At 41.0% G+C, this 144,179-nt stretch overlaps 6 protein-coding genes and 2 long non-coding RNA genes across 9 annotated transcripts; 7 read left to right on the top strand and 1 right to left on the bottom strand.

The window, feature by feature from the left end:
* The first annotated feature begins 12,550 nt into the window (after positions 1 to 12,550).
* On the top strand, positions 12,551 to 27,020 carry LOC137100489 (uncharacterized). The gene is made up of 4 exons (XR_010910918.1): positions 12,551 to 13,280; positions 15,706 to 18,278; positions 18,660 to 18,710; positions 22,449 to 27,020. It is a non-coding gene; the product is annotated as an uncharacterized lncRNA (long non-coding RNA).
* Positions 27,021 to 35,458: 8,438 nt separating this feature from the next.
* Positions 35,459 to 48,910, top strand: hoxb9a (homeobox B9a). Its single transcript, XM_067478244.1, has 2 exons — positions 35,459 to 36,434; positions 45,760 to 48,910. The coding sequence occupies exons 1-2, from the start codon at positions 35,822 to 35,824 to the stop codon at positions 45,993 to 45,995; spliced, it is 849 nt and encodes a 282-aa protein (XP_067334345.1). The 5' UTR covers positions 35,459 to 35,821; the 3' UTR covers positions 45,996 to 48,910.
* Positions 48,911 to 57,076: 8,166 nt separating this feature from the next.
* On the top strand, positions 57,077 to 64,021 carry hoxb8a (homeobox B8a). Of its 2 annotated transcripts, none has more exons than XM_067478240.1 (2): positions 57,077 to 58,392; positions 62,768 to 64,021. In XM_067478240.1, exons 1-2 carry the CDS (start codon positions 57,960 to 57,962, stop codon positions 63,190 to 63,192), a joined length of 858 nt encoding a protein of 285 aa, XP_067334341.1. In that variant the 5' UTR covers positions 57,077 to 57,959; the 3' UTR covers positions 63,193 to 64,021. The 2 variants fall into 2 exon arrangements, with proteins under 2 accessions (XP_067334341.1, XP_067334342.1); XM_067478241.1 differs by having other exon boundaries at positions 57,082 to 58,392; positions 62,771 to 64,021.
* Positions 64,022 to 65,882: 1,861 nt separating this feature from the next.
* On the top strand, positions 65,883 to 74,520 carry hoxb7a (homeobox B7a). The gene is made up of 2 exons (XM_067478237.1): positions 65,883 to 68,139; positions 73,290 to 74,520. The coding sequence occupies exons 1-2, from the start codon at positions 67,563 to 67,565 to the stop codon at positions 73,577 to 73,579; spliced, it is 867 nt and encodes a 288-aa protein (XP_067334338.1). The 5' UTR covers positions 65,883 to 67,562; the 3' UTR covers positions 73,580 to 74,520.
* A 5,459-nt stretch (positions 74,521 to 79,979) lies between these two features.
* Positions 79,980 to 99,390, bottom strand: LOC137100418 (uncharacterized). Its single transcript, XR_010910898.1, has 3 exons — positions 99,222 to 99,390; positions 84,821 to 84,959; positions 79,980 to 83,958 (listed from the first exon to the last, which is right to left on the bottom strand). It is a non-coding gene; the product is annotated as an uncharacterized lncRNA (long non-coding RNA).
* On the top strand, positions 87,142 to 90,377 carry hoxb6a (homeobox B6a). Its single transcript, XM_067478238.1, has 2 exons — positions 87,142 to 88,006; positions 89,595 to 90,377. Exons 1-2 carry the CDS (start codon positions 87,436 to 87,438, stop codon positions 89,879 to 89,881), a joined length of 858 nt encoding a protein of 285 aa, XP_067334339.1. The 5' UTR covers positions 87,142 to 87,435; the 3' UTR covers positions 89,882 to 90,377.
* Positions 94,654 to 98,454, top strand: hoxb5a (homeobox B5a). Its single transcript, XM_067478236.1, has 2 exons — positions 94,654 to 95,553; positions 96,895 to 98,454. Exons 1-2 carry the CDS (start codon positions 94,860 to 94,862, stop codon positions 97,140 to 97,142), a joined length of 942 nt encoding a protein of 313 aa, XP_067334337.1. The 5' UTR covers positions 94,654 to 94,859; the 3' UTR covers positions 97,143 to 98,454.
* Positions 99,391 to 113,993: 14,603 nt separating the features above from the next.
* Positions 113,994 to 119,560, top strand: hoxb4a (homeobox B4a). The gene is made up of 2 exons (XM_067478242.1): positions 113,994 to 115,873; positions 117,344 to 119,560. The coding sequence occupies exons 1-2, from the start codon at positions 115,405 to 115,407 to the stop codon at positions 117,643 to 117,645; spliced, it is 771 nt and encodes a 256-aa protein (XP_067334343.1). The 5' UTR covers positions 113,994 to 115,404; the 3' UTR covers positions 117,646 to 119,560.
* The last annotated feature ends 24,619 nt before the right edge of the window (positions 119,561 to 144,179 follow it).

Below are 144,179 nucleotides of genomic sequence, written 5' to 3'. Positions count from 1 at the left end.
TGTACTAAATGATTACATGGCAGCTCTGCCCTTTATTAGAGCTGCATATTGTTTTCACCTTCATCAACTAACAAAATCCAAAATTTATTTTCTAGTGTTCTAGATGCTTTACAGCTTCTTATAATTTGTCAGCAGTAAAATAGTTTAAATAAAAAATGTGGTCCCAAACTCCAGTGTCTTCATAAAACATAAACGTCTTATTTTTTAAATATTGTTTTCTTTGGTCCTTTTAAAACATCTTGTTATGACGGGTTTTTTTTTTAGGAACAGTTTGGACATCAGGGACAGTGCACAAAAAACAGTTAATACCAGATGATTATGTCCAAGGTTGATTTGTTAAAAAATGCTCTCTGCTGCAAATTCTGCAGACACTACATGGAAGATTAAGTGTACAGTAAAAAATTATGACGAATGTGTTTTGCTTACTGTGTTTAGAACCTTTAATTTTGGATAAATATGGTTAAATACAAAAGAAATGAGGTACAAGGTAATTTCTATTATTTTGTGTGGGGGCATTGTTGAATGTGTTGTGAATACAAAACACCCTCTGATACACACACACACACACACTAACACACACTTTGATCTACAATAACCAACATGCAGCAAAGCTAGATTAAGTTTGAGAGTGTGTTCAGATGTTAAACAAGCAATGTACTGGCAGCAAACACACTACTCATATGTTAAATTTTACATCTATAATTACATTGACCTTATAAATGTTGATGTGTTAAGGTCTGTTGTTGAGGTGTTGCACTCTGAGATCCATCCAGCTGGATTTTTCTTTTCACTTATTATAGTAAGTTATGACATACTGTGCTATGAAGCATTAAGCTCATCATTATTATCTATAAGTCTTCATTTGTGTTTATTAGATTTGTTTTTGCTTTCAGAAATGACACATGACATAAAAGCAAAGACGAGAATTGTACAGTTAAGCACTGGAAGTAAACGGGACCAGTTTACTGGCTTCATTAGTCATTTCAAATCTTTGTCACTAAGCAATGAATCTAGCTAAAAACATTTGGAAACTTACGGACAATTTACGTTTAAGCGATTTAACTAAATTAGTGTGTGTGTGGTAAATGTTAAATGGCCGCTTATTTAGCAGTTTTATCCAATGCTGCCAAACGAGGTGCTCAACTGACCCACCTGTCTGGCTGGAGGACACTTAAACATGTATCCAGGAGGATGTGGAAGTAAAACCAATGACCCTGTGGTCCGTGGACAACTTCCTTACCGACTGAGCTACAGCAAAAGACATCACTCAGGTAATGCAAAGGTTCCTAGAACTGATCCTTGTAGAACATTCAGCAATGAATCTCTTTTGGAGGAAATCATACGATTCAACAGCAGATCTAATAGAGTACACTGTGTAACAGCTTTTGTCGCCTAATCCTAACAACACAGGGGACTGTGGACACAAACTCAGGTGTCTGTGTGACAGTTGTGCATCCAGTGTATAGTGCTTTGTTTCATAAAAATCAAACATTATTCAATAGTAAGAATCAGACACAGTTTAAAGATATAATTATAGTGTATCCTGTCCTGACAATAAAGTTTCTCTTATGGACAAAACCCAAGACATTTTTAGATGCTGGAGTTACTTTTAGTTCTATTTTGTAGTATTTCCCTTTTTTGTATACCATCTATTTACATGTACTTTTAGAGTTGGATTGTTTGTGCATAGTTGGATTGGACTTGCAATGAGCACTGCCCTACAATAAATGCTACCTACTCTAGTAGATAGTTGACTCATTTCATATTGTATAGTGTGATATCAGTTTTTATCGGCCTTTACAACAGAAGAAACTGCCATAGGAATTATATTATGTACTGTAAATATGTAAGGGTTGTAAAAGAAATATTAAACAGGGCACATCATCGCTATGCTGTGTTCATTCAATTCCGTGAATTCAGATGATGATATGAAGAAGCTCTCTGTCACACTCACGCTATCTCAAGTCCCACAAGTCCCTTACATACACACACACACACACAAACAGCGTTGGCATGGTGATAGGAAGCAGATGTGTGCAGGATCAGCTGACCTCTGACTCACTTCCTGCTTTCATCGCCATGTTGTTGCTCCCATAAAACTGTTAAAAGAAGAGAAAGTTTCCACCTGGGTGGTTTATCAACAGATGTGTGTGTGTGAGTGAAAGCAGCTCCAGTTCTACTTCTGTTCCTTTTTAAAATTCACAAACAATAACAATCAGAAACACTTCCAGCTGCATTGAATTCGAGTTAATTTTTTAATCCGTTTTGTTTGCAACAGATACTGGCTTGTTATGATATAAAGTTTGGTTTGGTTTGGTTTGGTTTCAGTCAGACAGTTGGGAAAAATGTCAAACCATGAATTCAATCAGGAGGCATTTATATTGCAATAAATTAACAAACCAAATCAGTTACTGCAGTCACAGACCACACTAAACTACAAAGGATCTGGTACCATACACCCAGAACGTCTGACACTGGTGATAAAGAATTGTACAAACTCCACCACAACCTGACCAGGAACACAAGTACTGGATCATCTGCTAGACACCACTGTGCCTCATCCAGCAAATGTTCCTCACTCTACGTATTATTCATCACTCTATCAATATCAGCCTTTCGGCTTCAGGGGTCCCAGCATTTTGGTGTGAATGTTTGTGCCAGATGCCCTGCGTGCTGCAACCCTCCCATTTTATCCTGGCTCAGGACTGGTGGCTGGTGGGGTAGGATTCCAACCCTTGGCCTTGAGCATCCCAATCCAATGCTCTACCACTGATCCACCAGCCCCCCGAATGTTATTCATCATTCATCACTAAAATACACAGTGCAATTTGCATTCCATTCCAGAATGTTTCATTTCTATTTTCCCTCCTTGTCACTTTCACTGACATGTTTTGCACATTGTTCAATAGTTTTTTCTTTAACTTATTTTTAGCATTTGTCCTCTTTATAGATTTTACATTTTGCAGTAAAAACAAAGCAACTCTCCTGAAAAACAAGCACTTATTTCTCACAGATTATGAGGAAATGATTCCCTCCCCCAAATGGTTTCTTTTTGGTCATTTTGAGTCAATTTGTTGTCAATTTGTGCCTGTTTGTGGTCATTTTGTGTCTATTTTTGGACATTTCATGTCTGCGTTTGGTTATTTGTGCACTTTTTTCGAGCTTGAGATTGTTGTTCATCATTTGCATCTCTTTGTGGGTTTTGTGCATTCATTTGTTGTCATTTTATGTCTTTCAGTAACATAAGGGGCTCTGGGCAATGGTCCCCCTGACCTCTTGGGCCCCTAGACCTGTGTCTGCTCAGTCTTTTCAGTAACCTATTCATGGTACCACTGTACTGCAGTATGTGCAAACACGTTTGTGCTGATCCAGCGTACGAAAAAGAAAAATAACCAACATCCCACCATGAATCCTAACAACAGTGCAACAGCAAACCTACACAGAGCCCACATGGAGAACCAAATGTAATAGACTACCTCAAGTTTTTTTGTACACCGCAGGTTACGAGCCACTTGCTGCATCATTAGTTGACCGACACATTTCTGCAGCTTGTTAACAGAATCTTGCAAAACAAGTCACAGAGGCAGTGAAAAAAAGAAGTGAGCTTTTTTTGATTGTTGACAAATTATTCGCAAAATCTTACCAGCAGAATTTTGCAACATGTGCACGTGTTCCGTCTTTTTTTGCACCACATACTTATAAATCTGAGTAAATTTGTCATCAGTAATAAAATGATCAGGGTTTCTGATTAATTAATTCTATTAATAATAGAATTAATTCTAACTTCTTTTAGGCTTTTATTATGTTAAACAATAAAAGGTCAGAGGTCATAAAATTATACATGGTTAAAAATAAGGTTTTTCTTTAATGAAAACAATGAAAACAGTCTCTGAGACAAATACTGAGTTATTAGTGATCTGAGTGTACATGTCATGTCTCAATCACATTTCCTCTAGTAGAAAGACACCTGTAGTTTTTACTCTTAAAGTTGTGTTTTAATTCTTTTTCTGTAGTTTGATTTGCCTTGAGATGAATTTGTTGTGAATTGGTAAATAAAGTTGAATATTTCATATCAAAACCAGCTGTGGCTGTAGTCACATTTAGGAAATGTGTTTTAGTGTCTCGATCCACATTCAGTATGAAAATACGCAAATGCTGAATTTAAAAAAAAATCAAGAACTTGGTTGTCCATTAGAAATAACGTATGTGTGATACAGTCAGTATATAGAGCAAAAGTAATAAAACGTGACAGAATTTGTATCAATAACACATGACAAAATGTGGAATAACAAGATTTAAACAAAAACTCTTGCAGCTGTAACATTTCAGCATGTAGTGTGTTGTTAGAAACCAATCAGTGTAACAGTCACCACAGTGAAACCGAACAGTCCACAGGCACGAGATGTTAAAATATGAGCCACGTTGATGGGGATTGACGGGCGTCTTCACTGTAACAGAGAAAGAAAGGCCAGCATGAGCAGAATGTGTGGTTCTCTCCCTCCATCTAGTGTTCAATCAACTGCAGCTCAAGGAAACACGGGAAACAACTGCAGGGCTGCCACCGACAGACAATTAAAGCAGGAGTGGCACGAAATTGGTTCAGACGTTCATAGTCCCTAAAAGAGGAATCCACACGGTTTCAGATCGATATTAAATGATCTTCAGAAAGTTCTAACAAGTTGCTGGGAGGCAGAGCGCTCCATTCATTCACAGCAACAGCGCGCCAGGAGGTGGTCATAGGGTGGATGTCTGAAGATGAAGATTTGGTTCTACTGGGTACAATGTCAGAAAACCACATTTTGTAAGCAAGGACGTTTCAGCCCAGTGCGCTTTTATTTGCGGTGGTGTGGCTTTTAGGATGGCGGTAAAAAACTCAACTGCTGTTTGTGCCAAGCAGATTTGTGCACACATTCATATTAGCCACAGGATTTGCACCATCACAGAAACATGTTTGATTTTTAGTAAAACTCTTGTTTCCACGTTATTAGCTGTGAATGGGCTCAATAACACTATCAAACCCTGCTTCATTGTTTATTTCTGACTAAACCTGTCCTCTAAGGCTTCACCTGGAGACTTCCCCATCCCGGTGTGGGTTCCAGAACATTCTGTATTTTGGCACTAGTCGCGTTTCTCAGCTCAGGTGTGATGCAGCACAAAACCACAAAGAAAGGAGCTGCACTTTGGCTTTACACCAAGGTCAAATTTGACGTGTTTGGGGTGGGGTACTGTGGGGTCCCTGGTTTTATAAGGCACGGAATAAAACCTTGATCACTGTGGGTTTTCTATCTGCCTCTACTCTTCCTCCCTCTCATGGCACGGCTGCTCGTTTTTCACAGAAAGCCGCTTTTTATTGAGCCCCAGCCTGCTGACGGGCAGCAAGCGTGTGTTCTGCAGACTTTAATTGTCTGTCGGTGGCAATAAAAGAGCCGGTGAAATACGCAACTGTAAAAGTGCTGCAGGCTGGAGCCTGGTGCATCCTGGGAGACGGAAATGAATAAAACACTAGGTTGGGGGTTGATGGTGAAGAGACCAGACAAAGAGCCTTTTACCTTAAAACTGAAATGACTGGATGCATTTCAGCTTGGAAATGAAACCAGTCAATCAGGTTTTCCAGTAATAATTTCCATAGTGTGGTTGAAAATGAATGAAACACAATAATTGACACATTACTTATTTGTAGGGGATTTTAATTAAATGCACATTAAATTTGATCTTAGTCGTGCAAAACTATTTATTAATGTTAATTAATATTGCACTTTGCTTAGATGAATAGTTAATAGTTATATTAAAGTGATTCTAATTTTTGCAGTTTATTTCAGTACCTTGGTGCCATCTGCTGGTCATATGTGGAAACAGTAGCATCTAATTTTGGACAGAAACAAACTTTTACTGTTTAGTAAAAGTGAATCACTTTGAAAAAAGTATGTTCAAATTGTTTCAAAAAAGATTATAATCCTACAATTCATATTATATGGTGCACCAATACAACAGGGATTAAATACCTACAGATTGTAAAAAGATGCAACATGAATGTGATCAAATAAATTAAACAATTAAACTATCAGTCAGTAAAACCACTTGAAAAACCTGGGAATATAGAACAATCCGTCACCATATAACAGTAAACAGCCTTCTGTTAAGTATATTACACCACAACTGATCTGCCCACGGAACGAATCAAAACCACATTAATCTCTTGTGTCCAGCTGCACTTAAACATGACTCAGAAACCCATGTGGCTCTGAGCTGGTGAAAATTAAGAACAAAACTCCTTGAATGAACCCTTTGTGTGTGTGTGTGTGTGTGTGTGTGTGTGTGTGTGTGTGTGTGTGTGAGGGGGGGAGGGGGGCTTCACACATGTGGTGACTGATTCAGATGTTCCTCACATATTTCTGAAAAAATTATTAAATAATTGAGGAGGAGAGATACTTGGCATAAAAGCACAAACCGTATACTTTACTTTTGTGACTGTGCTATTTCAGACAAACCATATGTCCAAAGACGGACATCTGGCTTTGTAAAAAAAAGAAAAAAAAAATGAGCATGCAGCGTCAAGACATGTGGTGGAACAATAAACTGGATAGGAAGAGAAATGGAGTAGGAGTTATACTGAAAGAGGAGTTTTTGAGGAATGTGCTAGAGGGGAAAAGAGTATCAGACAAGGTGATAAGTCTGAAGCTGGAAATTCAAGTTGGAATGTTAAATGTTGTGAGTGGTTATGTCCCACATGTAGGATGTGAGTTAGAAGAAAAGCAGAAATTCTGGGGTGATTTAGATGAAGTGATGCAGAGCATCCCCAGAGGTGAGAGAGTGGTGATTGGTGCAGATTTCAATGGACATGTAGGTGAAGGGAACAGAGGTGATGAGAATGTGATGGGCAGATTTGGTCTTCAGGACAGGAACGCAGAAGGACAGATGGTGGTAGACTTTGCAAAGAGGATGGAAATGACTGCAGTGAACACTTTCTTTCAGAAGAGGCAGGAACATAGGGTGACATATAAGAGCGGAGGTAGAAACACTCAGGTGGACAAAGAGACTTGGTGCTGGAACAAGGAAGTTCATTAATGTATACAGAGAAAGAGATTAGCTGAGAATAAGACACTGAGAGGACTGAAGAGAGTAGACAGGAGTACAGGGAGATACAGCGTAAGGTGAAGGTAGATGTGGCAAAAACCAAACAAAGAGCATATGAGGACTTGTATGTTAGGTTGGACACTAAAGAGGGAGATGGTGGATTTGTACAGACAAAGAGATAGAGATGGAAAGGATGTGCAGCAGGTTAGAGTGATTAAAGATAAGGATGGAAATGTATCGACAGGTGCCAGGAGTGTGATGGGAAGATGGAAGGAGAACTTTGAAGAGTTGATGAATGAGGAAAATGAAAGGGAACGAAGAGTAGAAGAGGTGACTGGTGTGGAGCAGGAAGTAGCAAAGATTAGTAAGAGAAAGTGAGGAGGACATTGAAGAAGATGAAGTGTGGAAAGGCAGTTGGTCCTGATGATGTCCAGAGCTGTGGCAACTACAGAGGAGTAAAGCTGATGAGCCCCACAATGAAGTTTCTGGGAAAGAGTAGTGGAAGCTGAGCTAAGGGCAGAATCAAGCATTTGTGAGCAGCATTTGGGCTTTTGGGCCGAAATACTATGACTTCAGTTTTGTCTGAGTTTAGAAGTAAAAAGATTTGTGATTAGTAGTGAGAGCAGGGAGCAGGTGAAAGACAATCTAGAGAGGTGGAGGTCTGCTCTGGAAAACAGAGGAATGAAGCTTAGCTGCAGCAAGACAGAATACATGTGTGTGAATGAGAGGGACCCAGGTGGAACGGTGAGGTAACAGGGAGCAGAGGTGAAGAAGGTGCGGGACTTTAAGTACTTAGGGTCAACGGTTCAGAGCAACAGAGAGTGTGGAAAAGAGGTGAAGAGGCGAGTGCAGGCAGGTTGGAACGGGTGGAGAAAAGTGTCAGGTGTGTTGTGTGATAAAAGAGTATCAGCGAGAATGAAAGGAAAGATGTTCAAGACGTTGGTGAGACCAGAGATGTTGTTCGGCTTCGAGAAAGTGGCACTGAAGAAAAGACAGGAGGCAGAGCTGGAGGTAGCAGAGCTTAAGATGTTGAGGTTCTTTTTGGGAGAGACGAGGATGGACAGGATCAGGAATGAGGACATCAGAGGGACAGTAATGTTAGATGTTTTAGAGATAAAGTCAGAGAGGACAGATTGAGGTGGTTTGGACATGTTCAGAGGAGAAACTGTGAATATATCGGTAGAAGGATGCTGAGGTTGGAGCTGCCAGGCAAGAGGGCTAGATGAAGACCAAAGAGGAGATTTATGGATGTAGTGAGAGAGGACATGAAGTTAATTCGTGTGAGAGAAGAGGATGCAGAGGACAGAGTTAGATGGAGACACATGATTCGCTGTGGTGAGCCCTAAAAGGGAACAACCCAAAGGAAGAAGAGAACTGAGAAAGCAATGCCACTGGTCAGCAATTAGCCAAATTGTGTTTTTCACCTATTTTAAAAAACAAAATGATGTTTACTTGTGATTTTGGTAAAAGATTAGATCACATTTTATGATCAATTCCAGCAGCTCATTCCAAAGATTTCACATCACATGTCACTGTATGGAGAATCTAAATTATTATTATAATTAAATTGCACCTTTCACCCAATGGCAGCTGGGATCGATTCCACCTCCCTGTGACCCTGAACAGGATAAGTGGCTAAAGATTGTGGATGATGAATGATTTACTATGTTTACTATTTTTTCCACTCCACAAAGTTGTCATGATTACAAGTCATTATTTGTCAGGTTGTCTTGAGAATAATGTTATCCTAAGGAAAATAGCAACAAATGTGCATGCAGAGAAATGTCTGTATGCTATGGATGAGGCCAAAAGCTAAATGGCTGTGATCTTTGTGCTGTCAATTTGTTAAAAAACAGATATGATTCTGTAGTAGAAATAACTGCACAGGCTTAGGAACATCTGTCATAACCACCGTCAGTGAAAACAGTTTGTTACTGCTTCCAAAAATGTAAGATAAAACGCTAGCGTGCAAAGAAACAACCATATATAAACAAGATCCAGAAACACTGTCACCTTCTCTGAGCCTCTGAGATGAAGTAGAAAATGCTGAATCTAAAATTATTTTTGGAAATTATGGATGCTGTGTCCTTCATGCTTAAGTGAAAAGGGACTAACTGACTTATTATCAGCACAAAGGTAAAAAGCCACTATGTCTAATGGTGTTGGGGTGCGAACTTCTTAGATTCAACATTTTGCATGTTGTCTTTTGTGCTTTTTGCAGTCAAAAATAGGTCACAATTGTCACCTATGTGTAAGTTTCACACGTTTATCTTTCAGCGATGGGTCAGAAGAGATGAGGAGTTTCGAAGGACACCGCAGAAAAACTGAGGTTTGTTTTCCCTTTCACTTTGTACATTTTATTCAACATTTCCCCAGGTGTAATACAAAGAGCCAGTTGGGTCTTTTAGCATAATTAAATGACCTTTGCAGCACCCGTGTGTAGCTGTGTGTGGAGACCCTGCAGGAGGAGCAGGTTGTACTATTGATCTGCTCCAAGAGAAAATGCATCTAATCCAAACAGAGCTCAGCCTTCCGACTCCCAAGGTTACCACAGGTCGCCTGCACAAATGCAAATTCAGCTCTATAAATGTGGTTTAATTCTCATAATGCGCTGGCTGGCCTGGATTAATGAAAAAGCCTCAATGCCCCTGTGACTCATTATATGGCAAACAACTTCTGAAGACATTACAGCTTGAGAGTGATTGCAATTTCTTTTGACATGGGTTTCAGTTCTTTCATGCCATTCCTCCAAGTGATGCCCACACGTATAAAGAGGCAGAGGGGGAGTGTCGGGCCTCTGTCTGTGCTGTAAAAAAAGACTTTATAGCAATCTGGGGCCTGGTTATCATGGTAACCAGTCATAGCTTGATAGGGTATTGGTGGAGTGGGGGTGGGAGGGGGGGATCACTGGAATGTCATTTTAGAAGCCAGAAGGCTCCCCTTCTTCACACACACAGACACACACACACACATACATACACAAGGACAACACACAAACAGGCCGGTTATCAGCAGGGCCCAAAAGAACAAGCCCCTCACCTCAGGAACCTCTGGCCACAGAAAAGGTTTTGGAGATGAGGATGAGATGTTATTTCACTGGCTCCAAGGTGACTGACAGGAGACAACTCACTCCTACACGGATAAGAAGTACGTAAGTCATAAGGAAAAACAATAATCCATCAGTCACCCATCAATCATCAATCAATAACCCTAGTTTGTGATCAGCTCCTATTTGGCCATCACTCCTGGCCAAATATGAGACTCTGCTAACTGCTGACATTTAGTGATATGCTAACTCTTGTACACTGACAGTGAAGAGCGACCGTACAGACGGACTCGACTCATTATTGCAGTCTAAAAAGAGACATGAGTTTAGCGTCAAAGGCCTGAGGTATCTGGATGCCACATGTGCATTCATCCACAGACCCTCCAACCTTTTTTTGCCTTCAGTATTCATCTGGGACTCAGATGCAGCTGAGTACTACACTATCCCAAAAACATTCTAAGAGAACAGTGAATAACAGAAACAAGGGCCGGGGAACTAATGATTCTCAGCCTGAATGATAATGAGGCACATCACAAGTCTCTTACAGAGAATGAGACTCCAGCCTCAGTGGTTACGTTGCCAACAGTGCTGTGTATAAGCCTTCTGTTGTGTGGAGGTAAAAAGTTTTTGCTCTAATTGACTCAAACATATAGTAAGTTATTGTCTGTCAAACAAAGAAAACATAGATTATTCCTTGGCCAATACATTTCACATATTAAACATCAAAACTGCCCTTATTTGGTGAGATATCACCAGATAAACAGGATGACTTCTATTTGTAAAGTTACACATGGCACATAACTCTAAATTATTGTAGCTGAAGTCACATTTTGAAGGCGTGAATAAAACTTAAAATAACTTCAGTTAAAGAACTTAGGGGGAAGAACTAAACCTCCTAAGGTTTACTAAGGATGCACTTAACTTTTCAAAGATTTACATATCCATTTCTCACAGAATTATGAGAGGTATAAATTATACCCTGTCTTTAGTTGTGCATTCCATAATCCTAAATCATGTCTTAGTATTGACTACAGCATTAATATAAAGAATATCCATTTTTGTTTTTCAGCGAGAGCTTGCCACAGTTATAATATTAGTTATAATAAAAAATATTTTTGTATCAGATGTAATTTTATTTTTTAAGTATAGCCAATTAACCTGTATTAATTATTCCATTTTTAACAAAACCCTGCTGCACACAATCAATTTTCTGTAATATACAAATAGTGGCATTTTGAGTCCTCATGCTTAGTTTCCATAAATATCCGACGATTTCTTTTTCTGTGTGTATCTTGATAAGATAGTTGAATTAGCTCTTTCCTAGACAATAGCGACACCTGGAGGCACAAAATATACACTACATCGTCCCGGCCCTTCGCATTCCAGAGTCCGATTTATGAGCAGCACAAGGGGGAGCAAACGCCATCATTGTCGTCATGGGTGCCTTGTTTTTTTTTTCTTGTTTTTTCGTTTCTATTTCTTTCTTATCTTTTCTTTTTTTTTATTATCTTTTCTGACATCTTTTTTCCAGTTCACACTCAATGCGTGAGTCCTGCCCTGCAGCATGTGCAGATTTAATAGTCTGTTCGTGTTGCTTATACACTAAAATCAAACATGTTTTACCACTTTAAAGTCTTATTCTGTCCATGTAGGTTAAGTATAATTCAGTCAGACCAAAGCTTATTTTATTGTTTTAATTCTAACACTAACTGCAGCTCTGTTAACAGAACTCAAATAGTCAACTCCATATTAGTTTCCTAGTAATATTTAGTTTTGAGTCATTGGAGTGTTTGTAGAATCTTGTGCTTGTTTCGGTGCACGTGTGCTGCAGGGGAGAGATTTTATTCTATAACTTCTCTAGCCTATTGTCCCTTTATTATAAAACATTTCCATCTTCTTATGTAGTGCTCATGTAACCTCAGCAGCGCTTTTCCTCAGCCTCTGTGAAAGCATACTTCTCCTCACATGACATTCTCAAATTTTCTCCATGCATTCCCCGGGATCATAAAAATAATTCCGCTATGTTAGAGCGACGATACCAGTCGGCGGGGGAAATTCCACAGCGGACTGCTGCACTGAACTGCTCTGTAATTGGATGCAGCTTGTGGAGTCAGGCCGCCTCCGTCCACTTTCAGGCCGTGGAACGCGCGTGGTTCTCATTTGAAAAGGCAGTGAAATATGGATAGAAAGCATCTCACCGAAGCCTGTATTAATAGAAAAGAAAGAAGGAAAGAAAGACGTCGTCAGAGGTCGGGGGCGTGGCCTGTCCCTGAACTGCCGACAGTCATTGGCCAGCAACAGCAAGCGTTTCCAGCCAAAATTCCACACCAACCCAAATTACACTCTCCACCTCCTGTAACTGTTTCCCCAGCAATGTCAGAGCGCAACACACACACACACACACACACACGGTGCATGTGCAGTCTCCATTAACCCTTTAGCAGACGAGCACCCCGCCCCACCGCATCCTCCTTATAACCTAAAGACTCCAATCTAGTCAAAAGACCGGCGCTCCGACAACCTGCTGCTGCTCCAAACTAACGGGGTTGGTTAGAAAAAAATGCAGCTAGAGTCCCGTTATGTTGTCTCAGTGAGATACATCTGCCAGGTGAGATACAGCCGTTAGCTTAGACCTTCCACTCTGTGGCATCAGCATCAAATAGAGCGAACGCACCTAAAACAAGTTGTGGGCTCCGGAGAGACCGGCGCGTGTCTGTGTACAGAATTCTAACGCAAGGACACACGCGAAAACCATCTCGCCGCCTCCGAGCTTCCTCGTGCATGAAAACAGTCACAGGGTGACAGCCGGTGGAACAGTACCGACACAGAGGAGCGAGAGGAAGAGGAGTGGGCGGCAGGCGGAAATAACGGAAAGGAAAGACCGTGGACGTCATTTGAATCTAGTCCAAAATCGAGGCAGGGACAGCTGCACGGAGGAGGGCGGCCTGTTCTGGTGGGGAGCGGACCGAACCGGGACCAAGGTATGAGAGGGAGCAGAAGAGCGGAGGAGGGTCGGGTTTGCAGAGTAGGAATCAAATGAAAGAAAGGAGTCACCATTAGAAGAGATGGGGACAATAAGGACGGAGAGGTACGATGACAAAGGGTGAATTAAGGTCTGAAGAAGAAGTGAGACTTCCAAACAACAGACGGAGGTGGACTGGTAAGGACAGGGTGTAGACACAAACAGGAAAGGAGAAGGAGAAAAAAAAAGAGGAGAAAGAGCAGAAGGCTTTGACAGGGGCAGTTAATGTCACGGTGCTTGGCCATGGCAGCAGCGGGGGGCAGGGGTGGATGTGGAGAGTTCTGGAGGAGTCGAGACTAGGTGATTTTCCTGTCTACCTCACACTCTTTCTGGCTTAACATTATATGGTTTTATGACGGGCTCTAAAAGACAAAGAGACGCATTGTCCCTTTACCCCCTCCTCTCTCGTCCTCACTTCCTCAAAATGAATTTATTGCTCCATCAGGGTTTTGAATTGCCATTTTTTTTTTCCCGTGTTCAGCAGCCGGACATGAAGGGGCAGAGAGAGTTGGCCGAGCTGGGCCTGCATTGGGAGGACACACTGAAGTGTGTGTTTTAGCAAGCTGAGGGAATGCTGAGTGTTGGACCAAAACTATCAGCACATTGTCTTCGGATAGGGGCTGAGTGAAAAATGAAATTCTTATAAAAATAGAAGCTCTGATGGACATGGACGAAATAATTAAACAAATTGTAGCAATCGGTTAAATGTCTTTGCAGCTACATCTGTCAGCCTTTTTGTCCACAACATAACAACAAATACATTCAAGAATGCAGATTATATATATATATATATATATATATATATATATATATATATATATATATATATATATATATATATATATATACATCCCTGTAAATATTCCACGTTATTCAATACAGTTGCTAATAGATAAATAATCAGTTTTTTAAAATGTGGTTGTCTTTATTGAGCTTCTCTCTTTATTTGACATCTTTAATAACAGAGACCGAAGTAGAACAGAAATCACATGTATAGTTTTAAATAGGCCTATTGCATGTTATTTATTATATATGGGACAGATGAGGCTCAGTAAACTTTGCATTATGTAAATGCACTGTAATATGACGGATATGATCATTGTGCTGAACTTTCTACTTTTATTTACAGAGTTCTTGAATCTGCAGGCTACTTCAGAGAGTAGTGCTTCTTTATTATTGATATCTCAGTGGGACCAGTCTTGTCCAAACACACAAAAATCAAACGTAAACGGCATTTTTGCTGTTGTGAAAGATACAGAGGTCGGACGAGTGTGTGGAGGAGGCATATGGATACTTACTATTACTAGGCCACGCTAAAAATAGGTGGGAGGCAAGTGAGTGACGTCATTAAGGTCGCCGATTGAGGGGAGCTCATTATGACCTTAACATGCTTTACGAATATAAAAACAATAATAACGAATCGTAACGCCTTTAAAAAAACTCACAAAATACAGACATCCGGTTTATCAGACTATTGTTGATTCTTCCAGCTGTATTTATGTTTCAAAGTGACAAAATATTTCCCAACACCATAAATTAAATTATATTTAAATTAAATTAAATTATATGAAAAAGGGCTTACACATTTTGGCTTTATTATTCTTTGCTATAGCTGCTAATTATACTAATAAAATAAAAAAAGATATTATCAACAACAACAACAACAACAATAATAATAATAATAGCAACTTATTTCAATATCTATTCGACTGGGATGCAGTACTTTTAAAAATGTCATTTTACCGTTTTTATTTTCATCTTAATTTGTTCCCTTTCATTCTGAAGAGACGGCGTCTGTTTGTCGAGTCCGCTACGTTAAATAAAACCAACTCAAGAGCTTCATATGTCCGATATACTTTTTCAGAAAATAGTTTTTAAAAATGTAAGGTGACTTAAATGTGCCAAATTAAAATGTTTTTTAACTCAATGTTCATTATACAAGGGTTTATCAGACTATTGTTGACTCCTCCAGCTGTTCTTATGTTTCAAAGTGACAAACACTTCCGAACACCATAAATGAAATTATCGAGAAAATACTTACATATTTTACATATTTATCGTAACTATAATAATAATAATAATAATAATAATAATAATAATAATAATAATAATAATAATAATAATAATACACAGTTGTAACGCTACTAGCTAGCCTCCTTACGCATCTGTTGCTTGTGTGTATGTGTGTGTGTGAGAGAGAGTGTGTGTAATGAAAACAGAGCATTATTGGTCCAGTGTTAAAATAACCCTGCTCAGTATTTATTTTATGTTGTCAAAAATTCTAACATCCAATGCAAATTGTTGTAAACTAATTTCATTAATGTTTGTGTATTTTGTATATTTCAAATGGCTATTTTTTAACGGCCCTGCAAACTGCGTGGCAGATGGCCGTTTTCTTTTTAATTATTGCATTTTCTTGTTTATTTAAAAGTTTTATTAAGCGAACCTGAACTCACGGGAAAAGCCGGGAAAAAAAAGAAGTTACTACAGTAGTAGCATAATTAAAAGATGACATATATTGTATTAAAATGTAACAGCTGTCTGTCGCTGTGATTCTCTCCAGATCAGCCCGGGCGGAGGCGCGCGGTCCAGGCTGTGAATTGCCCGGTCGTCGTCGTCTGGCTGCTCATACTCCAAACAGGAGACCCCTGAATCTCATTCCTTATCAGCCCAGGGTACCTCACTATAAAGTGGCGCAGGAAAATTAAATGCAGATGAGGCTCCAGAGTCCAAAGATGAAGAGAAAGAAACAAAAACCGGAGATGTGGAGCCGCGGAGCCTCGTTGTCTCAAGCACCTGATGAACTGTTAAAAAAATTGGACGTTCTGGATTATATGATGCTGGATATCAAAGAGGATGAGGAGGAGGAGTTTGTGAGCTGCAATTATTTGAACGTTCAATAATTGTCTTTTTTAGCAGTGCATTTACAAACCTGTCAAACTTTGGACGAACAGCGCACACGCGTGATCTGTTTTGCTGGTTGGCTGGCATGAGATCAGACTGTCGCTCAAAGATTAGAAATATGTTCTCATTTACCACATAAACGTAATGTATTCAACAGTACGTTATGTCCTGGAGATAAAGTGGACTGAACACAGTTTAAACGGACAAGAAAAGATCAGCGTTTGGACATCTTGGCTAAGTGGCTAAGGTTGGAAGGTGCGGATGTTTCTATGCTATGCAGTTTTTTTTTTTTTTTTTTTTTACTAAAAGTATGGAGAAGAAAAATGAAAAGTGCAATGTAGATTGGAAGAATGAAGCTGCTAGTTTTTTTAAACCTCCGCTGTGTTAAAAGGAGACGATCTCAGGGGTGGAAGCGCTTTCTTCTTAGTTTGATGTCTTTTTGATTCTCTGATGTTCCACCGCACTTGAAGGTTATTATTAATTACATTTTATTATCATTTTCCATACAAACAACTTGGACTCAGTCTGTTTGTCTTCATGTAATGGTAAGTTTATGCCCTTTTCTCTGCATAATCACATAGGAATATTAAGTAGAAAGCAGCAGAGTATTTAGAGCGTAATGGGATGTCGATTTTGAATCATCACATTATTTATTATTCATTCATTCATTCAAAAAAAAAAAAACAGCGCTGTAAGTGCACTGTTACACTGTAAACCTAGGTTTGCAAGTGGTCTACCCCACCATCAGTGTCTAAGGATTGGCCCAACGCTTTCTGGACCTGGAGGAAGGGGCTACTTCATGTCGAGTGGCTAAGGCAGAGCATTAAAGCTCTTATGGACAATTCAATGCGTTTCCTGTAACCACTACATTGTTTAAACATTATGTTTTTAAAACAAATATCAACCAATTATATGCAGTTAATTGATTGTACATTGTGAACGATGATCAAATATAACCAATATACTATTAATATACTGTTATCCTTTTACTAAACACCCATCATGGGCTAAATTTGAAACTGAAAATTATTTCGTAGAGAAAAATACATAAATACACAAAGGGACACAAGCTTAGTATCTTCTGTTTTTAGTTTTTTACACTTACACACAATTAATAAAGTGCTCTACATAATTCTATTACTCTTTATCTAATAGATATTTTATTTCAGTATCTATAAATAAATGATAAGCTGCTACAGTAAAATATAACATGTAGAGTGAAAAAATTGTCCTAAATTTATTCTTCTATTCAAAAATGCACTTCTTTGTATTTCCAAATGTTATCTTCATTAAATGATGCGTGTTATGTAAAACAATTTTTTTAGTTTGGTTAATTTCGATATTTAATAATTTGTTTTCAAAACTATAATTGGGTTAATGCATTTACTTTGAAGACTTTGTCATATCCATTTTCTATATAAAACCGTTGTGTTAAGCTGATCCTAGTGACTTTAATTTAATTCAACTGGCTTTAACTCTATTGGGCATGGACGTTATTTCGCCCTTATCATGGATAATATAAAATAAAGACTTTGGGAAATCTACTAATGGCTAGTTTTCTTTTTAATAATTCAATAAATTGAGTGAGCTCATTTGAATTTAAAAGGGATTTAAGTCAGAACAATTTATTCATCAATTCTGGCAACAAAAACTAGAAACTAGGAAGTTATGATGAATTAGCTTAAAAATGTCAACCTTTATTTTTACTTGATATTTAGTAGTTTTTATGGTTTTCAGCTCATATATTTACAAAACTTTTCCAAAACAAAAACAACTTTACAGTTTGGTTTGATTATGTCTTTAAATCAAATCAACACAAGACCTTTCCAGTGACGATTTTTCTTTCTATCAATCAACACAGCATATGTAGAATAGTTGTATAAGTTTTTGATATGAATACAGGTTTATACTGACTTTCTGCACTAAATGCATCAATGAAAACACAACAAATAGTAGGAGTACTTGCAAACTGTACTACTGCAGCTACTGCAGTTGCTGTTGTGATAGCAGTTGTTACACAAAAGCACCGATAGTTGAATCCGTGCTAACAGGAGTATTGTTGTCTCTAGACTCATTCATATTCATGCCAATGGAAATCTGGATGCCTCTCATATGCAGTTTGGCTTTTTGTGCTTATTTTCTAGGTCACTCCAGTCTGTGGGAAACATCTCAGTGGTTCTAGTGAAGTAACAATTCCTGTGAGAGCGTTTAAATGTCAAAATAAGAATTTTGGTGAGTTCCACTTCCTGTTCACTTTAGAGGCAGAAATGACACACAAACACATTCCAATACACATATGTAGAATAGATTGAGGTTTCCTGTAAACTTCACTCTTTCGAGATGATTATAGTCATATAGCCGATTTAGCAACATCAGCATTAGCACTAGTAACTGTTAGAGGATTGTCAGTGCTAAGTAATTATTTCAATGTCAAAATATGCATATATATATATATATTTATATATATAGACATCAAATTCGCCATGACAACAAGCTGTAATATTATCTGTATCAGACTTACTGATAGACCTGCAGTAAATAGCTCCTGTAGTCTCTGTATTTCTCATCCAAGGCACAATAAATAACTATTGTCCTGTTTCCTGACTCTTATAGGGTATCGCTTCAAAACAGAGCCTGGCGAGTGCAGTATCATCTTACAGTGCAGTAAGTCTAATTATCTTACAGAGTTGAAATGAGTTCTTGGGGGTTGTACATGTGCAAACAATAGGGTAAGATTTTAAAATCATGCTGCACTTGGAAATTTCAACATGTTGTGACAAGATTAGTGAGTCAGCAATAGAACTATGATCCTCCTGACCATCACCCTGTTTGATCACAGGCTAAACGCGACACTCTGAGTCTTTGCATGAGAAAGCAGCCCGCGGGGCTTCATTGTGAAGCTTTGATCAGGAACACATGGCTGAGCTTCCTCTGCTGCTGTTTCAATAGCCAGCTGCTCTCCGTTTGTTAGGGAAGGAGAGAGGAGGAAAAGAGGAGACGCTGCGTGGAGTAAAGGAAAGCAGAGCAGACTGTAATTCAGGGGAGAGAAAACACTATAGAGCAAAAACAAAGAGGTGAGTTGCACAGGGAAACAAGCAACGAGAGGAAATGGGAGAAGAGAGAAAAGCTGAGGAGAACACTAATAAAAGGAGGGAGGACGGCCTCAGTTCCCAGGCTGCAGGTCTGTAGGCGCCATGTTGAGACAGCAACATTTCTGCAGCGCCACACTGTCTCCAGCTTCATATCTGTACTGTCTGCCCCGCTATTTGTCTGCACGTCTCTTTCTTCTTCCTGCCTGTCCCTCTTTCCCACCTTCACTTTCAACCACAGGGGTAATTGAACAACTAGTTTATTGGTGATTGGAGGAAGCTAGGGCGATTGTACCAGTGATGTATTTTACTGCAGTGTGGTTTTACAGCAGCCTCATTGCCCCTTATTGCCTATTGGTGGTCAACAAAAGATGCCCCTAACAAAGTCTACCTTCTTTGTCATCCTTCCTGTCTGTCTCACCATGTTATGATGGTCAGCTTTGTCTTTTAGATGCACACAGCTTATTTTCCGAGACTAAATAGACTTTCCCCCTTTTCACAGGCCTTCGAAACCATCCGCTGACATCAGTGCTAAATTAAATTCTTATATTTAACCCACATGCCAGCTGATCTCAAGCCTTTTCTGCTTCCACACAAAGTTCATCGTATGTCATCACCTCGCTGCCTCAGATAAAAAAAAGCTCCAAAGAGCTCCCTACTTCTTTTTGCATCGGGGTCACACAGTTGCATATTCATTAAGGCAAGAAGGAACCTGGTGCTGAAGGGATTTTACTTGTTAGATATGATTTACAGCAGCAGTCTGACCTCCTGCTGCTGGAATCACTCACATGTACTCTAATCATTTGATTATAACCAGAGGAAGGCATTCAGTTTTTGTACTCACGTGACAGATAAACTGTAATTCAGTTAAGACAGATCTACATTTGTCTTTCAAATGACTCTTGGCACATATGTAGCATAGTCTGTTTTTGTTCTATGCCACAAATGTGACCTGGATACAAACGGAATGTAAAAACAGCACAGCAGAAATAGTCAAAAGATGAAACAGATAAAAGAACACTACAAAGAGTTTGTGCCATCCTATTATCTGACAGCCTAAATATTGGAATTAACAAATGATGTCAAGTACCGTTCATTTGTACTTAATTCATCCAGATATGCGAAGTAAATTAACCCAAGCTAGAGCAAACGGATCTGTGGGAGTTTTGCAAGCAAACAAATTGGCACCTGGGAACATCATGGGGCAGCTTGTGAAGCAGTAAAAGCAGAGACCAGGGTAAATAACAGAAGGAGGTGAGGTTGATGGTCAGTTCTCAGATGGCCAGTTCCTAACTTCTGTTTCTACTAGGGTTCACTACTAGGAAAGATCTTCCCCTATGCAAGAGCATGGGCTTCCATTTGAAATGCATTTAGGGATGCGTCCACAGACATGTTTCACACATGTGCAGAACATAACATGATAGAAACTGCAGCAGCAGTGAGAAGAAGAGCTCCTTTGTTTTTAGTGTTTGACTATAAAATGTGAAACTGTGAAAAAAATAATAAAAATGTATGTAATGGCTTGTAAAGAACAGTGTCAAGGTGGTTGAAATCTTGAAACATGTCACACCTTTAATGTATGAACCAAAGAAACAAGCTATGCTTGTCACTTACCCACAGACTAAAGTGTACTCACAGCATAGATGCTCTTCTTTTTATATCAAGGCTGGAGGTGTGTTCCACATATGCATTAGCTACAAAATGTGTTGATAAAACAGCAAAAACAGCTAATTTGTTATATTTCAATGAACTACATGTTGCTGCTTCAGAAAAACAATGTCAAAGAGGCGGATGCATTAAGCAAAATGTCCAGTTTACTTGTCTGCCACATGTGCAAATTTGGGAGGAGATGAAATTTACATCACACTAACCTTAGAGAACCTGCAGTTATGGAAAACTTGAATTGGCCTTAACACACTGGGTGTTTAGTATAAATAAACATGAACCATACCAAATTATTAACATTGATTTTTATAACTTTGTACTGAATTAGGGGAAAAAACCCAAGCAGTCAGATGATTCGCCTATAGGCTATAATAAACAGGGCAACAGTTCAGACATGGGATTGTCTGAAAGTAGGCTCTGAAATGTAACTTAAACTTTCATGGGTAAACTGATGTGAAACTTACTATACACAGAACTTTTTGTCTTTGTATTGCATTCCGTGTTCAGACTGTCCTCACGGGAAGCATTAATATTCCCATTTGTTCAGCTCTTAATGCCTTCCTGACCTGAGAGAAATGTGTCTTCTGTAGTCATGCTGCACACAGTGTGAACTGTTTTCCACACAACAGTTGGTGGTTGCTTTGTTGAGGGGTTGGAAGTGTGCAACCTGACACCTGCAGCTCTTCGTCTAACAGTTCACAGAGACCTCTTTGAGACAGAAATCCTGCGAGTATGTGTCTACATTATACGGGGTATGTGACACACCAAGCTGACCTCAAAGGAGTAGCACTGACGAAGGCCAACTGCTGCGGCAGTACACTGCACATTGCATGCTGCACAAAGAGACATTTCACCATTTTCACACCACTCTGCCTTATCACAGAGGGTTTATAACTACTTATAATCGATATCATGTCTGATAACAAGTTACACCATGGTCTCTTCTGGTGCACAGATTTGCAGATTGGTCTGTTTCAAACTGGTCCATGCATATGTTACCTCTAGGTTGGACTTTTGTAATTCCCTACTTTCAGGATGCCCCAGTAACTAAAGAGCCTGCAATTAATCCAAAATGCTGCAGCAAGAGTGCTGACTGGAACTAGCAAGAGAGATCATATTTCACCTTCACTAGCTTCTCTCCATTGGCTTCCCATTAAATGTAGAATAGAATTTAAAACCCTGCTTCTTACATATAAAGCTCTGAATGGTCAGGCTCCATCATATATAGAAGACCTCACAGCACCATATCATCCCAGTAGACCACTTCGCTCTCAGAATGCAGGCCTACTAGTGGTTCCCAGAATTTCCAAAAGTAGAATGGGAGGCAGAGCCTTTAGCTATCAAGCTCCTCTCCTGTGGAACCAGCTCCCAGTTCAGATTCAGGAAGCAGACACCCTCTCTACTTTTAAGTCTAGGCTTAAAACCTTCCTCTTTAATAAAGCATATAGTTAGTTATAGTTATGGTGCTATAGGCTTAGACTGCTGGGGGACCCACCCCCCAATGCACTGAGCTGCTTTCCTCCTCTTGTCCCTCTCTCCTCTCCTCTCACCCCACAATTGTCACCACTGTATGATTTTAACACTGTGTGTTTTCTCCTGTAGTTGTCTTTGTCATTCTCTGTCCCCCTCTCTCTGTCCCTTTCTGCAGGTGTCCCCTGGCTTTGAAGCTGTGTGTTTTCCAGCGTGCAGCTACTGGTCCCACCAACCTGCCCGATGTTTTCTTGCTGCTTTTGTTGCTCTTTTCTTTTCCCTCTTCACTTTCCACTCACCCCAACCGGTCAAGGCAGATGTCCGTCCACCCTGAGCCTGGTTCTGCTGGAGGTTTCTTCCGTTAAAGGGAGTTTTTCCTCTCCACTGTTGCCTATTGCTTGATCAAGGGGGAATTGTTGGGTTCTCTCTATACATCTTTATAATCTTGACTTTATTCTGTAAAGTGCCCTGAGATGACTTTGTTGTGAATTGGCGCTATATAAATAAAATTGAATTCAATTAAATAGAATGCGCTTGACCCTAATTTAACAAGTCAAATTGGCTGAAAACCTATGGATGCTTCCTGATAGCCTGATGCTAGCCATTGGTTGGCTTGGTTGTTCCCAGCCCTAAAACTGTCGAAGCAATTTATATTGTTTCTGTACATCTGTCCATATGAACACAACAATAGAGATAATGGTTGATTCGCCTCCTGTTGAGCATACAAGGAAGACTGACACCAAAAGTAGCCAAGCAAAGTGTTGTTTACAAACAAGTAAACAAGACAAGTAAACAAGACAACTATATAAGATACTTTATAATATAACAATATAATATTTCCAGTTCTTCTCTGTGCATTGTTTACTTGAATTTCAGTAACAGTTTTGTCTCAGAACAAGTGAAGAACTGCATCATGAAACAATCAAAAGAGAGAAATGTGCGATTTCAGATTTACAGATATAGACTTATTTTGACCCTTTATTGTCACAGCTTTACTGTATTTATTATTTATTTCATTTATTGTACACAAATCCAAACATCTCAGTGTTCACTTTAGACAGCTGTGGACATCACAGTACATGCATGTCTCAGAGATACAATGCACACAAGTAATGTTTTTAGACTAATGGCAGGTTAACTCAAGCAAATTTATAGATTTTATCAAATTTTTTGTTTCTCCTTTTTTTGGTCATAACTATTGTTTTAAAGATTCGAACTGGCAGTATACAAACCTTAAACCAGAGGCATGTGCCAGGCTTGTTGGGAACCTTGTGCCTTCTAGGGAGATTTGTGTACCACCTTCCAAAAGAAGCAAATAGTGGATTTGAGCTGCCTTTTCCCTTTGACACAGATGTCAAACTCGTACAGATGGAGCAGTTTTGTTACCTCCACACATAAAAGCAGGGTCAACACTGGCAAATTATCCCGGCTTTGTACCTTTTATACAGAACGATGTGATGGCAAACTAGTGCAACTAAAACCAATATCATGGTTATTTTTAATAAAAAGAAAATATTAATCACAGGTTAACAGTTTTAAATTTTGTGTACTTTTCTTCCCAGGAACTAAAGTGCAGGAACCGTCTCTGGGGTAAAGCTCCTCAAGGGAATTGTGATTTTAATTTCCACAGTGGAGCCTAAGCCCTGGAAAGATTATAGTAGTTAGTTTGCTGACTAAATAAAAGCATGATGGTTGGTTGCTTTTTACATGATCAGCTTGTTTTTAAAATGCTGTGCAGTATGTGACCAGTCAGCATTGTTTGGTGGTGCAGGGCCGACTAGACCTAGACCTTCAGAAAGAACTTTTTCTCCAGCCAGGGACTGTTTTGGGAGTTAGAACTATTGGCTTGGAGGTAAATTTAGACATTGGTTACTTAGGTTAAAATATAGGTAGAAGAAATACGTTTTGCAATAGATTTCTGGTCTTTGGAAAAATGTCTTGCTGTGGAAATTGACCTTTCGTTTCAGCTATTATTGCCACCATTAGTTTCACTGTACAGTTTTAACCTTAATGTAACTATTTTAGAAAAAAAAAGTCTGGTTTTATTCTATTGGTTCTGATAGAGAGTGCTGGCCTGTACTGACCTCAAAACCAGTTGGACTGTTTGCACCATATATGAGTGAAGTCACTGGATTTATACTGGCGCTGTGTGATGTAGGTAGTTTCAAGTTGTTGGGCTGGATGCTTAAGATCACAGGAACCTGAAACTGCCTGAATCACACCAGTCAAGTATCAACACAGTGAAGAGGAGGAGTACATCCATCACTCAGTCCGGCCTCATCTCTATCAGCTGTTTACTGTGAACTTTGTTCAATAGCTAATACTTTTTTCTTTACGTCTACGTGGACAATCTAATGGATAAAACAAATGGCGCCTGTCCAGATTTGGTGCTTTTGCAAATCCCCCCATATGAATTCAGAACACATGTTGTTTCAATGTGAAATTGAAAATAGCTACATGGTGGATTTCCCATGTGCTTTGCTGTATGAGAAGCCCCAATAAATATTGTCTAGTAAGTGAGTTTGAACTTATAGTTTTGTTTCGGATGCTGTTTTTGCTTTAAAAATGCCTTAAAACTAAATGTCTTTGGTATCGATGAGCCTACAGAGGTCTGCTCAGCTCTTACACTTCACGTCATCCCTTAGCTGTCTGTACCTCACACTGAATGATTTGGCTCTCACATGGCAACTTGTAGCCATAGCAGTCAGCTGTTTTCAGAAAAGAAAAATCTACACTACCTGCTCAATAGCAAAACAGCAGACAGACTAGACCAGCTGGGGAGCATAGGAGCTCCAGAGCTAGATACTGTATTTCCCTATAGAGATGACATTTGAGCTAAAAGGATTAAACTGGACTTCCATTCATCTTCCAAATGAAAAAGAATTGCTCTGTAAATAATGGATGTGTCATTTGGCAAGTGTTTCCTAACAGGTTTCCATGTTAACTTAAAATGTTATATTTCAACATCGTGTTCGTAACTTGTGTCTACTGCTCCCAAGTGGCCAAAATTCCTGTAATTATAGATCGAAGTTTATTTTTCTGCTCAGAGTACTTTCAGTTTTGGGTGTGTGAAATGTTGGTCCCTACTGTAATTTGGTTAATGCAATACCACTTCAGTTCTAACAGCACATGAGTCATGAAGCATCACAGCAAATCATTACAAGGAGTAACATGAAAAGTGCTGCAGATGTAATGTGGCAATGATTTCACCCATTAATGAAGCTCAGGCTTCCTTTTTCTTGCTATATTGCATAAAGAGAGAGCATGCAGGAGCTGCCAATGACTCAAGAAATGACTCAGCAAGCGTTGAAAGAATCTCTAGTGGGAATCCCTGTTCATTTTAAAAGGCAGCGTATTACACGTGCAGCTGTACTAAAATTCCCTTTGTTTTTCCTATGTAAAAATATGTTGGTTGTACTGCAGAGAAATCTAGTGAGCCTGCTCCTCCAGATTCTATCACTGGGATCAAAATTGCCTCCAGACACATAATGGCTATTTTATGATTGTGGAGGCCGAGGGTAGTTTATTGTTAAACTTATATTTTCTGAACTAATCCATGCGGAGTACGTTGAAAATCAGTGATGTCACCCTTTTATTGTGAGGGGACATGTTCAAAGTCTCTGACACTACATAAGCAACATTATATGGATTCTACATTTTGCTCAAGTGAACCAGTCTTCGTTCAAACTCAATTTACATTCTAATTTGCACAAGCAAAACCACTTTTGAGGGTATTTAATTTCATTACTTGCTGCGGTAAACTCAGCAGCAGCATGACAAAAATTCATGGTTACACTTGGGATCTCACTGCATTTTGTTAAGGTTTGGAAAATATAATGGTCTGTATGACACATGATCAAGTTAACAGTGACTTGTTAATTTACATGTCAGTGCTTTTGTTGTCTAAATCTCATTACAATTGAGAAAAATGATAACACTTTGAATTAATTTTATTGAATATTATCACACCCAGAGGTGGTAAGTATATGTACATGTAAAGTACTTAAATACATTTTTGTAGTACTTTGCTGAGTGTTTCCATTTCAGGCTGCTTTTACTTGTATTCCACTAACATTGTTGAGGAGTCATTTACTATTGCTCTGCTACATTTATTTTACAGCTTTATTTATTAATTGATTTTTGCAGATGAAGATTTTTTATCATTTTAAATTTTATGAACTAATAAACGGATGAGACTGATGTATCATTATGAAATAAAGTGGTTAAAATCAGCTCAAAAACTAGCTGTCTTCATTTTGTTCCACACCGGTTTGTTAAGTAACTTTGCCCTTTATTTTTTCTTTTCTTTGCCAGAATTCTCACCTTTCAGAGTGAAAGAAAAAAAATGTCCTTAAAAAATGTTTCCTTAATGAAGTAAGTGTACTTGATTAAGAACCAGACTGTAATTTAGGTTAATTTTAGGTTAAAATTACAACCCTGACCATGTGTTTGAAACAGGAAACAAACAGCTGTCTAGTGTTTCAAAGTGTCTTGTCAGCCCACTATCCATCCCAGCCTCCACAGTTTGGCATTGCTTTAGTCATTGTTGTGCTGAAAGGTGAACCATCACCTCTGTCTTTGGTCATGTGCACTCTGGAGAATGTTGACTACATCGTACTTTCCTCTCTTCTGACCACCAGTGCTCACTGGACACATCTCAGATCACTGGATCATCTCCGATCACCTACTCTAGGTTGAATGGTTGTTGTGGTTCTATTCTTCTTTTTCCATTTCACAATAATCGAGACCACTGTGCTCCTGGGAAAACACAAAGCTTTAGAAATTATTTTATACTCTTGTCTTGATGTATACCTCAACACCATTTCATTGGACTTTCTATCTTAGTGTTTGTTCTGAAAGGCAATTTGCCACAGGTGTGCACCAGTCAAGTTCTAGACACAATACAGACAGAAAAAAATTGCCAGAATATGGAGAAACATCGAGGAATGTGACTACTGGAAAAAAAAAAAAATCACTTTGTCAATATGTGTTATTGTGTCCAAATGGAAAGGGGTCTCTATACGTTTGTACATTAAATATTAAAATCCCTTTGTTATTATTAATAATAATCCCACAATCGGATTTTTGACCAATCCACTTTGCACTGGCATCCAGTGGCTGTACACATCACATTCAAAGCTCTGACACTCATCCAAAGAATGATCTCACTTTAATCTAGTTCTGTCATATCTCTTCCATTTTGTTTTGCATTCTTGCATTCTGTACCTTATGGCAGAACCCTGCCACGTGCCTAAATGATTAATAAATTCACAATATACACACAATAAATGGCAATTTGTATGGATTTTAAATTAGATTTATAACAGAGTAAAGCGTGTTTCTGTGGGATGAGAAGATGGTAATTTCACAACATGTGCAAATAAAGACAACTGACAAACTGACATTGTACTGAAACAACTTTAACCAAAGTAATTAAGTTTATAGTGCAGAAATATCAGAATATGAACTTATACTACATTTGGAAAGTATATTTGCATTATTTTCACTCAGTGGGATATTTACAAAGATCTAAATGTGTCTTTCATCACTGGTATAGATGCATTGTAATAATCAAAGGCAAATTCCTCAATCCTTTCACTTATAAACACATAATTTAAACAAACTAAATTTGACTATGCCTTGAACTACACTGCCTGGCTTAAGTTTAGTTTTATAGTCATCTTTAAACTTTCGCTTTACTGATCTATGATTTATCTATAAAATGAAACATTACTCATAATAAAGATAAAACAATTGATTGTGCATGTGTGTGTGTGTGTGTGTGTGTGTGTGTGTGTGTTGGATGACCCTCAGGCACCCACTGTAGTGCTGTGATGATGAATGCAGGCTGCTCCTTTTCAAACATTGTATATTTTATGAAGTTCAGCAGGCTGCCATGAAGCTGTAAATCTGTTCTCTCCTACTCTCTCCAGTGTCAGCGGCGGAGGGTTTCTCTATAATTTGCAGTGCATTTAATCGTACATTAACATTTAGCAGCTCACAGTTTGGTGTCTGGGTGCAGTAAGCCTGCGCGAGCCCCCATTTTCTTAACGTTACAGCAAAAACACAGAGTTAAAGGTTGTTGACATCCTCTGCTGTAAATGAGGCCATTTACTGTAAAAAGTCATGGTGCATTCCATGAAAATACACAAACATTTTATCATTACCCCAGTAAGCATAAATAAATGAAACTGAACAGAACTTTGATAAGGACTTAAAGTGGAAGTACCCTCCTATCATGTATGTTAAAGTCTATCATCATAACAAAATCAAGACTTTTTGTACTGACCTGTATGTAAAATGTTACAAGCTCTTTGACTTGCTTCTTCGAGATGTTTTAAAAATGAATTGTTAAGGTAACAAACTATTGCTAAGGGTCTATTATTAAGAAATACGGTATGGGACTGGAGACAGCAAATGTATAATTGAAATGTTGACATATTAGAGAGCATAAAATAAAGGATGCTATTCAGTTGCATAATAAGAAATGTAGGCTCTAGTATTTAGGAGCTTGACCCATAAAATTCAGGATATCTCAGACTCTGTTGAACATATTTACAATTTATTTTTCAACCATTCTTAGGCACAACTTGCTCTTTGTATAAAGGCATCACAAAACCACATTGTCCTTCATTTCAACTCTGTTTGAAAATGTGCCACAGCAATTAATAATACACTATTAGGTGAAAATATCAGACCTAAGAGTGTTTGGATATAAACCACATTGCCACATTTTTTTAATCAGCTCTTTTTGAATGTGAGTGTGAATGGTTGTCTCTCTGTGGCCCTGAGATAGACCCCACCTTTTCCCTGGTGGCAGCTGGGATATGCTCCTGCCCTCCGTGACCCAAATAAGATAAGCGGTGACAGATAATGGATGGATGGATTTGCCAGGTGTCAAACATAGTGGGAACTGTCCAACTTGTATTTGAACTCAAATCTAATATATATGTTTCGATAAATTAGTTTATCAAATCAAATCCAGTTAAATTTTTATTGTCCAAAATCATACATTTGCGGAAGTGAATTTATAGTCTTAACAACAATTTAACTTTGTGACATAAACATTTATGAACAATATGGTCAAGATGTATGTCCAGCAACTTCCAGGTGACACCAACAGAGAGGTCAGACCAAAGCCACTTATCCTAAGATCTTCTGATAGATGTACAAAGATATTAGCATTAGCCTCCAGTACAGTAAAGGTTTTCTATCCATTCATCCATTATCTTTAACTACTTATCCTGTTCAGGGTAACAGGGGGCTGGAGTCTATCCCAGCTGTCATTGGACGAGAGGCGAAGTGAATCCAACACAGAAAGACATACACAGGCAGACAAGGTTTAAATGTAAGTGTGAAGACACTTACATTTAAACCTACAGGTTATTTAGAGTCACCAGTTAACTTATGCATGTCTTTGGACTGTGGGAGGAAACCAGAGAGAAAATCCATACACGCATGGGGGGAACATGCAAACTCCTCACAGAAAGGCCACAGCTGCTAAGTATGGTTTCAAACTGGTGACCTTCTAAAGAGCGCTAAACACTCCACCATCACGATGCCCATAGTCAGTTCTCCTTTTTGAATCACCATCTGTGAAACCCAGAGTCATAAACCTGCCTCTTTGGTTCCATGCCAAAAAAATGGGAATTCATAAATTTTGCAAATTCAGTTAATTATGTTTTGGTTGGGGAAACTGCACCACTGCAGTACAATATGCATTTATCATCAACTAATATAATATAATATAATAAGCAATAATTTTAGTTTATTTTGTGCTCTCATAGCACATCCTCCCAAATCCACTTATTTTCAATTATACAAAATAAGTAAAGTGACATTCATAAACTTTGACAACAGAAATTTTATCCTTAGTAAAAAAAATAAATGTGTCATGTGACTTAATGAGGACTAGGAGGTTGCATACACAATGCACAGATGGGGGCTGGAGGTGGGAGTTCAACAGGGATCCAGCAGTAGCTTTGAATAAAAGGAAATGCATGACCTTGAAGGCTTCAGTGAATATCTTTACAGTCACAGTGTTATAATACACATACAAAGCTCCTAACATACACTAAACCAAACATTTGCATGCACGTTTTCATGCTCAGTGCCTTCAGTAAAATATAACAAAATGACTCTAACAAACATTACAGAGGTTTTTAACCAGCAAATGCAGTGCAGAAACATGTGAGGATGGAGGCAAGTTACAAAGGCAACCTGCTATTAAAAGAGCTGAAAAAAGCCCAAACTGAACCAGTAGAGAAATAATACAAAATTAAAAGCAAATATAAACTTTGAAAAGCTTTAATTGGTCCAATCTACAGTGTAAATGTATACTTTAAAAAGTTTTATAACATGTGAATGTCTGTGAAGACACTCACAGGTTGAATAAGGTTTGCTTTTTTGTTAAACAACAAAACAAACTGTGACATAGTTTTTTGAAAATAAAAAAGACAATAAATTGATGATAGAAATTAAGTGAGATTGTTTGTGAAATGTTCCCTAAGGGCACCTGTAAGATTCTCAACAAGACAACTATAAAATAGAAATAATAAGAAGATAACAACGTGTAAGAAATTAAATTAGACATTACAAATGCTTCGGACGCCCTCTTTTCCTGCCGATAATTTTGGTACTATTCCTAAATCGCAGATGTATTTGCCACAGTGTTGAGTTAAAATGGAAGATGCACCATTAAATTAAAGAGATGAAAGGTTACATGAGCTCATCTCAGCATAATCCGCATTTTCAGTATTCTGTCACATTTTCTTTTTTTTTTATTTATGGAGTCCATTTTCTTTTTTTATTTTGTGTAAACACACACAGTCATTATTCTCTAAAAGCATCACAACACACTAAGATGATCTAAACTTGTGTATTGGCATTAAAGCTATATTTAAATTCTTGAATCAAGAGGAAGATTTAGCCTCTAGACCCAACATGATGTTGGACTGTTGCATATTAGAATAAAGTCTTACTGAAGCAATGTGCAAAATATGAAAAGGTATTAAAGTAGGACGTGGAGGTAATCCACACACACACACACACACACACACACACACACACACACACACACACACACACACACACAATCAATTACAGCTGGACATTTCTCAATAAGATGTGCTCAGAGAGCCTGTGCCTCACATTATTCTACATTTCTACTTTCCTTTGCTGTTGCACCGAGTCAAGTTAATAACTCTCGGCTGACTTCATTTACAAAGACAACTTTACCATGTGAGCTCTAAAGAGGCTTGGGGAGAATTCCTGGAGCCTCCTCAAGCTTTTCACCAGAGAAATGCGATGCTGTAGATGATCTATGAGGCCCAGGCCTGGGCTGTTATGAAAATATATAGCTTGTATCAATCAAACAAGTTTGCGTGCTCAGTGCCATCACTGTTAGGTATCTACGGATGGGCTTCCATCCCAACTGATAGTATATTAGTCTTTGCAAATCACGTTCAGTTTTGCATTATTTAGTGTAACAGGTGATATTTTTGACGTCGTACTGCGAATGTTTCTTTACATCAAACATGATTTGCATTTTAAATTACAGATTACATGAATTATATGAATAGGTGCTATATTTACTACATACATGATCAATGTTGACCGGACTATTTTTGTAGGTATTTCATTGTATAACAGACATTTTCATGCATTTTAATTGTTTATTATAGTTGCAAAAAAGTTGCTTAATACTGACATGTTTAGGATAAAATCTAATATGATCAGTCATATAAATAGTCTATAGACCATTTTCAAGTAAACAGTATTTTTAATTACACAACTTTGTTTACAACAACAAAAACAACAATTTAAAAAAATGCAATTTTGTCTTATTTTATTGCTTCAGGGTCTTTGAAGAACTTAAAAGCCACCTGTAAGAGATGAGTATTATTCTTACGTTCATCAAATATTAATAGTCAAATAAAATCAATAAAAGGACTGTTCCTTATTAGACATCCATGAATGTTTCAGCTACATTTGAAACTGTAATAAATACAGCTTTAGAATAAGTCAGTAATTTCCAATTGTCCACTTTACCTCAGTAAATACGGACCTGACTGTTAGGTTTTTTTTTTATTGCCCTAATATCTCCTTGATTCTTTTTCTTATTCTGTCCTCTTTTTTTTTTGGCGCAATATAATATGTCACTTACCATCTAGAGCTAATGGTATTAAAGCAATATGTGTAATTGATTCTTTTTTTAAGAAACTAAATGTTTTCAGACGGTTTTGCGTCCTGCAACACTATAGATTTAACAGACAAGGATAAAAACAATTTAAAGCCTAAAATAAAAAACAAGAAAAACTAACTAACTGATCATCTCATCTCATCTCATCCTGAGACTTTTGGTGGACCGTATTTCACTTTCAAAACAAACAAAATTGTCTGTGGACGTGCCCTAAATTGTAATTAGAAATGCGCTCTAATTTTAAGCTTTCTAAATGTAGAGCCGTTGGTGGAAATGAAGGCTTTCGCTCCAGGAAAAGCTAATTACGGCCTGGAATTCACATGTCAGTATATCAAATCAGCAGAGATGATCGCGGCGTCGCCTCAGCCTCTCTGACTGGGTTATTTCAAATCTGCTGGGGAAAAGAAAGCTGCACAATGTGTATGAGCTCTTCTCTGAGACGAGGACACCTTTTTTTTCTTAGGTGTCTTAAACTCTTGTTTTTACCTTAGTTTTAAAGTCAGTAACTTGTGTTATTTGTGGAGAAATAATATTAAGCTAGAAAAGGCGATGGCAAACTGTAACTGCCATTATTGGCAGTGTAGGTGGAAACACAAAACGCCAATAAGACAGATTAGGTCATAGTTTCACTTACACTAAAAATTGACTTTTGATAAAGTTTGTGCCAGTTGGTTCGCATTCATATTCACTGACAGCTTATGTGAAGTTCCTAACTTACACCATTTGTATGCTGTTTACAATATGGTGACACGTGAAACACAACTCACAGTGAACTGATGGGACTGTGCGCATTACTGAAAAAATACTTTGTTTTGCCACCAATCACTCTGTGGCTTGATTCCTTTGTTTTTACTTGTGTACCGGTTGACGGGAAAGTATTTCACTTTATGATACTACAAGTACGCATTACAATAATCACACAAGTGCATAGATTTCAAACCCTCACATTCATTTTTAGCGCGCACTCATCTAATTGTCCGTGTGGAGGCTCTTTACGTTTGTCCAAGTCGTTGTAGCAGTGAAGCAACGTGTAGAAAATGAAGGTGGTTTTCAGATAATGTGTTTAAGCTTTTTCAGCGCCACTGTCTCCAATTAACGCGCTGCCTGGTTAGCAGCCCGGCCTGCAGGGCGGAGGCCCTCCGAAAATTAAAATTCCCTCAGCACTGCGGTCTGAGGAAAAATATCCCGAGCATCTGTGCCTGAAAAACACAGTCGGTTTCTTCTCCAAACATATAGGAAACACTGCGTGAAGGGCAGGTTTGGGAAAAACAACATGCTTCACGATCTGAACCGACTCGAGTGGCATAACATGTTAAGCTCCCTCTCGAAACAGTATTTCTTTGCGCACAACAATATTATTGCCAATTCTTCACTTGCTAGTGATCGGAGCTCATTCGGATCCTGCCTCAAACTTCCAGCTGTGACTTACAGAAACAGTATTGTCACACATTACGCCCTTCACACATTAATGTTTTCTTTTATTTTTTCAACTTTATACTTTTCAGTCTGGGGTTGTTATCCAACGGAAGCTGTCCAGATGAGCTGGAGATATGTCCCTTCACACTGAAGGACAGAGGAATGTGGTTAATTCAAGCTCAAATGGCAAATCTGCGCGCCAGAGTCTCTGGTGATGTGTCAAGGACTCTTGGTTTGAGTTTTTTGTCTCAGTCTATCTGGCGGTTCCTCTCGCCATCACCCCTCAATAGATGTGAAAGCTGCTACAGCCTTCCCTTCTCCTCGTAAATAAGGGCTGTATCCCCCCATAAGCTACGCGCAGGTTCATATTTAATCGTCGTAAATAACGGTATTAGCCCTATATGCGGCGCAAGGTTTGGATTTATAGCCCCGACCAGCAGCGTGCCTACCCCAAAGAGCCCAAGACTCCACATCTGTGATAATTATGAAGAAATAGAAACACTTACAATCCCGGTGACTTTGATAAAGGTCAGCAGGAAGTCAAATGTCTGGACTCAGAGCCATTTCATTCTCCGGCTGCTCTTCACTGTCCTCTTTAAAAACCCCAAAGAACAGTTGTTTCATTCAGTGGCTGTTGGCTGAGCACAGAGCCCGGGTGGCCTCCTCTTCGCTCACAGAAGAAAGCCGCATGCAGGTTCGATCCCCAGTACCTCCACCGAGGTCCGGTCTTGGATGTGTTAACTCTCGGCAGCCTGGCAGCGGACTGAGGAGCTCTCCTCACCCGACCAGGAGAACGGCTTCAACAGCCTCGATCGCGTTTACGGTCCGCACTACTACAGGCTATATATCAGCCCTATAAAACCAAAGCAGCCGCCCTCATGTAGGATTTTATTATGGTATTAAACGGACCCCAAAAAAGTAGTTGAAGTAGTTTGCGCTGTAAAGACAAGGGGCATAACCACGCAGAGCCCGGTTTAATGACGCTCGTTAACAGAAATGACTGTTAATCTGCCAATAAAAGAGTGTCAGGTGGCTCCACAGCTTCCAGAAAAAATTTCCAAGAAACCCCGTTAATAATTTAACCCGTGCAGGTGTGAATTTTACTATCTATCTTGATAGATAATATTTCTACCGAAGTCTCTTCTAAAGTGTGGGACTATCGGCGCTTATACTAATGGCGCTTAAATGCCGACTCCCCGATGTGATTTGTGTGTTGATTTGATTGAAGCTATTGGTTGTGCACGATTCAACGAGAGTGGATGCGCGTCTGCCGCGATCCACTCTGAAATACTGAAAATCTATTCTAAATAAATAAATAATGGCTCTACTGATTTGTCAGCCATTGTCTCTGCTCTGCATTTTATGCTTACTGTCCAGACACACAGCGTAATTTAACGGTTTGATATAATTCTAGTTTGACAACAGCCATAGATACACGGACTAGATATATGGACGAAGTGCTCATTTTGCATATTGCATATAAACAAGACTATTTATTTGGAAGAAGGGTAATCTATTAAGAGAGAGAGGCAGAGGGAAGGGGGTGAGAGAGAGAGCAGGATTGATTTACGCGCCTCTGACGCTTTATCAGGCTCAAAGAAAAAGTCCGGCCAATCAGTTTCCGCCTCGCTCACAGACCCGACCCCGACAAACCCCGTGCACAGTGCGAGGCAGTAGGCAATAGCACTTTGTTTCGCTATAGTGAGCGAGTTGTTTGGAAGGAAGGGGCTCGAGGAGAGAGAGGGAGAGAGACACGGCGAGAGAGAGCGAGGGCGAGAGAGCGAGTGAGAGAGAGAGAGAGACGGGAAGGGAGGGGGAGAGGTGGCAAAGGACAGAAGAGAAATAGAGAGAGCGGAAGACAGGAAATCTTGTAATGTTTCTCTTCTTGTTCTCCATTTAGTGAACTCGCGGCGTTTCGCAGATAATGTCCGAGAATGTCCATTTCTGGGACTTTGAGCAACTATTACGTGGACTCCATAATAAGTCACGAGAGCGATGAACTCTCAACCCCGGCTCGCTTTCCCAGCGTCCAATATTCCGCCTCGAGCTCGGCTGCAGTCGCAGGGGGAAGGCAGCCTGGCGGCGCGGCGCACGCAGAGCATCCCCATCCCGAGTCTTACCCATCCTGCAGCTTCCAGCCCAAGCCTCCGGTCTTCTCATCGTCCTGGAGCCCGTTCAGTCCGCACCACGGTGCCAGCGGCCTCCCTGCTGTATACCACCCTTACATCCCAGCCCAGCACGTGCCCGCTGCGGACACACGGTACCTACGCTCATGGCTGGACTGCGCGCCGCGCGGCTCCGAGTCTGTCCCGGGGCAGGGCCAGACAGGGCAAGTTAAGCTGGAGCCTCAGCTCGGCCATCTCGGAGGGGAGATCGGCCCTAAAATCGGCGGACAGCACCACCACGAGACCACCACGTACATCCTGGAGTCGACGTCCACGGCTGCGCGCGAGCTGAACCACCATCAGTCCGCCATCCCGGGAGCAGGGTTCGACGAGAATAAGGACATTTGTGAAGGGAGTGAGGACAAGGACGGCCTGGATCAAAGTAAGTTATTAAAGCAGGAAATAGCGCGCAGGAGTGGGAGAGAGAGCGGAGAGAGAGGGGGATTGTAAATGCTTTTAATGCCGCCATAAAACAAGAACAAAGACCCGGAGAGCCAAAGGGCCCCCACCTCCTCCTCTCTAAGTTTGCTGTGATATTTTGCCGGATCATCCGGCTTCTGTAGAAGCACCACTTACAAAAAATGTGGTGGACAAAAAAACACACTTAACATAATTACCATGAGATGTAAAGACGTGTGCAGGAGGTTTTTCGCTCCCATAGGGTTTGAAAAAATAATAATAAACCCTAGACAGTTTTAAAAGTAACGGCAATAAGGATTTTTAGTTTGCACCACCTGCCACCAGCCCTGTTAAAACATAAAGTGTTTAAAATGAGCATATGGGGACAATTGGTACAACACTAGTAAAAGAAAATAGTTTGCATGTTGGTGAAAACTTTCAGTGTGGATGGTTCTATGTCATTAGGAATCAGAGAACAATCCTGCTATACAAAGCTGAAAAGAAACACAACATAGTCAGATTATTCACTGTATTGTGGCTTGTGCATTACATTTAGTCTCTTTAACCGAAAGCAGACTTCAGAGCTGTCTTCATCTTTCTGTTTTTGCGCACACACTGTGTGTCCGCGCTACATTTGTTTTTCAAAGCTCAGTCAGTCTGCAACAAGCCCGACTGATCACCCAGTTTAGACTATGAAACACTTTAAACATCTCTGGAGCCAAGTTGCACTGCTACAAACTTGTGTCTAGACTCACATACCTACTGTTTTTTAACCTGCTGAAGCTTAAACGCACTGATCACCAATCGATATCTGTCTTCAGTGTGGAGACATCCTTTCTGCAAATGCTGGACAGGCATTTATATTTTAATATGTTAAGGTAGACAATTGTGTGATAAAGTGAGGCTGCGTAGCATAATCGATCACGTCTGACTGTGAGGCCACTCAGATACAGAGCCTTAATTTTCCATGCTTTGCATTGTTATTAATTCTCCAGTCAACAACCTTCCATCATCTCTTTTTGTAGATGCACATACTTCGACTAGGGTCTGAGATCCAATTGAAACGTCACTTCGCTGCAGCACCGACTTGTAAACACGATGCTAAGGATCTTATTGTGCACCTTTCTCTGTCTATCAGCTGCAATTTCCATCTGTTTGTCTGCCTCCTTCTCATAAAAAATCATAAAAATCATAAAAGCAGCCAGGCCGTCCATCACTGACCCGGCGGCTCGCAGGCTAGATTAGTTCTCAATAGAGCAGGGGCGTCATAACTCAGCCTGCAGCGTGGACTAACACTGCTGTAAGGGAACTCAGCGCAGCTCACATCTGAGGGGACAGTCAGAATGAGATATATGCATGTACGGGCTAAGTCTATAAAGGACCATCCAAATCCCAGAGCGGCTGCAGCTGGTGATTCGATCTTGAGATGAGTAGGAAGACAAAATTATATTCACCTTTGTATTCCGTCCATATATGGCACGTATAAACAAATAAAGATATTACCTAAAATATTTCTTTTGGTAAAGTTAAATGCATGAAACATGAAAAACTGTAAGCTTACGCATTCTTTATTTGAACAACACGGAATTAAAGTTGAATGCAAACCTACATCCATTGTGCAGGCGATCTGAAACACAGCATATTGAATGTTTACTTTTTTAAAAGAATTACTTTATGATCTTTTTATTGTATTTTACATCAAATCTAAAGGCACTGACGTTATAGTCGAATGTGATTCGCTGTTTCTTATCTGCTTACCGTGCAATGATAATAATTTTTATTATAATATTGTACTTGTCATATCGAAGCAATCATCTTGATATAAAGCCGTCGAGGGTTTGGCCAACACAACATGGGCTTGTTCTTATTTTATTTTATTTTTTTATTTAATCATATTAACAACAACATTTAACATCGTGTCCTGCCAGGACTGAAGCTCTTTTCCAAAGCCTTTGACTTATTTTGGGTGGTACTGAAAAAACGCTAACTGGAAAGATATTTATTTGATTAAAAAAAAAATATATATATTTTTCATGTATAAATACTTCTTTCTTTTTGCCGAGGCTGGTTGTGAACGGGCTCTTTTCTCCTCCTCTAATCCCGCCAGATAAATCATACATTTCTGCCAGAGGAGTCTGAGCCATGCGTCTGAGCGCGTGGCCGTTTGATACGTATAACTGAATTGTGTGTGTGAGAGAAAGACAGAGTGAGACTCAGAGAGAAAGAGATAGAAATAAAGAGAGAAGGCCTTCACCCCCATATTGGCCATTTCAGAAGAAGAAATACAAATTACGAACACACACTTTACTGCTGCACCGGCACACTGGTACTTTCGGCTTGTCTCCCTGTGTGAGAAACACAGACACACATGCACGCACGCAGGCACTTATTACAGCATCTGAGTGCGCTATCCATCAGAGGAGAGGGCTGGTTAAGGGCTGGATGTAGCCCAGCAGCCTCCAGTCTGAATTATTAGACTTTCAACCAGTATTGCAGTGAATCCCAGTCAGACTGGGAGGTGGTGAAAGCTATAGTCTGTTCAAATCGGCAAAACGGAGTCTTCTCAATAAAATATAAAGTTTGTCTCTGAGCTGTTTTTTGTGCATCAGCAGTTTTTTGGGGCTTTGTTTGTTTTTTGATATACTGCAGTGGGTCAGTGTTGCAGGTAGTGGGAGCTGTACAGGAGCAACTGAAGGCTAGTTCCATTGTTCACATGGCAGCCATTTTGAACATTATATATGAGTGCAAAATTTACATGTACAGCACTCATAACTTCAATACAAGTGGGCCAGTGCAATGACAGGTTAGCAGCTGCTTGTATAAAAAGGCCATTGGAACTGTCTCCTGAGGAAATCTGTCACCTTCAAGGGAATTAGTAAAGAAATGCTTATAAATATTTTTAATTGGGTGTGCTGGAGTGAACGGGCGTTGCAGGGAGAGAATGAGGCAACCCCCTTTTTCCCTTACACATATAACAGTGTGTAATAAAATTCCTGTTTTGCATATTAATATTATTATCATCCCATCGCCGTCATGTTAAAATTTGTTGCACTTTTCTTCTGATTGTGTTAAAGAAATATTTTGACCATTTTCATCCTTCTTTTGACATTGTTAGTTTTTTGGTTTGCAAAATACTGGTGTTCCTGACCCAGTAACACGTTAGCTTAGCTCAGCATAGAGACTGCTGACAGGAGGAAGCAGGTAGTCTGGCTCTTACTAAAAATAAAAAAGCCGAGCTACCAGCCAGTATAAATCTAGAGTTCAATAGTTAACACAGCATACAGTGCCTTGTTTAAGTATGTATTGAAACTAGAAGAAGAAGAAGTTTAAAATAGAGAATCATAAGACACATGCCCCTATAGGAACATGCAGGTAATGGTATACAGCTTTGGTATTGTTTTTCCTTATTCAACGTCTGAAAAATATCCTGATGTTACAAATGTTCCTTTTTACAGAAATGGCATAGTATCCATGTGTATGGTGGCCCTGAGATGTCAACAGACTTAAGGAAGCACATGCAAAGCAAACCAAAGTAAATTTATAGGAAAAAAAATTATAACTTAATCGATTTGACAACACAAGGGCATCATTTAGAAACTTAAGTAGAATAACTAATGCAAACAGGAAAAAATACAAGTAAATACTATGACAAGATGCAAAATTAGAAAAAAAAAAGTCTTTTTATCCATTTTACTAAATGCTGAACCTATGTCGCCACATTGGTGAGGATTTCTTATTTTCCATGTGTTTTCAATGCGTTTTCTTCAGTTTCAGCCGTTTAGCTCTCAGGGCCAACAGACATGTGGTTTAGGCACAAGGGCAGGAGCAAGGGAATTCCACAGCAAATGATAATTTTTCATGTGCTGAAAATATGAGCTGCCATTTTATGCGGCCCACTATATTGTCGGAAAGTCATGTACTGTGTCCACATTCATCTCGGTGTCTTCACAATGTAGCATCTGGTACTTTATGAGCTGTTGGTGTGATAAACACCACAGCATGGCAGAATTGTTGGAAGTCCTTCATTTTGTTAATAATAAGAATCTTGGTCAGATAGTAAGTATTTTGAAGATGAGTAGGTTTGTGCCAAATGTATTGCCACACATGGGCATGTTCATTACAGGATGCAATGATGGCCTTTGTAAAGGCCTCTAGTGACCTGCGTACCCTGATTTTCTACACTGGGTTGTCATGGACTCACGTTTGTATTGAGAATCTGCTAAGTATCTGTATAACGTAGCGTAGGCTGAGCTTTCCTTCCCAGGTATTCAAATGTACTGCTTTGTGAGCAACATCAGTGAACTCCTACCTTTAAGAAATATCACATCCAGTTAAAACCAGCATCCAGCTACTGACTCTCTTTGTATCACTGGTGCTGGGCAGCAGTCCAGAATAAACTACAAGATTACACTTCAGTCTTTGTGCTGCTGCTGCTGCTGCTGACGGGCAGAGCAAGAAAGTTATTACCCCCGAAGTTTATTAAGTTATAACGCCGGGTGAACAACCCCATTAATTGGCGTGTTGCCGTTGGTAGCTGGGTGAGATGGGGGTGTAAAGGTTGGGGTGGGTGGGGGGATAAAATACGACTCCTGGAAATGTAATAATGTGCCTTTGGGATATATGAGAGGTCAATTTCTGGAACTATTAGGGTGAAATTGCAAAGGGAGGGTGTAGGTAAGAGGTAGAGAGACAGGGGATGTGATGTTAGCCGTTTCGGTCCCTGTTTCCATGCATTTATCACCATGGACACACACACACACACACACACACACACACACAGTCAAAGCCACACATAGGCCAACAATTGAACACATCGTGCTTCGGGGGCAATAGCTGTAGCAGGCAGCTTTACGGGAATATCAATCTTTTCATCGGTGCGCCTGTCTGTGTGACATCCAGGCCACACATTGCTTTTGCAGCTACATGAATGTAGCCTAGAGAGAGAACTAAGAAGTTAGGGCTACACAAGCATCCCACCCACATTCTTTTTATCTGTCATCATCTTTACTGTCTTCCCACCCCTTGTGAAAAAAAACTCCAGCATCACCACCGACACCCCAATGCACCACCCTGCTCCTTCAAACCCCCTCCACCTCTCCACCAGTTTGTCATCCTGGATGACAGCAGCATAGCTCCGAGGGTAATGGATGGTCCTGGAGGTGATTACACACCCGGAGAATGCAAAGCACCCACTTTACCGTGTGACAAAAGCACCACCCTCCCTCGCAACCACCCTCCATCCTCTCCTCACCTCTTTACCAGGCATTATTTTGCTCTGAGATTAAATCGATCCTCTACATGCTGGCCATGTAGAGAGGAAATTGATTCCAGAGGGTATTAAGGACATATTTACTGATGACGGTCGCTAACTAACGCGGCTGGTGGGAATGACATAGGGAGGCCTTTTCTGTCAGATCCATGCAGGGACAGAGGCTGGATGATACAGTGCACCTCACTGTCAGCCATCTTAGCAACACAGTATTTCCAAACCCTGAGCGTCTATGACTCCATCTCTGGGTGGAATTTGCAGAGTTCACACCACCAAACAAACCAAAAATGTTTGTTAAAGCATACGGAAGCCTGGACTTGTTCTATGTGTTGTCAAAATCTTGCTAACAAATACAAATTGTACAGCTTTTATCATGAATTGCTCGTAGTTATGACCTGCGAGTCAGTACAGACAGCTTGATTTTGAATATTTAAAAAAAAACAACAATGTTTTTAAAGTTAACTTGAATCTCTATTAGTCTTATTCTGCTATTTCTAATGGTACTTAACAGATTATTAACATTGAGAATAGATTTGATGTTGCTGCTTTCAGAACATGACTTCAAAAACTACTTTACAGAAGCACGGAGCAAAACAATGATAATGACATTGACAATAATAACTGTTTACGGCTGTTGCTGCATTCAACATATCCAGCAACTTTTAATTCTATACCTTTGAACACTGCATAGGCCAGGGCAGACGTTTATCCTGCAGACCAGGGACCATTTGAGGTTTCTAGTAAGGGAACAAAAGTTATAAATTTAGCTCTCAGTTCCATCCCTAAGAAAGTCCCTGGTCAGGGGTTTGTACTTTTTGAAGTGTTGGTGGTTGGTTGCTACATTTCTGTTTGGTCAAATACTGCACAGTTTACACACCTGGCACTTTTAGAAATCCACTTTAGGTGGAGTTTGTTTTGGTTTCCTCGTTTGCCTGGAGAAGCTGGATCAAGGGAGAAACCTAAGAGAATTAGGAAGTGAATGACTGATGAAAGCACACGCAAAAGCAAAATCATTGAGGCTTCCTCCATGTTTTGCAAAGCAACACTGAGTAACAAAAACTGCTTCATGATGATGGTGTTGTGCACATAATGATGTAAAAAGGGACTAACCATTGCGGTTTTGATATGTCAGAGGGCTAATTTGCTTAATCTTTTGCAGTGGAAATGCAAATCAGGATAGTGTCAAAGGGATTTTTACCCCAGGACATTCCTGGACATTAGTCCCTGTGTAAGAAAAAGTACCAGAAACTTGCAGGAGGAAACACATCCTAACACAAAACACGTCTTTCCACTGAAATTGCAAATTTTTCCCATATTAATAGCAGAAAAATATGCTTTAAAATCTATGCTAATGTTGAGAGCCTGGCAACACAGCAGCCATATTCCCTTCTAAAAGTTTTGATTGAGGCTCACCCTTATTTTCAGTACTACCTCTCTCACATTATGTCTCCAAGGGACCATTAAGTGCTAGATGACTTTAATGTGACTGATTAACAGCCTTGCAACCCATTAGCTGGGAGGTTTTACATGACCAGGTGGAGCATACAGAAATAGATGGAGGGAAGGGTGGTACAGGTGGGGTACTTTGTTTCCATGCTAATGCTAGCTTGATTTCCTAAATTTGCTTAGTGAAGCTTGCAGGAATTATGGAAGCACTTATGGAAGCAGTGTGTAAAGTAAAAAGTAGAGTTAAATAACTAATGTTTTTAGTTAAAATAGTAACAAATTAAATAGTAAATAGACAGTCTGCTTATAAATGTATGTTTTGGGACAAAGAAGACATTTCATCGACGAGTCTGAATATCCATAAATAATAACTATAGCCATATTTTTATTGACAATATTAACACTAGTACTTTATCATCAACCCTCACCATTGCAGATGCTTTTCTGTTTCTGTTGGAGATTATCTTCCCTGAGACATTGAGGCTGCACATTTGCATGCAAAACATTTACATTTAGAGAAAAACCTAAACACATGTAAACCAGCTCTGCACACAATGCCACATAAAACGTATCTTTGTTCAGGAAATGGAAGGAGAGGAGAATCAGAAATAATTATGAATGTCATGTGTAGATGTGGATTGCGCTGGCAAAAGTATGTCAAGTATGATTGTCACAGTAGTAAAATATTACCAGTGAAATTGAAGACAGATTCAGCCTCCACCCAACATCAGTTAGGAAACAGGCTGCCTCCTCAGGGAGGGACACACACATTTTAATGCTCCCTGCCTGGCGTCAAAGGTGCTGAGGCTGAGGCTTTCCTCATGCGAGTGAGTGATAAGATCATCCCTTATGCCATTTTAGGCCAGGAGGACTGTGGCTGCATTTTACCCCGGAACAGTAAAATCCCCTTGCCCTTCACCCAGCAGAACTGATGTGCTTCTAGCTGCAAAGATAAATCTGTCTTTTGTTGTTGTGTTTTTCTTTTTTGGAGTCAGATGGGAACAAGGAGCAGTTTTTTTTTTTCGCCTTAATGTTGCACAAACTGATTTAGATGGAGCTCATTCCAAAATTCACCCTGGTGGTTAGACTGCATGTGTGCTGTGTTTCATTCAGTTTGACATTCGCTGCCTCAGGAAGGCTTTGGTAAAACTTTTTTAACCAATAAATTCAGAGTGGAATCTCCACTTGGAGTCACATTTGGGCTGCGCACTGACTTGGAACTGCACTGCTGACTGAGGTGCTATCACAGATAAAATCCAGTGAAAGAACAGCAGCTCTAAAGAAAATGGTTCCATTGTGCTGGTGGTTGCTCCATACAGCTTTTCATAGGTTTGACTGGAGGAAAACCCTGGCCTGCCCACATTGAAAGACTGGGTTGAGGTATCATCTAGAAAACATAAAAGTGGAAATCAACCGCAATCAGCTCTGGCCTTTCATAAGGTTTCTGAAATTAAAAACAAAGTTTCACCAATTAAACCAAATCGATACTACAAATCTTCAGAATTACATGAAAAACGAATTCAAAATGAGCAAATAGCCTCTTTTTTAAAATGGTGGACTGGTCCTTTAAAAATAATCGGTGCCGTGAGTCTCAGGAAAGTTGCTTCATTGCTGAGATGCTTTGCAGAAGAGAAAAACAGGCAGCTCTCAGTCCAGAGGCGAAGCGGTAGCAGTTGGTGGTGGTTTAGGATGTCAGGATAGCCTGAAATACGCAGGGACGAAAAAACAAATTTGTTGTGAATTGTGTTAAAATCCTACTGGATCCTCTGTGCGCAGAATGAAGGGCGAATGATGAACACAACGAAATATTTTCCTCGCATCCCACCACGGTCATAAATTTCCAGGCTCTTATTAATTTAAGACCAATCAGACGTGAGCCAGTGACAGTGGGCTGATCTGTGTTACTATCATCATTCTTACGCAAATAAATAAATAAATAAATAAAGTATTAGGCCTGTAAAACATCTTCCCTGCTGTGTTTTTGTGTTTGCTGTCATCACTCGGGAGGAAATTTCTGCCCCCGTTTTTGGCCACAAATTGAAAGTGAGCTGCAGATTCACGCGTAATTTTGCAACCTGACACTGTGGATTTGTTACATTACACCCGCGATTAAAGCACCTTCTGATTTTCGCAGTTACGAATCGTCCATCTCCCTGACTCTTACTATACAGTGATAAAAACATTTAATAATTTGTTATGATATTAATATTTAGTTGTTTTTCTCTTTCATTCTTTTTTTGCGAGGATTGAGCAGATAATTGCGCCATGTCGGGACCACAAAGTGTTATGTGTTATCTAAGGTTTTTCTACCTCCATTTTCATTTGTTTATTTATTTATTTATCGCATCTTTACTTTCATACGTTTCACCCTCTGGGTTTTGAACCGCCGAAGTCATGTATTGCCCTTCAAATCCTTTACGGTTAAGGTTCTCCACAGTTTACTCACCGACGGGTCTTGTTTTCATCTGTTCAAGAGCGTTTTGCAGTTCGGTTCTGTCATTTGAATGTCGAAGCACATAATGAGAGTTAGAGAGGCTACAGGTGCATTTTTGTGGATTTATTAATAAGCTCGTTTCTTTCTCTCTTCCTCCAGATGACCCTTCGGCCAACTGGCTGCACGCTCGCTCCTCCAGGAAGAAGCGATGCCCCTACACCAAATACCAGACTCTCGAGCTGGAGAAGGAGTTCCTTTTCAACATGTACCTCACGCGGGACCGAAGGCATGAGGTGGCGCGCGCCCTCAACCTGACCGAGCGGCAGGTGAAGATTTGGTTCCAGAACCGCAGGATGAAAATGAAGAAACAGAGCAAGGACCAAACCAAGGACTAGTGGAGCTTTTCGTGCCGTGAAGGCGCACACACAGTGAAATGCACATCCAACATCAAGTCCACTATTTGTTGTGTTTATAATACAAAGAATGGCACACACACACTTTCTCCTTTTTTAACCTTCAGGCACTATCACACGAGCGTCACTCCAATAACCCCTATCTATACATCTGATCAATAGCTTTATTGATCTCTAACAGACACTGAGGATCCCGCCACGATAACACTGAGGTCTTAATGTTCCATATGGACCGAGGCTGGAACTTTGGAATCATTTGAGTTTATGTTAATGGAGGATGATGGATCAGAACTCAGAGACCAACATCAGTTCCTCTTGGACTCCAGACCCAACTGGTTAGGACTGTTTTTTGGATGAACTCACAGCTTTTGGTCGTAATTTTAGTTTTATATTATATAATTCATTTCTACCATAGGAAAGGGAAGTCAGTAAAAACAACAACAAAAAAACAAAAAAACAGTGATGCTGCAGCAGCCAGGGGGGTGGACTGATGATAGCTAGGTAGAGAGAGGTGTATTTTTTCTTGTCTTTCTTTTTCTCAGGCACTGCTCTTCCTCGTATTAGTTATTTATCGTTCCGTCGCTGACGCAGAAGGCGCTGAAACCGGAGTTTCACATGGCCATTAATAAGCACGCTGGCGCTCACACACACCGGTGGATGTTCATCCTACCATTTCTTTTCTATTTTCTTCTCTTTTCTGACAGAATGTGATTAGCAAGCGCCCGACGGTCTCCGTTGATACAAGCAGTTTGTTCACCGGTTGTCAGTCTAACTAATGAGGAGACACCTGATGGGGGGAGTGGTGCATAGTGGAGAGCTGCGTTAATCCGACTCAGCAACCGCGGGTTACGATTACACGTCTGTCGATAAAGCGGATCCCCGCCCCTGGCTCCGTCTCTGGGTGCTTTGTGTGTTGCCTGGGGTTTGGTTTCTTTGGCATACAAGACCAAGTCAGTTAGTCACCGAATTAAACTCAGTTTTCAGTGAATTCAAGTCCCATTTATCCCAGTGAAACTGACCCGACTTAGACTCCACCTTTGGTCTGGCATGCTTTGGCACCGCTCACTCTCAAACAGCATCGAAACAGTCCTAGAGGCGACACAAGCGCTTCTTAGTCAGAATGGCCAGTACAGATCCCGTAAAGCTGCTAATGCTGTAAAGATATTTGCTGTAAAATTAATTTCAGAGTCTGGGGCGCCCTGCCTTGCAGACCCAGCCGCCATCTCCCCATCTTTATCCAACGTGCTTCCTTGTTTGCATTTTAACAAATGATCAGCTCTATTTTTTTATACATACAGTTTATATGGTGAGGCGGTCTTCTCTCCCATTCCACTAAATGTACAGATAGTCTGCGCTTTGCGGTTTCCATATGCAACTGAAAAACCTGATGCGTTCGCGCGTTCTGGAAACTCCTGGTCAGAATTTATTTTATTTTTTGTGCAAATAACGTTCCTAGATGTTTTATTGCAAGATTATATCAACAGACACAACAGAAAAAAAATAAAATAATGATACGATTTATTCCCGCGCGAAACGTTTTAGCAATAGTTTCTACACCTAATAGCTCTTGGTGTTATCTTGTTAGACTTGAGTTTATGCAGAGTTTTATTGATCTGAGTGTTAGAGAGGCCATCCTGGAAGGCCGGCCTGCTACTATGGCATTATTTGAAGTGTTGGCGTAGTTAAATAGCGTCGGATGGCAGTTTTATAGACGGATCATAAACAACACTTTGCTTTACAGCTTTTACAACTGTGTGTGTGTGTGTGTGTGTGTGTGTGTGTGTGTAGACTTTGGGCTTTGCAGATCACACAGGCTTGTACACATTTAAAAATGTATACGCATAGTACCGCAGTTTTACGCACACACACACACGCATACTCACACAGACATTTTGAATAATTACGTGGATATTGCCTCGAGATTAGTTGTATATTATTATTTCTGGAATTTACACGCATATTTGAACGGGTCTACGAGCAGCCTCTTTTTTGCAAAGTCTTAAAAAAAAAGAAGACATAAGCAGCAACATCGAATCCTTTTTAGGAGTCCAAATGTTTACATGGGTTTCGCATGCCTCAAGTCTCTTGTCATTTGAAGACGTTATTTTGTCTTTAGCTTTTTGTGTGTTCAACCTGTCCAAGGGGAATGCTTATTGAAACAAAAAAATAAAACTTATAAAAAGTCTAAATAGAAGTTTCTTGATAGGAAATATTTCTAATTTATTGTATATATTGTGAGTAATCTCGTCTTTCTTACTGGAATGATTTAAATACGCTGAAATGGTTTTGTCTTCATGGAACATGGTATCTTCACTGTAATATAGAGGATTTTGTTTCTGTTTGTCTGCCCATGTTCTTTAGATTGTGTTATCCATGTTATTGTGCCGACTGTCTGAATGATTTGTTCTGATGTCAGTCCGATGAGCTCTTTGTGTCTGTAAAATGGTGACGTGTCGGGACAGAGAAGAGGAAAAGGTTTGATTATAGTGAAGCAATTTCTCTGTATAAATTATGCTTTTAATTTGACTTATTGAGTCTGTTGTTTTCTGATCTTGTCCTATCAAGCCCCGCTTCCTGTCCCCGTATTTACTCTCCTGACTAGAGGACCAGCTTTTGTGGAGTTTTCCTTGCTGATGAACGTGTAGACGGAGTTGCAGAAGTCATTTTGTTCTCACTCCACTTTTTAATGAGACAAATTCAAGCCATGTGGCCACAGTTAAGGCTTTGTCGACGAGCAAGCGCACTCCAGTGTCTCTGATCCTCTTTTCCATGTGAAATGTTTCACTCCCTTCCTGTACGTTATTTTCTCTTCTTTCTTCTGTGTTGTTGTCTCTTGTTTCTTTGTGCGGTGGCACTGCTGATGCTGGATTACTATTAAAGAACCAACTTTACAGTAACGTCATGTGTCCTTTTGCTTCTCATGAATTACTATATTCAAGTTCACCTGAGAAACATTCGGGATTAAGTTTACATTTGTGCATTATTTTCATGCAGTTTCCAGTTGTTTTCATGTGGATGCGTCGAGGAAGACGAGGGACAACGCCTGAAGTTTTCTTTTTCAGTTTCTTCTTCTCCAGATTTAATTTTGCCTCTGTGTGGGAGAGAACAGAGACAAAGGGAGGCATACGAACAGAAACGAGCCACCATGTGTTTAAAATATGTGTCTCTTTCTGTTGTATGCGGATGCTTAAAGGAGAGGGGCGTCTGTTTGGCTGCAACACCAAAAGACTGTCATAAACCCATAAACACCCCCCACCACACACACACACACACACACACACGTAGAGAGAGCATTCATTAGAAGCATCGTCATCCGTCCATTAGGAGCTTGTGAAACCGCTGCGGTTCCTGTGTTTGTCTCTGCGCCGAATGAATCTGATAGACTCGGAGTCTGATGAGGGCTCCAGGAACTTAATTTCCTCTCCGGCTCTTCTCGCATCACACACAAAACAACTGTAATAATGCTCGAAGTACAAGTAGTAAAAGTTGCCTTCCTTGTGCTATCCAGGCAAAATACAGTGCGGAGGTAATATGTGTGGTAGTGTTATTTGCAAAAACTGTATGTGGGAAATTAAGTTACAATATTTTAGTAACAATGGCGGCTGCTAATTCCATAGTTGTGGCTGCAAACAGGCGTTGAAACCATCATTTGCATAATTAAAATCATGGGTCCAAATTCCAAATGGTGTCCATATATTTTTTTAAAAAACCCAACTTATAGGGATTATTACTGTCATTGGTTTATTTCTTTCTCTCAAATAAATCAAGATTAGAGCTTTTTAGCATTCGACAGGTTAGAAAATAAACCTGCTGTCTGGATGACACTTTATTTTAACATCACATATTAAAGTTGTAAGCTATATGATATTCAGGAATTATATCAGCTATAGCTAATAGGAGGGTTTCCATCAAGTGCATTTCCAATTTGCGTAAGAACCTAAATGAAAACGCTAGAAATTTTAATTCTTTCTCACCATTTGGGGTTTGATTGGAACTTTTACAACTACGTCATTTCGTTGCAGCCTTTTCAACAAATTCTAATTTGACTGGGAAATTAGTGGTTGCAGCAGTTCACTTCCACAATTCAACAAGTCCAGTCCAAATAAGGGCGGCGGATGGAGGGGAACAATAACTCACACTTTCTTATGTATTTTCAAAGAGAAACCCACTGAAATCCTTCATGAGTGTCAGCCTGCCAATCATTTATATGTAAGTTTCTATCACAATGTGATGTTATGTTGTCAGTCACTCATTAATTGAGAGAAGTTAACTCTTCAAATGTCCATCGTTGTGCTTACAGCTACACTAAACAGTGTTAAAAGCCAGATTATTTATAATTAAGACCAAATGTCAGTTACAGAAGCTGACAAATTAAATAAACACAATAAACAAAATTCAGATTATGACTTCATTAACATTTTAACAGAGATTATACATTTTCAATTTTTATTGTTTTATAATCCCTTTATCTGCTGAATGTGGGTGGTTGGTTTGCAATAAACTGATATCATTATCTTATTAACTGCATGTGTAGCAGTGTTACCAAACACTCCAGTGCTGACAGTGGAATGAGCCTTGGTTCAAAGAAGAAGAAATGTGATGGTAAACAAAGTCTCATCACAGCGTCTCTCCTTCACCCTGCTGTGCTGGACCCAACCAATGAGGCCACAGGATTTAGGCAGATTTAAGTTCAAGCCCCAACAAAGCCATCCCATAAACCATCTGTGGACTCAGGGTGGATGATTGTGATACTTCTCTAAGGTCTAGCAGGGTCGGAGCTTCATTAAATCCAGAAGCCTATAGTGTTCTGCTGAAATCCTTCCCCCAGTATCCGCCTGCTATCCCAGGGAAAGGCACTGAGCAGTGTCAGCCCACTACGTGTGTTAGTGTGCGTGTGTATGCGCCTGTGCATGACACAGTAAATCTTCAAAAATGCTGTGAGCAGAAGCCCCACACAGCAACTGAAATTGTTTGGTGCCGTTCTAGAGACAGAGAAGCACCATGGAGACATCATGGTCACATCCAACAGAGCAGGACGAATCAGCAGAAACAGGATGGTTATGATGGGTAAACTGAGAAAATACTGTAGTAATTCCCCATGTTGTAAGAGGAGGTTTTATACCTGATCAAACGTTTTGTGTCACACACAGGAAGATCAGCCATTAGTGAGTAATATTAGTCAGACACAATCTATGCAAAGCTATACTTCACATAAAGGAATGACGCAGGACTGTGCTGCCTACGTTCCCACTTTAATAAGCAATATATTGCTGATCAACATAGTAAAATCACTACTGTGTCGTCTGTGTGCAGGATTCTGCATGAGACCTGGATCAGGATATATTCTCTTTCTATGCATTCTCATCCTAATAAAACCCTTTCACTGTACCACTCGCTGGTCTGAAAGCAGTTGTTGAAGTTGTTGTGGCTGAATTTGTAAACACCAACACAAAACCCACTACATCCTAGTACCCACCTCACCATCCTCCTAAGTCTATGGCGTCCCAGCGGAACATAACGTAGCAACAGAAAACTCCAGATTAAATGATTGTGCAGTGATTTAGCTGTGCAGCTCAAGTAGATGCACGTCTCATCATTTCAGTGATATTTTCAGAAACTTAATGGGCTACACAAGACAAACCACGCGCTGCTGCTGCTGCTGCTGGCAAAATTCATATTTCAACCCAGGCAAACTCGCCCAATCCAATATGTCTTCACTTTATCCTCTCGTATTAAAAGACAGTCTAGAGATAATAACCAGCTTCCCCGACACATTCTGAGTGGATATTGGAGTGCAGCAGGCCCAGAACAGCTCTCCCCAGTCCCCCACACTGTGCTGTTTTACACTGCGCAGCTTCTATAATTCATCAAGCAGCAGAGAATATCATTCATATTCATAAATTTTCTCAAAGAGAGTTATGGTCCCGCTGATACAAACGGCTGTATGGATCAGATCACATCAGCCATTCTGGACTCATTAACAGTTGGATGGGAAGTCAAATGCTGATGCCTGCTCTGCACATGTTACAGCTGCTTCTGACTGGCCAGATATGATAATAAGAGCAATATCAAGTGCAGAAATAAGCACAGGATGCGCACATGCTACAGCTGCTTTAGACAGAAGAAAGAATAGTAATAATATAAAATGAAGAAACAATAGCAGTAGGATCTGTGGACGTCTTACAACTGCCTCTAGCTGAGTAAAAAAATTGATAGTTATTAATATAAAAACAACAAATAATAACACATGTGAAAGCTATCTCTGCCTAGAAGGAAAAAAAAAAAAACAACCCACTTGAAATTAGTAGCAATATTTGTATGTAATATGTAACAAATTGTGTAGAACCAAACAACAACAGAAGTGCTGTATGTTACAGAGCTCTCTTACCTGCTTCAGAGATCGATCAATCAATCAAACAAACACCTAATACAGAAGAAACAACTTCAAGTCCACTCACTAGATTTTTCCGCGGATCTTTTTGGCGCAGACAGAATGGCGTTTTAAAAATATTATTTTTTTATATTATTATTTTTATTTTTTTTTATTATTTATTAACTAAATTCCCTAAGAAAATGAAATTAAATAAATTGATTTTTTTTGCAACATGCTCCATGCTTCATTTAGCAATAAAAATAAGATGTAATAATAAATATAATTTTTTTTATTATTCATATTATCATTATGATTATTATTATTGTTGTTATTATTGGTGGCGGTGTTGTTTTGTTGCTATTGATGCTGTCGTTGTCTATGAACTACTACAAGGACCAAAATTGATTTTACAAAAGTAAAAATTAAAAAAGATATGTAACAAATTGCAGCTTTTATCGAGATTACTGCAACCAAGTTTCAATGTAATATTTCTGTTGGGCCATTATTTTGAAACCAGTTTCTACAGCGAAGCTCACACAACAACACAACCTTTCTTTCAATTGATTCCATCCATTCATAGCTGTTGCTTTGGTGAGTGAGCGAGTAGTCCAGTGTCTCCCTCCATTAATATCTACCGTAATTGTAAAACCACAAGTGGACGTCGTTGGTCAATGTTTGTTTCATAGGTTTTATTTTATTCTGCTCTAAAACAGAACTTCTGATACCATTTCTTCCTTTGGGGCCAATAAAGCTCCAGCAGCTTTCTCTCCTCCTCCTCTTCAGCTTTCTCACGTCAGTTGTTTTGCACGCTTCCTATTTTCAAACATGGAAACAAACACCAAGAAAGGAGCAGGATGTGCTGCACGCAACGGGGGCCTCTGGCTCACGGGGTAAAAAAAAAAAAAAAAAAAAACTGAGGAGGAGGCGGTGGTTGAATGATGAAGGATGCGGGAAAGGATGTTTGCGGGTTGGAAGAAGCTGCCGCCGACTGTGGTTAAAACAGCAAAGAAGAAGACAGAAAAGAAGAGGAGAGGAAAGAGTGAAGAAGAGGATTCGACGTTGTGCGGCGCAATAAAAGAATATGACGGCAATAAAAGTTTATAGCGTATAAATTTCTGAAGGTTAAGAACTAAACGGCTGTAAAGCAAACATGGCGAGAGGAAGAGAAGGAAGAGCGGCAGAAAAAGACAGACAGAAAGGAAATATTAGAGGAACTGCTTCCGATTGAGCCGAGATATTAGACTTAGATGCGAGGAAGATCACAGACAATTGTGTTTAGAGAGAGCAAATGAACAGTGGTGGCGTTGTGTGCATTTTACTTTCTGCTACTTTTGTGTTGTACCAGCGTGGAACAGAGGATGAGCCTCACTCCTCCTCCTCCTCTTCTTCTTTTCAGCTTTGGGAGTTTTATGGTTTTATAGCCGTTTGGCTCCAAGTGTTTTGAAGCAGTGTGTGTGTGTGTGTGTGTGTGTGTGTGTTGTCTCCTGTCCGATCTTCTTTTGTTTCTCTGAGATGCATCCTTACAGACGGGGCCATAAACTCCCCCTCCCCAGAAAACACCCAACAACACACCCAGACAGCAGACCCTGTTAGACAGGGGGGTACAGTGGCCGACTCCCAGGCTTCTTTCTCGGCCTAGAGCACCAACACACACACAAACGCTGCTGTAACAAAACGAGTTCAAATCTGAGCTGGACATCACAGACACATAGAAGAAGAACCTGAAGAAGGAGAGAACATTAAGTTACTATTAAGATAAAAACACTCTGATATTGACAATTCTTCTGCTTTTTCTTCATTTTTTCTTAAATTATTTTTAATATTTGTAGTAGTAGTAATAGTGATCATACCCATGTTACAGTATTTTTATTTATATTTTGAATTATTTATTATTTTCATTGTCCCTTTTCAGTTTTATTGCCTTTAATTTGAAACATATCAATAATTTAAAATACCAATATAAATCTGTGATAGTTTTATGATTACAAGTATTACACATAAAGATTCGGCCGCAGTATGAAATGGTACAAGCATCCTGTTAATAAACAATGGACTTTCTAACCAACGATACACACTAACATAAAATAAAAGTAAAACACTTATATTTATTTATTTTATTTTTATTTTTATTTTGCATTGACTGTGCTGGACACGCGCATTCAGGCTACCTACAAGTTACAAAAAAAAAAGAGACATTTACGTCTATTTGTTCACAATTTCACATTTAGTTGAACTTTAACTGTATTTAATCTTTGATTTAATTTGATTTCATATCTTTCTTAACATGAAATCAGTAATAACACACAGTTTTTGCCATGTCCACCTGGTTTCTTTGTTTTTAATAGTAAATTAAATTACAGGTCAGATCTTACCTCGCTCTGTGACATTCAGTATAAAATATATACCGTTTATAACTAATTGAATGTATCAGTAACACAAGACTTTGCATTACTTTCTTTTTCCATTTGCAGTAAGACACTTCCGTGGGACAGACCTGTAACGTCTTAATTTCACTTTTTATTCTCCCACAAATCCCAAACCAATCCTCAAAACCGTCCTCCAATTACAACACGTAGTTTTATTTTAAAGCAGCTTATTTAGCTTTATGTGCGGACTTAATAGAACCATAAAGTTCGATTACAGGTTCAGTTCCCCCTGTGGCCTTATCGTAAGCGGCCGCTTGATGGCGCTCTTGCTCCATCAATAAACCAGAGCACTTCTCAGGCTTTTGAATGCCTCTGTAAGAGAGACACATGCAGGGGCTTCTTTTACGGGAGGGGGGACTTTCCGTATTCCTCCTTTTCGTTTGTTTTAAAGACCGTTTTAAGGAAGATTCGAGGTGATGGGGCCACTTTCTGACTTTTCTTTAAAACATCCTGACATTTGAAGCAGTCTCAGGTTGTTTTTACAGCCCACAGAGGATGAAGAGGAAGGGTTGCGGCCTTGGAAAATAATAACCCATATGCGTGCCGGATATGTATAAGCTGCCAGGATTTTCTTTCCTGGTGCAGAACTGACACCAAGAACGCACGTTCCCCTTGTGTGTGTGTGTGTGTGTGTGTGCGTGTGCGTGTGTGTGTATTTAGGTAACACTGAACAAGAGCATGTAGGATACACAAGAGTCGTTTCTTGATGAAGACGCCTGAGTTCGCTTTTTCTGTAGACGCGGTTGTTTACGTGCACTGAGACCCGTTGTTATAATGTCTAAGTGTGAATACCACACAAGAATTACCCATCCACGTGCTCTAACAGTCAGATAATTTAGTGGTTTGGCTTTGACTGAGGGGGAATGTAGACACCCGTACAGGCGCGAGGAGGCTGGTCAGAAAATGCGCATCACATTCATACATCTCTCACAAGCCCGTAAAGTATAAAACATGGCGTGTTGAAGTTTAAATAGGATCATGGTCTTGGTAATAAATGTGAATATTACTGCGCCAATTACACCGTAGAAAGTCGTATATACAATCAGCTGATTTACCACAGCCCCCGTCTGCAAACATTCAGGCCTCTACTGTTGTATAATCTAAACAAATTCAATTCGAGCAATGACATTTTTATTTGGTGGATATGAGCGCACAATGAAAATAGTCCATATTGGAAATAAAATGATAGCTGTAAAACATAATTGCATTACTGAAATCAAATAAAGAGTCTAGGATTTCTTACACACGCTGTTGTACCTGCAGAAGCCTACGTCGCCAGTTTTCCAGCTCTGCTTTTTCGGTGGGTCCCAGGCCTTTGGTAGTCAAATTAAAATCTTTGCCAAAGAAGAAATCACTCCACAGCCTTTTTGCTCTAATCGCTGCACGTCTTGTCTTTTACGAGCTCCGCTTGTTCTACAAGGCCGAACTTAACCTTAACACAACTTATCGCTTGTTAGAAAAACCACCCCTCCACCTCAGCTCACATATGGAAAACGGGGGGGAAATGACAATTAAATATCGGCCAAAAGTGAGACATTTACGGCCTCCGGTCGCGCAAAGGGCGCGTTATAAATGCAGCCTTTTTTGTTTCTGTGCTGTAGGGACGTAAACAAGCAAACGCTGCCCCTCCACTTTATGGAGCTTTATAGTTTGTTAAAGCATTTACAGCCGCTTTCTCCCAGACTATTACCCTCCCCAATCCTCCTTGCGTGTTTATGGAGATCATATTTATAAAAGTATACCATGATCAGAACGCAAGCCTGCTGGGCCCCGGTGCTCGTTTATTTTGCAATAGAAGACAGGAGAGGCTATGAGAAGTGGTTTTAAAACCTCAATTATGTTTATAGGCCAGCACTTGTTAAAACCGATACCAATTAGGACGCACTGGTCACCGCACTATCTCTCTCTCTCTTCCTGCTCCCCAGTCTGTGTTCACCTCTCTCGCCCAGGCTCCCTGACATTTTCGGGCCTCACTCCCTATGCAAACCACGCTCCCTGCTGTGGGGCTTTAGGGGAAGAAATGAGATAGAACGATTAATGAAAGAGATGCTCTCACATAAACACGCACAGCATCATCCACCAACCTCCATTTCAGACTTAAAGTAAAAAGTGTGTATGTGCATTTGATTTAATGAAATGGCAAGCGACAGAATTCTGATTGCCCCCCTCCCAACCCAACATCCACCCCCTCCTTTTTGAAGCCTTCTTCATTTCCTTCCTCTCACACTCCCTTTGCATTATCACAGGCGCACGGGAGCTCCACGAGCAGAGGCCGGGAGACCAACATCCAGGCGTTCAGGCGCGTGCGAGTACGAACGCAAAATAAGAAGTAGACGAAGAAGAAAAAAAAGTGCAATGGTTTCTGATGCGTTTGTGTGCTTGTGCACGTGTGTCTATGTGCATGGAAAAGCCAATGGGATGAAGAGCTGATAATAGATGCAAATTATCCCTGGAAAACACACACACACACACACACACACACACACACTCATACAGGGGCCAGGGCGAGAAAGATAGAGAAAGATCGAGCGCGCGAGAGAGACAGAGAGCGAGAGAGAGAGAGAGAGAGAGACAGACAGAGAGAGAGAGCCAAAGCGAGAGGGAGAAAAAATATGAAACAACTCATTTGCAGAGAAGTAAATCACGGAAAACCCGTTTGAGAGCGCGACAGGGCTCCAGCTTACACCGTTAACACTGGAATTGTGATGCGCACAAGCCCTTCCTCCTCTACTTCTCCCTCTTCTTCTCCTTTCTCTTCTTTTTCTTCTTCTTCGCTGGAGATTTTATGGAATCGGTGTGATTGTTGTTGTTATTGTCGTGGTGGTGCTTGTGGCTGTAACTGCTCTGGCTGGCTGCCGCCACCTTCACCCATATCGCGACCGGTTTGTCTGTTGTGGTCGTGAGGGGGGAAGACCACTACAACGGTCACCGACACCGGCGGCAGACCTGCCTCACGCTGTCTGTCTCCCTCCCCTCCGTCTCTCTCTCTGAGTGTCTGTCCGTCGGTTTTTCTCTGCTTCCCTCCGCAAGGAAGAAGCAGGAAAAAAGCCAACAGCGCTGAAAGTCGCTCCCCCTCAGCCCCACTCTGACTCTGCAGAGCCGAATACAAACTGAAACAACTAAGAAAAAACCACAAGCGACCAAAAGATGAGTTCATATTTCGTCAACTCGCTTTTCTCTAAATATAAAAGCGGTGACTCGTTACGTCCGAACTACTACGAGTGCGGTTTCGCGCAGGACCTGGCCGGCAGCCGACCCACGGTGGTGTACGGCCCGGGCTCCGGCGCCACCTTCCAGCACGCTCCGCAGATCCAGGACTTCTACCACCACAGCGCCTCCACGCTGCCCAGCAACCCGTACCAGCAGAGCCCCTGCGCGGTCACATGCCACGGCGAGCCGGGCAACTTCTACGGATACGACGCCCTGCAGCGGCAGACGCTTTTCGGGGCCCAGGACACGGACCTGGTCCAGTACAGCGACTGTAAGCTAGGAGGTGCACCCGGGCTCGGCGGCGAGGACGCGGAGGGAACCGAGCAGAGCCCCTCACCGACGCAGCTGTTCCCCTGGATGAGGCCGCAAGGTGAGGAAACCAGGAGCCGCTGTACAATGGTTGTTTTATCGAAGGCACGTAGCGGTCTTTCCCTAAAGCTGAGAGTTCGTGTGAGGAGCATAGCTGCTCTGAAAGCAGGGGAGGACATAACAGAGCAGGAAATAGCGGGAGAAAGTAAAAAAGTGGTTTTAAAAGTGGCAATTTAGGAAAAGGCATGTTTTCGCTGGCTTTTGTCTGTCTTTCCTCAAAGCGGAAGACAAAAGCACGTTTATGGTTTTATTGGCAGCACCAAAACTTGTGAATGACTTTAGTGCTTAATTGCCCCGGTCATATAGCCTAGAGAGAGAATAGTCAAGAGAGACCCGAGACAGGGATCTGAGATCTCAGTGTCCTCTACATACGACCCCCGTCCGAAAACTGTGAGGATTGTGCTTAGACTACAATGTTGGAGGTAGTTGTTTCCAGCAGCAAAGACCCATATTAGACGTGCAGCTCTGACATGGGTGAAACTTTCACTCCTTTTTCCTTTGGCCTTTACCATTTGCCTGTGGTCTCCGGGATCATTTGTCTGCACGGTGGCCGATTCTTTTCGGATTGAAAGCTCCCTTTAAGCGTGTGTGTACGAACTAATATGAGTGTAAGGTGCACCTTCATAAACACACAGGCCTGTTGACTCAAACATTAAAATCAAGTAGTCAAGTCATGTCCGTGTAGTTCACATTGGTGGTGGGTTACTTTTGTATCCTGTGTGTGCGTGCGAGTGTGTGTACACGCACACATACACACACAGTTTGGTTCAACTGCTTTAGATTATAAAGTTAGATAGATAGATAGATAGATAGATAGATAGATAGATAGATAGATAGATAGATAGATAGATAGATAGATAGATAGATAGATAGATAGATAGATCAGCGAATGGATGGACATGTATAGTAGCCTATTTTGTTTAAGCTCATATTTCTTCTGCTGTGCTGCTGTGCGGTCTGTGTGTGTGCGTGTGTGTGTGAGTGTGTGTGTGAGAGAGAGAGAGAGAGACAGTTTATTGCTTATATGTTCTCGGTTGTATATTTTAAAACTGGACTGCAGTCGGGCTTTGACTTGTACAGGACGTTTGTGGCTTTATGATTATCATCATAAAATAAAAAAAAAAACAATAAATTATAAATTAAAAAAAAATATGGTCTGTTTGTACGCAGAGCTGCTTCCTCTTCATCCACATGGAGAAGAGATAATCTCCTAATAGGTGTTATTTTATTACAAACCTGTTACTGCAGGTAACAATGATGATAACACATTTTTATTCACGCACGGTTTTATAGGATTATGGAAACTCGTGCAATACCAACCAGCAGCCTATGGTTTCCTGTTTGTGTTTTCAGTAAATCGTCATAATGTACATTTTTAATCTGTGTTATTTGTCCCTAACCCTTTGTCTTCCGCCGCTTTCTAAATCACCTCTGTCTCTTAATAAGAGCAGCCACACTCAAACTCCAAACCCCTTCTTAAGAAGATAAGGTTTCAAAGATGACAGTTATTAGTCGCTTCATTAACGGTTTTCAAACACTATCCTCGGTTTTAACAACGCGCCGACCCCATGATGCAGATCATCCGGGGACCCGAAAAGTCGAGTCAAAACAGGAAACCAGGCGTGTCAACCCGTATGCCGCTACGGTCAGAAGATGCTTTGTGCGCACGCAGTTACAGCCCGTACACGCACGGTTTGATTGGATATTATGGCTTCTCAGTGATAGAATGTATTAGTTGGCCTACAGTAACTGGGGAGAGAAACGGACGAGCTTTTGGGGTTTAAATCGGGAGGTGGTTATCCTTCACATTTACCTCCGAAATTCTCTTTAATGAGAACAGGCCATTATGTTTTATAAAGAGGTATATCACACTACACCCCCACACCTTCCATCTTATACTCCCAGCACGAAGGAAGCTCCTTGAATAAGTCTTGAAATACTTAGCCCCAGTGCTGGAGTTTTAATACATGAGTTTGTCTTTAAACTCGTGCATATGAGCCAGTTTTACGACTGGTGCTGCTGCGGCCGGGGGATCTTGACAGAGTGTTCTCTCTGTACGGCCTTAAAATGAGAAATGAGAATAAAAATCTGATTAGGCCGAAGAATAAATGCATGTCTGGCTTGGTATTAGTGGCTTTTCCTCGGCTCTCATTGGCATCTGCTGTCGAGTGGAAACCTCGTTTCTCCTTCCCCCCAAAATGTCAACTGCTAAGTGCCATGCATTTGTTTAGGGCTTATTTAATTGGCTTTGTAAAGGTTTAATACGTAATAGATCCTAAAATGTTTCACAGTCCCAAAGCTTGTATCATTTTCCACCACTATAAAAGTAATGCTTTATGAAAATGCCAAATAAATGATTTAAAAAATCATTTATTCCTCTTTGTTCCATGCGAGCTGAAGATATTATGGAGAAGTGGATACGGGATGGGATGCCGTGACGCAGCCAGGGTTGGAGGTTAAATTCCCGGTGCATGTTGCTTTTCACATCAAAGCGTTCATGCTGTTATTTTACCCAGGAAAGTGTTTCCCATTTCCCTTAATTCATAGCTGGTGACAGCAGCGAATGTGGCGCCAACTTCTCCTCAGTCCCTATAGCACGAATCACGGCGCCAGCCCCGTGACAGATAACACATACAAGACATTTATATCATTTACAAGTCCATGCATTTCCATAAAGACTCCCTTGTCTTCTTCTTCTGTCTGTTTGACCATAAAGAGCAGCTCTGTGCCCACAAACGGACACTGCACTGCGGGGACCACCAGAGTCACAGTAGTTTCCAAAGCAGTAACCATCCTGTAGGACTAAATGTGTTTGTGTGTGTGTGTGTGTGTGTGTGTGTGTCTAAAATATGTATAGACGATGCTTTCCCTCGTTTACCTGCAAGCTTTATGACATAATGCAGAGTGATCAGTGCAGACAGATAACATCAGACTTCTATGAGGTTATAGCGACAAATGCGCTTCCATCAAAGTCATTGCCCTCTTGCGTAATCGAATCCAGAAACTTTACTGTCCTGCATAAAAGCACGTGCATGTGTGCTTACGCCCTAATTTCAATACGAAGCTTTATCATCACTCAAAACAGAGAATCGCATTGGAGAATCAACGTTTTCTCAAAAAAAAAAAAACATCTCCCATACATTTACAAACACTTATCAATACTAAAACTATCATGCAAAGCCTGAAGTCCCTGTAGATCAGTAATTTAAAAGCATCAGTCTACATTCGAGTTTTATGAGCACTGACATATTTAGTCAGTAGTATTTTTATGGTGCGACCATCAAACAGAAAGACAAACACTTTTATGGAAATATAATCACAAGCAGTCGGAAGTCTGCAGTCAGACTGCCGAAGTCTAATGTGTGCGATTTATCCACACGGTGTTGGCTTAAAAATAGCAAGAAGACAGTGATTTTATATTTTTCAGTTTTACCAATGGGTTAAGGCCATCAAGCATTTTGTCATTATATCACGAAGGTTGATTTACAGTTGAAATATTTTGTTATTACTGTATGTGTGTATTAGATAAATTAGATAGTAAATCTTAGTAGTAGTACTTCTTTATTGTTCAATATTTGCTGTTTTTTGTAATTAAAATTCCACTTGCGTCGCTGGAGGATCGTTTGCTGTGCGGAATCATTTTCTGCTTTTCAAATAATATATGTTCGCGTCTCTTACGGTTCTTTTGAATATAATTTATCTATTATTTTTCATTATTTTCTTAAGTGAAGTGATGGACGGAAGGTTTTTGTGTTGCTCTTAGCCTCACTTCTATTAAAAATAGTGTGTGTGTGTAACAACCAAAGCAGAGCATCCTTCCTCATGGGAACCCGGGACATTTCCAACACATGATTTCACTATATATTCACTAAACGTGAAATAGGGGCGTTGTCACGTTTTGGCCCAATAATAAACACGCCACTGATTTACTACAGACAATAATAAAATCATCCAATCATCCAAAACCAGTGAACCAGTGTATTTACTGACATTCTGTTTTTCATCAAATAACTTAACATGAAGTTTCATTGTAATGAAGCCAAAAAACGGACCAACATCATTGTTATTCTATGGGTTTAAAAAAAACATGTGCAGAGTTAAATGACTAAGTTGATTACTTTATAAGAGTTTAATGACAATTGGATCATCACTAGACTAATTGTGGACTAATATTTTACCAATTATGTTCAATGCTGGGTTCACATGTTGATATGAAAAGCCTTTGTTTGACCAGGTTCTTGGGTTTTACGGAATGGGGCACGTGTGAGGGGCGCTGATGGGCTAATAATTGAAGATGTAAAAATGTAGACGTGTCTCTGATGAGCTCTATCTCCTTTCCATGTCTCCCTTCTCCTCACACCTACCGACGCCCCCAGTAGCTGCGGGCAGGAGGCGAGGCCGACAGACCTACAGCCGCTACCAGACCCTGGAGCTTGAGAAGGAGTTCCTGTTCAACCCCTACCTAACGCGGAAACGCCGCATCGAGGTGTCGCACGCGCTGGCGCTGACGGAGCGGCAGGTAAAGATCTGGTTCCAGAACCGGAGGATGAAGTGGAAGAAGGAGAACAACAAGGACAAGTTCCCCAGCAGCAAGAGCGAGCAGGAAGCCGTGGAGAGGGAGAGGAGGGAGAAAGAGCTGCGGGAGTGCGGCGGCGGCGGCGGAGGAGGAGGAGGAGGTGGTGGTACTGGTGGTGGTGGAGGTGCAGAAGGTGGAGGAACAGGCGGAGCCGTGGCGAGCACGGCGGGATCACAGGCCTCCGTGAATGAGGACTGCTGCGAGAAGACACACAAGCAAATGTAAGAAGAAAACCTGGGACGTTAGGGAAGGGAAAGATAAGGGAACAGGGGTGAAAGCAGGAGGACGAGGAGGCTGTAAATGCTGGACAGTTTAAGGGGAGAGGGTGGGTGGTTGCTGTTTTTGTCTTAATTGAGGCCATTGGACTGCCCCGCTGTCTCTACGATCCAAAAGGGACTGGTGAGCCGGACGGACTGGACGTCACTGTCTGCTGGCTGCAGAAACTGCGGGAAATGAATTAAAAAAAAAAAAAAAAATCACACAGTGAAGAAACAAGCGAATGAACTTGAAAAAAATGAAATTGATGAGGGCGGGGGTGGATCAATCCAGTTCAAACAAACATAGTCTCCTCTAGTGTATAAAACCAACAAAAAAGAAAGAAAAATGATAGCTTCCTTTCTTCGTGGAACAATTATTGTGGAAACATTTCTATATTGTTAGAAGTTTATCATTAACAATTTTATCTTTGGCAGCTGTATAGTTTTTAAGTTAAAATGATGATGATGATGGTGCACTTTTTACTGTACTTCTCACTTATATGTTGTTGTTGTAATGGCAATGATTGATCATGATGATGGCGAAGATGATGATGACGTAGCAATTAATGAAATTTCCAACAACATGAAACTGCCTATTTATGCCGTTTTAGTAGGTCGGGTCTCTTTTTTACACACTCTAATTGTCGATTTAGTTCGTTTTATGATCAATGGTGTTTGTTTTATGTTGTCTTCATTTTTTTTCTCTCTCTCTCTTTTTGGGTAAAAAGCATGCGCACAGTGCAGATTAAAAGAAGAGAACATTCATAAAAATAAAAAGGAGAAAAGTGTCATAAAAATGTGGCTTTCTGCGTTTAATGAGAAGCAGAGTTGTGACGGCTCTTGGGGTTGATTTTATGGCTGTTTTACTCTCAATTAATATGAAATTAGAGCTATGAAGTATTAATCGACTGTCAATAATCAAAAATAGTGAGATAAGGGGAAAGAAAATGCACGTTCAGAAAGTTATTTTACTCTCTTCCTCTTCTTCTCCACACTTTCTCCCCATCCTCTCCCTTCCTCCTCTCTCCATTATGTCAGCACCCAGACTGATAAAACCGTTCAGTTCACAGGCCAAACATTTAAGCCTCGACTCGGAAATACCCCCCCCCCCCCCTCCTCTTCTACCTCCTCCATCCAACATCACCACCACTACTCACACCCGCACACCCACACACAATCCACATCCTATCCAAACACCACTTTATTTATGGCCTGGTCCTCCACCTCCACTTACATTATTACAGGCCTCTATAAACTGCCTTCCATCATCATCATGGCGACGACTTGAGCTCCGGATTGTTTCCATATGGGCTGATCAAACACACCGAGCGTGCATATTTACACGTCCTTATACATCTTCGTGCTGTACGAACTTGAGCGTTGTTATTTGGACTTTGCCGGGTACAGGGGTGGAGGATGTTGTCATCAAATCACTGAACATTCGATCTCGTTTCTAGACATTAACCTGGAAACGGATCCAGGATGCACATATCTGACATGTAAAGCCATGATAGGGCACTTTTTTGACAGATACACTGATGTTGCACAGTACACACACATCATGTGAACATATACAGACAGGCAAAGATAAATGGCTCATACATCACACGTTTTGTAAAAACTGAGATTCCAAATAGTGCATTTTGGACCATTTTAGTTAGGTTGTTCCGTTTGGATATCATCTTTTAAAGCTCTGCTATAGCAATTTTATTATGTTAGGAGACTCACAGCGGACAAACGTGAGAAGTTGAAAAAACATTGGATCTAATTTTAAAACTCAAGAGAAAACAGACAACATCATCAGGGTTATATTTTTACCCTGTACAGATACATAACACAAACGGTTTCCACATGCGGAATAATAAGGTGAAACCAAATTGTCACTTCTCCTTATTGACAGATCGTGGTTTATTTCTCAACTTTATATTATTTAAAGAAAAACAGATTAACCTGCAGAAATGGACATTCTTCTCTTGGAATCAATGCATGGCCGGATTGAATTCTTTAAAGGGCCCTGGGGCAATAATGTGCTGTTGGGCCCAAGCTGACCCCTTCACATAGTGTACTACAGATAGGAGCTTCATTATCCTAAAATGTTAACTAAGATTGATGCACTATGTGAGTAAACTAAAATAAAACAGGACCCAGGGCCCCTCTCAATGTAGTGTCTGTCTTCCAATGGCGGTGCAAGCAACTCACTTTATTGTAAATCAACATGAGAGATAACATAAGTCATTTCACAGCAAAGGAACAGTCGTTTACTGCTGTAGCCACGACAACCAACAACCTCTTAAGTAATGGCATGATTTTTCCCTAAACCCAAACGTGTTGTTTTCAGCTTTGATTTTTTTTCCGTGGCACAACCCCTGCTGCCGTGAGTAGGGGGCTGTGGACAAGATGGGCGACTTTTAACTTCGGCCATAAGTTAGTGTCCTATCATCTTGAGCCATTACATGCTCTAACATACATCACTAGCCCTTTATTATCTTATCCTAATTATCTTCATCTCTTCTGCCACATTTACAAACTTCTAGATAATATCTACTACTTCCTGTCAAGCTTGGGTCATATCACAGGTAGCCTCACATAGTCCAGGTTGGAGGATTTGTCTGATTGACCTGGAAAACCTTCCTTTCTACATAGCCTCATACTTTATTAGTGCTGATTCATCGTCTAAGGGATGTGGACTCATTTCCTATAGGTGAACAGTTATGGTATTTTACACACTGAACATGAGGAGGCTCTATGAGAGGAGGGAAAATGTATAATTAAGTTTACGGCACCATAAGGATGAGACGTTTTAACGCACAATTCAACTAAACGTCGCCCACATAACTTCCAGATTGTGCAAAACAAACATAAAAATATTCCAAAAATAAGCAAAGAAGCAAGGTTACGTTCCTGCACAGTGCTGGCTTATTGGGAATATTCACAATTAATTCAGTGTTGTGGATTAAACAAAGAAACCTGCTCTTTCTGATCCTATAATTGTCCCACATCCTTCCCGTTAGAGAAACAAAAAGTCACTGGAATTTTACGCACGCATGACTCTTCTGTGGCCTGTTAAACATTACACTCAGCACAGAGATTTTATCCAGCTGAGCTCAGTCACGGGTACAGATCTAAGCATACAGCCGAGCACCTGCATGCAAGGTGAGTTTCCTCTGCAGGGTGAGATGGATCCAGGTCCAGGGACCATAACTAATCAGACATGAGCTTACAGGCCCCGCCACCTTTACTATCCCCTTTTTCTTCTAAGAACTCTGCTTGTGTAATGGATTCAGTGATGTGTTTCTTCTCTGAAACACCCAACCTCCAAACCCCAATTGCTTCAGCCCTCTCAGGGTTTGGTTTTGTTTGCCTATAGACTGCAATATATACCAGTATATCTAACAAGGTATTGCGGGAGTGAGAAAAAAACATCTAAATCATTTTTGTTTTTATATTTAGTGTTAAAAATGTCACTCTTCATAAGAGAGTGACATTTTTTGAGAATGTGCAATTAACTTTATGTAGCCACATTTATCTTATATTGTGAGGGCTTTTATCATTTTCCGTGCTTCCAATAACGTCCCTTACTTTCTGTAAGGCTGTTTACAGGGTCTTGTCTCTGCTTGTAGTGGCCAGTAAGCAACGGTACACAGGACACAGGGCCTTGACAACAGGCGGTTTTGTTCTGGTCTATGGGACCGTCTTCTCTGCATGTGTGGTCTCTAAAAAATAAAAGCCCAAAGAGGCAAACAGCGGAAATCCATGTCTTCTTTAAGGAAATCTCGCCAACTTTACGCACACGCCTAGCGAATGTCCGTTTCAAGTCCAATCAATATCACACCTAATGGTGTTTTCAGCTATTTGCGCACGTCACCAATTTACAACCACTCCTGAAAGGCAATAAAGGCGTCAATTGCATGTTTTCTAACCCTCTATAAACCTTGGTGATTATTGGCACGTTGTGAGGTGCTACATATTGATCGTATAATATAAATTGTATTCTATGCTGCATTTGATTCACTCTAATATCTTTATACAATGTGTGTGTGTTTTGCGGCGGTCACTCCCTGTGCCTTGTGGCTAATTTCTCCTATTATAATATTGCATCCGGAGGGACACTGAGTCGGCCATTGGGCATCTTGATATCACGTGAACCCGTGATCACGTGGTCAATGGGGTAATGGAAGGATGGGGAGGAGAGAGTGTCATGGGGTGATTTTTTTTTTCTTTTTTTTTTTTTTTTTTTGGGTGTAAATCTAGACAGTAATACCCCGCCAATAATTCACAGTGCCTCGTAAAAAGCCGACATTAAACCGCCCTAGGCCTACAAATCACCGCGGCCAAATTATGAGTTCGCTCTACTTCGCCAACACGCTGTTTTCCAAATACCAACAAGCCTCTGCGATCTGCTCCTCTCTGGTCTTCACAGACTCTCCAAGTTCTCCCTCTCCGACTTCATCTACTTCCCCTGCGGTGTCTTCGTCGTGCGCCCTCGTGCCCAGCGGATATAATCACCATAATATCCCCAATGGCAGTTGCAGCGGAGGAGTCCGTGTCGCTCCCTCCTCCTCTTCTTCCTCGTCTTCTTCTTCTTCTTCCTCTTCCTCCTTTCCCTCCTCCTCGTCGCTCTGTTTGTCCCTTTCGGGACTAGAAGGGGACAGCGGGCATAATCGACCCACCGCGCAACCTCTCAACCCTGCAGAAGTACGCACAGGAGAGGCCTGTGGGGCGCTGGGAGCAGCGCCACTGTGCCCACCGCTGCATAGATGCGCCGCGGGGCTGCTCCCCGATTCTATTCAGCTCTGCTCGCTGGCCTCCAGACTCCCTGAGCCGGCCTGTAGGAGGCAGAGAATCCCGGAGCCGCAGCAGCAGCGCCAGCTGAACCACCAGAGGCTATTGATTTACCCCTGGATGAGAAGCTCAGGTGAGGGGAGGGGATGGGGGAGATAAGATCAAAAGCTATAAGGGGCGGCATGAGATAATTTAGTAGGCCTCGCAGGTGAGGGGGAGAGGACGAAAGGAGGGTTGGGGGATGTTTTTCTTAGAAAGGTTGGGTTTGTGTGCGTTCTATGGGGGAGCGCGTATTAGTATCAGCTTGACCCAGTAATTACGTTAAACGCTTCTTAAACTGTTGGCCCGGTTGCGCAGCGGCCACTGCCGGTAGCTGAACTATGCCTGTCTTCCCTATTCTCTCTGACACTTTTTTTACAACCTCTCTCTCTCTTTGCAGATCCTTTATGGCTCCGCGACCTCCATAAAACCATAATTTAAGACTTGGTGAATATTCATTAGGTAGTATTGTGTTTAAAAAGTCACTCCTACGCCTCGCAGGAGTGAATGGAACATCATACCAAAGAGTTTGAAACAGAAGGAAAGAAGTCTTCTAACAGTTATCATTCATATTCAGCTCATATTCCGTGTTTGACTCAGCTGGGCCTCTGCGTCCTGATAGTTTGGTTTGCTCTGTCAGGACTAGCTGAAAGCCCATTGTGCTATTGTACTGTCACCCGAATCCGCTAATACTTTAAACACTATAAATTAGCAGAATGGTTTGATCTCTGAATGCCTGTCCTTTCTCCACATTGTAAAAGCGGCTTTGTGCGACAGTAGCGGCCAGCATTCTGAATGGATGCGGGGCCTCAAAACCTCGAACCACAACAAACGCACACAACAAAGAGCATTTTTATGTTTGCGTAAAAATAGAGATGGTGGCGTGTAAAAGTGGGAAATGTAGCGGTAGGATTTACGCGTAAAACGTGCGTAAAGATGAATGAGACCTTTCCAAGAAACATGGACGTGGAAGATCAGAAGAGACATAGAGTACTTTAGATCAATTTGTGAAAGCTGGTTTATGTTGGAAAAAACTATCCATTCTCACAGATAATAAGGTTCATTTTGCAAAATCGTTTTTATTATTAAACACAGACAGACTTTTTTTTTTAGAAAATTATTCTTGGAGTAATCAGATCGCTCCTCCTTAGCTGGAAATATCTCGGTTGTCGTCACCGCAGGTTCATTTGTGTCACTGTAAGATCTTCAAGTTCACCGCGTTGCTTCAGGAAGCTTGTGTGTGTTGAGGTGTTATTGAGAGCTTTCTTTTGGAGATTTGTCTAAAAGAGATTAGATTTTAAAAATCAATAAATGGAAATATTTTAAGAATTAGGCTCAAAACGTTGAAGTAGCCCGGGCTTTTGTTTTGAAAGTCAGAGGGCAACTGAAATAAATATCAGTGTTACCATTTTGGAAATTGTGTTAAGATAAAAATTATCTGTGCAACTTTAAGTGTACAGTATTACAAAGTGTTATTCTATAGTCTACAGTATTATTATTTAACTATATTTCAAAAGTACACATACACAGGCTCTCTCTCACACACACACACACACACAAAAAGGCAGAGGAAAATATTTTTTTTCTGCTTTTCTCTCTCTCACTTTGTTTTTAAAGGGGGGGGGGGGGGGGTCGGAGCAGACAGCTTATATAATGAATTTCTCGATTTTAATTTAGATCAGATTGCAGTCCAAGGCGTGGTGAGACGGTTGGAGGGAGCTCCCCGGAAGTTCCCATTATCACAGAAAAATAAGACTAACATGAAAAGCTAAACTCATAACATAGCGCTCAGGATATGGATCAGAAACGCATTTGTGTCTGTGTGATAGCGCGAGAGAAGATAAAATATGGAGATGAATATTATCTGACTTATTCTCTCTCACGTACACGGTTACACACACACAGTTTTAACAAAACGGTTCCAACATGCTGACACTCAAATGGTCACTGCCTTCCATAATACACAATTGCAGAAAAGAGAAAGCATCTAATTCACACTTTAGAAGCACAGAGTGATACGCTTTGTATTTAAATACAGGGATTGTAGAGCTTTTATTTTATATGTAAAGATGCTTTTTATGAAGATTTAACAGTATTAAGAAATTATTAAATTAATCGTGAATAGTCATACATTCTTGAATGTTTTCACCAAATTCAGTGGGACAGTACTATATAGATCAATGTTTTGTGATTGATAAGGGGAAGAGCGGCATGTTCTTTGTCAAAAACTATAAAATAACAATGAGCTTTTATGAGTTTCAGGTATGTAAATAAGAAATACTCCACACATACAGTTTGTATAACCATATAAAGCTTAAAGTTAATATAATGCTGACAAATACTCATATTCTTTCATGCATCTGTAGCACGGTAAATTAATCCAGGAGGCACCCTGAGTGCACACATAACGTATCCATGAATGTGTACAATCTGAAGGAGCAGTAAAGTGTAGCAAAACCTCATATGAGGCTCTGGGGAGGGTACGATGAGCAGTGCTGGATTTTAGAAACACTGAGATTAGGAGACTCTCAAAATGATATAGATTTTTCACAAGGTTTTTTTTTTTTTTTTAGGTATTTAATGACTTTATTTCTTTAAGTCATTCTGTTTGTGGGAAGAAGAATCCACTGCAGACATGCTTCTTCCATTAGTTACAGCTTTAAAACAGCTTGAAACTCTAAGGGTTTAAACACTGGTATCACATGTTGATTCTGGTTTACAGTCAGATTTTTACTGTATATATACAATAGAGTACAGGGTTGTACTATAACGTGTTTTAGACTAGCAGGACACTTGTAATACATTAGTTTTAATCGGGTGTTTGCTCATATGAATCAGGTTTTGTTGCATCTATAAAGGCAGTATTAAGGCAGTTTTTAATGACTAGTCTTCAGTAACTAATTTTGGCTCAAATGAGGGTATGTGAAGTGTGAAATAAGTGGAATCAGCCTGTAAAAGTAAGGTGTTTAGTTTAGTACACTCCCTTTAGATTTCTAATTCTCAGAAAAAAACTGGGAGGACATGACCTCAGTGCCCTCAGCCCTGGTCATGGTGAGTGTAATAAAGCTTTTGTCTGCAGTTTCAAATTACAGTCAGCACAGTGGCTGCATGGAGAGGCTATATTCTTTACCAGCGAGGGCTTGAAAATCAATATCAAATCAATATACATTTCTTTCTTCAGTTCATTTACACCCAGGAAACAGACAGTTGAAGGCTGAGGATTTATATCCAGCAGATTTATGTCAGACCTGGGGAAAAGGTATCTGTGCTGGACTGAAAATCTCACAGTCTTCCCGTGGCTGCAGTGACCTCTGATGATTAAAGAAATGAAAACCTTTAGATGGTTAGTTGTCCATCAGATGACACAGCTCGCGGTTCTTGTCTTTATGCTGCTCTCATCTGCTCATATGAATCAGACTTTGGATAGATTTTGTTGGATGGATAGCTGAACTCCTGCAGGGTTCAGATTAAATGAGAAAATAGATGCTGAAATGTCCAAATGGCAGCACGGAGCCTCCCGGTTTCTAATGAAATCCCTAAGGATGATTTTTCACAGGAATCTTTAGAGGAAGTGAGTTTAGATGTGTTTGTGGCCCACAGACGACCTCTGAGCAGTGAAAATGTGAGCCAGTTTCTCTTTAACCTTCAGGCGCTGTGTGATGTCGCGAGGTCAGCACGGTTTCTGTCGTATTAGTCAGCACTGAGGAGCTTTTTTCTTTTTCTTTCAAACAGCCCCAACATGACTCGTGCTGAAAGTTTCTCTGCACATCAGTGGTCACTCTCACTCCGATTTTTTCACTTCCTAAATTCCTCATTTGTTTGTGTAGTCGACTACAATTGACACACATCACTGTTAAGGGCAAACTGTGTGGAGTAAACATTGAACAGAGGCTCAGACGGACAGCAGCTGAACCCACAGTTTGACCACATCATTTAGTAAGTCCTTTACAGTGTTTACCCAGCCACAAGTCAAATGGATCAGGCAGGAAGTGGAGGTGGCAACAAGTGGCCACCAGGTTTGGACTGAGGCCACTGAACAACACAACAGTTTAAAAGGTTAAACTGATTTATTTATGATTGATTTTGAAGATCAGTGTGCTATCAAACATTACAATTGTTGTATGAGTTGGATGAGTCTTTTTTAAAAATCTTTTACTCATCTCGTTGACTGTGAAAAAAGAAATCTATTAGATTGTACCTTGTTTTTGTAATGTAATGATAACGATTAGTCTAAAAGAATTAGTTAGAAACAAAGTCATTTAAGTAAAACTTTTTAGTTGCATTCTTTATTATAACTTCAGATTTTAATATTTCTATTTTTAATTAATATTTTTGTTAACATAAGGGACTCTAAAAGAAAAACACATGCACATATATACAAAGAAAGAGAGATTAAAAGCTAGAAATTTTGTAAATACAAAAGCATAACTTAATCAGTTAATCATTAGATAATAAGGTACATTTCTTATACTAACTCAAAAAGTTTAACATTTTGTTGACTCAGAATTTTATTTTACGACACCATAATGATGAGTTTTATTTATTTTTTTTATTTTTTTACTTTTACTTAACAAAATTGCATTTATATAAAACCAAAATAAAAATTATTCTGAAGTATAATAAGAAACATAACTTACATGCTTACAATTGCACTTATAAGTAAAATGATGACAGTTCATTTTGAATTTAGAATAATAATGAAAGTAACATGATAAAATGTCGAATTGAAATTTTGCAATTTAGATATACTTCCTGGATTTTCATTATTTACTTCTAACTTCTTTGATTTATTTGACTATGTTCTCCATATTTAATTCACTCTTTTCCTCTGGAAATGGAGTTCCACATTATTGAATGCTATTATTTTGTTTGTTTCATGAAAATAGAACTACATTGTTAAGATATTCTGGAGCTTTAGTTCAGCCGAAGCCTGACGCTGTATTCATCGAATCATTGTTTCCTTAGACCTAAAGAAAAAAAAAAAATCACCTTTACTACATTGCATTTATTTGGTGTTTTTTTTGCTATTTGTTGACCGCTATTATATTTAGATAGCGCCAACCCTTTATTTGTGTTACTGTGAGCGTCGGATAATAACTACAGACTTACATTTTCAAAACTAAAATTGTACAAAGTGTCCAGGGATTAAAGTGTTAAAGATTACTGCCTCTGGTTACAGTAGGTCACAGGACGTATGTAGGAGGACTTTGTTGTGATAGAGTACATGTCTTTCTGTGTGCGCAGGTGCTGATCGGAGGCGCGGCAGGCAGACGTACACGCGCCACCAGACGCTGGAGCTGGAGAAGGAGTTCCACTTCAACCGCTACCTCACAAGACGACGGAGGATAGAGGTTGCGCACGCGCTCTGCCTCACGGAGCGGCAGATCAAGATCTGGTTCCAGAACCGGAGGATGAAGTGGAAGAAGGAGAACCGGCCGACTGAGGGAGTCTCCAGGGCGGCAGCTTCAGCCGCGGCTGCCGAAGAAGAAGAAGAAGCGAATGAGGAGGATGAGGATGGAGAAGAGGGACAGTAAACGTAACAAAGTGCTGCTCTGACCATACTGTCACCTTGACGTAGGCTTATCGGAAGGACAAAGTGACCTTAGCTCTGCAGAAAGGCTAGAACAAAGTGCTGCAAGTGACATCAGTGTGAGCTATGTCTTTACCGAGTCTCATTATATTAAATATATATGCTAAAGGCAACACAGCATCCTGAACCACGCTAACGTATCCCCGTATACGCAGGGGAGAAACAGCATGGAGACAAATCCACCATTTTAAGAAGTTCTTATTAAAAACTGTCTCTGTGCGTTGTTACAGCCAAGTCCCATTCAGAACTATTCAGGCTGTAAAAGTCCGTCTCCGTTCAAAATAGACTTAAGCAAAATCTCCATTGGCACTTTACTAAAGACTAAGACTCTCTCTCCCCCTCTGACTTGAGAAGGCTTTTAGCGGGCCACCAACTAAACCCTTTACAATTTTCTAGTAATTTAAGAAGAACAACCCGAACATGTTTTCCTTTAACGCAGATGTTAATTGAGCTAATGTAGGCATGATAAAACATTTAAAGGTTTAAGGTTTGTGTCCTTTTTTTTATTAAATACCTATAATGCGGTGTCTAATCCTGTGACGTGTTGTAGGTGGACAATACACTTTGCTTCTGTCTTGATTACATTTTTTTATATGTTGTGACAAATAATATGGATATATAATATAGTTAGTCTAGATGCAACTGGGAGAATATTTTTATGTCAGTGCGTCATAAAGCTGGTCATGTGGATCAGAAAGGGATATCTTCGATAATAGGAGTTTCTGTCTGTAATGGTTCTTTTGCTGTGAAGCTATTATATGCGTTTTGACAGTGATTTGATCTTTTTTCTGTATTTGCTTCTGTGCTGTGTTGTTGCCTGATACATTTTCAGAGTAAATGCACTTTAATTTGCTTGTATGTAAATAATAAACATTAACTGCAGAATCTTGCTTGTCTGTTACTTTAATAAAACCATTGCACCATAACACTGCCAGATTGCCAAATATATGTCCAGGCTGCACAATAACGTCAACATATGCAATTAAATATTTGCATCATGTGTTATTGCTTTAACGATGCGCGTTGCATCCTGGCATCATTTCAAAATAGTGTCCCTTTTCTAGCCATTGCTTAAGTGGCATCTATATTTTCCATCACGCAGTGGATTTAGAAAATAATCCATTCAAATCAATACACAATTTTTTTTTTTTTTATTTGATCCCTGATGCTACAGAAAACGTGTGTCAAATTTAAGTTACAGAATATTTAAGATGATTTGTTTTGCAGTCTTTTACGGCTTCCGTCCATAAAACGCTGACTTTCAAATCATATTGTATATTGTGTTAACTGAAATATTTCTCCCGTTAGAAAGAGAAAAGTGCCATTTTCGTATAACTGTGTTAAGTTTAGTGTTGTAATTTGATTGTAGGGTGTAATCATTACTTTCACACATTGTAAAGCTCAGTAATGAGTGTCAGTGTTCTCTTAAAACGTCCTCACCTTGTTTACAGATTTCAAATGTATTAACTGGCTTTTACCCCCGACTGTTACAGCTAATAGCATTCGAACTTTCAACACACATATTTATGTAACATAGCACTTCATTTATTTCACTAACTAGCTCTTTAAAAAAAAATCTGTTTTTTTTGGTTTCAATGGGTGTGTTGGGCAAAATGGAGACAACATCCATTTCAAACATTTATTCCCTTTATCTTCTTGTATAAATAAAGTTGACAGTTTGTCTCATTTGAGAGAATATTTAATTGGACAGTGTAAAGTAAGTATTTATTTAAACTCGATTACCTCCAGACTGAGAACGACCCTTCCTGATCATCGAAAACATTCTACCAGGCTTCAGTTTCCCACCTTTACACTGCGGCTTTGCCTAAAAACACACAGGTCTGCTCCTGTTTAGCTGCACAAATATCGACCAAGTCGAAGAGACATTGTTGCCCATATAAGTCTTCGACAGTCTGTGGCAACTAAAACGACCACATCAAGTGGTGGAAGCCGATGGCGGTGATGGTAGGGGGGGTTACAACAGATCCTGGTGTGTTTACTGCGCCCATGAAAAGGCCGGAAACCCCAATAAAAGCAACAAACACACAAAGAAACCAAATGACCGCCGAATCCTGTTTGTGCCTCCTGCTCTGTGTTTCTCCTTCAAATTTCTGTTAAATTTTAACTTGGGACATTTGCATAGAGGAAGCGTTGGAAGCTTACCAGACATTCTCCAATTTGGAAAGGTCACATGTAGGTCATTGCAGGATTCATATCAAAGTTTTTCTGCGTTTAATGATATACGGAATAATGTCCATGTTGCCTGTTGCCTGAGTTGATTTTCTGATTTTACTAGAGATGATAAGATAAATCTGCAGTGTTCTACATTTAGTGCTGGGTAGAGAAAAAAGGCATCATTTAATTCAGAATTGTAAATAGGTCGCTAAAACGTACCGAATGCGGGATGAATAAACCATCGGTGACCAAAACAACTATATGTTAATTCTGTAATAACCTTGTGTGGGCAGAAAACTAAATTATTTTATTTTTTCAAACATTTGCATTTAGGTGTTTTCATATCTCTTCTACTACAACAGTGAAGCAAATAGTGGAAAATTTTTGTGGAAAAACAAAATCCCTGCATTGTGTCTTCGACTTCGAACACCCTGCGGCTCTGGACCTGCAGGTCGTAAAATTATGACGCGTTGCCGCATTGCGAAACCGCTTTCACGCACGCCTTTCAGGCCCGTACCAAGCCTCAGGTGTTGTGGTTGTTGTGCCTAGAGATCGCAGTTGGACTCAGATTCACTCTCTTCTCTGTAGGCAATGCATAATGCAGCATTTCATCCGCCTGCAGCTTGATACAGGCGCATAAGCATGAATGCGTTTGTCTAAACAAAGGAGTCTATTAAAATACTCTGTCTTACCGTCCAGGGGGCTGATAATATTATTCTATTTCCTCCCATGAAACATATTTCGTCCCCTCATTGCAGTGGAAGCCCTTGTTGTGTGTCTCCCAGACTAAAAAGTTGGTTTGGCCATCTTATGAAACACTGTTTGGGTTACTTCAAGCACAACCCAGCCCTGAATACTGTAGATGTGATTAGCCTACAAAACACATTATTACGTTGTGATATTGAAACATTCTTAAGTACATGTCTCTAAAACGTTTTAGTAAGCATTCTTCAGTCAGCACAGCAGTGTGAATATTCTGAATTAACCCCGCTACGTTCGCACTGATTATGAGGTTGTTTCTAATAAAGTGTGAGTGATTTTACACTTTATTTTTACAGTTAATTAAACGCAGTTTATTAGAAAACAAACAAGTATGTGATGTGGGTCATTGACACGGAAGTGAAGCACACGAATAAAGTAGACTGTTTGAAAGACAATAGGAACAGTGAAGCTCAAAAAGCAACGGAGAGAAGACAACAAAGACAAAAAGAGAAAAAAAAAACATCCCCGTTCGTTTCTGGGTTTGGAAGCTGTTTGTTTTCTGTTTTAAAAGGGAGCAGAACAGGAAGAAAATGGCGTCGGAGAGAAGGAGAAAAGGGGGAAGGAGTAGCTCCACTCTAACAGCACACCATGAAGAAATGCAATAAATTCCTTGTTTTATATGAAAATTTACAACTTTGTGATACAAGTTTATGAGTGGCCGCGCGCGGGGATTGGCCGATGGGCTGGTCATGTGGACGCGCTTAACGTGAACATGAACTTTTTATGATTTCCCAAGTGGCTATATTGCTGCTGCTCTGCGCTCCGGCCCGAGCAGCCGCCTCTCCACGGCTCTGCCCGGGGCTGGCGAGACGCCGCGAGCCCGACTGCCACGACGAAATGAACGCCGAGCTCTAATTAAACGGACTGGTTAATGAGAAGACTAGTTATAACTGTGAAACCCGGCACGAGGAGACGCTGTCAACAACCCACCCCATCCCCCTCCTCCTCCTCCTCCTCCACCTCCTCCCGCTGCTCTTCCTTCTCCGATATGGCTCCGCGCTCTGTCTGGTCTCGTGCTGCAATAGATGGACCGAGATGGGGACAGTTCCGCTGTGATGAGTCGAAGTCGAGGGGCGAGCCGCGAGACCAAATCCGGGAAAACCATCGGACAGATCATTTCAAATTTACATTTTAATTGAAACTGACACTTTATTAAAATGGTCACTTGTCACGGCGAGGATGGTGATGATGATGCCATGATGAAGATGGCGGCGGTGTTTTGACGATTGGGTGACAACGGGGGAACGCACCCCTGCTCCAGTACCTCCTCCTCCTCATCATCTTCACCTCCTCGCGCCGCCACCCCTCTAACCAATTATCATCCATCCATCCGCTCTACACACGGCAGGGCTGTCTCCTGCCATTCCGGTGTGCCTGCGCGCGGGACGCCGAAGTGAGCTGCAGGTGTGTGGGGCTCCTGACGGATTATCAACAAACGGTAAGAGCCGTTCTCGCCCGTTCTGTCCCCTGTCAGGCCTGTGCGCTCTGCTGCATGCGCAGTGTTGAAGGCAGAAAACAAGCTTCGCGTGATTCTGATGCTGCTGGTTGATGCATTAAGGTTATAAATGAGGTGTTACTTTTCCCTCTCAGATTAAAGAGTTTCCTAGCTGGATTAGGCTCCACGAGGAATTATCCAGATGAATTGGCTCTCTAAGTGCTGGGATTAGGTGCGGAAGAGCGATCCATTGGGTAAAACTCGGCGGTTAGAGATCCGGAAGATTAGCTCACGTCTTTTTTTGCCCCAAGCCGTGCAGGCTGTACGGAGGGAGGGGAAAGTGTGTTCACGAGAGCGAGGCTGGCTTTGATGAGGACAGGTGTGCTGCGTTTGGGAAATGGAACATTTGTAATTACTTTTTTTAGTAGGAGGTTTGTGCATCTTCCCGCTTGTTTATTTTTTACGTGTTAAACAGGCGGCAGAAAAACATAAGTTGCCCTCTTTATCTCTCTGTCTGTCCTTTGGTGCTCAGAGAGAGAGAGAGAGAGAGAGAGAGAGAGAGTTTGAACAGATACAGGAATGTTTTTCGGTCTGGATTTGTCAGCCCACTTTTATGACTTTGTTTCCTTCTCATTTCCTCCCTAAGGCGCCCAGGCTTTTTTTTCTTCTTCTTCCTCTTCATCTTCCACAGCTAACCCCCCCAAGAACAGACACACACACACAGACACATACACTCACTCACTCCCTCACAAACACATCTGCAACTCTGTCTGTCTGTCTTTCTTCTTTCTGGTCTCCAATTTGTTGCTGTCTCAAATATCAATAGCACGTCCACCGGAGGGGATCCCTTCATCCCCCCCACCCCCACCCCCACCCCCAACACACACACACACACACACACACACACATTGAAACACTAGAGGATTCACCCACACCTCACTCCCTCCCTGGCCTGAGAATAACTCCAATTCATGCTGTAAATGTCCATACTAGGTTGCATGTCAGTTTATTTTGTAACTTATGAATCATTGAATATTGCTGTGAATGACAGCACCAATTCCCAGATTCATGGGAAGAAAACAGGGATTTGGTTTGAAAGCTAAGTCACAAACTGATAAACTATGCACAAGCGCGAAATAAATTATTATTATTATTATTATTATTATTATTATTATTATTATTATTATTATTATTATTATTATTATTATTATTATTATTATTATTATTGAAGTAGCCAATGTCACGCTCACTGTAGTGCTCTTCTTGTTTTTACTCACTGACACAAAAATCAAAACATGCACTTGCATTGTTTCGGTAAAACTAAATGAACTTTGAATAATTTGATGTTTATATAAATTTTATGTTAAAAACATGAGGAACGTGTTTGTGTCAATGCGCTCACATTGATATTATAGCTGGAAACACAGCCTTGTTCTTTTGGCAGGAAAGAAGCGCCTCAAAATGGGAATGTGAAAGCAATAAAGTCATATTTGTCGCGTGTCAGAAAGACGCACCAATTCAGTAGATGTAGCGTTTAGTTATCAGTGGTTAATTTTATCATTAGCGCCACATTATTTTTACATTTGATTTTTTTCATATTTGGACAGCAACATTTTTAAGACCAGTGCCAAATTTTCTAGAATGCGGTCAAATTTTGGCGCTTGGAAACTGGAGGACATTGAATTGTTACCATAAGTCTTTGAATGTTATAAATCTAGTTACGTTTCAGACTTTTCAAAATTAGTTTTTCCCAATATTTAAACATGTCCCGCTGAATGGGCTCATATTTAATAAAACAATTTCTGTCTCACTCTCTCTCTTTGTGTATTGGGTGTCTGTGTGTGTGTGAGACAGAGAGAAAGAGAGAAAAACTGTAGGAAGAACAAAGACAAAGAAAGACACAATGAGTCCTGCTAAGCCCAGGCAAAGACTTGAGTCTTTAATAAAAACCTTATTACAATTAGAGCAGATAATTGTTACATTTAAAATTATATATTTTATACACTATTATATTTGACAAAATTATTACTTATGGCATAGTTTTAATTGGCTACAACAGCAGTAGTAGTGTTTGTGTGCATTAACAGTCACGAGTCATTAGTTTTTGAGTTTATGTATTTTTAAAACAAATGTGGATTTGTACAATCATAAAATATTCAAATATCACAGATGTAGTTTTAGTAGCATACTGATCAATAACAATCCATCACATGCAGACAAGCTAAAAACGTATTTTACACCAAATGAACACTTTGATGAAATAATAGATGATAACTGTGGAGTTACCGGTCAAGTCTGTCGCTCTGTGGGGGAAACCAGCTTCTTACATGGACAGCGCCAGGTAATAGAGCGGTGGTCACACTGGCACCAGGCCGGGACGCAGCAGCCGTTCTGCGGCGGTGTTCATTGATGAGCCACCCTGCGGCTACAGAACAGTGCTACAAAACGCTCTGGCGCCATCTACCGTCGTGTTGACAACAGCACCAAACATTCACACACCCACGCACCCTGGCAAATACATTTTATCCTCAGTGATATTTACTCGTCAAAGACATTTACACGCTGTCTGTGTGTGCTGCTAAAGGTGTCTTTGTTGTACTTGGAAGGTGTGATGTGCAGTTGCCAACATCTGTTAGTGTGTGTGTGTGTGTGTGTGAAGTGTTGATTGCAAACTGGTGTTTACTTTGTTGTTACAGTCCAGACATGTGCACAGCCAGGGAACGCGCGCCTGTTTGCGCACGCAGGTGTGTGTATGGTGGTAGGGGGCTGTTTCATTTTGTCTTTTGTCCTCCTGGTTGTTGGTAACGTTTCTCCTTCCTTTGATGTAACCGCAGAGAGAGAAAGATTTGTGGCATGGCAGCAGAGACGCCGCTCTCTATCCCCTTCTGTCTCCCCCTCCAAGGTTAGGCCTGGCTGCTGCTACACTGGGGTGAATGAGGCGTGGACAAAGCGTACTAGTACACACAAACGGCTTTCATGTGTATGTGTGTTTGTAAGTGTGTGTGTGTGTGCGCGCGCACAGCGAAACAAAAACCCAGCATGTAAAATTTGTGCTGATTGGTCTGGGTTACTCTTTCGACATTCTGAGGCAACCAGCGGCTCTATAGTTTCCGCGTGCGTGTGCCTGTGCTTGTATAAACGTAATAAGTCGTCCTTGCTCCGGGATTTCATCATTTTCAGAGCTGCTGTTCAACCCCCCAAATAGCTTATATGCATCCAGGTGTGTGTGCTTTCACGTGTGTGTGTGTGTGTAATCATTTGAAAAGATCCTTGTGGAGGGAAGGCTGGGGGAGGCAGTAATCCAGAGCCTTGTGTTTAATTTATGAGCCAGGCATCATCTGACTTTAATCTGCCATTCAAAATCAACTTCACCACATTAAGATTATGTGGACGCTCAAATACACATCACAGACATTTACATGACTCGTTTGGATTCTGTGACATTGTGGTTATCTTGTCAAAGATGAATGTGTTTATGTGTTGTGTGTATCAGCTACTAAACGTATCTATTATTAGATAAATAATTTTAATAATATTAAATACGAATATTAAATAATATTAGTGTTTGTTGTTGTTATTGTTGTTAATGCTCTTGTCTTTTGATTACTCCGTCGTCAAACGTCAAAAACACTGTATAGTAATATAATAATAACAACCATTATAATAATATTTATTAGAACTGTAGTCCAATAAATGAAATACATGTGATATAGACTATGTGAGGACGCGCACCTGCAAGCTTCTTTTTATTTAGCCGAAAGTTTACGCAAAACAAGCCGCCTTTCCCGTGTTGCTGCATCTATGTGTCCACTAATATTTAACTACACCCGGGGCCCTTCTCTGGCCGAGGGCTCGCGCCCACAGTCCGTTGAACTGACCCACAGCACGAGCTCACGGTGCCATGAAGGACGCGGCCCGCCGGCTCGCTCTGCCTGGAAACGATTATTACGTTAAAACAAGAAACCCTTGTGAGGCAGTTTCTTCCAGTTTGTCATTAACCTGTGCAACATACTTTCTCTCTCTCTCTCTCACACACACACACACACAACAGTGAGCTTGGTGTTTAAACACGCCATGTATATAAACAGCGACGTGCTGTTGGATGTAGGTAAATAAAGTTCAGCAAAGTTATTTTTCCACTTTTCTCCTCTATTTTGTATAAGGTTGGAAAGTTTGATGATCTGTATGTGTTGATTGTAAAAGTCCTTTATACATTTGTAAAAGTTCTTTATACTTTAAGTACTTTATAATTTAACTTTAACTAATCATTTAATATCAAGTCTAGGGTTTAAGTTAATTACATTTACATGGCGACGTTGTTCCATAAACGGTGCGTATTTTAAAACATAATACATAATATTTCAATAAATAAAAAGATAATAATAATAGAAATGACTTTGGGTCTTGTGGGATTTCAAAATATTCCCCAACTTTAAACAATCGAAAAGGCATTTTGATTCCAAAATAAATACAGGTTATTTTGACACTGTATTACTTTCACCTTCTCGCTCATGCAGTGAGGGAACGTTTGAAAACATGCTCCAATTCAGTTTTATCTCTGTGACGCTGAAAATGTTGTTCTGGCAAAATAGGAAAACGAAAAAAAAGTTGTTCAATAAAAAAAATAAATAAATAAATTCGTAGAGGGTTAATTATTTCCCAGTAGTTAGTAATGATAATACCAAGTACAACGCGGGCGGTGTGAGAGTTGCTGTGGATGAAATGAACTGCGGATGAACTGTACATTGCTCCTGAGAATGTTCGAGCGCGTTCCCCCTGTGCAGCACAGCGCATTTGTTCATCTGCTGTTTGCTGCGGGCCTGTTTTTCACCTCGTCGCCATTCCCCCGACTTTACAAGGAGTCATAAACGGTCATAAAGCCATAAAAGTCCCGAGGTCACACACAGAAACACGGGGTGAAAAGGAGCGACAAAGCTGTAGAGCAGCACTGTGACTCCTTCAGCTTTAAATGTCGATAATCCCTGAAGTTTCTCGGATTCCTGGAGTTCCTTTAGTAGCTCTGAAGTGTTTACACTGCAGCTCAATCACAGCTACATAAGTCTGATTTACTGCGCGAGAATATACCAGACTTAAAAACGCATTTCCTTCATGAAAAACCCTGCCACTTGTAATTATCACCCTGGTGAAAACTGTATACACACTTCATTAAGGTTATTATTATTTTAGTTTTCATAACTAGTGATTTCTCTTAGTGGGAGAGCATTATTTTTCTGTCTCCACCTCCTGCACAGACTGCTTCAATGCATTATTAATAATATGAATATTATTACTTTTTATTATTACTAACAGTAGTAGAAGTATTGGTAATTGCTACATTAGCTGTTGTTGTTGTTTTGATATAGGATTACTGTTGTTGGTCGAGGTTTTGGTTTATAAAAAGTAAACTTAAATCGTTTTTAATGTTCATACGTTGCCCAAAATGTTAATGAATTAAACGTAAAACCCAAATTGTAGACTGCATTTATTCATGTGTTTATTTTTATTTATGTGTTTGTTTCTTTTGATTTATTAGGCAACAACACTAATTGTATTCTTGCTTACAGTATTATTTATGTGTATGGATACATGAAAACAGCCTGAAAACAGCCGTTAAACTCCCGGCTGCAGATTGCGCACATGGTGCTAACTGCACAGTAACGTGTTCCAGCAATCAGAAAGATTCAACTGTGTTTAAACTACAGTGTGTTAAGCTACAGGAGGAAATCGACAGGGAAAACACACCGTGATGATAGCTTGAGCCCATAGGACACAGTGTGTCCTCCAAATACCGTGTCCCGTTGGGTTTCTCTTCTTCAATTAATTTCTCACGTACATCGAGTTTACAGCCAAACGCTCTGCCCGTTTTTTTTTGTTTAGTTTCCAATCTGAGTGCCCGGTCGCGGACCTTCCCTTTCCTGTCGCAGCTTCGATTGTCCCACACTGTTGCACACCTGCTACGACACAAAAAACACAACATAACTAGGCAGCAAGCATGTAGCTCTATGAAAATATCTAGAGAGGGCCACGTGATATTGTGACAGAAAGTAGGTCATGCAAGCTGTGCTGATTGAAGCAGTCTCCCCTTATTAGCCCTGTAACACAGTTTTCTACTGTGGCTCAATCACAGGCAGATTTTAAGGTTTCTCATAGTGGCCCCTCTATCTCTTAGTTTCAAGCAATACACGTTAACACAACTCTGTAATAACCTAACTAGAGGGTCATAAAAGTTTATCATACAGATTGGGCATTATTAGAATACATATCATAATGCAAAGTCACTTGCTTAGTGTTGTTTAGGCTGTGATTTTGAAGGGAATTCAATGTGGTACCAATGTTATTCTACATCTGCACCCGTCATATTATTCGTATATTCTTATTTTATGTTGGTTATTACATAGACCTACTTGCATACAAAGCCTATTTGCCAGAAGGAGACTGAGCCAATATTATCCCAAAACCACAGTCAAATTATTAGTGTTACAAACTATTGTGGTTTTGTAATAAACACTCACACCTCACCTTTAGAGGACTGTCATTAATGTATGATGCCCCAGAGCATTTCACTGAACACGTGGTAAACACGTTTATAACTGCATATCAATCCAATGGAGGCGTTTTACACAGACTTAACTCCCTTACTACACCCTCTCAATGGCTGCTGCACTGGATAAATCAGAACTTGTCAGTCTTCTGTCAGAAAGTCATATTTACCTTCCCGGCTGCTGAACAGGTAGCTCTGATAACATGCCAGAGCCACAATCACGTTAAGACCGTGCTAAAGCACACGAACTGTATATATAATAATAGTATTACCGTCCTGTGTGTGTCCCATGCTGTAGGCCATGCCTGTCCCGTCCCGACTGTTAGTGCTCATTAATGATTAAACCACAGGCAGCTCCAACACAATGCTGCAGCTTCCCGTTCCCACAAAGCAGAGAGGAAATGGAGCGTCCTGCCAAGGAGAGAGGGAGAGAGAGGTCGAAATGAAAGTTATCGAGAGAGATTCCCCGTCTGTCTCTGTGATCATGCCCAGAAAGCAAGACTTGAGGATCACACTGATTATCTGTCCCCCCCTGCTCTGAACTGTGTTACTTTTAAAAGAAGAGCCAAGGCATTTAGGAATGGAGATGGGTGGGAGGCCAAAGTAAAAGTAAAAATAGAGTCTTTGTCTCTATTTGTCAGTCGGACTGTCGGCAGTTTGGCCATGCAGACAAGCCAGAGCCTGTAGGGGAAACACCGAGAAAGACACAAAGAGCGAGACTTATTTATGGCCGCGATTATTTTACAACCTCAGCGACACATATTCTGTTTTGTAAGTGTGAGGGAAAGGCAGACTGAGACTGAGCTGTTCTTTATCTTCTCCATCTTTCATTTCTTTCCTCCCTTCTCTACAAGAAGTGGTGGTAGAGGTAGCTTTTTTTAAAAATACATCAATCTAAAAACCCAAAATCCAAAACTACTACCTGAAAGTAGCCACATTGTGTCACACAACACTAGTTTGGGATCTTCTAGCCAAGAAGACTAGCTCTCCATGTAACTGTGTTATTGAATTACCTTTGTGTATTTAAATTACTTACATTGTTTCAATTACAACAATTATAACAAATGCAAATAACAATAAGATACGCAGATTATTCCCAGTGTATTTAAACATTAAAAATAATGAATTTAACCTGTACTTTTAAAAATATTTTTGATATGTTGTTGCATAAGCATTTGGAATTTAACGCCTACTTTTTGCTGTTAGTGTGATATTTTTATTTCATGGCTTTTTTACTTTTAATATATGAAAATAAAAATATATACTTCAAAATGTGGCATATTGTATAATAAAGTTGTTGGGTTTTTTTTGTCATACTGTATTTTTTTTTTTGGAGAATTGTAGCCTAAGCTATTTATCTAAATATCTTTAATATGAGCATAGAGTTCCAGGCGCGAGACTGCAATCAGTGTCAACAAAATGTGGAAAAAAATGGGAAACTTCGAGACTGTTTCTTTTCTTCCTCTCCTTGTACATTTCAACCCAATCAGTGTCACAGAAGAAGAAACTATTAATTTACTGAACACGTTCATCAAGCTGCAGAATCCTCCGGTTGAGTTTTCCACTGACATTACAGATCCAACACATTTATACAGCTGGATTCCAAACAGACCAGCACCATCTTGTGTTAAAATAAATAACTAAACAACAGATATCAGATTATGTTGAGAAACACCTCCAGTTTGTCAGTCGCTCTTCCGATGGAGAAAATACTCGTAATCACAAAGCCTTATTAGGGAGAGGACACACACATTGACCAAGGAGGGGGCATAAATTTACCCACCAACCCAAATATATCAATTACAAATGTACAAACACCTCAGTAGACGTGCACAGCTTATTATACTGTAGACGAACCCACATCCCTGCTTTACACACACACACACACACACACACACACAGAGAGACGGGACCACACATGAATCCTGCTCGCTCCCGTCTGTGATTTACGCTCGCCAAATTCATTTTAATGCGGTCTGTATTATCTGCAAAGCGCCTGGAATATGTTTTATTATTCGGTTGCCTCTGGTGGTACAGCAGCAACCACCCCTCTGGGAGGGCCCGCGTGCGTGTGTGGGAGCTGCTGGGTTTTATGGGTCTAACAACAGACGGTGGAAGACACACGGGGAGCGAAAGAATCAATTTAACGCACGGAGGATTCCGGCGTGATTGCGCAATGTCACCGGGAACCGGAGGAAGATTAGAAAGGGAGATTGAGAGAGAATTAAAAATCGAGAATAGGAGTGAGAGATGGGAGAAGGGAAATAGCAAAGTGACGAGGGGGTGGTGTGTGTGTGTGTGTGTGTGTGTGTGTGTTGGGGGGGCGCGGTTCTCCCTGTTCTTCCTTTCCCCAACTAAAGGAAAAGGGGCGAACGAATGCCAGGCACAGAAGCTCCCCATTGGTCAGTCTGAGGTCAGCTGGTCTTTGCCTCCCCCTCTGCCCCTCGTCACCCCATCCCGTCTTCTACACGCACAAACACATACATAGACACTCTCTCACTTGTGCCCCCCCCCCCCCCCCCCCCTCCCCCCCTCCATCTCTCTGTCCCACACTGGCACTCAGCCACCCAGATACCCCCCTCCCTCCCTCCCCCTCACCCTCACCCTCCTCACCCCCTCCTCCCAATCTGCGATAAACTAAGTGATAGCAGCAGCCCGTCGGACTGTCGGCTATAAAACACAACAAATCATAAAGTGCAGGCAGGGGAAGGCAGAGGAAGGAGGACGGGAGGGAGAACCGTTAGCCGTTAGCCTCCTTCTTCTTCTTCATCGCGTGAACGTTATTGTTGTGTTTGTTCCGTGCCCTCCTGTCCTCCCTTCTCCTCTCCTCTCCTCTCCTTTCCTCTCCTTCCTCTCCTCCTTTTTTCTGCTCTTCTACTTTCTTCCGATGAGTTCCTATTTTGTCAACTCCTCTTTCCCGGTGACGCTACCGGGAACGGGTGGAGGAGGGCAGACGGCGGAGTCGTTCCTGGGTCAGATCCCGCTCTATTCATCGGGATACGCCGCCGACCACCCGCTCAGGCACTACCCGGGGGCAGCAGCCGTCACCGCAGCCGCGGCCGTGGCGTACGGAGCGAGCAGTGGCGGCGTGCACCAGGAGAAAGCGTACCCAGCGTCCACCTACTACCAGGCCAATGGTGCGTACGGCGGGCACCGTGCGGCAGCAGCAGCAGCGGCGGCGGGGGTTGGTGTAGGGGGGGCAACTGGAGCTGGTGCCTGCGACTACGCTACAGCAGCGGCAGCAGCGGCTGCAGCGGCGGCAACAAGCTTCTACCGGGACAAGGAGCACCCGTGCAGCCTGGAAGAACACCAGCTCACACTGAGCCAGGACGGTATGCACCGTAAAGTGGACTGCACTGGGCTCAGTGGGAAGGGGCTGTTTGGTGAAACGATGGACGACAAACAGCCGTCGTCAGCTCCTATTTATCCGTGGATGCAGCGAATGAACGCGTGTAACGGTGAGTGTCTTCTTCTTATTCCTCTTCCCCTCTCTCTTGCATATTTTATGATCCCCGTCATAAAACTGACGTTTGTTTCCTCCGTCAGCCCCCTGCTCCGTCTTCCCCTTCTTGATTTCCTCCTCCTTCTCTCCCAGTAGCTGCTTTAAGATCCCGTTTGTTGGCCTGTCAGTCAGCATGTGCTCGGTATTTTATTGTCCGTCATAAACCGGGTTTGTTTGGGTTGTAGCTCCTGTTACTGTAAGTGACCTGCTGACCGAGGCAGCTACCGAACAAGGGGAAGAAAACTGGAGAGGAAAAGCCTGTCGGAGAATGTTGTGGGTGGAAACAAGAAACAGACACAAAGATAGATAGGGAAGAAACGAAAAAGCACAGATTATTTCCTCGCTGGTTTAATTTCAAATTTCAGCGTGTTCCTCGTTTGCCTTTTCGGCCAAACTTAACTAAACCACCAAAAAATAATATTTGATTAATAAAGAACACTGACACTAAAAATGACTTGCTCATTTCTTTTTTTAACTTCGTATTTCCTGTTGCTGATAGAGTAACTCTAGGAGCTATATTTTATTGTTTTACTGTTATGTTATCCACTGATAACCCTGCACAACCGACGCTCTTTATTCACAACTGAGCACATTTATATCAGACTAATGAGGCCTGCTAGCGCTGTTAAGTTCACAACCAGCCTAAGGGAGAATGCGCAGATTTATTTGACTCAATAATAAGCGTACGTTTGTTCTTTTTCTTGCTGTTGTTCGATTAAAACTAGAGTATAAAATGACTTGTGAGCTTCTGCACTGCCAGACCAAAGAAAAAACGGCTTGTTGAGAGTGACTGTGACTAATGGAGGATGATGCAGGGCTACTGTTGTATGAAAACCCTTTAAGACACACCGAGTTATGACAGATGAGGTGGAAAGAATAAAACGCAAAGCGACACATAAATGACAGCTGAAGATGTAAAAGGCAGCTGGAGTGACACACAAACCCTGAGTGCTCCTCCATAATCCGGTTTGTGTGAGTTTTATTTATGGATATTTAGACTTAGAGATGTGCCCTGAGCGGCATGCGGCTTTCAATCCACGCTCAGCTTTTCAGATCGATACAGAAACTGAAGCTGCTAAACTGATAACATGGCGATTTGTTTACCACTGGGGGCCAAAATACTGTTTGTGAGGATCAGGGTTCCTGTGCCCTGATCCTTATCATAGCTAGGGAAATACCCACTGAATTATTATCAAATGCATTATTATTACTATTATTATTATTACTTGATCGCAGTGTTCAAGCTTCAGTTTCTCTGCTTATGCTGGACCAACAATTGATTGATATTATCCGAGTACTAGTCCAAAAAAGGACACCTGAATTATTAACACGGGGTTTCAATACTAACTTTTCTGATCTTCAACTAGTAAAGTGGTAACAGGGCAACTTTTATTAATATCAATGGATTAAATGAGGTTACAATGTTTTAAATCTGAAAAATAAAAACCCTGGAGGCGACTAGCTTTTTTCTGTCACCATAAAACCTGTGTGTTTTTGCTTTGGTTAAATTGTAACCTCGTCTCTGTCTGTCTGTTCTCCCTCAGGGACCTTTGGCAGCCCCGGGAGGCGCGGCCGGCAGACGTACACGCGCTACCAGACGCTCGAGCTGGAAAAAGAGTTCCACTTCAACCGGTACCTCACCCGGCGGCGGCGGATCGAGATCGCGCACGCGCTCTGTCTGACGGAGCGGCAGATCAAGATCTGGTTCCAGAACCGGAGAATGAAGTGGAAGAAGGAGAACAAGCTCATCAACTCCTCTTCTTCCTCATCCACTTCCTCCTCTTCTTCTACGGTGAACGGTGTAGAGGAGGAGGAGAAACGGACGGAGTGAAAGAACCAGGGGGAAACAAAAAGAAACTGATGTAAGACTTGTAAAAGAGGAAGAGGAGGATTGAAGAAAAGGCATGCTGGTTAATCCCCTCGTCTCCCCTTGTCAAAGTTAGTCCAGACGTTGGTTTGGTGTGAAAACTCTGGGAAGAAAAGTAACCTACATTTTTATTTTTATTTTTTGTTTTTTACCTGAGCAGGATTAAGGGAAGGAAAAGGAAGAAGAGAATCTCTTTTTGATCCGTCGCCACCCACAAGTATCCAACTGCTTCTATGCTGTATTTGCTTCACTATGTGGTCTGAAAATTGGGAAAGAAGCGAAGGGAAAAAAACTCAATAAAAAAAAATAACGATGGTGGTGGTGGTGGTGGTGATGAAGAGGCAGGCTATGATATTTAGCCAAAGAGTATTTAAAAAAATACAATAAATAAGTTACCCACCACCCAACGGTGACAAGCTGTTCAAAGACAGTTTCCTGTTGCATTCCAAGAAAAACTCAAAATGGCTTACTTATTGTACTTAGTTGTTCATTTTGTCAAATGTATTTCTCATCTGTCCAGCACTTGTTTTGAATCTCTAAGGCTCGACTTCGACTTCATTGTTTATTTTATTTTTTCTTTCTTATTTTGTAACAGTGTTGTGTGTAATATACCTTCGGTTACACGTGTGAACTCGCGCAGACACACAGCAAGATGGGGAGTTAGAGCTCTTTGACAAGTGTAGGTTATGTATGTCCTATGGTGTTCATATTTAAACTGTATAGAAATAAACAAGGGGGGGAAATAATGCAATTTCGGGTGGGGCTGGGGATAATTTAACCTTTACAACTGTTTGACTTTTCCCATATAGAGGGGCGCGTGGGAGGTGATGTTAACCTACTGATGTTGTTCTCCAAGCTACCTAAACGTTCAGGAAAGTGTATATTTTATGGATTTTTACATTGTTTGTTTATGTTAGTGTTTTTTGTCAAGTAATTACGTATACTACCTATAAGAATTGTTCAATAAAATGTCAAGAAATGTTGGAGAGGATCTTTTTTTGAGCTGACAAATGATTTACTAATTTCTTTAAACCTTTTTGCGAACGAACATATAAGAACTCGACGCGAACGTTTATCGGTAGAGATGATTGATGTCATAAGCGGGCATCTTACTCACGTGTTTACTTAACACTTATAAACTGCCTCTAAGCCTTAAGTGTGAAATATGCACGCACATATTTACGGCGCACGAGGCAAAACTGAGGCCTACGCCAACTACGCGCACGCGGCGGTCCGAAGGGGAAGTGACAAGGGGCGCGAGCTGCTGCTGCTGCTGCTGATGGCTGAACTAATTAATGACCACACTGAGGCAGAGAAAGTTGATCTGTCCTCGAGCCGGCCAGCCAGACACGTCACAAACACATACACTCACACACACAAACACACACACTTCAGCCAGACAAAGTGGACAATGTCCTCCTGACCCATTGAACTCTGTGTGTCCCCTTAGCGAGTCCGCGCCTTATCTCAGCAGTTTGGGTTTCACTGATGCGGGCGCGTGGACGTAAAACTCGTTCTTTAATTTCTGCCAGTTTTTTTTTTTTTTTTTAGCAAATGATAAGGGATTCGGACTGTTGGGGACACAATGGAAATAGTAGCAACACATCGTCTAAATAATCAGGAAACGCGTCATTACTTTAAACGATTTCCACGTTGTAATGTCTGTAGGCTTTAATTATCATATTATGTTACGTCGAAAAACTTCGATAGAAAACATTGTATCGTGTAAAATGAGACACCAATGTTCTTATGGTAATATACAGTTATACTACTCAAATGTGCCTGTATCATTAACAACTGTATGGGCAACAAGGAACACAGTTAGGCTACTATAACATTTGTTAATATAGTTTTATTAAGTTCATCATCAGCAGAGTGGTAAAGACTTTCACTGCATGTTTTGTTATTAATAGTAGTATTTGTCATTGTAACATGTAGAGAAACACACGTCTGTTGTAAATGTCCGGCTTATTCAGTGCTATTCCACTTGTTGTCCTAACCTTATTGAGCGGCAGTAGACATATTAAGTTTGCTAATAAAATCCTGCTCAGTTATAGGACCTGGTGCCAAGTGAATGTATAGCAGGAGTTGTCAGTAAATAAGTAATACAACGCAGAGAAAATAAAACATTCCCTGCAGTATTTGTTTGGCAGAGTCGGTAAGTGTAAGATTTAATATGGTTTTATTCGCTGCAATAAGCTCTGATAATTGTTGTTGTTTTACTGTGAGACTCAGCTCAATAACAGAAATAGACTTAGACTCACCATCAAATGATCTCACTGAGATATTATCTGGCAGAGCTAGAACAGTCAGAGCTGGTTTGTTTGGCGTGTTGTGAAGTTATGGGATAGGCTTCTTCTTTGCTTCCCAATTCCCACAGCGAGGATTTCTGCTGTAAGGTGAACTGTATGCTAGCAGATGTTCTACGTGAAACACGGTGGAAATGGTTTCACTGTGACCCAGAGGGCTCATTTTACCAATCAACACACTCATACTGCACAAACTCTGTCTGGTAGAATACAACACGATTCATATTTTGGGGCAAAGCATGTTACGGTTTCTTTATTTACCATCCACTTGAAATCTTGTTTCTCCAAAACATTTTAAGGCGCTTTGGAAAGTTGCATGGTGGCTCCATGCTATGACTTTTCTGAATTGAGTGTAGAACCAGTTCTGTAGAGCATGTTCTACTTGTGTGTAATATTTCTTTCAAATTTGAGAATCTGCAAAATTGCTGCATGTTTAAAATGGCAATCTCAGTACTCTAAATCTCAATGTGTTGTGATTATATGGTTGCATAATATATGAAAAAAAATACTCTTTAGCGTATCATATTCATGGTCAGTCAGAGTAGAGACGGATTCAGATTTCCTGCGGAAGCACCTTGCTCTATCAGAAAAGCAAATACTGAATCCTGACCGTCCCCCGGAACCAATGAGCAAACTGGGAGCTAAACAAACATCATACTGACAGTAATAATAATTTAAAATAAAATGCAAGAGTGGTGCAAAAATACATGGTAATACACAAACAAAACGTGAAGCATTAGATAGTTGGTTGTATTTCCCATTTTTATTCGGTGGTAACATTTCAATAAATCACCGACCACTCGGAAACGGAGGAATTTGTTTAGCCCCACAGTGAGCTGTCTCGTGATAAAATATTCAATTGGATTGGGGAAATCTATATTTAATGAGGGGAGTGTTTTCAGAAGTGTTTGCCAACTGGGTCAGTGCCTCCTCTTGTGTGTCTCTGGCTTTTCGGCCTGCTTTCAGGCCAACAGTGGGCCGATTTAGTATTGCCGTTGAAAGTCTTGTAGGAAGAAAATGAAAGGTGGTATCTGTTTGGGGGATTTTTAGCCCCCTGTTGCTGCTCTTTGCAGTTGTTTCTATCTGCTGGGTTGCTTTGGAATATTCCAGATGATTTTCATTCCAACTGTTAGTTTATCTTGCTGCTCTCAGTGTGAGAGCAGCTGAGTGTCTGAAATGTGCGCTGCAACTACACACACGTGCAAGAGTACATTTACACACATTACACCCCCCCCCCCCCCCCCACCCCCACCGACAGGGTGCAATCATTTGTATCATTTCCTACACACAAAATTTGGAATTCTTCATCTGCCCCATGTTAGCTGCAGACTGTCTACTGTTGCCTACTACAATAACACAGACACACACAGACACACACACACAGGCACCCTGACTGACTATGCATCCCAACCTGAGAATCAACAAATCATAAATCTGTAGATTTCCATCCAGTATGGACATCATAGGTCAGGTTTACCATTCCTCTACAGCTGAAAGAGAAGCTGGAGGGCAGTGGAAAGAAAGAAAGAAAAAAAGGGAAAAAGAAAGAAAGAAAGACGTTCATACAGGTTTTCACTATATGTGTGTACATTACTGAACAAACTCAACTACTCTACTCTACTGGCAGAAAAGAGAGAACAAAACACTGACCAAAATTAAATACCTGCATTTGTTTGGAGAGTAAGCCGACCAAATTGGTTAAATATTGATAATTTTGTTAAATGCATTTCAACACGTCTGGAACAATTCTGATGTTTTTTTCTGATAGGCTCTAATTGTTTTAGGGAGCCTTCACGAGGCTTCATTGCATTTTTTCCTACGCCATATTGGTTATGCGTCACAGAATGACGTGGTTTGTGAAGTCTGACACATCATTAAGCTTTTTAACTTTCTAATGGTGGTATTATCGGTAGTACTAGTATTAGTAGTAGTATTTAGTTGTGGTGATTGCTGTTGTTGAAACTGCTGCTGATTTTTATGACAAACCGCTAAACTCAAACTTTATCTCTCAGTTAAAGGTGGAAGACAGTGTCTTGTTGCTTGTTGGTTTTGGTTGTCTGCTTGTTAAATATTCTATTATAGTAAAAGTATAATATTTTTCTCTCAATCTGGCTTTTACATCGGTGCAATAAATTATTTCTGCAGTAGGTGGCGCTCTGAGCTCACCCCCGGCACCCCCAGCAGCAGCGTAATGGGTGAGAGAGAGTGAGGGAGGGAGAGGGAGCGAGAGAGCGAGCTTCCCCCGCCCATCCCTTCATCTTTAGAAACCTCAGAGCATGAATTACCTCTCCAAAGTCATCGGCGAGAATTTACGACTGGTCAACAAAAGCACGTGACCACCCCCCTCCTTCCCCCTGCCTCTCTTTCTCCTCCCTCACCTCACCCCTCACCTCCCCCATCACACACACCCCTCCATCCAGCAAACACACACACACACACACACACACACCACCCCACCCCCATATTTGGACGGCACATACATAGCTAAAAACGAAGTACAGTGCAACGCCATAATTCACTAATACATCATAAATCGTTGAAAGTACCCGCGTTATAACGACCAAGAGAAATCTAACAAATCAAGCGCCCCTTAGTACTCAACTGTAAGCTTGCAACTCTCTAAAACAACCTAAATGAGCTCTTACTTTGTAAACTCGTTCTCGGGGCGCTACCCAAATGGCCCCGACTATCAACTGCTAAATTATGGAACCAGCAGCGGCGCAATGAACGGCGGGACGTACAGGGACTCTTCCTCTGCCACCATGCACCATGCGACGGGCTCTTACGGCTACAGCTACAATGGCATGGACCTGACCGTCACCAACCGGGGAGGGGGGAGCAGCGGCGCAGCCAACACAGGAGGACACTTCGGGGGCGGCTCGGTCGTCGGAGACTCCAGGGGCTTCGGCTCACCGGCCCCAGAGAGAGGCTTCAGACAGCCATCGAGCTGCTCCCTTGCTTCAGCGGCAGACTCCCTCCTGTCACCCGGTAGTGGAGACGCCAAGCTGGGCTCCCAGAGCTCGTCTCCCCGCTCGGAGCAACCAGGAAGCGGTAATCTCAGCTCTTCCAGCTCCTCCGGAGGTGCTAGCGGGGGAAGCACAGCTCAGCGGTTCACGGAGCTGGACGACTCCTCACCAGAGACCGAGGAGCTGCAACATAACCGGGACCCCAGCCACGGTGGCAACCCGCCACACAGAACCGGACACCCGCAGCACGGGAAAAAGCAGGAGGGCGGCCCGGCGGGATCAGCCGCCGGCAACAATACGGGCAGCGAGGCTCAAACACCACAGATATTCCCCTGGATGAGAAAGCTGCACATTAGCCATGGTACTTGCTGCTCTCCTGTTAAAAGCTTATTACCTCTGTATCATCGAAGTTCCACCACGATTAATATTCACAATACTGTGTCAGTAGATTTCAGGCTTTATGTTTGAACACAGGGGGTTGATGACAGGTCTGTTCTTGTGGAAGCTACATTGAGGCATGGTGCTCTGTGCCTCTTTGCTTACACAACGAGCAGAATTATTGCTGCTTTGATTTGAACTAGGGTTACATTACTACTTGATAATAATTGACAAATACACACACACACACAGACACACACACAGCCACGCTTTCTCGTTTTATCCAGCCCCCACTTAGTGTTTTTCACTGCGTCAATGTAATGTTTTAAATTGAGGGTCAAAGTAAAAGCCATGACGTTTTCCAGCCTTTCATTAATATAAAGTTTATCTGCTTTATTTTGCGCCTTGATTTTATCTTAATAAAGAGCTATAAAGATATTTTAGTTTTTCTTATTGACTCCAGAAAGTAACTTAAAGGGACAGCTAGCCAAGCTTGGTTAATCAGGTGAAAACAACAACAATTTTACATTTCCCTCCCGAAGAAACCATGGACGCCGGATGGTTGCCCCCCGTCTTTTCTCCCCCCGTTTTTTTTTTATTTTAGCAAATTCCACAAAAGCGTCATAAATCTGTCAAGGGACAAGCGAGCCGGGTAGCAAAGCCCAACAGGCTGAAGGGTGCAGACAGAGCCGGGTAGGAAAAGAAAAAGAGTGAGAAAAAGAAAAAGAGGCCAGGAAGGCTTTGGAAGCTGTTGCTCCTTTGAAAAGTGAAGCTTTATTACGTGTGGGAACTTTATTAGAGAGGTGAGGCAGAGGACGGGGCCATAAAACGCTGAAGGGCGTTAGATGGAGTGAAAAGAGAGAAAGACAGAAAATAGAGAGGGTGATGGTGAGGAGGGGTAGTTGAAAAAGAAAACAGTAATGTGACAAATAAAAGCAAATCCTTTAGCACAGGCTGTGGAGTGGAAATGGCCGAAATAAAATGTGTCAAGAAAAACTGCTTTTGAGATGAAGGGCAGTTTTACGCACTTTTGTGCCTTTACGCACATAGACTGTGGCAAAACGACGTTTAAAATATGTCACTTGTATTGTGCGTGGAGGTACAGAAAAAGGTGATCACAATAATAGACAAATGCAGTAATAATACTGCAGGTTTTGATGCAGCAGTACAATGTTACATCTACGCACCGGCATTCTAGCGCACAGTCGGTGCACATGCTGAAGTGCATTAAAAGGTGTGTTTTTAAATGTTCAGCCGTTTGTGTCACATGTTGATGCATCCAAACACGCTCCCTAACAACCTTTTGTTCCATCCAAACCCTCAGATATGACGGGTCCTGACGGGAAACGGGCGCGGACGGCGTACACCCGCTACCAGACGCTCGAGCTGGAGAAGGAGTTCCACTTTAACCGGTACCTCACGCGGCGGCGACGTATCGAGATCGCGCACGCGCTCTGTCTGACGGAGAGGCAGATCAAGATCTGGTTCCAGAACCGGAGGATGAAGTGGAAGAAGGACAACAAACTTAAAAGCATGAGCCTCGCCACCGCCGGCAGCGCCTTCCAACCCTAAATATTAAATTTAGGGTTGTAATAAAAAAAGAAATAGAAAATCCGTCCATCTTCTTGGAAATGTTCCTACCATGTACAGGCTTTCCAAAAGGGAATAAAAGACAAAATAGTAGAAAAATAAAATTAAAGAACCAAAACGGGAAAGCCAACGGAGGATGATGCAAAAAAAAAGAAGACGGTAATGAAGAAACGTGTGTATATCACAAAAAGATTCCAAATCTACATTTAAAAAAAACACTTCCTGTTAACAACTGAGTACTGTACAGCAGCGCAGCACTTTTTATTTGTTCGGCATGTTGGTCTTTGGTGTTTTAGGGCAACGTGAAGATGACTGTGGTACTTGCTGTTGAAGAAAAAAACAATTATTAATGTTGCTGTATGTTCTCGTCATTTTAAAAATAGATGTGCGGAGGAGAGGGGTCGAGGATGAATATGCTACCTACCGTTTATTCCTATGTCCTACATTACAACCTTGCTACCTACCTGTTGTTTAATGTCTAAATATCGTTTATGTGTCAAGTGCGATGTTTTGTAATTGACAAAGTGCTTTCTAGAAACGTTAGCATGTGAGCTCCTATTGTAAGTCATTTACTGCCAATAATGCGCGTATAGCCAACTTGCTTGAGTCCCCCTCCTTCCCTCACTGTCAGTTACCTGCCACTCCAATCTAGTCCTGTTTTTATTGAGGAACCAGGAGAGGTCTGTGTGTGTGTGTGTGTGTGTGTGTTTGTGTGTGTGTGTGTGTGTGTTTGTCGAAAAACAAATCAGCCCTCCATACATCTCGCACCAATCCATCCATGATGTTGTGTATAGCTCTTTTATTCAAAAAAAATGTAACTGTACTATATTGTTATTATTGTAATTATCGGATCTTTGTTTAAGAAAAAGATGTATATAGATATTGACATTTTTAAATGTGACCACTTGGCTATTTGTAGTTTCTGTGTGCGTGCATGTGTGTGCGTGTGTCTTTATGTAGCTGCGTGGACAGATCTGTATGACGGTTTAGACTTGATATTATTGTTAGGGTTAGAACTTAGTTTAGGGTTTACGCATTTAGTTGTAATTGTTAAAAAGTAGCCAGAAAATACGAGATGTCACAGTGGTTCCTTACAGCTATAGAAAGACAAGCGTGTGTGATATATGTACGTTTGCGCGCGCGTGTGTGTGTCTGTACGTGAGCGCGAGTGTACGCATGTAAGGATAATGGCCACCGTCCTGTAAAGCCTGTGAGCTTTCTGCCAATGAGCTTTTTGTATTTGTTTGTAACTTGGATTTAAAAAGCAACAACAATAAAGTTCCTAATACTCAGACTGAAACAGCTGAGCATGTTGTAGTAAAAAAAAAAAAAAAAAAAAAAGGGGGGGAGTGGGGGGTAAAAAGCCTTAGGGTTTTAAACATTACAGTTCTAATGGTCAAAACTTTTAGATGTCTTCAGGCGTCCTCAGGCGCAGTTCCGTCAAGTGCCAGTAGCATCATGGATTTACTTCATATGCAAATGTAATCCTGTGTCTGATGGCATTTAACCGCCAAACTCTGAGGTCTCTGAAGTCTACAGGTCTGGACTAACTGTCTAACCTAAGCTCCAACAATTCCTTGCAAATATTTCACATTTCACCTTCTAAGCGCTGCATGTACGTGCTTATTTGGAATTAAAAGCAAGGTTCAATTTCACAAGTTTCTTGTGCTACAAATTGCCTCAAACTGGAAAAAACTAACTGTAAAGACATAAACACCCGCTCAGAGGCCTGTGAGTCCGTTTCCCTGACCTCACTTGAACCCTAAACGCCACATTTCCAAGGCGACAACCTTCTGGGCCTTTGGCGGCATCACAGCGCCAAGTTAACCAATCACCAAATAAGCTGGGTAAAACGCACAGAGAGACGTCAGCGCACACACATACGTACATAGGCCAATTTCAATCTCCACTGTCCAAGTCTGACAAGACAACAAACTATACGCCCCGGACAAATTGGTCACTTTTCTCTAAACGACCTTCCTTTTCCGCACTAACTGCCACTCCCGGCTAAATTAGATTAGATTCTCCTAATTTCAACTGTAAACAAATAAATGAACTCACCGACTGATTCTGCTGCAGCGTCCCTTTCCTTACACCGCTCAAGTCCTGTTCCTATCTCATGTCTTCCTCTCTGTGTCTATGAGTGTTGAGATGTTTTGGTAAAGCTCACCCCTTCTGCTTTGGGCCAAAGTATGAAAGAGAAGGCAACTTTGACATTTACATGTCAAACGGGTGAGGGTTTTTATCTCCAAGTTGGATCGTAAAGATCAGGCCTGGTCTCAGACTGATACCTCTCACTGGCTCTCCTCTGGTCACGTGGGGTCCATAAAGTTAGTTTTATGGTTTTGGGGAGTTGACAATGTACTATATATTTCACATTCTAGAAAGCAAGTGACGGTTTAACGGCTTCGCGGGGATCCTAAAGGGGTCAGTAAAGTAGAGATAGAGCGGGAGGGGGAGGGAGTGTATGTGTAAGAGAGAACGGGCCACTACTACCGGCCGCTGTTCCTCCTCCGGTTCACAAGCAGCCCGGCGAGCTGCAGTTTGTGCCGCTCTGAACGCTGGGAAAGCCCGGTGGAAAGAAAGAGCAAGGACCCACAGTAAGTAGTGTTGAATGCTGGCTTTAAGCAGGGGCTATGTAGAGAAGGAAGGGCGTGTGGGGGGGGGAGGTACAGGGAGAGAGAGAGCAGTGCAATTACCATGTCACTCACCCACTCCGTAGTGCTGCTGTACTAACGCGCGCTCTGATTGCTGCGAAGCGCCGGTTTGTTTGAGATATTTGAGAATCGATGTTGTGGCTGGTCCGGGCCGCTCGACAGTGGTGGCGTCACAAATGGAGTGTTTACTTTTGTGTAACCCCTACAGTGTGTGTGCGCCTTACTGGATGTGTAATGATGACACACAAGAGGCTTGCTGTATGTGGCTAGAAGTTAACACACAGTGGTTCACAAGAGCGCTGTGGGTGCATTTCAGTGTATTTCTGTTTGGATGTGCGTAAAAGTTTTGCAAGTCTGGCAAAATTTCAAAGAGCACTGAAAAGTCACATTGGTTAATGTGACTGAACAAAGAATAGTTTCAGATATTATCACGAGGCTTTACATGCCTATACTTTAATAGGAACTTGTTTGGTTTCTTTAATAATATAGCCAATAAAAGACTGGCAAGCTGAAGGCGAAATCACACTCTGTTGGCAAACTCTTCGCTTGTTCCTTAAAGCGTAAATTAATATGGCTCATGTTTTCTCTATCCTCTTAAAAATGATAACATAAAGCCATCATGGGATTGTGAATTTAATTCGCATTTTCTCTGTGATAGGGTTGTTTTGGATCTTTTTATGAGTGTATGTTTAACACACTTTTGTTTTGCCACTTTTACGCACGGCCGCTCTGTGCGTAAAAGAGGTTTTAGTGCTGTGTTTAGGTGGGTGCCCATATGTGCTAACATTAAGTAAATGGACAAGGACACACAAACACACACGCACACACACACAAACACACACACACACACACACACACAACCCGTAGGACTACACTTCCTTGGGTAAAAGAAAATCTCTGTCCGTCCAGTGCCCTTGCATTTTCTAGGCAGAAGGGTTGTGAGCGAAAAGCGCCATGGACATAAACGTTCCCAAGGTTCACTCTTAGCGCTTGTTTACCTCTCTGTGAAGACAAACGTACTGTACAAACTGTACTTCTGCTCAACTTGTGTCATTTTGTTAAACAGCTTCAAACATCTACTAATGAATTTACAAGACCCCAATGGAGTCTAGTTTTACCAAAGAATCCAAGACTAAAATTAAGGTATTTTTATAATATCAAAACGCTAAATAAATGTTTGGGTAAATTAACGACAAAATCTGCTTATTAATTACAAACATTAAAATCATCGATGCAGTAATGACATAAACACTCTCAGCTAAATGCAGCCCAAATAACACGGTGTTCGTCAGGAAATAAAACCACGTGACATAACATACAATTTTAATTGACGGTGAACGAACATCAGAAACGCCAGAGCGATTCATTGACTGTATTCTGTCATACAGTCGTGAAGTCAAATTTAACAGAGTATAGGCCTAAATAGTAGTAACATTTGTTAAAATAAAATCAATGAGCTCGGGTGACAAAAACAACGTTTGAAAAAAAAAGCTCTGAAAGACCAAAGAAATGTAAAACTAGCCAATAGCAAATGAAATGCGATTATCAAGCTAGTGAAAGAAAAAAAATGGCTTTGAAATCACACTTTGTGTGCATGGAAACAGGAAAGAACCAAATTCGGCGTCATATTTAAATAATTTGTTGAAATTAACGTACACGTGGTTGAAAGTCAACTGTGCTTCAATTTAGAGACAGACACTAAAAACTACATCCTGGCTACAACTTTATCACTTGTATTGAGACTAAGAAAGAAAACTGTAGGCTGCGATATGTGTGTGGGGGGACGTTTACAGTTACAGTGTCTTAAAGTTTCCACTGACCCTTAAACTCGTTATTACTTTTCCTCTATTTCCTTCTAATGTCTGAAGCCGGACTGAAGCTGTCAAACAGCCGGGCTACTAGTCACGAGTCGACCTCCTCTTATTGCTTAGATCCATCATGTAAATTGTTTAAAGGTCTCGTGTCACGGTGGACGCTTCACATTCCGGTATTCCACGAAGAGTTCCAAAACTTTAGAGAGCGTTCCATCACTGTGCACTCACTATCTCCCGGTAGAGCGTTATCAGCCAATCCCCGCTGGGTTGGGTGTCCAACACACGAGCGACGTCACTATAAATTAATGGAGCTTCTTTTGTGTTAAGGCCGAGCGCAACATGGCGCCCCGAAGAGGCCGACAAACATTAAGTATGGCGAGATGGATGATTCCCAGCAGTGGATACAACAGAATACTGTGTGGTATTAATACTATCCACACATTGGATCTTTGCGTTTTTATTTAGTTAGCGAAATTCTATTTCTAACAACTACATAACTTGTAACATAAAATAATAACCTTGAGTTGTTTCTGTATAAATATAAGGTTATTTCTGCAGTGATTTATTGTTATTTTCTTGGATGGTCTTTTGTTTGCAGTTCTGGTCTATAAGTTTGAAACTACGCATTTTATTGTAATATTATTTTGTATCTATTTATTCTTTAGCAGTTGTACTTTCGTAATTCCCGTCTTGGTTTGGTAAAACGTTTGACAGTGTGCGGCAACCTTAACGAAACCTGTAACATTTATATGCCTATATATTTCATATATTAATGTATTTCTTGTTATGACCAAACAGTTAATCCAGTGTCCTCTGCACTTATCTTATAAGAGTGTGGGGATCTGCTTTCGGAAGTCCCACTCTGCTCTCAAAGTGTCATTTATTATGTTCGAAGTTCACGTGTACATGTGAAGCCAGTCTGCCCAGATGCATTTTTAGTCTGATGATTCCTGGCGCTGCCCTTCGCCATTGCAATTATTTTTCACAAGCTCCACACGAATGTTATTTAGGGCCATAAATAATTCAGACACCAGAGAAAATAATTTAATTAATTAATTAAATACATTTGCTTGCTTGGCCTATTTTTTTTTTTGATTGCATTGAATTGATTGCAAAAGATGCCAAAACATGCTTCCTTTTTTTATATTAAAACGTATGGTTGTACTTTCTTGTTGTTATCAGTGACTTTTCCAGGGTTTTATAATATATTAACCTGGTAGTTAGGCCTAAATGGGATTCTTTTTTATATTACACAATAAAATAATGAGCAGTGAATCAGTGAAATCTAATTTAAAATGTATGGGTTGTTGGAGACAAACGCTCTAACGGTCTGTTTAATTTCTATCTTTCTTTTTAGCAATATTTGGCCTCTTTTGAAGCAGATCATGTAACCTATGTAGAGGCTATGTGTATAACAGTTAAACAAAATTTAAAGCATGATGGTTTTTATTTCATTTATTTCTTTTATGTACAGCTCGCCTTTGACATAAATGATTTTGTATTTCCGGAGTGAGATAATTTTTCATACCCTTCCACCTACATACACACTAGCGTGTGACTGTGTGTGTGTGTAGTCTTCGGGGTCCTTAAGGAAGTTACAATTCAGTAAACAGGAAGGTGAAAAACTCCCCATTTCATTTTTTTTTTTTATCAACTTCCTCCTCTTAATAATGATACAGGAACACGCCACCACCAGCAGCACCAGCACCAGCAGCCTACTATCAGCATGTCCCAACACACATACGCACAAGGACGGGACATGACACTCGTGACATAAATGTAGTTCCTTCTCTTGTGGGGATAAGAGAGAGGGGCTGTGACATGGGAAGGCGCAGCAGCAGCTCTGTATGGGCTCCATTGTTTTTGCTGTGTGTGTCATCTGTTTCCCGTTTATGTACACAGGGCAGCTCCAGCCTGCAGCATTATGTGTATAATATGTATTATGTGTACGGGCTTGCTGCTCCTTTGAACCTGTCGAGGCTGTCACAAGGCGCTGAGTTTGGCTTTACAGTCTGTGTGTTGGTGATGATGACTGGGGTGAGTAACTAATGCGGTTGGCCCTTTTTCATTGTAAAGGTGTGTATTTGTCAGAGTGTGAGAGAGTTGCTGGCTTTGTATGGGAGCGAGTGGGGTGTGTTTTGTTGTGTTTGGTGGGTATATTGGCAGAGCATGATAGAATTGAGAGAGAGAGAGAGGTGAATGACCCGGCCATGGGAAAATTCTGTGTGTTTTTGCAGAAACCATTGGCGTGTAATACTAATAACACATTTACCAATTCGATAATTCCAGGTGATTTAGTTAAATTTGAGCTTTTTGCCGTGCATTTACAGCATTCACACAAAAGCAATTATTTGTGGGTTGAAACCTTGGACAGGGATATTATAATTCCTCTATTTTAAAAGTGCATGGGAATCCACCACGCTGTAATCACGCACGCACGGACACATACACAGAGGCTACTATAACCACTGAACCGTTTTCCATTTTCGCAGCACCTCCAGTGATTGCTTTAAATCGGCATTTGATGTCTTTTGCATACTGATAGGGGTGAACCGCGCGGCCACGCTTCATGAATAATGCACGAGCAGGAGTCACCACAAGGTCAGCAGACAGACTCGAGTCACGCACTGAAAGTAGGAGATTGCAGCGCAGGCGCAGGACAGGGGAAAAAAGCTTATACCACCGCAATACCCCCTCCTGATTGTGTGTTTACTTCGCCAACAGAGGGGAAACGAATTGCCAGTTGGCTGTTTTTATTTATCTATCAATGCTTCCCATTTCCGACTCAGACGGGAAGGAAGTTTACCGCAGACAAACGAACCCCCCCCCCATCATTTAAATCAGGCTGGGTAAATAGCTACACGGGGGTAATCTAAGTGTTCAGCCAAGCCAGTCACACAGGAACACACACACACACAGTTAGAAGCACACTGTTAATTATTGTCAAAATATAATAATTTTATTTGTGTAGAAAAAATATGCGGTGGCCAATATAACACCGATTAAGTAAACACATACACGCATATTATATCCTAAAATAATCTGCGCTGAGTGACCACCGTCTTAAATCAAGGTTGAATGTTCGAAAAAGGGGAAACAGGCCTTGACTGGGTTATTATTTTGTTTGCAGTCAATAAAAGCCTTTATCAGGGTCGCTTTGTGAGCCTGCGTATAAAGCCTTGATAAGAGCAGAATAGCTTTTGTTTGCCTTGGCGATGGGTTATGACAAGCCGATAACCTTGCAAATATTGAAAATAATTGAGGCCAAGGGCAGGTATAGTGTTTGCTTTTTAATGGCATGTTTAGTGTGCGCCTGGGCAGCGTACACTATCACTACGATGTGGTTTGAGATCATTCAACAACAACCAAAAAAACTATATATTACCATGTAAGCTTGTTTGTATTTTGTGACAAATGAGGTATATGGGCCTATCTTCGCTTGTGATTGTATGCATGTATAAAACAAGTAATACTGCGATAAGTAAATCAAAATCAGGTTAATTCGCCAAGTAGGATTGTAATTGAGTAGAAGAACTTGGGTTAACAAACGTAAACACCACTACTACTACTACTAATATAATAATAATAATAATAATAATAATAATAATAATAATAATAATAATAATAATAATAATAATACTGTACTATATAATAAAAATAAAATAAATAAATACATAATAAACAAATAATAATATTCTACTATATAGTAAAAATAAAATAATAATAATAATACGTATGATAATAATAATAATAAGATAGTAGCAACTAATCAAGCTTTTTCCGTCCTAAAACGCACAGCGTCCCCTGCTATAAGGCCTTCTGTCCCTAATTAAGACTGAATCCTTTTGAGCCGTCTTGCAGGGATCAGTCCACAGGTTCAGTGAGGACAGAGGACTGTAATTTTCCAGAGAATGCAGCTCTCTCGTGCCGCCACCAGAGCCCGCTTCAGACCAGGAGGACAGCGAGAGCCATCCGAGAGCCCACGCGAGCCCCGCTGCTGCTGCTGCTGCTGCTGCCTCCCTTCCTGCACGCGCCCCCCGTCCTTTTGAATCCTAACCGAAGATAACCTGGAACCACCTCCCGTCTCTCTCTCACTGCGAAAATACACAACTGTCAGAGCTGTCGCCGTCTTTCGCAGTTGATTAATGGGAGTGTAGGAAAACACACAAGTAGGACTGTAGGTGGAAGCTACAGAGGGAAAGATACAAATTCCATTCAAACGAGGCTGCCTCCTTTAAGCTAACTTTAAATCTTGTTAGCCGGAGACAGGACAAGCTATCTCCTAAATAAGGTAAGCAACGGCTGGCTCATCCAGAAGCACACAGACTAGACAACCTTCAGTCTCTAAAGAGACATAAGGCCGCTGCTTCTCTCTTTCTGCCGGGGGCGAAGTAGAGGAGCAGGGAGAATCCATAGCTCTTATCACGGGAACAGCCAAGCCGGGTGTCCATGCTACGAGCCAGTCTGCAGCACAAGGTTCATGGAGTTGAAGGGTCAAAAGTTCAGCTTAGTGCGTGAGTTCCGCCCTTGCCTCCCCTCACTCATTCCACTCCAGACCATTTCTGTACGTCAAAGGCAAAGGGAGGGAGGGAGGGAGTCAGAGGAGCAGAGGTAGGGAGGTACAGATGAGAGAAATGATAGCAGGAGGCAAAGGAGAGGTGAAGGCCTGACCTTCTCTTCCCGTCCCTCTATCCACAGCAACAAAAGCAAATCTCCTCGCCATAATGTACTGAGAGAGATGAAGGGTAAAGACAAGAAAACGGAGGGGTTGAAGGTGGTTTTAGGAGGGCGGAAGGTATTCGGTGACATGGAGGTGGGTGGGTGAATGTCTGGGGGGTATTTGGCTGCACATTCTGTGCACACGGCTAACATTTGTTTCAAATAAGATTGCTGCTCTGTTTTAAGTTTTGGCCATGAACAAGGGTTTCCGAGGCGCAGGAAAAGAAATATACACAAATTAACAAATATATAAAAGATATTAATGATTTTTTTTCTTTTTTGTAAAATAACCTTTAAGTGTGGGAAGCTACCACTTCAACCCAATTTAAGCATTATCAACATCTGGTTATACACAGACTGTGTTTATGAACTAGTCGCCCGGTTCTTACTGGAAAAACTATGTGACTCGTAGAATTGAACAAATCCTGTCTTGAAGAAGCTCATTGTGAGGTGAAACTATAATGTAATCCTGAAACAACGTTTATATATTTAAATGCATAAGCGCTTGTTTACAATTTAAGCATCCCAGTATTCGTTATTAACACATCTTAAATAAACCAACAACGATATGACATTGTGGTTTGATCTCAAATGTGCAGAACTAACGATTGGCGGTAGTAACGTGACGCTTTTATGCATGGAACTAACAGCTATTTATAATACTCCAGCGATTTTAGAGAGGGATTTCAGCAAAGCAAAGTGGAGCTCTTCCTCTCTTCAGCCTTATCAGCACAACCCTGTCAGAAATAAACTCTTATCTCCTTCACTGTTCAGAAATGATTGCTCTCCTTATCCGATTTTTCCAGAGCAAAAATAATGTCTGCCCATGTCTACTTTCCTAGCTAAAAGAATTAGCCTGAAACCCTTTTATTTATTTATCTGTATAACGTTGATTATTATTATTATTATTATTATTATTATTATTATTATTATTATTATTATTATTATTATTATTATAATCCCCAAATGTAGGTACCACAAGTTCATCTTACTATTTCGCTACTTTTAGCAACGTGCAATACTGGGCATTAGATAAAGTTCCCACAACCAGGTGTATGTCTGTGTGTGTGTGTGTGTGTGTGTGTATGTGGCGAAGGGGTGTGTGGGGGCGCTAAATCTAAAATCTTTGATCTTGTTAAGGGGTGGGGGGCAAAATGATCATTCTGTAAATAATTCATCCGCATATTGACGCAAACACGCTGGGATCCCACGGCTCTGCCCCCCACTCATCTGTGGACTCACGCGCCCCTGTCGGCCTGACGGAAGAGCATATAACATTAATAATGGAATTTTGCTATATGCGCGTGCATGGCTCTTCTAAAACGTCACATATGAATATTACTTTGTTTACATACGTTGTTATAATAGATAAAACGTTAGTAGCTCAAACTGTTTTATTCACAAAACACCATATAAAATGTAACGGAAGTGGCAATAACTGTTTTCTGTATAAAGAGAGAGAGAAAGAGAGAAACGGGAAAATATAAGGAAAGTAACAGCAGGGGAATGAATAGACGGAAATGTGGCAATATGGCTGCAGTGAGCTCGGTAAAAATCCATCCCCGCGTTGCAGAGAATCGAATAACATCAATATAAATCCACCTGATACCTCAGTGTCTGGTCTCCACGCGGCTCATAGCTCGTTAAGTACAAAGAAATGGTTGTTTATAGCAACTAAGCTCGAATACGACACATTTGTTTCTAGCACATATTCATGTAGAGGAGTCTAAGTGATGATGTGGTTAGGCTGCAGGTTCACATATCAGCGTCCACGGTGGTGTCATTAATATTTATACAACACAAGGCAAAGGAGAAATGATCCTGGAAGAAAAGAAAAGGCTGTGCGTGTTTGTGTGTGTGTGTGAGAGAGAGAGAGCCCTCCCTCCGAATCCACTGACCATTTTTCTTCAAAGTAATGTCTCCAACTCAATTTAGTATGACGGAGAGGGAGAGACGGGGAAGAGAAAACTACAAAATGACAGAGGGAGAGAGAGGGGGGGAGAAAGAGAGAGAAAAAAAGGTGGAAGGGGCAGAAAGAAAGGGAGGAGGTGAGAGAGAAAGAGAGGGGGGCTTGCCTCTGCTCGGGGTGAACGAGAGGTCAGCGCGTCTCACCGATATTAAAATGTGTACCGGGGACGCGGGGTGACACGCCTCGTCTGTTAAACAAAGAGTGTGCCAAACTGGCAGATTAATTTGAAAACTTGAGTCCATGCACACACACACACAACACTTAATGCCTTAAAGAGCCCACAGTCTCGACAGCAGCCCTGCTCGTTCTTCCTCAGTCCCAAATCGCTCGATTCAGTCCAACACGGGGAAACACGGCCACCGGTGCAGGGAAGTTCTCCGCTGTTATTTATCGCCGATTCGGTCGCGCTTTCACGCCCGGTAGTGGTGACTTTGTTTCCCCTGGATTGTACCCGCAAATCGGGTCAAACTATGCCGAGATATTTCGTTCATTGAAACGTAGAATGTTTATAGTTTTCCGGAGATCCGAAGGTATGCGTCGATGCGCGTGAGCGTGCGTGTACGCTGGCGTGGGTGTCCGCGGAAATGACAGAGACTTTTTTTTTTCCTTTTAGGACATCACGACGAATCCGAGGTCAAAAACCTGTGGCTTCCAAAGAAGAGAGAGAGACAGAGGGAGAGAGAGAGAGAGAGAGAGAGAGCTGAGGCGTGAATGCCGAAGTGGGAATGCTTGATTTTACGAAGAGCAGAGAGGATAAAGTGTGGAGCACAGCTGCTTTGATGGAGGTGCCAAGAAGAGCGAGAAAAAGAAAAAATAACCACAGAAGGAACATTTTGTTGCAATCAAAGTCACGACGCTGGCAGAACGGAGAGACGGGCCCGTGAGCTACAGAGGAGTGAGTACACAACAAAAGAAATCGCCTTTTAGAAGAAGAAGCTGCCTCTTTTGCTTGTGGTTGTGTGTGTGTACGCCTGTGTGTGTGTGTGTGTGTGTGCTAGCTCTCTTGCTTGTTGCCTACCATGTGTGTGCGTATGGCAGGTGCTTTGTCCATGCCGAGAGGGAGGGGGAGACCACGTGTTGCAAAACGCCCTCCACCACTTCCTGCTGTTTCCAAGTCGATTCCCTTAATGACATCATCAATGCATATCTTTCAGGTGGCTGTGCGCGTCATACTGGGGGGGGGAGGGGTCAGTGTGTCGAACTTATAATTACACATTTAAATATTAATAGATAGATGTGCACAGGCTTTAGTTTTTAATCAGTGTTCGATTTCCACCAACCCGTGCACCTCACCATGTAGTTTCCACACACACGCGCACCCTACCATACAGGCCTATGGCTATCTGACTATTGGAGGGTGAAGGCGAGGTCGTGGTCAGTGGAATGTCAAAGGTCACGCTGAAACTTTCACTCTGTTAAATTCTGTCCTGTTCGAAGACATTATTCCAATATTGTTTTTTTGTAATCAGAAAAGCAAATATAAAGTTTTCCAAATTTTCTTTCCAAATATTAAAGCTAGAAATTGATTGTCTCCATGCTAGTAGGTAAAATATAAACAATAACAAATGCATTCGCTGTGCTGTGGAAAAAATATATATAGTAAAAAAAAAAAAGACGTTTTCCCAAATGGATTTGACTTGGCACCAGCAGTGCTGCGGTTATGTCAGTTAGTATCCAGATGTTGATGTCTAATCTTCCTGGTGTGTGAAGCGTGTTGATTAGCCTGTATAAAAACAGCAGTGCTTTCAGCCGTCTATCTTCTTCTGTTGATTGCTTTCTTTGATCATCTTATAAGCTGGCAGTGAATTTAAATGCAGCCCAATCTACACAGAGCATTTGTTTCTCTTCCTCGTTTGCGGTTCTATACGAATTTTCTGCTAATGCTGTACGTAACCAGTCTGCGCTTAAATATGACACTGTTTAATTTTCCACAGGCTGTTAGAATGTGCGTCTAGTCAGAATATGAGGGGAAACTGAGAGGAGCTGCAAGATTTTTGTTTTATCTCACTTTGATGCATGTTCGTTATTGCGTTTCCACAGTCATATTAAAAGACAAGCACGTTCTTGTACGCGATCACACTGCAGTGCACGAGGATAGACTCTATCGATGGACTGCGCTTTTTAAAATATAGAATTTTTCTTTGATTGATAGGCCTTTAAAGTGCAGCTGCATTTCTCTGGCCATTTTGGAGTCATGCTTTGGATTGCTCTTTATCCCCTCCCTGTTGTTTCCATCCCACAGTTTTACCTGACACCCTGCAGACTGCTGGTCCGCCTGCTGCATTATCAAATTAATTTGCTCTCACACCCAGAGCCGAGCTTCCCGCTTCCACACAATAGATAGCTGAAAAAACACCTCCAGATTAATACTTGCAGAACGAAGGGATAGGCCCATGCAGCACTTCATTTTTCCCCCTGTGTCGGTTGGTTTGCATGACAATAACCAGGGGAATGGACCTTGATTTATTTTTCAAACTGCACAAAGGAGCAAAGCCACATTTCTCATCTTCGTCGTTGTCCCTATTTTTCTCTTCGGTAATATTTCAGAGCATTGACAAGTCTGGTTGCTGCAGATAATGGGAGCATTTAACCCTTCCATGAGTTCATTTTCGTTTTCTCACTGGCGTTGCACCAGTTTTGGGCTAAGTTTAAAACAGATATAAGAACCAAGCTTTATGTGGCCAATATATTGGGATATTATGCTACAGCCTACGGAACTAACACGTCTTCATTCTTCCAGCAAACGCTATTTGCTTTTTATCATCACTATAAATCTCAATATATTCCCTTTCCTTATGAAACTGCAGAATTGTAAATTCTTACCTCAACCATCCTTAATATGAAGGCGTTTTAGAGAAAACTTGAAGTACAATTTGTAGTGGAAGTTAAATCAGAGATGACTTTTCCGTGACTCTGCCAAGAACAACTGAGTTTGAGGGCTGTTGATTATAGAGAGGTCATAAATCGGGGTGTTTAAAGTTATTTATCTAGCCCTGTTCTCTTCCGCTCCCTGCATGTTGACATGCTTTTTATTTCACAACTCCTCGCCGTTTCAGTGTGTTTGTGTTTGAGCTGGAAACAGAATTCACCCGCAATAAAAGCCACATGTTGAAATCCAGATTTGTTAACGTCTCTACCTCTGTAACTTGTCCTGATATTACATCAAAATGTTACAGCTGAGAGAAACACAACTTTCATTTTACCTCTGGGACAGCTGACTCAAATGTATTCAAATCAAAGTGTTTATATCAGCTAAAATCTAATTTTAAAACTTTTATTTTGTCTAATTTGAAATCAGAAATATTAACCAAAATATTTAAGTTAGGTGAAGCGCAGCATTCAATGTCCTTAAAAGTATGTTTTTTTTCCTGGCTGCATCAAATGTGCATTATATCTAAATGTATATGGTATGGAAACCAATTATTCCAGCCCTTCGAGTGTGTCTGAGTAAATGTCTGAGTAGTTAGTTAGGCTATCACATTGACATCTCTACCTGTAGCCGGAAGAACTGCCTTCCCATTAAACAGAATAGCACATGACAAACTTGACAGAGGGAAGGGAAGTGCATCAGTCAGACTCAACACACCTTGATACATACCTGAGATGACCCGCGGCCGAGCGGGAGGTCAAAGTGACATATAATAGAACAAAATGGAATAGAATGGAAAAGCCTATTTGAACTGAAAACTACGAAATAAGAAGGAAGAAATATGTATAATGCACACTAGAAAAAGAAGAGAAGCAGAATTCGAACTCACTGCTCGCTGCTTTTGTTGTTCAATCTGATGATATATGAGAAAACGGAGAACAGCATTATTGCCTGCAGCAGGGAAGGAGTGTCTATGTCACAAAATCAATGAGGGGGGCACAGAAGCAGGTTGAAATTACATGGAAAATATAGCAGGAAAAACATGGAGGCCTATGTAATGCATCATGAACAGCACCTTTCTCGTTTATGAACTAATTGGCATCGCTGTTTTTGTCTTCAAATGATCTAGTCATATTGCATATCAAAGTGTTAGCAGATTGTGAATATTAAAATGTAAACAAATTTAAGGCTATATGAGATCTGGTTGTTAGATAGATAGATAGATAGATAGATAGATAGATAGATAGATAGATAGATAGATAGATAGATAGATAGATAGATAGATAGATAGATAGATAGATAGATAGATAGATGTGTGATGTTCAGATCACTTTTTAATTCAGTTAAATCAGTTTTAGAAAAAAAGAAAGAGCATTTCATTTACTATAGTGAAAGGACATGGATTCATTTATTCATTGCTCCATCCATCCTTCAGTCACATCATTCAGAACTATTTCTGATAGAGCAGTGTTTCCCCGTGCCAAGCGATTTGTCTTTTCTTTCATTAAATTGTGTTCATTCTGTTAGAACGGTCCACGCTTAAAGATGCCAAGCTTTTTTGATCTTTATAATTTAGTGGGCAGGCTATTACGCGAATGGAAAGCTGCACGTGGGTTTTAAGTTTAAACAAAATGTTCGATTCAAAGTCAAAAGTGACGAACTAAATGGACTATAGATATATTCACGTTGATTAAATAAATACATTAAAGAAATGATGCGAAGATCGTAGAGTCTTGATGTTCCAATTTAAAACAAAACAACAATAATAATAATGATATACATATTTGGCAACATAAATAAAATAATTTGCTCTAATTAAATATGTTTAACGAGGTTATTTATAATGTATGATAGGCTTTTATTTTCACAGTAAGAATTTACTGTTTCACATTTACACCTGGAAGTAAAAACTCCATTTTAATGGGTGTGTAAAGCTGCATCGAGCCAACCTATTCTTCCCATACGCCTCCAATATTTTCTAAAATGAAACCTAAACTCCCAACGTATTTCTTTTATTTTACCTTCTTGTTTTATTTTACGAATTAACTATTTAATCATCGCCTTTGACTTACAGGAAGTGTTAGAACTCCATAACTTAATTTCCCACACCCCCACCAGCACTGGGAAGGTCAGGGATCAGAGACAGTACAGATGGATGAAATCATTCTGGTGTGGCTGCGACAGTGAGTTTATGAAAGCAATAAAAGTCTATCAACGGTGTAAACTTGTGCCTCCAGAGAGCCACTGTCTTCTATATCTACCCTGTAGATCCGGATTTGTGTAAAAATCATTAAAACAATCACAAATTCGCTTCTAGGGGAGTATATAGTGGATTTATACACGACGGCAGCGATGGATCCGACTCAAGTCGCAAAGGCCTGTAGTTGCTGTTATTGAGTTGGAGCGCCTTTATTAACTCCGTGTTTTATGTTCGTTTATAGCTTATTAAAGTAGAAAATAAGACGAAAAATTTGATTTGGATTTTCTTTATGAAGCTACTAAATATAAACGTGTCTGTTTATTTTTTTTTAAGACCCAACGTGTGTCATCTCCCCTAAAGTGAAGAAACCCCAATGCAGGTTATGTACATTTATTTTTTTCGATCATCAACCCGCTTCACAGTTTGAAAAGGCAACTCCGGGTCGAGCTGGACGTTTTGTTATTTATTGTTTGTCTCGTTGAAAAATGATGCCCTGGCCTTTACTGTTCAGAGAAGGAGTATTGGGGGTCTTGTGTGTGTGTGTGAGTGTGTGGGTGTGTGTATGTACTGGTGCTAGGGGGGGGGGCGGGGGGCGGGGGGAAGAGGTTAGGTTTCGATTTAGAGACGGTCAATTTTCTCGAATCTCAGGACTTGGATATCTCGATCATCTTTCTTTTGGGTCTTTGTTTGCGCACACAATTTAGTCCTGATAAGACCCCAGAAATTGCACACCTGTCTTCCTTTGATACCATTCTATTCTATTGTATTCTAAATTTTAAAAGGATCTGTGATTTGCAGTACATGTTATATTATTTGTGTCTTGTGTTGTTGATGGACGCTGATGAAACCGAACAGATTTACTAATATTAGAAGGAGTTTACTTAAACGATGTTTGGTGGAATGCTGGTGTTTTCTTGTATAAATAAAAAAAAATGTGAGCAGACTTATTATTTTCCCAGTTGGAAAATAAATTCTTTGGGGAAAAACCCCATGTCACTGTTAATCAGTGCATAGCGAAGGACAAAACTGGTTGAATAGTAAATGGCTGCGATGTTATATCAGAATGTGCATGGAAATAAATCCTGGCTGAGTCTGAATTACCATGCAAGTGGGGTTAAATGTAGAATGGCTGCCTGTTGTTAAAATATATAAATATATATATATGCAGGACTTGTTCTTAATGCAAAGGTCTACTGGTGATTTAGGAGGCCGTGTAACCTGAATTAGTTGATGAATTTTCTATCGATCCTAAACAAGCTAGATTTATCTCTGACACGGTACTGCTGCTCCTGCTGCTGGGTGGCGGCGCAGCAGCCGACCAGGTCACTCTTCCAATCCTCTTATTGTCCGTAAAAAGAACAGAAGAAAAAAAAAACTTTGGCAAGTATGTACCCACACACACCCAAATATATACACAGAGGGTGGTGCCGGCGCCACTTTAAATCCCCCCAAGCGTTCTGCTTCTGCTGCTTCTTTTTTTTTTTTTTTTTTTTTACATGTTCCATTTGAGGTTCCAGCTAGACGACTATTAGGGGAAAGGGTTCGTTTGCAATAAGAGCTGACTGTGATCTCTACTGTACTCTGTTGGTGCTATATGTCCACCTCAGCCAGGACTTGCTGTGTTTTATTGGTGTCAAACGCATTTTGTTATTGTGGTGATTCTCTGCCTGCTTCGGATGGCGTGCGTCATGTAGTGGAGCAAAACACACAACACACAGTAAGAGGGGCATAAATGGCGGGGGGCGGGTATTGTAATACTGTGAATGCCCACAAATCGAGGCCATATGATTATGCGTGTGCGGGGGCTCCGTGTATGCTTCAATTTCCTTATCCGGGGTTTGTCCCGGGGGCGCGCCATTGGCCAGTTGTCGTCACGTGGCTTCTTAACTTTCTTCACTTGACAGAAAAGTAGGAGGGTTTAACTGAACAGGAATAACCGAAGAGTAAAGGGATGAGATATAAATTTTAGTTATATATTTTTCGAGTAGGTTCAATTCCACAAAAAGACTGAAATTAATGGCCATGAGCTCCTATTTGATAAACTCCAACTATGTGGACCCGAAGTTCCCACCGTGCGAGGAATACTCACAGAGCGACTATCTGCCCAGCCACTCTCCGGATTATTACAGCTCTCAGAGGCAGGAGACTGCTGGCTTTCAGCCGGACTCTCTATACCACCAACAACATCACCCACACCACCAGAACCACCACCAGCAACGGGCTGAGCCGCCTTATACGCCGTGCCAGCGCACAGGGCAGCCCGCCTCGGTGGTAATGTCTCCAAGGGGTCACGTCCTCCACCCGTCCGGACTGCAGACCACCCCCGTCCCGGAGCAGAGTCACCGCTGTGAGTCGGTGACACCCAGCCCACCTCCACCACCGCCTTGCGGTCAAACGCCACATAGCCAAAGCACTTCTTCCCCCGCGAGCACTCGCAAGGACCCCGTTGTCTACCCCTGGATGAAGAAAGTCCATGTAAACATTGGTAAGAGCTGCATGCAAACTTCTTTCTCTCTCTCTCTCTCGTGCTGCGCCTTTGTGCCTGCAGTTTAAACCCATGCAGTCAGCTAGGTGTCCACCGTCAAAATCTATGGCTTCCTTTGCCTGTTTTCTGTTAGAAGTGAAAGAGTAGCCCTTGGGTCAAGATTTACGATCGTCTGTTTGCAGGGCCAATATAATTACACCCTCCATAAATTTTTATTACACCACTCCTCTGAGGTACCTTTTGAAGTCCGATCTGCGGCTCTTTTGCTCTAATTCCTAGCCTTATGACAACTCAGACCGAGCCCATAAGTTAGCTTTTATGCTTTGGTAATTTGATTTTAAGTGGTCGGGTTGTATAAACGGTGTACTTTACTCTGTTGAGTCTTCCTTCCCCACTCGTTGTTCAAGGGGAGGGAAAGTTTTATGGCAGCTGAAATATTCACGTTTATGGAGCCGGCTGTAAAACACTAATGTAAAACCAAGTAGCTCCAGTTTGTTATGGCTTCTCTGTGTTCTGGTATAGATGTTGCATGCTACATATTGGAATAATCGCGGTGCATGTTCACTCGGCGACAGAAAGGCAGTTCTGGAATTCCCTCGTTATTGTTTCACTCCAGCCTTTTGCTCGGAAAGAAAAAAAAACATAGGACATGCATCTTTCTCTTTGAAATGTTGTTTCAGTTGCCACGTTTTGTGGTTTGGTTGAGGTTTCCCTGTTGTATTTTATTTATTTATTTTTTGAGATTTGATGATCATTGTACAGTCGGACATGCAGTGGTCTGTAGCTGCTGCTCCCCTAACACTTCAGTTAAACTCAACCAACCAAAGCAACACAATGGTATTATCCCCGTACTCAGTCCGTGGCATATGCGCACTCGAAGACTGAAAATGAGGGAAGAAGCTCCATACTTTTTGGGTTATTGCTGCTCTTTTTTGTTTGTCGTGTATCTATGTGATCTTGGTCATGCGTGCGCTAACGTGTTACAACAGCAGCTTCCCAACACGTAAATGCAGCCGTGGCCCCGACTTGCTCTCATATCACAACATTTGGACAACAGAGTCAGGCTGTGTGTTTTCTGCTTAAAATGCTTTAAAAAGCTTAAAATGACGCTTCACAGCATGTGTTCAACTAACAATGTATTGTATAAGCAAAAAAACTAAACAAACAAACAAAAAAAATCTGCACTGTCGCGTAAATGTGTTGCAAACTGGTTGTAGGTTAAAACAGAACTGCAATCACTGAACGATCTGCCAGAATTAGATTCATATAATCTGCCACAGTAAGTCTAAGTTATTAGTAATAGTATCAGTACTATTAGGTAACGGAGTCAGAGTATGGAATTTACTTAGGTATTATTATTATAATAATTATTATTAATGTTATTGGACTGGTAGAATTGTGGTTGCTGTATTTCATCTTCTTCCTCTCAAGTGCCTGAAGTGACGATCCTTTCCCATTGTTCTCCCACAGTGAATTCAAACTACACAGGGGGCGAACCGAAGAGGTCGCGGACGGCCTACACGCGCCAACAGGTTTTGGAGCTGGAGAAAGAGTTTCACTACAACCGGTACCTGACGCGCAGGCGCAGGGTGGAGATCGCGCACACGTTATGTCTGTCAGAGCGGCAGATCAAAATCTGGTTCCAGAACCGGAGGATGAAGTGGAAGAAGGACCACAAGCTACCTAACACTAAGGTCCGATCTGGGGCGAACAACGGCACAAACTCTCAAGCCCTTACTGGTTCACAGAACCGCTCTACCGGACCACTATAGCCCAGCACTTTGGCTCTTTGTCTGATGTGTGTCCCCCTGTTTTCCAACCTATTTCCCAAACCGAACCGGCAGCCACGCTTGTAACCGCCGCAACCTGCACTTTGAACCCGAATAACTCTTTGTTCGTGGAGGGAGAGATGAATGTGTTTGCCGTCTGTATTGCCCTGATCTGTGCTGTTATACAATATTATGACGTTATGACGTGCAAGTGGGTGGAGGGGAAGATTTCCCATTCATAAAAAAAATACATAAAAGTAGGCGAAGAAGGAGACTGGAAGAACCGAAAAACAATGCGGTTGCTTCGTAGATTTTCTCCCCCCACTCTGTGTTTGCTTTTTATATTTATGTCTTTTTGTACTCCTTTCTCTCTTCCTCTCTGTGACGGAGCATAAGACGGTAGCCTGAAGATTATGTGCCCGTGTGTGTGGTTTCATTTTCTTTCTATTTTTTTGTCACTATGCGAGACATTTTTTTTTTTTTTTTTTTTTTTTTGTGAAGATGGATCCTCGTTTTCATCTTTAATCATGCCAAACTTGGGACCCATTTGTCATGTTTACTCTGCGGCTACAAAGCAAAAGGGGTGAACCGCGGCTTTGCCCATTACCCCTCACCACAGACCCCCACACCTACCTCCCCCCACACACACCATTCTCCAATCCCCACTCAAACGCACACATGCACGTGTAATAAATGGAAATCAAGTGAAGTATTCTTACACCACTCCTCACACACACACACACACACACACACATGCTCTTATCCTTTCGCCCCAACCTTATAGTACTCTACTCTAACAATATAACCTCCGGTGTGATTGCGAGAGACAGTTTTCTGTCTTGTTGTTAAAACTGTTGGTATTTTTGTTTTGTCTAATGACAAATATAGCTTTTTAAAAATTTAATTACTTAATTTTGAATTCAGTGTTGATTGTAAACACTTTATGCTGGTATTGTTTAGAGTGTCAAGGAGGGTTTATGTGGTCCGTTGAATGTTCATTTATGATGTTGTATACAGGGAAACAGAAAGACAGGGTGAATACAGTGAAATATAGTCAAATTAACGTATGTTCCACTAAGTACCAAACAGGGTTTATAAAGTTGCCGATACAAAGGACTTTAATATTCAAACCAAAATCCCGGTACACATAACTTAAGAACACATGTACAAACGCAGCACTACAATGTACTACCTATTACCTCAGTTGTACTTATATATTTTTTATTTTGACTTGGTATTTTCTATTGCTCGTTCTATGAAGTGACAGCTTTTCGAGCTTCTATATTTTCTCAGATTGTGTGACGCGGTATAATAACAATTATAATTATTATCTGCAATACATAAAGCGCTATTCTTTTCTTGTAACCTGTATGGAGAATTACACAAAACAAGTAATTTAATTATGAATAACCCGTGAATAATCTAGCCAGGGACATTCAGAAACATAAGGAGCTTTTTATTGCATGTCTGAATTGGTGTGGATTTATTTTTCGCTCTTTACCTCTTTGTCTCATCTTTTCTCGGCACATTAAATGCGCGCACACTGTCCCTGTCTCTTTACCTTTCGCCTCCTCTCTATTATTTCACTTTTGACACGTTTTAGATATTTTTTTTCGGAACGTGTTTTTAAATGTTATTTTATTTACATTCCAAAGATCGATTTCTATCGTTTATGATGATGATAATATTAAAGATGGCATTGTTGTGTTACTTCCCCCTGATATGTAAGTTGCTCCTTTCTCTGCTTATGTCCACCTTCCTAATATTTGTACATAGTTCTTAGAAATTTAAATAAATGCCTGAAAAAAGCATCGTTTTCTATCCTCTTCTCTCATTTCCTCGCTTAACATTATGATACAATCTTTTTTAAAGATTGAAGCTCTTTATCAATATCTGCTTCAAGTAATATTTGTTTCTGAAATGTAGCATTTTGTAAAGTAATATGCTTTTGTATTTTGCCTTCCATAGCAGGTTTGAAACAGCAAAACCTCCCCCGCCTCTCTCCTCTCATCCAGGATTAACGGTGAAGCATGCATTCAAATTACACATTCATACGTTTCCACATGCACACACAATAAATAATTTCATTTAATTTCAGTGTTTGCTTTTCCTCCAAACTCACAGCGACCTGTCTTAAGAAATCTGGAGCCTGTGATGATTAATCTGTCCCGGCTGTGAGTGATCTTGGTACATTACGTCCTGTAATCTCGTTTTAAATCACAAACCGTCCCTCCGTTTCACTCCCGTTCTCCCGTTAATTTAACGGCTGCTCAGACGCTTGCACCGGCCTGACACAGAGGATAGGACACCCCCGCCCTTCCTCTGATTCTGAAGTAAAAAAAAAAAATATTTTCTCGGTTCGTGCTCTTTTAATGCTTTAATGAATGTAATTTTTGCACTACTGTTTTTTCCCATCAGTGTTTTCTGGACCGATGCTATGCGCGCATGTGTGTTTTATTTTTTATATATTACAAAAAGGGAGCGGACCGGCGCCATAGCTCAAACCCTGACAACCAAATAGATAATCAACAAGACGAATGGCTTCTTTTGTAAGGCGCGGCTCTCGTATTAATTTTCATTTTCTTTTCTCAGAGCAGGTATCGAAAAATATAGAGCAGAAGGGGAGAACGAGAAAATAGCATTCCTCTCGATGAACTTTAAACAAAAAAGTGTGCCCCCCAAATTGGTCAGTTCGTATTTTCCTGCCCAGAGAAGATTCCCTATTACGTGTTGGTTGATTTCTCCCTGGGCCCCTTGCCACAGAGACTCCCCCTGCCCATTTATCTGTTTTCTTCCTATTTATGAAAGGCTCCTCCAGTGCAAACACCACCATCCTATCAAATCATACACCTAGATATGCTCAAACAAGCACGGCCGTGCGCGCCAATGTTCAGAGAGCCTAACATATGGCGATTGGCATATCGCCATATATATATATATATATATATATATATATATATATATATATATGTGTGTGTGTTTCTGCAGGCGGTTTTCTTCTCCTCACAGAAGATATTTTTTTGTCCATATGCTGTAATTGTCACTCTACACATATTAGTATATATTGGAGCATCTACACAGAAACCCCCCCTCAATATTCACACACATGCTCTCACATATGTGCCTCCACAATAACCCCTAAAGCCCCTGAGCACTTGCAGTTCCAGTTGAAATAAATGAATTTGCGTGCGGGGTCACACCGCACACAATAACATCCACCATAGAATCCTAATTCTGTTTTAGTCTCCTTTATCAGCTGGGGCCTTCTGCTGTTTCTGTGAAAGGGGAGCAGATTTTTGTGAGGATGCCCACCCCCCTATACCTAACTGAAAAAGTTCACAGCCATTATTTTCTGGACAGGGCAGAAGGGACGACACCTCAAGAAAAATGCGAGAATTATGCAAGAAAAATCATTAATCACTTGTTCTTCTTTTAACACTTCTTCTCCTTCTTCTTCTTCTCTATTGTTATCCGGCAGCCACACACAAGAGCCCTTCTGCCAGGACAGAGAGAGGGGACAAGGAAAAGAGAGACAAACAGAGGAGAAGAAAAAGGAGACGTCTTGGAAGACACTTGGAAGACCTCCCTCCCTCCCATAACCCTCTCACGCCCGCGCACACGCACACACACACATAAACACTCATACCATTACTTCCTCTTCCCACCCATTAGCAAGCTATTTTTACATCCCACAAGTATCCTACCATAAGAAAAAAGTTTTCTCTCACTCATTGGAAGAAAGAAAATCCCTCCAACGAAACTTGAACACAGCATTCAGAGACCCGTCACTACGCGCAAGAAGATGGCTCACAGGTCGCTGAAAGTGCTGGTATCTAAGGTAAGAGGCCTGGGAATTTCATTTTGTCTCCTCTTTCCTTGCCTTTGGCTCTTGTGTCCGTCTGTTTGATGGCCCGGTGGCGTTTTTATTGTTTTATTGCCCTATGAGCATTTGGCAAGGTCAGGCAAAGGGGGCATTTATGGCCGTTGGGGCTTTCATTTTAGCGAGGTGACTTTTGGAGCGACGTGTTTGTGTTAGAAAGTTTGTGAGTGTTTGTTTGTTTGCATGCAGTGTATACAGCCACAGATCACGGGCTTGTGTTGGGCTGTCTTCTGTTTTCTCCTTTCTCCTGAGTTTGTGCAACTGTTTCCATGCCTATTCTCTAGTGTCACTTTCGTCTTTGTTTGTCATTCACGAGGCCTGTTTCTTCTTATGCATCTGTTGTGCGTCAAATGTACTGGAGTTGTTTAGAGCTGTTGCAATAAGAGTGAATTTTGTTTTTGGGGTTGTTCAGATTCAGTTGAATTTTTGATGTACATGGGTTGCATGATGCAATTGGACTATAAATGCAGTCGCCTTTGTAGGCCCATTATTAGTTCAGCATAATGCAAAAAGCTAATATTTGACAAGATGGCACACGTGAATAATTTCTGGTTCACTTGGAGCTTATTATGCATTTTTGTCTCGGTTGTGTTTCTGTGGTTATAAAGTGTGGATGTGGATTAGGCCTATAGCTTTTAATGAGATGCTGCCGGTACTGTGTGTGTATGTGAGCGTGTTTCGGCCAGGTGCAAACAGGCTACACAGACTGCAGAGAGAATATGAATAATATGGTGATAAATTAGAGAGTGGGATGTGTGAAGAGAGGGGGGGGGGGTCGACGGAGAAAGGGTGAAAAAGAATTAAAAGAAGTGGGGGATAGCTGTTTAATGGATACTCTCCCGGTTGCGCTCCAAAACAATTTACCTCGAAAACAAACGATCTGCAAGGCTTTCCAAATGAACTGCAAATGATCGCCGGTCTCAGGGCGCGCTCGGGCCTATATCTGCTGAGCCGAGCAGCAGCGGCCTCAGGAAGCGCACTCACTTCTGTTTGACCCCTTCAGAAATCAATCAGCCCAGGATTAAAAATAAAAGAGCAGCGATTCTGGCGGATCTCCCATGGGCCATGGCGTAATGCGATGCGTGAAGCAAAAGAAACACATTATAGGAATATAAGCGATAGATATCGAAGGAAGGCAGAGAGGCAGAAATGTAGGAGGAAAAGAAATCGATGGTCATGCAGTAGCAAGGGAATGGCCGAGCTGCGGCCATAGAGGGTTCAACCAGGGGACACGTTTTCTGACCGATGAGGTCCACTGGCTCTGAAGCCACAGGCTGACCCATGCCCAACACCCCCCAGCTCCCCCCATTCTCTTATACTTCACACCACTCCGACCCCCACCAATTCTGGACCCCCTTGACCTCACACGGCTGCTGGACCCTGCACTCCCTCGGACATTCCCAGACCTCCGCAGCCCCTAGGCCACTTAGTCATAACAGTCCGAGTTCAGGGCACTGTAACCCCGTGGCACAGCCGTGATATCTCCGCTCCCACAGCCAGCCAGACAGACAGACAGACAGACAAGCCAACCACCTGGGCAGGGTCAGGCCAGTACTGACTACGACCAAAATTGGGTCATGCTGATGAGACAATAAATGTTTTAGGAAGAGAGCTTTTCAAATATGTCACATGACATGACATGACATTCAACTGCCTGATTTGCCAGGGAATGGTCCCCCTATTTGGACAGACTGAGACCTTACTTTAAACAGAGCCTGCCCCTCGTGATTGGCTTGCTGAAAAGCTGCTGTGTAGTCCTGTTTTCCACCCTTCTTGCCAAGTGCATGCATATTCTACCAGGAGAAGAATTAGCAAAGACGACATTCATGTTAACAACCTGATTCATAGTAGCCTAATAAAACGATTAAATGTAAAATAATCCTGATATTATTATTGTAACTGTGTCTGGGCTGGTGGTCATTTTCCAATGGTAATTAGACCCACAGTTCTGTCTGTGCATGTGTGTTTGTGTGATGAGCAATACTGGTTAATCAATGGAACTGTTTCCACTGTTTCCCACATACAATCAGCCTCTTTATTTTCTATTTTTATTTGAAGCTCTCATATACATATTAGTAATAATACAATAGTTATTAGTATTACTAATTCAGTCTTAGACTCACTGATAAGTCCTTTTCTTTCAGTTGCCTTTCCAGCATGTGTTTCAATTAATTTAACTGTTTTCATGTCAGTTAGACCATGTGAACATTAACCATAAAGAGGGTTTAAATAGTTTTAACATTAACTGTTAGGTGATTTAACTTTGCATCAACATATAGGCAATAATATCATATGCAAATGTGCTTTGCATATGTGCTTTGCTGATGACATCTATAGAAGTTCATTCTACATGTAAAATATAGATTTTAGACCTTTAAGCCATGTTTTCAACTAGTGTAAGCAGGAAGTGGATCTTATGGTGAAATATGTACCTGACCATATTGTTAAATATGATACAGTTTATATTGTGGCAACACATGTAAGTCACCCATCTAAAGAACAACTGGGCTCCTTCCGTACTAATTTGCTGAAGGGAGGCTTGACACTGAAGAGCTGCCTTACTATCAAATAGACGTGCTACAATTTTACCAATATGGAGAAGACGGACTTGTTTTTAAACTACATAAATAGTGGAGTAGTCATGTGTCAGAGCTCTGTGCTGCTCTCAGATGGAGGTTTTTACTGGGACAGTCTTCCCTTGAGAACTCCCATTACAGTGAACAAGATGCTGGAGTTCTTCAGTATCAGCAGAGAAGATTAAGGATCAGCAGTAAAATCTGTATAGGTATGATTTTAGGATTTGAATATCCCACTCCCACTGAATCAATATGATATCTTACACAGTGGTAGTTGTGGTTTTTAAAATGTATTTAGCAATATGCTCTCTGCACATGTGTGTGCAAATATGTGTTTTATTTAGTTCAATTTCATGTAGTTTAATTTGATTATTAGTTGCTAATTTATGTCTGATCTGAAATTGTCACCCATGGGAACTAGACCAAAAGGGAAATAAAGTTCATTTTGGTTCATTGAGGTTTTTGCCTTATTTGTGTGTTTTTCCATGTGATATGAAAGCACTTCCACTAAGATTTCTATTGAACCGAGACAGATTTGGAAACACTCACGAGAGTTTAAGCAATTTTTACTCCAAAAGCCAATAAACAAACTTTTTTTTTTTTTTTTTGATGATTCTAAATAAAACCTAATAACATGATGAACATAGTGAATTGATATTGGTTGTTGCAGACAGGTTAAAACAAACAAAGCTGGAAGCAATTTGCCAATCCCAGTAAATGGCATGGAGAGGGTGGATGAGCAAAGGGTTTGAAAAAAAAAAAAACAACCTACTTCTTTATTTAGTTATGAGGATTTCTTAAGCAGTTCTATTATTTGAAGTAAACCGTTAAAAAAGACATGGCTGTTGAGATTAAAGCAGGACAAACAAGCAGAAAATGCATTCACTATGCTTAACAGACTAATGTATGTTGGCAAGCCTTGGACATATAGGTCACATGTTATAAATATATGGCCTAGCAAGGGAATTGAACGCTTAAGGTTAACACTGTAAGTATTAATTGCATACTGTACATCTAATTGGACAAAATGCAATGCAGTACTTTGCAAAGTTTCTCTGCCTGAAAACCAGAATAGAGTGAACCTGATTTCTGCCCTGAGTCACGCAGGTTCATTAAAAACAGCTTGTTAAATTAAAACTCCTGCTGCTCCACTGCTACAAAAAAGCCCACAGAGCTCTTTGTTGGTGCAAGCAAACATTACTTTCTTGTTGTTCTTTAGTCTGTATCTCCCCTTGTATGTTGGTATGCACAGTTTTTTTCTGCAGCTTTATCACTTGTCCTGATGTTTCTCTCCGTATAACAGGAGATTTGTTTTTGTAATCTCCCCGGGATTAGCAGTTAAATAGCTGTGAAATAAAAGCATGAAGCAGCAGGGGTCAAGCAGGCAGGCGGGCAGATGTGAGCTGGGTGGTTTACAGAGGAGCTACTTTCTGCTTTTTACACTGTGCTATGACTGAGATGTTTGGAGGTTTAAAGCAGCTGATGGAACTGATGTTTCAGCAGCAGCTTTATACAGAAAGCTGCAGGTTCCAGGGTTCACAAAACACACATACACATGCAGGTGGGTGGGTGTCAAATATGGCTTACAAACACGTACTTATTGTAAAAAAGTTACCAGAACTTCTCTCTCTCTCACACACACACACACAGACACACTGGCCCTGGAGTCTCGCGGTGGTTTGCTAATTGCCAGACAAATCGCCCGCGCCTTTTTTTTTTTTAATTCTTTCTTTGCGCTCAGTGCAGCCGTGTTGCCCGAGAAATTTATTATTCTGGAGAGCGCGAGGAGCAGAGGAGGTCACGGTGCAGGCGCACGGGCTGCAGGAGGAGGTCGTCACAAGAGATATATGGCTGCCAGGCTGTTACTACTGCACCATCTGTGTGTGTTTGAGAGTGTGTGAGAGAGAGAGCGTGCCAGCCATTTAAAAGTAGACATGTATTAAGTATTAAAAAGAGAGAGCCAAATAAGAGTTGCCAAGTTGCAACACGTGCATACACAATTAGGCCAGAGTGTTGTAGTACAGTGCAACTGCCAATGGGTAACTGAAGTTATCGGTGAGCTCTTTTAAAATATAAGATGATTAATAACTGAACTAAATATGATCATATTATTATTTCAAGCACAAACACACCCAGCGTATCTCGGTGTATCCTTTGTTCCCCGAACACCATGTGGGATTGTCTATCATAATGTTAATACTTCAGTCATTTTTTTTTTGCTGCTTCTAGCAGCAACCATTTGACTCCTTACTGAAATTTTATTTTTGTGTCGCAAATATGCATTACTGAATGATTTGCATATCCTTAAAGCTTTCTGAGTTGGTTACAACAATGCGTTTATTTTCACTGATTAATAGATTAGCGCCAGTTTGTAAGCCTCGCACTGTTCTCATTATTGTACAGAGATACTGTTGTTTGGCAGCATTAGTGGCTGTAGTAAATAAAGACGAGCAGGCCCACAATATGATGCTCTTACAGATGTGTGTAATGCACTCAAATCTGTTAGATGCGAGTGATAAATAGGTTTCTGTGGCCCCTACAAGAGTATTGATACCAAAGTATTAAACTTCCGGATTTTGCGTTCACTTTATCAATATCCCAGAGACAGAGACCGCTGTTGTAACACAACACTTTGGACAGCAAATCTGGGGCATCATTAGACATTTAGTCCCTCACATTTCTTTACAGTTTATTATGTTTAGATTAGGGTCAAGGAACAAGCAAGTAAAAATCAACACCAACAAACAAACAGCACCGTCACTCACCAAGAGCAATTTATCTAGACCGTGACTCTTCTTTTTTAATCTCTGGTGGTAGTTTTGATAAATAAACAGCCATCAATAAAAAAACAAAAAATGCTTACATAAGGTGCAAATATAATAATAATATATCTCTTAATATATATTCATGTCTTAATAAGTATAACCCACATTACTGAGGTATCTCAAAATGTTTATTTTAACATGGGCGCACTAATGTTACAGAGCCCGCCATGTCAAGTAGCTGTACACTGTATATCACCACTAAAGCCAGAAGTGCAAATCAGGGGTTAGGAGTTTATTAAGGCATCTGGCCTGAATGTGTGAGGGCACATCTAAAGGTTTGTTGTAGGCTGTGAATCAAAGCGTCCAAGCATAATAAATCACTTAAGTTAAAGACCGGCAAAAGAAATGTACAAATGGAAAACATATCAAGTGTAATTGATCTATACTGTAACTCAGCGGGCTTTCTCCTTTATAAAGTTAACCATGGAAAGTCAGACAAGGTTGGATCAATGTCCTGGCTTGTCTGACAACAAAGCATCAGCCTATTATTTGTGTCAGAGATGCAAAAAAAACCAAAGGCAATTAAGTACATGTGGTTACGGATTTTGACCGGTCTTGCTCCTTAATAGTTATTTTATCCAAATCTTTGGTGGGATCCCATAAGGAGGGGAAGACCTCACGTCACATCTCGCGCAAGAGAAGAATTTATTTCAAAAAACGGTTGTGCGCGTGCTGCTGTCTCCAGACAGGATTTACGAGCCACAGTAAAAGGCAAAATGTCGGAGCTTGGTACATCAATCTCTCTGTCTCTCTGACTGTCTTCTGTTTGTTTGTTTTCATATCACTCTTATAATAATAATAATAATAATAATAATAATAATAATAATAATAATAATAATAATAATAATAACATTTTATTTGACGGCATGGCCTAATACATAATCACTTAATCACGCCTTGGACACTTTAATTTTACGGCCATTCTACATCTTAACAAAGAGACATTTTCAGTTTCTCTCTTTTTATTCAAAGCCTAGTTAATCATTAAAGAGGAGGATGAATTTATCTGTCTTAATCCATCATGGACCAAGAGACCCCCAAGATTTCAAAGAAACCCACCATCTCGTCACTTCGTCACTGCCTTTAAGAACTACCTCGCATTGCAATATTGGCAAATTAAGAAAATTGAATTCATGAAGTATTAGTAAGTGTCAGGTACTTTTTAAAAGACATTGCTCGTCTATTACTCGACAGTAGAGTGATAATAGGATGTGTACGCATTTCGTAGTCCACCATCTTACAAAGACATTTTTCTGTCCTCTGGTGTAGCCATGGTGGTGGTCTACCATCCCTAAATGCATGATGATCATAGCTGAACCCCCACTCTGGTTAAAAGTATTCCTTTCTTGTTGACTCTACACGACCTTAATTCTGATGTTTAGGCTTTTTGTGTGTGTAATAGCTTTGTATGCGGCTGAGCCAAGTTTACAGAGCTGATTCGTATTGCTGTTGTCAGACCGGCCCAGGTCTCTGCTGCTACTTATCTTAGCTGTTGTTTCATACTGTGAATGCTATAATTTATGGCCGTCATTACAGACGCCATCATCACCACCGCAAATGTTTGATTTCAATCTTGTTGAGGGGTGAAATCTCAGGAAACCGCTGCAGTGCTCAGAATGCAAGTTTAAAGGGCTTATCTGTGCGGTTTGAGTGAATCAAATCACACGACAAATAAATTACCATTCGAATGTTTGACTACTAATAAGTTTGCAACTGCATTTCTTTCCGTCTCGCTAATTATTTGTGTGCCTTTCTTGTGTGGGAGCTTATAATTTTAGAAGCAAACGACGTCAATTGCATTTCTACTTTACCAAGCAGTTTTATTCGATATTAAACTCTAGTTGACACTATTTTCTAGCTTCCCGAACAGCTGAATAGAATATTTTAAAAAGAAATTAGTTTGAAGCGTTATCGGAGAATCCCGGAAAGGCACTTCGCCATTTCCCGTGCTTTTGAACTCCTTTCTGCTCCTGTTAGGTGTAGCAGCGTGTCTGGAGGCTGCTGCGGCCCATTCTTTGACCTTGATCTGTTTCTTCCTAGAGACTCAGCAACGAGGTTCGCCCACATCGGCAGTTTTTTTTTTTTCTTGGAGTCTCCAGCTCCATTGTTCTGCCAGAGGCGGCTCGAGCTGTGGAACAGCAAGACAGAGCAGTAAAAAGGAATCCGACGTCCTATTGTTGCTGCCCCGCACGGCCTCGCGACGGGCTTATTGTCTCTCCGTTGTTTCTTCCTCTGTGTCACACACTCTCTCTTATTTTTTCCTTTGTGTCTCCTCAGTATCTTATTATCCGTGGTACGCTCTCCCTCTCGGTTTGCCTCCCTCTCTTTTTAACAGCTCTCTTCCTAAATCGGGTCCGCGAGCTACCTGTCTGTTGGTTACCCTGCTTGGAAATAAGTATTTAAAAGAATTAGAGCTGGAGCTGGAGCCTCCGGGAAAACGTGTTCATGTAATAAAAAAGAATGTGGTTGGCCCAATTTAGACAAAAATAAATATGAAATTGTAGTATCTGTACACAGATGCAGGGGAAAAAGCGTAGCCCAGCTGGTTTTAGTGGACATTTCCTTTGATCTCCTGCATTTTTCCTCTCACATTTCGATGCGACACATGTAATTATTAATTAAACAAAACAGAAATACCACGATTCCTTTCCACTAACACGACTGGCTTTGTGGCTATTAAATATTACAAAAACTACACCAAATTGAAGAAATAAAGTTTGCTGTGATGCACAATATTCCTCTGCTCCGTCTCCATCGAATATTTTCCTGTTACAAGGAACAAATTCATTGAAATATAAGAGAGGACAATATGAGGAATTCCCCTTGTTCTGCAGACTAACGGTCGACCGAGGAAGAGATGACAGTGAGGAATAAAGAAGAAAGAGCCTGACGCTCGCTATCATTTTTTTAAAACGAAAAAAAAAAAAAAAAGTTGGTGACAAATATCTTTTATCGGTCTCTTTTTCTGTGTGTCTGTCAGGAGCCTTGTCGTTTATGGCATAGCGCACACACACACACACACTCATGCCTCCCACTGGAGAGGTTCAAAGGTGAACAGAAGTGTTCTCATATTATTTCATTTTTAACACTCAAGCGTAGTCCTGCATCCCACTGCACTCCAGCGTGCATGCACGGGTCCGGATGGGTCCCATGAAGGAAGAGGCTCATGCCCCCCCCCCCCCCCCCCCACACACACACACACACACACCAACACCACGCTGTCTCCCCGACCATAACGTCACGCGATTCATTAAATAATTAATTTAGAGGGTGCAGAATAGATATGTGCTTCTCGGTAATATAACGGTAAGATTTGGTGCCCCTCCAATGTGTGTGTGTGTGTGACGTGGAAAATTCAACTGTCCTTTCAAAAAAAAAAAAAAAAAACAAGCCCCCCTATAGTAAGAGAGAAGGGGGGAGAGAGAGAGAGAGAGAAACGAGACAGTGAGAGAGGGGGAGAAGAGGAGACACTGAGAAACGCCAACAGAGAGAGAGAGAGGAAGAGAAAAGAGAGAAGGAGGCTGCAATAAAACAAATTTGGACGGGCGTGCGTCTTGCGGGTCGTTGTGGACACCGTGAGTATTGCGGAAGGAAGGGGATTGCATGGGGGGAAAACTACACTTCTTCTTCCTCATCTTTGCCGCTGCGCCGCCTTCGCCCGCATCTCTGTCAGTGAATCACAGGGCTATTTTAACATCGTGGTAAATATGCCCCCAAAATACCCATCTTTCGCCGTGTTTTCTCATCCTGCATGTTGCTGTCGTGTTGTTTACACATGACCCCCCACCCATCATCATCAACCATTGTTTATAGGTTTGAAGCGGTGCATCCGCGCAGCCTGCAACCAGAGAGAGAGAGAGGGAGCAATGCAATGTTAGCCGATGGCTGTTTATATTTTAGGAAGCACTTGGATATTCTTCTCCATCTTTCTCCCATCACCCCCTGTCTGCCTCTACATCTCTCTCTGCCTGACTCTGTCCCTCTCCCTCCCTCTCTCTTCCTCTCCCTCTCTTCTTTTTCTCCCAGCCAGCTACTTCTCTTGATTTATAGTGAGGCAGGGTGTCAGCGTGCGGCCAGGGCTGCCATTGTGTGTTTGTGAGGGAGTGCTGTTGTTTATGGTGCTGCCCACGATAAATCATGTTTTCCTCCGCTGTGGGAAGACGGTGGGGAAAAATGATGGTTGATGGGCCGATGATACACCGGAACGAGGAAGAAGAAGGAACGGAAGGGACCTCGACGCGGCTACCACGGGCTCCTCTTTCGGTCTCCCTCCTCTTTCTGTTCCGGCTCAGTTTTCACTACCATGCTCTCTTCCTCCTCCTTCTATATATGTGCCTGCCTTTTGCCTCCATGTCCTCATTCACACTCCTCCGCCTTTTTACACTTGATTATAACTGGGGCTGTTTTCCTTTTCTCTCTCTCTCTCGCTTAGTATGACGGTAGCTGGCTGTAGCTCCGGGTCTTGAATTACTGCGGCGACCAATTAACGGGAGATTTGTTTAAATTTGGCACGCTTTGACCGCCATGAAATCTCATAAAAAAGGACCTGCCGGCCAGGAAAATCTCATCTATCTAGCCAGGAGGTGTGAGGGAATCCAAGTTGCTCAGCCAGGGGAGCCTGGCTGAAGAGCTACAGGGTGCCGTTTCAAGTCCATGGCTTCTTCAAGCACAATTAACTTAGGCCCAGGTTTTTCTAAGTGAAATGCAATCATTAACTTCTCTGGATTGAGAGAAACTAGCGAGTGACTATCGGCCTGGGTTTGGAATTTATACGAGCTGATATACACCTGATTTTCTAACTCTTTTGTATAAATATCTTAGGTTATGACTCCCTTGCCGTTGCTAATTCTAGAGGAGACAGAGTTGTTTATATGCTATCCATTCAATCTTATGCGCAAAACACAATGTGCACTTACTCTGGGTTCATTTTCTCTCCTCTCCGTATTTTTTGAGTGTAGCCTATTTTCTTTGGATGCTTGCTGGAATGGAGCTGGGCGCCATTATTCATGTCAGCACTCAGTGTCTCTGCCTTTGCTCAAAATTCTCCTCTCTGAATCAGTCTTTCTTTTCTTTACATGTGGCCAGGCGCGCAGAAATGGAGGATGTCCCCCTCTCCTTTCGCTCCTTGTTTATAATAACATATCAAATTTAGTTGTGTTCCTTATGCACATTGTATGGAAAATCAAACGCAATTACTAAGTGAGACATTGTGGTACCATTTTTAGCTTTTCCCACTGCGAGTAGCAAGTGGGGTGGGTGAGGGGGTGGAATGGAGTAAACGTAATTTCATCGGCTAACCTCATAACTCACTAGATGGTGGTTGTGTGGTGTTGTGTTGTGAAGCCAGAGTGTAATCTATGCAAAGTGCAATAAGTGCAGAGGACAGTGAAAGCAGCATCATAATATTTTATTGATCTCATACAACGTAGACTTACAAGACAATTCAGTAAGCATCAAACAAACAAACCGAGGACTACTACTACTACTACTACTACTAATATACTATTAAAAATTGTAGCTTCTGTTATAAATGCATGCACCCATGGATGAATGGATGGATGGATGGATGGATGGATGGATGGAATTGCACCCCGAATGACTTTACAATTTCATTTTCAAAGGCTCTTCCGCATCCTTTCTCTGTCCTTGCCCTTCACTACCACTGTAAACCTTAGTGTAACTAAATTAGAGCGGCTCCGCAGCTTCCCATCACATCATAATGGCAGTAGCAGCAAGACGCAGTGCTTTTCAAAATGTGTATTCCTGCTGTCCGCCGCCATGTCAAAAACAATATCCCGCCTCATTTCTGTGGACGGAGAAAGAGAAAGAAAGAGATGGGGGGAGGTGGGATGATTTCTACCCTCTTTTTTCATATACATTTATGTATTTGTCTGGCTACCTCGACCTCGGATCGGATTTGGATGACAGGGAAGCGTTGGAAAAAAGCCCAAACGCCACTCAGGCGTCATGCTGTGGAAAAAACACGTACGAGGCAGGTTGTGAGAATGGATGGCCCTGCTGGACTGTGAGCAGAGTTTAGATAGAAACACTCTTGACTTTAAAAATTAGTCTAATCCCAAGTTTATAACACTGCTGCATTAAAAATAGTCTGAAGTCTCACAGTGAAGCGAACACGACAGCAGAGGGTTGGTTTATCTTATCTTATCCCAGGCATGTGTCCACCGTTAAGTGTGTTTTGTCTGGCAAGATAGTTCCACATCAAACCTGGCTGAAATTGTTCAAATATTTGAAACGCGGTTGAGAAATGATATCAATCCCCGTCTGACAGCCAATATAACTGCTGCTACTATAACCAAGCTGCAGAAGGGAAATTTCAACTGTGCGAGTTCTCACTGATTCACATCTCTATCTATTTTCACGCTTCACGAAATACAGTTCTGATTATGCTGCTGCACTATTATTTTTTAATGTAGACGAGCAAAGGCATGGCTGTCACCTCAGTATGAAAAACACAGAGATAGCGTTAATGTGTTACTGTGGCGTGTCTTCAAAGAACCAGTCGCCTTTTGTGATACCAGGAGCATTTAAGGCTGAAATTAATGTTTACACCAAAACCCTCTGCAAGACAATAGGAGCACTGTCAGTTCATCCTGCCACCAGCATAATAAAGCTGGCAGCTGATTTTTCAGCGTGAATTCAGCGTGAATGCTACTAGGTTGAGATATTTGTATTGTAGCCTATGGTCATTTTTTTTCCCCCTAACAGTTATAGTGAAGCTTTTAGTTGAATTGCAGCGAAAACACAGTGGCAGCGATTACTTCTTGGTGAACGGTTGCATTTTTTTTTAGATAGGATTTTGTTTGTTTTTACGCCTCGTGAGTTTTACTGCGCTCTTCAACAAAATGCAAAGATTTCACATATGGCGCGTTCTCATTACAAGATTACTTTAAACGGGCAGTAAAGTTTACAACGAAGCCAAAAAAGGGGATATATGTGTTTGTATTATTCCTGATTAAAGCGTCCTTCTTTTCTGTATATGACCAAGGACAAGGTTGAGGTTGAGTCTGTAAGACATAGGCTCCCAAAGAAGTCCAAACTCCATGCAAGGCGCATCTTCTCGCTCACTCGTGGGGCTGGCAGCCATATTGTCTTTTTTGCCTCTGTAAAAAAATATAAATGTAACAAGCGACTTCCCTGATAAAAAGGGATTTGTTTCAAACAAACAAACAAATAAATAAATACGAAATAAATTCGATATTAAAAATAAAATTAAAACAATAATATAGGCCTTGAATATGCCTATGAATATGTCTTTGCTATGGACACAAAGATGGCTTGCAGACAATTGTTTTTACAACTCAAAATAAATATTCTAACATATTTATTATTTAGTTCTGACCTATAGGCAGACTCTAAGTGCGCAGAGATAAGGTTGAAGTATGATTTCCTGTGTCAAATTAATTAACCATATTTTTAGAAGACAAAATGGTTTTTGTTGTGTCCAACTCTAAGACCCCAAATAGCAGGTTTTTCTGCAAACATCCAGGTTTGCAGAAAACCTAGAAAAGCCTTAAATATCCTTTGAAACGTGAAAATAAACAACGAGGCACTTTAGCGGCACTGAAAATGAATTCCATCTTTGTAAGATTTGTATTTATTACTCAAACCCGCCTCCAGCTATTTAAACGTCATAGAATTAATTTAACATTAAAGCCTTAAACGTATAAGAGTCTTTGCGGATAACACCGATTTATTTTGTGGTCGGATTCAAGTGAAAGGACAAAAAACACGACACTTACTGAAAGGGAGCCGGGATTCTTTGAAAACAGGAAAGCATAAATCAGAACACCGCTTGGCCTCATAGACTTGTAGCAGCTGGACGTTAATCAGCAAAAGATTTAAGTGTAGAGCAAATAACAATAACAACGTCAGGAGAGGTTTAATAGACAAGTGACGCGTCATTTTGCTATAGTACAAACATATAACAAGGTATTATTATTATTATTATTTAGTTATTATTATGGTATGGCCTTTTCTCTTCCAGGCTGCAGATTTCCAGTCTGCTGCTACATGCACCAGGTACTTCCCGGTTCCTACGGAAATAAATCAATAGGAAACCTTGTGCTAATTTATAATCGTCTGTGCACGGGGCAGTGATTCAAGGCACGTGAAAAATGAGAATATCCAGCGCCCGCGAGCTGAGCTTTTTCTCCCTGCAACCAGCCGGAGAGCAGCATGCACAAGACCGATAAGGGAGACTGAGCTCCTGAGCTGCACATGTTTCCATAAGGAGGAGAAGAGGAACAAGCCTCTTCCTCCTCCTTCTCCTTTTGCTTCTTTTTGTCTCAGCTTTTTTTTTCCTCCTTTTTTTGCAATAACAGAAATAAATCACTGATTTGCTTTTATGTAATTAAACTTCTGTTTCTTCTTCCGCCTCCTCTCGCACTCTATAATCGTGCGCGTTTTTGTGTGGGGCAGTGGATGCGTGTCTATACGCGTGGGCAGACAACACGAACGCGGAGATAAACACACAGAGAGAAAGAGCAAAGTCAAGTGTGCCTCTCTGAGATTTATTTACTAGTAAATAGTAAATAAATTTTGGGCGCCCAAAAAGTGCATTCTAGTACTATGTCCCAGCCTGACCTATGACCTGAGTCATACCATACGCATTACAAAATAAAAGTAGTGCTAGACTGAAGTTTGTCAGTATTGTGCTTCCTATAGGAACGTGTATGGGGATAAGTCTAAATTGTATGTGATGCAGTTTTTGGTCATCGTGAGGCATGAGCTTTACCTCAAATCAGTGAGGTCAGCATTTCAATCATTTCAGCATAAACTGTTGAAATCTTTGGTTTAGACCGTGTCCAAATTCTACAGGCCTATTAGCGATATTCTGCCTGCGAATGTAAACAAGTTCAATAAAGCGGAAAGTGTTGTTTGCTAACGCGCTGTTAAGATCACAGGGGAAATTCGGCTCTTCCTCACCTCTCTCAACCTCCTTCCACATCTTCCTCTCCTGTGATCGCTCTCAGTTTGACGCCATGTAATAACCAACATCTGGTCCTCGCACAGGGAGGATGGACAGGCAGGTCACGTTGATCCTAGCTAGCCCCCAGGAGCACCTCAACCAGATTCCACCCCTTTTTGGACAGGAACAAGAACCACTACCCTCTCCCCCTTTCCAACCCTAGCTAGCTGTCAATCCTGAGCCCGGTTCAGGAACAGTTCACAATCTCAATCCTCCTATCCAGCCCAACCAAAGCCGGGACAAAAGAACGTTTGAGCAGGGAGAGCAGAGCAGAGGAGCAAAACTAACGTAATTGTTATTGTATGTTTGTTATGTCAATCAATGAAGCAATTCAAATACGCATGAAAACGAACTTTGATTTTCTAAGAGACCGATCTGGACGATAGTGGTTTTGAGTGGACTCAGTGGACTTAGACTTGGCTTGAAGCACTGACCAAAAAATATCAACCGACAAGGAGAAAGGAAGGATCGAGTAAAATAGGGACTGAGTTGCACATGAAGAACTTTCCCTCTCTCTTACAGAAAAAAATATAGAACAGGGCGAAAGACAGAAACTGAGAGGCGTAGAGACATAGGAGGAGAGCCCAGGGAATACGGCGTCACGCTTAATCCACAAAGCCTCTGACAGGAGAAAACGCTTTATTTCAGAGGCTTTCTCAGCTCACGGGGCCTACACCGGAGCTCGCGCTGCACCCTGAGTTTGTCCAGTGGATGCGCTGAGGTAAAGCCTCAGGAAAACAAAGGCCCGGTCTAGGTGCTGTCCAGGCACGCACCGACTCAATATTGGGGGGTTTAGCAGTACAAGCCGAGGGGGTGCGGAGGGGGTGTTTTTAGACTAAAGTAGCACGGCGAGTCGCAGATCGAGCAGTTGTCAGCTAGCGTGCTGTAGGTAGGCTTTGTTTCTTAGAGATTTATGACGGAGGCACACAAGAATGATGGCTTCTCCCAAACGGGGCATGGAATCGTGTAGCGTGGCTCCCATACGTTAAATTACTGAGACGTTTCCACAGATGCACTCGTATTACATGAATAGGCAGCAGTGCGGTACATCGCCGTGGTTAATTCTGTTCTGGTGCCGTTTTGTACTGGAGAACACGTTGGAAAAATGGCTTAATCTTTAAGATACTGCGCGTAATTACGCACTCGCGTTCGGTAATAACATGTCCAAGGGTTTTCTGTCATACTCCTATGTAGTTTACTCCAACCGGTGTGAACATCCGTGTCTAAAACAGACCACATCCAGAAAATGCAACAGAACGCCAGGAGGGGATCCGTGAGGGCAGACACGCCGAGAGAAAGCAGGTAAGATCTGTCGGGATGCTTCTTGCTCAGTGTCCCGGTGTGTGTTCCTGAAGCGTCCCCAACCCACGCACCTCGCTGCTCTACATGTCATTAATTATCTATTGCGTGACCGCGGTCTCTCCAACTCAAAGAGGCAGCCGTGGGGTGTGCCCGCGTGAAAGCTCTAATGCTAGCCAGAAACTTCTTTTTTTTCTCTCTCTTTCCGTGTGTGTGTGTGTGTGTGTGTGTGTGTGTGAGAGAGAGAAGACATCTGACGACAGATGCCTCGGAATCGCTAACAGACTAGAGGACACAAAGGGTGCCTCGCCATGCCCCCCCCCCCTCTATCTATCTATCTATCTATCTATCTATCTATCTATCTATCTATCTATCTATCTATCTATCTATCTATCTATCTATCTATCTATCTATCTATCTATCTATCTCCAGCTAAAAAGAAGTTTGCTTGTATCATGGGCTGCGTTTGGACAGAGAAATGTGCGTGTCGTATCTATGTCCTCTGTGCATGACAGAGACTGACTCGTGGTGAATAGTGACCTGACGGCTTTGCGTATAATGAAAGAAGATGCACGTTAGGAACGCTGTGATTTATGACGGTAAAAGTAATTGCCTAACTCCCAAAACCTCGTTCTTTCCATCTGTCCTATCCATGAATCCACATGTTCATCCCTGCTCCCAATATACAATAACTCCACAAATAACCTTACAGAAATAGACATTCTGACTATGTTGGACTTCATTGTAATAGCAGGCAGTTGTGTTGTTGGAGGATTAGCGGAATATGAAACCACACCAAATACCATCAAATAAGACAATAACTGAATGTGAGGACAACAGTTCAAATTCAAGCATTCAGTATGAATGTACCAACATGAATAAGATACAGGTTCATAGTGCATAAATATATCTCTAAATGATATACAGTCATCCCTATTGTATTAGTGCAGGAGCAAGTGGCACCTGTCAACATCACAAGAGACTATAATGGTCATTTTGAATTGGTAGAGAATTAAGGCTGAGTGGGTTCTAGAAGCTTGGATGACCTCAGTGGTTTTTGCTCACTTCCGGGTATAGAGACTTCAAAGTTATGACAAACCCACAGAAACTCCGGCACAGTCTTGATTTAATTGATTTTTTCATACATCACTGACAAACTATGGGCAAAATACCAATCAGAGTAAAATAGCAGGGCCAGCACGTTTAACAGTGTGACAGTGCATAAAGGCTGACAGATCTGGCTCAAATCCATAGCCACTTTCCCCTGCTGTAACAGGCTAAATAACATGCCTGTCTGCTGCTGGGCCAAGTGGCCTTATTATATTACAATCACTGACTTCTTTTTCTGATGCGTGTGTCATAAGAGGAGCATGTTGTTAGGAAATGGATACAGGCCTGTTATGGTGGTGCAGCTTGTTCAACACTCAGTGTAATGAGGCCTCAAAGCAGTATAATAACAGCTTGGGAAAAACATTTTAGGGCAATGGCGAACTACAAATGACTACAGACCAAAGTATGAATGGCACTGTCCCTGCACGGACTGAAACTCCAATTGTGGACATTTGCTTTTTTTTCTTCTTTTTTTTTTTGGACTAAAAAGCAGCCACATAGGCTGTTTGGTTAGAAAAAGCATCAATCTTTGGTCACACAACTTGATAGACAATGACAATAGCCCTAATTAAGATGCTTAACTGTAAGTAAGCGGCCTGTGGGAGTCCATTTTGGTGCCATCTTCATTTAACAATTGAACAGGAGCAGCAGCTATGATTTCACACATGCTGATATTTTGGTCATTAATACTCTTCGGAGTGTAGTGTTGCACTGTGCTCCACTTTCAAATCCCTACCTATCAATTTCACATGTTTATAGAGTCGCAAACTTCTGTTTACAAATCTTTCCATTTTTCATTACTACTATGACCACACACACACACACACACACACCGTTCATCTTATGTCTGGCAGACCTGTTGAGCTTGGCACTTTTCATGGCCTATAGGATCACAAAAAGGACAACTTCATCCCCCACACCCCTCCTCTTTCTAAACCTCCAAACACAAAAACACATCTCTCTCTCTTTCACCATCTCTCTCTCTCGTCCTGTCTCTCTTTCTCCTGGGGGCTTTCTTTGAGTTTAAAGAGGTTAAAGATTAGCATCTCTGATAAAGATTAACTCTCTGTCAATGAAGATTGCTGATGGCATGAGTTTGTGGTTCAGGACTGTGACACAGGGTTGAGCCCTTTAGGGAGATGGGCGACACTGCTTGCAGCAAGTGAGGAGCGAAGACACTGGGCTAAAATACTGTTTCACGTTTAAGCTATAAAACAAGGCACATCAGCATAACTTGTGGATGCATAGTTAGTATGTGGTTTTCGCTTTATTATTGTGTTTGGTTCTATTTCACTTTATGTAAAAAAAAAGAATTACTTGAATTACTTCTGAGACCAAACCAAAAACTATCTTCATCAGCAGAAGCCGAGCCAGGAGCATCGTACATTATAAGTAGATCTGCTCAGATCCCACGGCCCTGACTGGAGTGTGTTCACCAAAGTAAGAGAAAGCATAGTAGACAGTGTTGTAAAGTGATCCAATTCACATGCTGCTGTTTTTAACATGTAAAGCTGATAGATGTAGCAGAGACATGACACTTCGAAACACCTATGGGGGAATAGGTAATTTGGACTGGTTGCAAAGTGAATAGCCTGTAATGTGAAAAACATGCAAATGAGAAACACCATATTAACAATAAAATCTATGACTTTGTGCATCTATATTTGTACAAATATACCCTACAGATTACAGAGAAAAAGTAACAGTGCAAGGACAACAACTAAAAAAAAAAAACATTGCATTTAAACATGAAATTTGAAGCAAATTAACATGTAAGTTATGCGTCTCATTTTCTCTCAGTAACACATATCTACCGTTTGAAAAGCAGTGTTGAAACCTGTGTGTCATCTGCCTTGAGCAGAAGCAGAGGAGATGAAATGCGTTGCAGTGCCTGGTTTGTCGTCGCTTGCCCATTTAGTTTGGCTGTTTGCTGTTTGAAATGATGCTATGCGGACGTTCAACCTCATTACACCTCAAGGAAAGCTTCAAATAGACGTGATGAAAAATGTTCTTTTAGCAAAAGGAGTCAGGATATTGACTGAACTTTGAAGAAGCTAATAGTAACACCGATAGATGATCTGGTGACTTAAAAAAGGTCAAAATATATAAGACACTGGGTATCTAACAGTGCAGGAGAGACAGATGTGTGATGGTTTTTTTGTTTTGTTTGTTTGTTTGTTTTTTGCTTGTTCAAATAAAATGGATCCAAAGTTGAACAAAAATCATGTGTTTTAGACAAAAAGTATTCTTACACATTGTGCAATGCAAAGTAAAACCAATTCCATCATTTGTAAATATCTAACTTATGACATCAAATGATGTGCACAAATGTTCCCTTACGTTGGTTTGCAGATGAAAACTGCGAACCAGTAGCAGTTTATTCTGTTGTTTTGGAAGTAGCACTGAACTGAGTCTAAAACATAGTGTACGGGGAAAAGAAGTAAGAAGATTTAAAAAAGAAAATTTCAACTATTAACATAATTTGAACAGGCTGTAACTGGCCAAAATGCATCTGAGGTTGCAGGAAATGATGTCAGATCTGGAAATTAGATACATTTAGAGATTATTTGGGTTTAAGGATTTTAAAGTTCCACCTCTCACTAATTTTATCACATTTAAAGTGGTGTTAGCTTTGCATTTTCAGATTCAAGTGTAATAGTGCCTCTTGTGTATTAAATGTAAGTTGAACAAATGTATATTAGATTTTGTTACTCTATACAATCCCCAAAGAACTATGGCACTAATAAAAACTAGGAGTCCACAAACTTGGCATTCAGCTAATGTGATCTGCTGTTTACCACCCAACTATTTTCACATGACTACATGCTCTGTGAAACATCCCCGTAGCCAAACTAAAATGTTTAGCACTTCAATCGTAATAGAACAAGCCTTGATGCTAGGTTTACATTTCTGATGATAATCTTACAACTAACTAGGCACAGCATCTGTAAAGCAAAGCGTGACATTAAAGAAAAGTTTTTGTCTGTCCTGTTACCAGCTGGCTGCAATAAAAGCAGCAAAAAGAACCCTGATAGTAATAGTTACATCTACGTTAAGTAAAAAACACACAGATGTATTGATTAAAACATATACAGTTCATGAAAATTAGCTTTTAGAGCACTTTACAAGTGGACTGATAATAAAGAACTGAGCCATTGCTCTTCAGGTCAGAGGTCTTTCTGAATAGCTGTGCACCAATATGTGACCATGTGAGTGCTTTACTGGGGCTTTTCAGTTTTTCTATTAATACCACAGGCTACCAAGTATAACAGTGGCCCAGGCAGCGATAACAGTTTTTATGATGAAGTTTTTTTGCAGATCATGAGACTTTGAAATGGGAAATCTCTCAACACAACTGATGCAAGAGATTGCGAAGAAGAGTGTTCTTTTGAAGAACCTGTCCTTCCAAGTGTTTATCTTACAGTTGCATTCAAAACAGAAGTGTAGCATTATCTACACTCACACTTTGTTTCAAGAGTATGTATATACACAGTAAGTAAAATCTAAAGAACATGTATCATAAAAGTGCTTTATGGAACTGGGTACTAGTTTCCTGCGGTTTAAACCTGCTGCGCCCTCGCATAATATGAATTCTGTGTAATTATGCGCCAACAGGCTCTTTATTGCATCTATTAACACCTATAGTATATTGCTGTCCCATCATTTATTTCAAACTCCCCCCTCTATATTGTTTTATGTGCATTCGGTAGGGTGCTGCTGATTTCGACAGAAATCCCCCTCTCTCCCTCAGACTCCTCTTCTACTCAGAATGTGGGTCATCAGCTGTTCTGTGGCTCTGGAGGCGGCCTCCTCTCTTTGTCTCGGCCTATGGGCTAGCTTGCTAAGCTACTCGGCCCCTGCTTCACTTTCTGGGCAACTTTAGACTAGTCCACTCCTGCTCCGTGGCTCCTAATTTCTGATTAGCCCGCGGGGCTTAAGTGGGACAGAGGGAGGAAAACGTCGGCTAGTGTTGCGATGGGGATGGACTCGAGCCAGAGCTGTGCGTGAGTGAATTGAAGGAAACAATAAATAACTTTATAGCACTAGGAGTGATGGTGGTAGTGGTGGTGGTGATGGTGGTGTTGGCTGGTACGAGGAGGTCGAGGGATCCTTGCTTTTGATTTATGTGTTTGGGGGAAGCTGTCAGGAGCAGAAACAGAAGCAACCAGAGATTTTATTTCAGCCCTTTAAAACCCGCTATGCAACAACACAGGACAGCGCTTTTCCTCCTGCAGCCGTGGACGATATTATACAATTGCACAACTCACCTTTAAGCAGTGTTTACCTCCGCATGCACCAATGAATGGATGTATAATTAACCCTGCGTGTCTGCGTGAGCGGCCGGGATGCGCTGTCGTGCTCAGGGTGCTCAGCCCCACATGAGGGATAACCGGAACAGAACACTGAATGTTGTCCGGGATGTGCGCTTTTTTCTGAATGATGCTGAAGTTATTTATGGGCTGCGTGGATGTAGAGCTGCTGAGAAACAGTTGGTCACATTATGGGGTCATTTCTGCTGTTTTTTTTTTTTTTTTTTTTTGATCCATCTTCTCGGACCGTTTATCAAAATTTCAGACAATTTTGGAAATAATTCTGGTTGTGGTCGTTATGGATTATGATTGAAAATTGAGTATTAATATGAATCATTTTTATGTGTTAACGGTTTCCAAACTAGGCTTTAAATTATAGCTCAATGATACATTCCTTTCAAATTAATGTGAGCCAGAATTTAGAGCCATCAGCGTAGTTCGAATTTTTTTAATTTTAGACACAACCTTGTTGTTTTTACTTATTCAACTTATTATTATTTATGCATCGAATAATGTGTTAAGGCGTTAACGACAGGTTAATGTTATTTTGTTGTACATAAATATTATTAATTTATTTTCTTGGAATTGGAATTTCATCCTTACTGTGTAATTATTATTCCAAAGACCTACTTCCACGAGATCGTTTCCACATGTTGCTGCAAATTAGTTACGAATAATCAAACATTTTAACTTACGGGTTAATCTGTGGTGCTCATGAGAGAGCGCCATTTTTTCACGTAGCCTCGTTCGGAAATTTCCGTACTTTATTTCAATTTTTTTAAGGCAGAGGCATAATGGCAAACACAATAGCTTGTGTAATGTGATAACCACCATCAATAACATCTCAGATCACTCCCACCCAGACTTCATCCCTCTGCTCATATTGCTCTTATTCCGGGATTTCAGTGGGAATAATTTAAGATCAGCAATACCTGTCAGCAGTTGCTCTTGCCGCTCAGTCGTTCAATAGACTACAAGAGGTCTGTGCTCTGTATCGGATTTTACCAAGACCTTTTGATTGCATATCTCTCTTTCTTTATCTCCTTTCCCTCCCTCCATCTCCCCTTCTCCCCCTCATTCCCGCTATTCCACAGTTCTTAGGAGCTTTCTGGAAGCCGTTTTCTTCCACCAAAACATCAGGAAATAAGAGGAAATCTCTCGGTGAGTGTTTTACTACATTCTATATGAAGCCAATGAGTCTTTTATGCCCGTGCACATTGACTACTATACTTGACTAACTATCTTCTTGAACCTGCAAATTGTAGACAAGGGAAAATTATGTTTAGAAACCTCACAGTTGCATAAAAACACTGATCTTCTATGCTGTGGACTTCTGTGAAAACACTTTCTAAAATGTGGGTGGCGATCATATACATATTTATTTGTTTCTTTTGTAAGTGGAAACGTTTGTTTTTGTTTGCAATGCAGTGCACTCAATCTGTGCCACTGTCTATGACGCCATGACGTTGGAATGCTTCCAAAACCAGAGCAGACTCAAGGCCAGCACACAAGCACTATTAAACTTAACATAACGTTTACTGTGGTAGA

This window comes from Channa argus, chromosome 15, assembly GCF_033026475.1.
Source record: "Channa argus isolate prfri chromosome 15, Channa argus male v1.0, whole genome shotgun sequence".
NCBI lineage: Eukaryota > Metazoa > Chordata > Actinopteri > Anabantiformes > Channidae > Channa > Channa argus.
The sequence above is the reverse complement of the archived record's forward strand: the minus strand, read 5'-3'. Positions and strand labels throughout refer to the sequence as shown.

What these genes read in the sequence shown, in the direction of transcription:
- hoxb8a (XM_067478240.1), top strand. Translation starts at nt 57,960, where the DNA reads ATGAGTTCATATTTCGTCAACTCGCTTTTCTCTAAATATAAAAGCGGT. An exon ending in CCCCTGGATGAGGCCGCAAG is followed by an intron (nt 58,393 to 62,767) that starts GTGAGGAAACCA and finishes CGACGCCCCCAG; the next exon opens with TAGCTGCGGGCAGGAGGCGA.
- hoxb5a (XM_067478236.1), top strand. Translation starts at nt 94,860, where the DNA reads ATGAGCTCTTACTTTGTAAACTCGTTCTCGGGGCGCTACCCAAATGGC. An exon ending in AAAGCTGCACATTAGCCATG is followed by an intron (nt 95,554 to 96,894) that starts GTACTTGCTGCT and finishes CCAAACCCTCAG; the next exon opens with ATATGACGGGTCCTGACGGG.
- hoxb4a (XM_067478242.1), top strand. Translation starts at nt 115,405, where the DNA reads ATGGCCATGAGCTCCTATTTGATAAACTCCAACTATGTGGACCCGAAG. An exon ending in GAAAGTCCATGTAAACATTG is followed by an intron (nt 115,874 to 117,343) that starts GTAAGAGCTGCA and finishes GTTCTCCCACAG; the next exon opens with TGAATTCAAACTACACAGGG.
- hoxb6a (XM_067478238.1), top strand. Translation starts at nt 87,436, where the DNA reads ATGAGTTCCTATTTTGTCAACTCCTCTTTCCCGGTGACGCTACCGGGA. An exon ending in GCGAATGAACGCGTGTAACG is followed by an intron (nt 88,007 to 89,594) that starts GTGAGTGTCTTC and finishes GTTCTCCCTCAG; the next exon opens with GGACCTTTGGCAGCCCCGGG.
- hoxb9a (XM_067478244.1), top strand. Translation starts at nt 35,822, where the DNA reads ATGTCCATTTCTGGGACTTTGAGCAACTATTACGTGGACTCCATAATA. An exon ending in CAAGGACGGCCTGGATCAAA is followed by an intron (nt 36,435 to 45,759) that starts GTAAGTTATTAA and finishes CTCTTCCTCCAG; the next exon opens with ATGACCCTTCGGCCAACTGG.
- hoxb7a (XM_067478237.1), top strand. Translation starts at nt 67,563, where the DNA reads ATGAGTTCGCTCTACTTCGCCAACACGCTGTTTTCCAAATACCAACAA. An exon ending in CCCCTGGATGAGAAGCTCAG is followed by an intron (nt 68,140 to 73,289) that starts GTGAGGGGAGGG and finishes CTGTGTGCGCAG; the next exon opens with GTGCTGATCGGAGGCGCGGC.